Consider the following 144179-nt stretch of genomic DNA (forward strand, 5'->3'; position numbering starts at 1 on the left):
GAGCCTGAGAGCCTCTGATTAGTGTGGAAGATCGAGTGCTCATACGAGACCGGCACCAAGGGTGGATGTTCTAAACACCTAGAAGGGGAAACAACATTTACAACGCAACTTTTACAACGAACTACCATTACAACGAAACTTTTACAACGCAAAAACTTTTACAACGCATACCATTACAACGCTGGATTTTACAACGCAAGTACTTTTACAACGCATACCATTACAACGTAAGTATTGGTAAGTATATAATTATTTTAAAAATATTATATGTTTGGGTTTTTGGGTAAAGGGGTATTTTTAGGGTTCAGGGTCAGTTTTCAGTTTTTGGGTAAAGGGGTATTTTTAGGGTTCAGGGTCAGTTTTCAGTTTTTGGGTAAAGGGGTATTTTTAGGGTTCAGGTCAGTTTTCAGTTTTTGGGTAAAGGGGTATTTTTAGGGTTCAGGGTCAGTTTTCAGTTTTTGGGTAAAGGGGTATTTTTAGGGTTCAGGGTCAGTTTTCAGTTTTTGGGTAAAGGGGTATTTTTAGGGTTCAGGGTCAGTTTTCAGTTTTTGGGTAAAAGGGTATTTTTAGGGTTCAGGGTCAGTTTTCAGTTTTTGGGTAAAGGGGTATTTTTAGGGTTCAGGGTCAGTTTTCAGTTTTTGGGTAAAGGGGTATTTTTAGGGTTCAGGGTCAGTTTTCAGTTTTTGGGTAAAAGGGTATTTTTAGGGTTCAGGGTCAGTTTTCAGTTTTTGGGTAAAGGGGTATTTTTAGGGTTCAGGGTCAGTTTTCAGTTTTTGGGTAAAGGGGTATTTTTAGGGTTCAGGGTCAGTTTTCAGTTTTTGGGGTACAGGGTTAATTTGTAAAAATAAAATAAAATTATATTTAAATTAAATTAATTAAATGTAATTAAATAAAAATTATTTATATTTCAATAATTTAAATTAATTTAAATTAAAAAAAATATTTTTAGGGTTCAGGGTCAGTTTTGGGTTTTTGGGGTACAGGGTTAATTTGTAAAAATAAATTAAAATTATATTTAAATTAAATTAATTAAATAAAATTACATAAAATTTAATTATATTTTAATAATTTAAAATAAGTTAAATAAAAAAAAATATTATATACTTACCAATATTTACGTTGTAATGGTATGCGTTGTAAAAGTACTTGCGTTGTAAAATCTTGCGTTGTAATGGTATGCGTTGTAAAAGTTTTTGCGTTGTAAAAAATTTGTTGTAATGGTAGTCGTTGTAAAAGTATGCGTTGTAACGTCATACATCCCCTAGAAGTAGCCTATCAGCAGTGAAAAGAATAAAAACCACAATGTGATCTGCATCTCGAGGAGTAGAAGAGTGACACATAACATTTGTGGTTCAAGAGGATACCAGCAGGAGAATGATGTGCAAGAGATGCTGGACATTCCTGAAATCCCAATGACCAAACTGAGGGCTCACAGCACCCCATTGTTGCAAGATGGGAGTCCATCTGCCCCTGCTGGCTTATTGAGTGGGCATACAAATTAAAGGGTGCTTGCAGACCGAAGAACCATAGGAGAGAGACACCCAAATAGAACCCGAAGTCAGAGATATAATCTGAGACCAAACCCAGCTCCTTGTCGAGCCTTCCAAGACTACATCCGCAATCTCCAAAAGGATTAGCAGGAATAACAAGAATATGGGACATAACTTAAAATGGGGAGGGATATAGGGAGATACTGGTTCTTAATTCTGTGAGTGGCACTTAGCCTGCCGCGGCCCTTGCAAGTAAGATCAGTGAGGTGATGGGGCCGGAAGGTGGGGGGATTTTGACGGACGATGACAAGGGAAAATTAATTATTTATTTCATTTCTCTCATCATCGTCCATCGGAATCACCAGGGGGGACCCACCGCTCTTTACTGCACGGGCCCGGCTGCACTCAGCACGCACCCGGATGGCCCGACTCAACCAAGGTACTAGGTAAAGGGAAGGGTGGCCATTGAGAGCCACTCCCAAAATGTAACTGATGTGTAAGGAGTGTCCTTTGTAACACTCTAACCCCGTGCCTGCCTGACAACATTAAATTGTGATATGTGCATTGGCTCCCAAGAGTGATGTGGCCATGGTGAAGGGAGCAACTGTAGTAACCAAGCTCAGGTCAACAGTGTTGTGCCCTGTGTTTATGTGCATGAAGACTCTAGTTGTTCTCAGCAGGTTCCTTACTAGTATTACGTAATGTGGTAGATGCGCTGGGTGTGGTTGATAAAGTTTGTGATGCAGTACTTTCAGTTAACGTTGCATGCTGAAGAATAAAGATGTGCTAACAAGAGCTTTGTGTGTGCTTTGTCTGTTACATGCTCCTGGGCTGGGAGAGATGATACAATAGGCAATGAGGATGGAATACATGCCCCCAACTATACAAGGCTGCTCTCCCTGAGATTTTGTAGTGGCACAGCAAACGGCTTGTTCGAGCCATGTGCACCGCAAAAAGCAGTCTACAGTTGGCGCATGTCAAAGTGCAACTCCAGCTTTTGAGAGGCCCTGAAAGAAGGTGAAGGCCCTACAGAGAAGCACAGCCAGTGAGCCTGCAAAAAAATGCCAAAAGAAGAGATATTGTGCCACAGCATAACACAGAGCCAGCATTGATAAAAAGCAGAAACACTAAAGACTGTGGCAACTAGGTACGAAGAAGCACTAGAAGCAGTGACATACAAGGTATAATGCATAAAGTCAAGAGCGGTGAAGAACCCATTCAAGAAATGTCATCATTACTTACCATGAAGAAGGAAGATGGCTCCTACCGACCTCAACTCGGGTGCAATGACCTGAGCATCAGTGAGCAGGGTGATACTTGCAGAGGTATCACAAGGCCAAGTGAACGCCGAAGATCAAATGCTGCCTGAACAGCACATACTCTCAATGTCAGTAGGAAACAGCACAAATTATCATGCCGCTGTCTTCCTGAAGCTAGCACCTCCATTTGATACCGTCCAAAAGCAGAATATTGGCATCAGACAGACTGCCAGGATTGAAACGTTTAATGACTTTATAGATGCTATAGAAGAGGCAGATGACAAAAAGATCATCAAATACTTAAGGAACCTTGCAGGTGACTGAGTAAAATAGGTGATAAAGAAGATATCACAATCTGGTGAAATAGCATACTGTCGAATCAAGAAGACACTGGATGCCAAGTTCAATCGAATGCCGAATGTTGAAAATTGAAAGGTACATTTTCAATCAAGCAAGACAGCAACCTCGTGAGATGATAGATGAGTTTGTTGCGAGACATGATACACTTATAAAACAATGCAAATTCAATTAGTTCAATGAGGACGAAACCATGCGTTTAAGGTTGCCTCTCCGACTCATTCTGACAATGCATGCTGAGAGAAATGTTCAGTTTGGAGAAAGTACTCATGACTGCAAGAGTGGATGAATGTGCCGAATGGCAAGCTGTTGAAATGGAAGCTGGAACTTCCCAAAATGAATCAGCATTGAGCATGAAAAGTAAGCAGAAACACAAGGTAGAGGCCCACTGAGTGATGTCTCAGAAGAAAAAGTAATAGTGTTTTCGCTGTGGATTCTCCTTTGCACAAGATGGCAAATGGCCTACTATCGGGCAAATATGCAAAGGCTGTGGGAAGGAAACCATTTCATAAGTCATAACAGTTTTCAAAGTAAAAGGGAAACTAAATGTGTCGTGAAGAGATGGGAAAATGGATTCCAGAATGTTCCAGAAGCACTGTAGTGACTCCAACAAGGCCAAATGGCAAGATTGACTAAGGCAAGTGAAACTAAATGAGGATGAACGTTATCAAATTCATCTTCCAACGGTTCATTGACATCACCATTGGGTGACGATGAGGAAAATGGATGTGCGATGGTGATGTCAGCCACATAGCGACGTGCGCATATAGGATTAACAGCAAGAAAAGACACAGGTCTGAGAAGAATCACTACATGAAGCAATACATTTCCTTTGGACATTGTCCTAAAATCACGCTCAAGGTGAATGGGTGCCCTGCAACTTTCATTATAGACAGTGGTGGAACGATAAACATCATGCAGGCAGAAAAGTACATAGAACTGTCTTCGATACCATGTCTTACACCGTCAAGAACCAAGGTATATCACTGGGCAGCTTTTACACCCTTGCAGGTACTTCGTCAAGTGCAACACTGCTGCTGACATAGGACTGAATTAAATTAACTACAACTTGAATGCCCATTCTCAAATAGGGATCCTGCTCCCAACATTGATTTGTGGAACTTGGGAAAGTTAAGACAATGAAGGTGCAGTTTCACAATAATGAAGATATTTGCCTCGTTGCACAGCGACACTGTCAAATTGCTTTTCACTTACAGGAAGCTGTTGAGAAGGAACTATAAATACTGTTGAAGCATCATTAAGCGCTCTACTGGTTCTACAATGTGGGTTTCACCCATTGTGGTGGTGCCAGAAAAGGACAGTGGAGGTTCGTTGTGCATTTGTGTTGATATGCGACAGGTCAAAAGAGCAATCGAAAGAGAAAGAAATTCAGGCCCACACATTGTGGACATGATCACACAGCTGAATGGCGCCAAAATCTTTTCCCGCCTTGATATTGTATTGCATTGTGATTGCATTTGTATAGCGCTTACTACCCCTGACGAGGCGTCGAAGTGCTTTTTCGGCAAGTACCACGATACTTCGGGACCCATAGAGGATTAGTGTTGAATTAGTATAGTGAAACATGCAAGTACATTTTAAGTGGTGGATAGGTTAGTCAGTTATTGGATTCAAAAGGATAGCAGAAGGATAGAAGAGGAAAAAAGGTTTGTATTTATGTATCGCTTGTTACCCTGCTACTCCAGAAACCTATAAAGGATTAGTGGTGAATTAGTATGGTGAAATATGAAAGTAATTTGAGGGGTGGATATTCGTCAGTTATTTGGAGTGAGAAGGATAACGGAGGGATACAAGGGGAGGAAAGGTTTGCATGCATATAGCACCTGTTACCCCTGATGGGTGTTGAAGCGCTTTTCTGGCGTGTAGCATGCTAGTCCGGACCCATAAAGGATTAGTGTTGAAAATTAGTATAGTGAAATATGAAGTAATTTAAGTGGTGGATATGTTATTCAGTTATTTGGATAGAAAAGGGTAGGTGGTGGGATAGAAGAGGGAAAGAGGTCTGTATTTATATAGCACTTGCTAGCCCTGATGGGGTGTTGAAAGGCTTTATTGGCGAGTAGCACGCTACTCTGGAACCCATAAGGATTAGTGTTGAATTAGTATGGAGAAACATGAAATTAATTTGAGTGGTGGTATATTACTCAGTTATTTGGATTGAGAAGGGTTGGGGGGGTAGAATAGGGAAAAAGGTTTGCATTTATATAGCGCTTGTAACCCTGATGGGGTGTTGAAACTCTTTATTGGCGAGTAGCATGCTACTCTGCAACCCATAAAGGATTAGTGGTGAATTAGTATAGTGGAATATCGAATTTGAGAATTTAACTTGATAGTCTGTTCTTTTCATTGAAAAGGATAGTGGAGGGATAGAAGAGTGAAGGATTTTTAAATATTTTTATATATTTCTTTTTTTAGGTCATAGCAGTAGGAGGAGGCTTTTGGATGAGTAAAAATGGTTTATGGAAGGGAAGAGTCAAAGAGAAGAGTTTGGAAAGGTTTTGGGGATACATATAGTAAAAGAGGTGTCAGATGATGCAAGGAGGGGTAGAGTAGGAGAGAGTCTAGAAAGGGTATTTTGGGGATCTTAGTAGTGGTATGGGGTTTTGGATAAATGAGAGAGAGGTTGTAGAGGATATATTGATAGATGTATAGGGTAATGCATTGGAAAGAGTAGTAGAAAGAAGTTTGAGATGAGTCAGAAAGTTGGGCTAGAAGATCTATTGAGAGAAGTATAGGCTGAGAATAGGGTAGTACATTGGAAATGCTAAATTAGAAGAAAGTGATAAATGTATAGATCCATAAGTACATTTAAAGTATATAGAGGCATAAAGGAGGTAAGTATATGTAGATTAAAGATCTAGTACACTACTGAGCCACCAAATAATCCATACATGGGACAAACTATATAAATACACAAAATGTGGGAAAAGCTTTAATCAAAGCACAAGTCTTTTCCAACATTGGAGAATGCATAATTTGTCAAGGCAGATTTAGCGTGGGAAATGTGAGAAAAATCCACACTGCTGAGAAACCCTGTTTGGGCACATAATTTGTGGAAAAAGTCACTCAGGCGAGCAAACTGTTCAGACATCTGATAATCCATACTGGTGAGTAACCCTTCCACTGCACAGAATGTGGAAATAGCTTTAGTGAGAAGTTCAATCCTAGTGATTTTGAAGAAAGAATCTTTCCAACCTGAATTTACCGTCAAAGAGATTTAGCGATGATAGTCTATGGTATTCCCTCATTGCCATTGGTGTACATGAAATAGTGGACTTCGAGGTGCCCCTGACAATCAGAGGGGCATAATTCGCTACACCTGACAAACGGCAACCTCCCCCCCTCCCCCCGTGACCGGTAGGTGATAAGGTGAGACCAGTGCACAGAGCGACGTGGATAAGTGCTGGGAGCGGGAGCTCACGCGACTGAAAGCGGAGACCGCCAGCGTCTACGCGCACCAGTAGACAGCGAGCCGGCAAAGAGCTGGGTCTGATGACCCCGGGGCGGGATCCAACACAGCTTGCACCCTAGCAACACCTGCCAGCCCCTGGCAAGTGCTACATTGCACAGAGCCTCCTGGATTGGCCTTAATGAACAGGGGCACCGGACAGCTCAGACTACAGAATGTAAGGGGTCTGCACCGGAGAAGGGAATTGTACAACTTTGTTTACCCGCACAGCACGGCTGCGGCTGGAGGGGGAGGAGTACTCGAGCCCGACCTGCAGTGTCCCCTGAGATCACAACAGACGTGCTTTAGAGGTGGTGAGTGGGGAAGCAGAAAATAGCCTCCAGCAATCCCCAATGGGAGCTTTGAGGACCTGATGGTGCCTAAATTAATCCCCTATAAAAACTTGACTACAAGCGGTATTCGCCGAGCCTGACCCCAACATTTCTAGAGGGCTCTAGAGCATTGTTCTTGTAAATTAGCCCCTGGTAGCTTGAATGATCACCTTACAGCCTGCCTGACAACCTGCCTGTTCTTAAGATGGTGACTGACAACAGTTCTGAATCACTTCAGACGATCGTCAACATCCCAGGTGTCGCCTTCCCCCGTCCCACCTGACCCTATAATGGTGACTGAATGGCCTTTTATTAAACTATGCCAATGCCCCATGGGCTGAAACTATAACTGTTTATACTGACAGCGAAGCTGTCCTATGCGGCTTTAGCGGAGCCTGGCTCTGGGTCAACTCCTCAGCCATCACCTACCAAGCCGGGCATCGGATATTGTATTTCATGGTTCTTCCCGGTTTTATCTGTCTCTCTCCTCGACTGCCTTGACTGCTTTGTTCCCCTTGGAGTACTTTCCCCCTTCAGATCTACCTGACTCTGTCTGCTTTCCTCTTCCTGGTTTACCTTTCCCCCACTACCTTCCATTCCCCTTCTGATGTTTGTCCTGAATATGCTATGCGCTAATATCTTATAATATCGTGTAAGCTCACGTTTTTCTCCTAAGCATATACTGGTAACTGTAACTGATGTAACTATGTAACAATGTTCTGAAACAATGTCCTGCCTCATGTAAAGGGCTCTGATACCTCCGGGTCGAGCCAGCGCTATATAAAACTTTTCAAATAAATAAATACATTGATAGAGGTACAGGATGAGAAATAGGGTAGTACATTGGATATGCTTTTTCAGGAGAAAAGTAACAGACACACAGATCCAAGTACATGGAGGTACATATATGCACAATAGAAGCAAGTACATATAGACCAAAGATGATTTTTATTTTTTAACAACGTAATTGTTCTACATGTTTATACAAAGCAATGCACAAAGATAGGTACATATGTATAGTGAAAATAAATGCTTATATACAGAGGGATATGCTGTAAATTTCTGTTTCCGTATGGTGCTTATGTGGAGATGACCAATTCTTAAGTAGGTTTCTGAATATGAGGTGGTTGTCGGTAGATCTTATGTTGGGGATAAAGAGTTCCATAGTTTGGCTGCTTGAACAGAGAAGGATGTGCCACTCATGTTTCTTTTCTTGTATCTTGGGATTTTGAGGCAAGATGCCCCTTTAGAGCGGAGGTCTGTGGGGTTTGGAGCAATATTGCCCAACAAAATGGACAACCCAATGCCCAGAGACACACTGTGGCCTATGCTAGCCAGAGTCTATCTCAGACTGAATGTGCTTATTCTCAACTGGAGAAAGAAAGCTTGGCTGCCATGTGGGCGTGTAAATACTTCCATGTGTTTCTGTACGGAAAGCATTTCACCCTTGTCATCGATCATCAAGCGTTGCTCACCATTTTCGGTAACCCTCGCATAGAGAGGTAGGGGTTGTGTCTACAGGAATATGATTACACTATTGTGCATAAACCAGGTGTTAGAACTGGGATTTCTGATTGGCTAAGGCTTGCGCCAAAGCCGGCAGAAACCACCATTCTAGTCATGGCAAGGGAGTCACACGCCAAGATAACCCCTGCTCACCCCCTTGGTAGCTTGGCACGAGCAGACAGGCTTATCCCGGAGGCAATGTGTAAAGCATTTGCGCACACACACAACAGCAACAACATCCTAGGCACACCACAAAAGGAACTCCACACATGGTTATATAAAAATAACTTTTGTATTGTCAAAACACATCAGATAGTAATCACACAATATACATTGTGCCAACTGGCACGGGCAACATTCACAAGGCATTATTTACACCAGGACAGGGCCACGTGGGCCACTGTCAGAATCAGCACTTAGTAGAACTAGCACTTAGAATAACTGTAACACAAACTGACAATTGTAGAACACCACCAGTAACCACTGGTAAAGGTAGGTACACACTAAGCAATACTAATAACCATAAGCCTAGATCACGCAGGGACACAAACTCACTAGTATAACATACTAGGCAAAGTAAACTTCTAAGCATGAGCACATTTAGAAGTATAACACAAGCATAAAGGCAAAGCACATTACGCAACAATCACATTTAGGCCTAACCAGTAGAACTACAGTAGGCAATCTCTCACTAGTCTAAACACATTAGACTCTGCCTCCTAAGAATAAATTACATTTAGGGGCATCAAGCCAGAGTGAAATATCATTTTACTAGCACACACCTCCATAATCATAAACCACAGTTTAGAGGTATAAAACACAGGGTGCGCAAAACATACTAAATGCATTACATTGCCTAGCACCACATCACTCTAGCACATAAATCAAATTTAGGCAATTATCATCACAAACATAGTGGAAAATCACATTGCGCAAAAATCACATCAGGGCCTTGCGCCCTATCTACATACCAGCCCGCTGGCCAACTGGCCATCTCAAGAAGGGGCTCAAATGCCCTGTGTCCACAATGTCAGGGCGCACTGCCAATGCAGCGCCAGTCAGGGGTGCGCCACTGGTGCAAACCTAAACGTTGCAGCTGCCCACTACTTGTTGGGCAGCTGAGAACAACAACAGGGCCTAAACGTTGCAGCTGGCACAAAGTGCTGCGCAGCTGTAGAAGGCCTGGCACCTCTGTGCCACTTCTGTCCCTCTCAGGGACTCTCACTCCAAGTTGCGCCTAAACGGTGCAGCTGCCCACTACTTGCTGGGCAGCTGAGAAATCAGCAAAATTGCGACTGGGGCTCTCACTAGCCCCTCTGGACAAAACTGTGCCAAACATGGGGAGCCCTCTAGACTCTAGACATAATGAGACACAACACGGTGGAGCCCCTCGTGCTCTGGCGGAGAATGGGGCCATGACACTGAAAAAGGACACTGGCCCCCACAAAGTAAATCTGCCCCAATGGCGGAGCCACGGGGCTCTGAGAATACACAGGTCTCACGGAGCACACTGAAGATAATCATGCCCTCAAATAACAAGGATGAACTTGTCCCCAGCATGGAGGCATCTCACAGGGGGAAAACACGGGCCTCTCTGGGGGCTCCCTGAAGCAACTAGGCCCTTCTAATCAATAAAGGCATGGGCCTCTCGGGGCCCTCTAAACCATAATGTGCCCATGTTGGAGCCCTGCATGGGCTCTGAAACAAATATTGCCCTCCTGGAGCGCATTAGCGCTCTACCAATGATCATGCCCCCAAAGAACGTGGAACTTGCCCCCCCTCGATGGAGCACATGGCCTCCATAACTAAACAACCACCTGGGGGGGGTACACGGGCCCTATGATACTGGGCAATGTGTTGGGCTATCTAGGCTCTTTAAAATGCCGCCGTCACTGTTGGAGCGGCCCGCTGCCAAGTGGGGCGGCTCTAGGAACCAACACCCCAGAGCCCTCTCCTTACCGGGCTGTTCATTAGCTGGGGCTCCTCCAGGTGGAAATCTCCTTTGGCGGTGGCAGCACGCGGGGCTCCCTCACGTCCCTGGGCGGCAGGACTTCTTCCCCGATGTGGCAGCGCTTTTCCTGCGGGGCTCCCCTGGACTCCTGGGAGCCTCGCACTGCCATGGGCGGCCTCGGCCGCCTAATCCTCTTCCCCCGGGCATGGCCCAGGCTTCCTTCACCCGGGCCCCACCTGGAACCTGGGGCTTTATTGTGCACCAGCAGGGCTCTCTCCAGCACACGGGAGCCCTGCTGGGACCGGCGCCACCATGGTCCTTCTCTCCCACGCTGCACAGCTTCCGGTCCTGCCTGGCTGCAGCGACAATCTGGGGCACAACGAGGGGTGGGCACCCTCGCAGCATAAAATAATATTAGAAACGGGGTGGGCACCCGTGAGATAATTAAATAAACGGGGTGGCACCCGTGAGGATTCTCTCCCCGGACACGAAGACGCAGGGTGGGCACATGCGCACTCAGAGACAACAAAAGGGGCAGGAGCGCTTCCCTTCGAGGGAAACCAACAGCGCTCTGCCCAGCACGGAGAAATAAAGCGCTCACAAGGCGCTGGGGCTACGGACTGCACCACAAACGTCCCAGAAATGCCCCCCTACATCCAGAAGGGTCCCAGAAAATCCTCCATCATCCAGGGCATCCAGGGGCTGGGCAGGGCCCAGGGAGGCAAGCCTTCCCCTGGGCCCCAGCAGCAGCACGCCCCTGGTTGATTCAAGTCAGCAAAAACAAGAACATCTTCAGGGTGTCACAGCACCCTGAGGTTCCGTGAATTCTGACCCTGGGTCATAATGGTCGTGGTTTTATTACGAATTTGGTAACAGCGAACCGTAAACAGTAAGCTCAGCAAGCATGAGTGTTTCCGTCATGTTACATTGATGGATTCACTGTGTATTTGACGATTTCGTTCTGAAACCCTTGGGTTCCATTTTGTGCATGGCAGCCATTTTGTGGTTGCCCTCACATAGGCCTATGACTGTGGCTGAACAAGTCTCTGGGACACGTACACCTTGGCTTGAGTTTGTGCTGACTCCTGTTTGACCTGAAGTGAACTGACCCTGCTGCCTGAAGCTGACCTTGCCAAACCAGTTATTGCCCTTTAGCTGGTCAAGATAGAGATCAAAGAGCAGGACATTGCTGAGTTTATGGTACACGCACACACCCTTCTATCTTGCTTCTCATCTGTTTCTGTTCCTTCTTTTATGGCCTATTTACGATTTGGGTTGAGGTCTTTTATTATGGGTTTGTCTCCAACTTGTCCAAAAGCAGAATGTTTATTATGGGTTTGTTTGATGATTAATTTTGGGCTGGACAGACTGAAATTGGGCTTGTCATCATGCTCCTGCTTTTGTCGTGGAAACATGTGAGTGGTCAAACTGTAAATAAGGAATGTTTGCCTGAAGCACAATTTTTTGTATAAAAAGAGATGGCTTGCTTTGTAAAGTTGAGCAGTCTCCTGAGAACATACACCGTGTTGTACTTCTAGGATCTCTGTTACTGGCTGCAGCTAATAAATTTGATCTTTGACATCACCAAGAAGTACCCCGTGTCTCTGTATCCTAAGACAGGTGGACCCGGAGACTTTGGGCGTTTTCCCTGGCGCCACTGGGTTCTAAAAACCCGGTTCTTCAATTGGCGCCCAACGTGGGGCGACTTCAGCGGTACCGGTCCAAGCCTGAAGATCGTGAGGAGCTTCGTGTAAAAAATTCTGGAGGAAGGCCTGCCACTTAATCGACCCCTGTATGTCGTCGTGGTCCGAAAGTCTTTGCTGCGAGGTTCCCGCTTTCCGACGGCTACGAAGGACTGCTGCCCTGACTGTCGCCCTATCTTGGAGCCCTTAGACGATTTGTAAAGCGAGACGATAGACGGGTCTTCTGTTGACGTGATGGATACCTCAGTTAAGTATGAGTGGAGCGTCTCCCAGTCCTTAGTTTTTGGGTATCCCTTGGGATCTTTGATTTGTGACTTGCAAGCTCCAAAGCCGAGGGACTTGTGTATTCATGAGACTATCGTATTCGATATTCCCTTGAAGTTTGAAGCTAGACTAGTGAGCGAAGATGCCTGGTCTTAGCAGACTTGGAAAGTTATTTTGTTGTGGTTGTAATAGGGATTCCCGATTGGAGGATTCGTCTCCGGTTCCTCCGATTGGAACTCCAACCTATGAGCTCTATTTGAAACATGGCGTGGGCCCCATCACGTATAATGAAGTATGGATTCGCTACACTAGAAAGGATGGTGTCCTAAAGTGGCCCCAATATGGTAGTTATGACACGGAGATTTTAGATAATCTAGAAGTTAAACTCTTCAAGAAGATGTTTGACTCTTTCCGCCTCTGGCGAAAGGAAGCCAAACATAAAGAAATTAAATTAGTGAAGAGAAATAAAAGAGAGAAGGGTATTTCGATAATGCAAGCTGCTATACAGTTTAAAGATAATGAAGAAGAACAAGCGAGTGAGCAGTTGCACAGGCAACGTAAAATGGCGATTGATAAGTGTTATCCAGCTTTGCCACCTCATCATCAAGCTGCGACAAAGGAACTTGAGAAGGATCCTTTGATGTCCCATTTGTTGAGGTCACCACCCCCTTATGTGCAGAGTGCTACAGCACCTCCGCAACCTTTAGTTGCGCAACCTGCGGTTATTGCACAGCCGCCAGCTCCTCTTCAGTTGGCTCCTATTCCTCTGGCGCAGCCTTCTCAAGGGCCGCCGACTTTGCTACCTGCTCCGTCTCCAATTCTTACGACTTTGTCTCCTGTTCTTGCTACTTCTTCTGCTACTGCTCCTATATTGCTTTCCTCTCAGTCTGCCTTGTCTCCTGTCCTTCTGTCAACTTCTACTTCTGTTCGACAGAGGATGACTGATACTGTTACTGGTCTCTTTTCTCCTCTCTTTGGGTCACTAGGTATGACCCCTGTTTCAGAGCGTAAACAATTACGTAGCCAATTGCCTGGTCCCGATGAGCGGACAGTGCTGGATCATTTGGCACGTAAATGGGTTACTAATACTTTGAGATATGATTTAGAATCTGTTATGGATGTCTTCCTTCAATGGGAAGCACCGAAGCAGAGATATGTTTTTGATGAAATGTGTACTTTCCTTCGTGAAGAATGGGAAGATGGTGATTTGGGACAGACTCCGCCTGAGTTGTTCCGTGTACAGTCCGAGTTTGCGAAAGGAACTATATTGGGTCTCGATGTTGAGAGAGCATTTGCGACATTGTTGTCGTTTAGGAGTAAGTCTCCTTCTCAGCCGTTGTTTGAGCCTGATCCTTCTGTTAGGAGGAAAGTGCGACAATATCCAATGAGGGAGGTTCCTCCGATGTGGAAAGAGGCCGTTCAGGCCGATGTTAATGCTGGTATTGTAGCTGCACCAGCCCATTTTCAACGTGTTTGGGTACATGTTCTGTGGAAGCAAGCTGAAGTTTTGGCTCTTAAGCAGACTATGCCTGACCCCCGTAAAAATCCTGCAGGGTATTATAAGGAATTATCACAGACTGCAGACTCATGTATTATGAATCTAGCTGATATAGACATGTTGTTTGGAAATGTGGTTCCACAGCCTTTTTGGGAATTGATTTGTCACACGGATCATGCGCAAGAGTTAGGTGATACCTGGGTTAATATTGGTGCTGCGGATGGTCGACAAGTTGGTGGTGCTAAACCTGAGCCTCTAGTTTCAGAACTTCCTGGTAGGATCGTTACTTATATGAAGACTTCAATGCCTGCTATGCGAGTAAACTGGGACAAATTGTCTGCGTGTCAGCAAAAGAAAGATGAAAGTGTGTCTGATTTCTTCACTAGGTTTGAAGAAACGTTTATTGACCATAGTGGTCAGGACATGAGTATGGAAGGTGGTCAACGGTTGTTTGTTGATAAGTTTGTGCATAACTTGCTTCCCGAGTTGTGTACTAAATTGAAGGATTCAGAGAGTTCTTGGGCTGTTTCCTCATCAGCACAGATATTGGCTACTGCACAGTACTACGAAAATAGGGATAAGGATGAGAAGGATAGAGCAGACAAGAAGACTAAAGAGTTGAAAACAAAGGTTCTTTTGCAGCAAGCGTATCCGCCTCGTAGTAGCCAACGTGATTCTCAGCAGCCTCAGCAGTTTCAGAGAAACCCGCAAAGGTTTGAGCCTTCTCAACCGCGTTTTCCTATAGCCCCTAATCAGTGTGCATATTGTAAAGAAGAGGGCCATTTTAAAAATAGTTCCCCGGTTCTGTTACAGCGCACGAATGGTGTTTCTGGTGTGAGAGGTCGAGGTGTTCAGCAAGCTTCTAGAGGTAGGGGATGTGGTGTGTTCCCCCAGAATGCGAGTTCCTTTCCTCCACAAAATTCAATGAATTGTTTTGATCAGCAAAATGGTGCGTCTGGTAGGACGACTCAGTACTATGCTGATGTCTACTATGTCAAAGGTGAAAATATGGACGATAATGATTGCTAGGACAGCCATAGACAAAGAGAGGGAGTTGTTTCAGTTCCAGTAGATCAGAGTGGACCTTATGTTGAAGTGATTACATCAGGTGTGTCAGAGCCTTTTCTGTTGGATACTGGTGCTGCGAAGAGTTCTATTATGCACTCTAAACTCCCTGGCGCACCTTTAGCTGGCTTGACGAATGTTTCAGTAGGATTTTCTGGCGCCCCAGTTAGAAACCCGATTTCTAGTCCTTTGTCTCTTTCTGTTGGACCTTGTGAATTCGAAGCACCCCTTATTTTGACGACAGGTTGTGGTGAGAATTTGTTGGGATTGGATCTATTGAAAAGATTGTATGCGACACTACAATGTTCTCCTTCGGGAGTACAACTCACATTAGGTAAGAGAGTGATCTCTCCGATGTATTTGTCGAAAGACCAACTGCCGGCCGAATTGTCTTCTCTTCCTGATATTCTTTGGGCTACTGGTCCTAATGATGTGGGTCTTTTGGAGATACCGCCATATGTTGTGACGCTGAAAGCAAATGTTCGAATGCCACGTATTCCCCAATATAGGATCTCTAGTGATGGTGAAAGAGCGTTGGTAGCGATCATTCATGACCTGATTGAGAAAGATGTGATTGAAGAAACAAGAGGTAATGTGTGCAATAGTCCGGTTTTGCCTGTTCCAGATATTACTGCCTTACTGACCATGATTCCAGCTTCAGCCACTTGGTTTTTGGTGATTGATTTGAAGAATGCTTTCTTCAGCATCCCGATTGCAGAGGAGAGTAGAGATATTTTCGGCTTCTCTTTAGGAGGTCGAAGCTTCCGGTTCAAGCGCGCTCCTCAAGGCTATTGTGAGAGTCCATCAATCTATAGTCAGGCTTTGAAAACTCAGCTTGATACGATTGTCTTACCTGATGGTGCTGCTCTTGTTCAGTATGCCGACGATTTGTTAGTTGCTGCTGACAATGAAGAGATTTGTAAAGAAGCTACTTTGTCGTTGTTGCGTCATTTGTCTAACTTCCATCATAAAGTGTCTCTTTCGAAGCTGCAGTATTGTCGACAAGAAGTGACCTACTTAGGTCATCTCTTATCGAAGGAAGGAAGAAGATTGACCCCAGAACGAATCCAAGCGATTGCGAAAATGAGTGTGCCAACTACTCAGAGAGAAGTGCGTGCTTTCCTAGGTATTACGTCGTATTGTAGACAGTGGATTCCGAATTTTTCGCTTCTTGCAAAACCTTTGAAAGCTCTTACTGTTAAGGATACTCCGAATCCTATTCCTTGGACTGACGAATGCCAGAAGAATTTTTCAGAATTGCGTGATGCGTTGTGTTCGGCTCCTGTGTTGGGTACTCCTGACTACAGTAAGCCTTTCACACTCTATATCCACGAGAGAGAGGGATGTGCATTGTCAGTTTTGACACAGCAGTTCGGCGATAAGCAACGTCCATGTGCGTATTTCTCGTCGACTTTGGATCCGGTAGCTAGAGCGTTGCCGAGTTGTTTGAGAGCCACAGCGGCAGCGGCTGTCTCTATTCGACAGTCTGCTGGCTTGGTGATGAATAATACGTTGATTGTAATGGTTCCACATGCAGTGGATACATTGTTGAATAGGACAAAGACACAGCACTTAACTAGTGCTCGATTGTCAGGTTATGAGTTGACACTCTTAGCGAGTCATGTGCATATAAAGAGATGCAACACGTTGAATCCAGCTACGTTGTTGCCGATTTCAGTGGAGACAGATGTTTCTGAACAGCATGATTGTTTTCTTAGGACAGAGGAGGAAACGAAAGAGAATATAGACCTTAGGGACACTCCTCTTTCAAAATGTGATGGTACCTTATGGGTAGATGGTTCGTGCTTCAAGCTTCCGAATGGTGATACGACTGCGGCATATGCTGTTACGACTTTGCACACGATTGTTGAAGCTACACGTATCCCACATAACTCAGCTCAAGCAGCAGAGTTGATTGCATTGACAAGAGCGTGTGTGTTGTCGAAAGGGAAACAAGTGACTGTGTACACTGATAGCCAGAATTCGTTTGGTGTGGCTCATAGTTTTGGACGATTGTGGAAAGAGCGTGGGTTTCTGACTTCGCATGGAGCTAAGATTCAGCATGGTCAGTTGGTAAATGAGCTTCTTGAGTCACTTACTTTGCCATTGCAAGTTGCGATCGTGAAATGCAGTACCCATAAGAAGGTTACCGATGACGTTGGTCGTGGTAATGCGTTTGCAGATGAAGTTGCGAAAGAAACGGCAAGGGATGTCATGAGTCGAATGTATGTTGCGGGTCCGGCGAGATGGGTTCCGGATAGAGGAATGTGTGAAGATACGATAGAAAGTGTGAAGTCAATTCAAGCTGAAGCTACAGAGAAAGAGTTGAGCGTATGGAGAGAGAGTACGGGTAAATTGGATTCGAATGGTTGTTGGGTTGAGTTGTCAGAGCATCAGCGATGGTTGTTACCCGATGCGTACGTGCTTGCAGTGGTTACAATGGCGCATGGAATGGCTCATATCAGTACGAAAGGGATTTGTAAGTTGTTGGCTCCAGTATGGCAAAATGCTGGAATTCCTAAGTGTGCAGAGAATGTGGTCAAGAATTGTATGGTTTGTCTGATGTACAATCCTGGCAATGGGAACTCCAACTCCAGCTGGTCATTCTGCGCCTCCAACGTATCCGTTCGAGGTTTTGCAGCTAGATTTCATCCACATGGAGAGGTGCAACAATTTGAAGTATGTACTCGTGGTTGTTTGTGCCTTTTCAAGATGGGTAGAAGCATATCCCCTGAAAGATAATACTGCCTTGTCCACAGCTCTAGCCCTTGTTAAGGAGTTTTTCCCTAGGTACGGTTTACCGAGAATGGTCTGGAGTGACAATGGGAGTGAATTTGTGGGTCAAGTGATGAAGAGAGTATGTGATGGTTTAGGAATTCGTCAGAAATTCCATGCTGCAAATCACCGCCAATCAGCTGGTCTAGTGGAGTGCTATAATGGCATCCTTAAGTTGAAATTGGCCAAGATACAGGCGAGCTCTGGTCTTCAATGGCCTGATGCTTTGCCATTAGCACTTTTGTCAACTAGGATGACTGTACATTCTCGAGTGCGACTTAGTCCATGTGAGGTCGTTTTTGGTCGCCCGGCAAACATATGGGGAGTGCCGAGGCTGACAAAATTCAGCGAGATCGAACACCCTGTACTGCTTGATTACCTGTACGAATTGACGGCTAAATTGCGTGTCTTACACCAACAGGTTCATGATACATTGCCTCACGCTTCTGAAGATTCAGGACACGCCATCGATCCTGGCTCCTGGGTCCTAGTGAAGAACTTTCAGCGGACAACGAACGATTAGCCCCGCTGGACCGGTCCCTACTTGGTGCTATTGTCTACGCGATCTGCAGTACGAGTGCAAGGGAAGAAAAACTGGATCCACGGTGTACATTGTAAGAGGGTTCCTTTGCCTCTGCCATACGACCGGTGGGTCCAGGAGGGCATTCCTGATTCAGAAACTGACACCGTGCCTCGTTTTCTGCCTTTTAGCGATGCACGTTTAATTGGGACGAGTTCTGAGTGTGAAAGTGACGATCTTCTGTAAGAAGCTGTGCCACCGTCAGTTCGACTGGACACTACCAAGCCTGAACTCTTGTTCCGTGATCAGACATTGCCTGGAAAAGACCGTTATAATTTGCGACCAAGAGTTGTGGGACTAATAAAGTGAAAATCCTTTTTGCTATTTCTGAAAGTTCAGCTCTCCCATCTGAGAAACTGTTTTGACTGATTTTTGTTTTTCGAACTGCCATCCGGGTTCTGCTGTAGGGTCGCGGTGTAAAGACTTGGGAGTGCAAGCCGAAGACATAAGGTTGACGGTTCTGGTTGGTCCTAGGGCGTCCCTTGGACTGACAGACGCATTCCTTAGCACGGAACACCCAACCGCCGCGAGCAGCACAGTTAGAGGATGGAGTTTTTCGAGATGGAGAGACCTGTTGAAGAAATTAGTTTTAAGAGCAAAATGTGCCGAATTATGAGTAGAAAGTGTTTTTTGATATTATGTCTTTTCATGTTACGTAGCTTGATGATGTTCTTGATGGGATATATTATATTCTCTTTTCAAGTGACGCTTGCACCCACTACACAACCCATACCTTCTTCTACTGTTTCTTCGCATTCTTTTCATCCTCTGCCTGAACATGAGTCCATTAGGAGATTGGAATTCGTTAATAACTCCTTTGTTCAGCTTCTGCACCAACACCAGCTAGTAGTGAACATGACAAATTGTTGGGTGTGTGGCCTTATGCCCCATACTACCGATAAAGGTATTCCTTACCTGGTCCTGCCATTCAGCTATAAAGGTTCCGTGTGGGCATACAGAACGATGTTCATCTATGCTCGTGAAGTCTATCCCCTACGTTCTGTGAAAGACAATCCAAAGAATAGTGCTCTAGTTAAGGGAATAGTCGATATGATTGAAGGAGCTAGTTCCTATGAGACTATCCCGAGAGATGAGACACTAGCGTATATTGAATGGAACGTGACCGGATATGGAGCTAGTCTGAGTAAGAACCAGCAAGCGAAAAGATCCTCTCCGATTTGGATTGTACCCCATCAGGGTCATTTTTGCCTGCAAGGTAATGGCAAGAATCAGAGAGCTCAGTTAGGGAAGAGTATCTGCACTGAGACGTATTTTTTTGCGTCCCAGACTTCCCCATCGTTCCTAGCAGCTAAGGGTACCTATTTCGTCTGTTACGATAGAGCATACGCATGGTTGCCCCCTGATTTCTCGGGCACATGTTTTGTCTCGTTCCTGTTGCCTCCTACGTATACAGCTGCGGCAGATTACCACAAGACGAGAGTTGTTAGAGGTGTCTTCAGTAAGGAAGATACAGCAGAACAAGAATTGGGAGATATTCTGAAGAGTTTTCTGCCGTTTTGGGGACCTATGGTTAACAGCAGGAACATAAGGCAATTGACGAGAGTGGTTGCGGCCACCATAGTTGAAACTGCAGGTGCCCTTAGCAACTTGACTGCTGAGCTCCAGTCAGATCGCCTTATGACTCTTCAGAACAGGGTTGCATTAGATGTCATACTTGCATATAGAGGAGGGGTATGTAAATTGATTCAATCGAGCTGCTGTGTTTTCATTCCAGACAACGCTCCGACAGTGTACCAAGCCATTTCCAAGTTACATAAGATCTCTGAATCTGTACATATGGATAAAGGAGATTGGTCGTTAATGGGATGGTTCTAGGAACTGTTATCCACCTGGGGATGGAAGATTCTGATGATCATTGGGATGGTATTAGCTATCCTTTTCCTGTTCTGTCTTTGCGTACAGTGTGCTCCTGCTTTATGTGGCCTTTGTGCTACTTCGTGTTCGAGGAGACCTGTCCAGAGAGAGTTACTAAGTACTAGGATGATGCTACAGCAACATCTTGATGATCTGATGAGTATAGACCTGGATTCAGATTGACGTGAGTTTAGGTCATTGCCTATGTAAGGGCAAAAGGAGGGTCTGAGGTTCCGTGAATTCTGACCCTGGGTCATAAGGGTCGTGGTTCTGTTACGAATTTGGTAACAGCGACCCGTAAACAGTAAGCTCAGCAAGCATGAGTGTTTCCGTCATGTTACATTGATGGATTCACTGTGTATTTGACGATTTCGTTCTGAAACCCTTGGGTTCCATTTTGTGCATGGCAGCCATTTTGTGGTTGCCCTCACATAGGCCTATGACTGTGGCTGAACAAGTCTCTGGGACACGTACACCTTGGCTTGAGTTTGTGCTGACTCCTGTTTGACCTGAAGTGAACTGACCCTGCTGCCTGAAGCTGACCTTGCCAAACCAGTTCTTGCCCTTTAGCTGGTCAAGATAGAGATCAAAGAGCAGGACATTGCTGAGTTTATGGTACACGCACACACCCTTCTATCTTGCTTCTCAACTGTTTCTGTTCCTTCTTTTATGGCCTATTTACGATTTGGGTTGAGGTCTTTTATTATGGGTTTGTCTCCAACTTGTCCAAAAGAAGAATGTTTATTATGGGTTTGTTTGATGATTAATTTTAGGCTGGACAGACTGAAAAATGGGCTTGTCATCATGCTCCTGCTTTTGTTGTGGAAACATGTGAGTGGTCAAACTGTAAATAAGGAATGTTTGCCTGAAGCACAATTTTTTGTATAAAAAGAGATGGCTTGCTTTGTAAAGTTGAGCAGTCTCCTGAGAACATACACTGTGTTGTACTTCTAGGATCTCTGTTACTGGCTGCAGCTAATAAATTTGATCTTTGACATCACCAAGAAGTACCCCGTGTCTCTGTATCCTAAGACAGGTGGACCTGGAGACTTTGGGCGTTTCTCCTGGCGCCGCTGGGTTCTAAAAACCCGGTTCTTCAATCCTTTTTATACAGCAAAGTCCTTTGTCTACAAGGTGCAGGCAATGTGAGAACCAGCTACAACTGGTTATGGGGAACTCCCTTTCACTGGCCAGGCTAGGGACATCAGACGCACCACAGGGGGAGGAGCCAGCATTGTGGAGGGAAGGACCAGCCCTATTCAGGTCCCAGGTGTACCCCTCCTTCACATCAGCATGCTAATCTCTCCATTCACCACCGGGGCAGACCCATCCTGACTCCTGGAGCCAGGCTCACCAGCCAGCTCCAGCCAATCACACACCAAACACAAATTACTCTAACATGCCAACTTCTAGAAGTGGCTCTTCCACACTAGACACAATCATGCCACATACATCATTACGCAGCATTCAATCTCACAAGTTCGCACATACCAAACTTGACCCTGCACTCCCCATACATCAGGAACTACCATGGTCACACATATTCCCCATGCATTCCTATGGGAGGGCAGGTCACTCTCACCACACACACACAGAGCGCACGCACTTTACACTGGACCACAGTGAAAAAGTGCCAGAGGCCTAAAATCACCAACACCAGGTTACAGAAATAGGCTAGGAAAAAGCAAAAAGTTTTGGGGTGAACCTGCCAAAAGGGCCAGGTCCAACACCAGGGAAAAATCTAAATCCTGTAGACTAATTTTCACGAGTGCCACTATAGCGTCATAGAGCAATGTCAAGAGTGGTTGAGGCCTACATCAATTTCATATTAAAGTCAAGTGCGCCTGCAGCTCTTTCAATTGAACAGATTCTAGCAGCTGCTAATACTGACAAAGACATGCTTAAGCTCAATGAATTCATTATGACACAATCATACTCGAGCTCTTACAGATGACATTGAATACCAGAAATTCAAAATTCTAAAATGTTCATGAAGAACTTTGTTACACATGATTTTGTCATACTAAGAGGAGCATGAATAGTTAGCCCTAAAGGATTAGGCAACACGTTATTGAACTGGAGCACTGAGGACATCACGGCATTCCTGCAACTAAAAGAGCCCTCAGGGTTTGAGTGTGGTTCCCACGTCTTGTCAAATGAGTTGACAAGGAGCTTAAAGCTTGTCATCTATGCAACTGTCTGACTCCAAAAACAACTTAGCACCCATTGAACATGCCTGGCCTACTAAGCAGGCTTGAAGGAGGATTGCTGCTGTTTTCTTCTGACCTCTTAACAACAGACATCATCTCATGGTAGTTGTTCATGAACACTCACGTTTTCCTTAAGTGGAAGACTTATCATCAACCACACATGACAGAGTAATCAAAAGGCTGGATGACATTTTCACAGCTTGGGGTGTTCCCTCTATTCTCAATTCTGATAATGGTCTTCCCTTTAATAGCAGAGAGTTTTAAGACTTTCTTACTTATTTGATCATCAGAAATGTACACCTCTCTGGCTAAAGGCAAATGGCGCTGTTGAACAATTTATGAGTACATTGAAAAGGGTGGTTCGACATGCTGCATCGGAAATCATCAACCTCAGGTTTGCTCTGCACCCAACCTTGCATGCCAGCGATTCCACTGCTCATTCCACTACAGGAGAAAGTCCTGCCACCTTGTGGTTCGGGAAACAAATATTCCTCAATGGACCACCAGCCGGTCAACAGAACCTGATGAGATTCATATCACTGAACACCTCTCACAGATACAAAATGAAGGCCTATGCCGACAAGTGCCAAAATGCTCCAGACATGGTTTTCGAGAAAGGAGATCAAGTTAGTTTTAAACAAAAGTAGACACACAAGATGGAAACTCTGTTTGGTGCTGAACCTCTGAGAGTTGTGACGAGCAAAGGACACATGGCAACTGCTCAACAACCTTGAAAATCCATAACAAGAGACTTGTTACCCTTTAAGCCTTTGCCTTGATGTTCTTCAGCTCCAGACCTGGTGAGTGAGGCAAGTCCACCTGAGTGCCCAAGGCAAGTAACTGACTCTTCTCCAGAGATGCCAGATAAAGGCGCCCCTCCTTTGTCTAGTACAACAAGATCTGAAAGGCTGGTGTGAGCACCTTGACGACTCATCGAGGAGTTGTAATGTGTATATGTGTATATATATATATATATATATATATTAGTACTTTTTATTTAACAAAGGGGGAGATGTTGTGTCCTGTGTTTATGTGCATAAAGACTATAGTGGTCCTTGGTAGACTCCTTACAAGTATTGCGTAATCTGATGAGTGTAGCTGGGTGTGGTTAATAAGTTTATCAAGCACTACGTTCAGTTAACGGTTGCATGCTGAAGAATAAAGACATGCAAAGTTAGTGTCGTGCCGTGGGAATGGCACTAGGACCCTGGGGCACAGGGTGGGAGACAGGGGACACCGGACACCACATCTGGTCAAGGGAGGGGACCACGGGACAGTAAGGAGCAGGACCTTGGGGAGAGAGGTCGGGGACACAGCGCGCTGTATGCATGTATCGGAGCAACCAATAAAAGAAGTAACTGCATGACCCTACCCTTTCCTGTGTGTTCTTGGGGTCTGGGAACACGACATCTGGCGACGAAGGCGACGGCATCCATTTGCGTGCCCATCGACGGAAATAGCGATTTTACACCAGGAGCGCACCCTGGATCGCATCGTGCCCAGAAGAGAAGACTGCAGCAAGTGCCCAACAAAGAAGCGCAGCGACGCGGGAGCCCCCCCGTATGCTGCGAGAGAAGACTGATTGTGCTGGTAAGCGCCGTGTAACAAAGCGCGAAGTTTAAAGTAATTGGCACGAGCTCTCGCGAGAGTCTCGGCGGCCATCTTGGAGTCAGGCGCGAGGGCCAATCAGGCGGCCATTTTAAAGTCAGGCAACACCACAATTGGCTGCGAAGTCCCGCGAGACTATCGGCGGCCATCTTGGAGTAAGGCAAATCGACCAATAGGAACCGAGAACAGCTCGGCGGCCATCTTAAGGTCAGGAAAAGATCAAAAAACAAAGGAAAGTGCCGATTTATAAAGGAAAAGAGAAAAAAGAACAGGCAAAGACAAGGAGAAGAAAAGAAAAGGAAATAAAGAGGAAACAGAGGAATAAAAAGGGAAATAAAGGACATTAATAGGCAAACAAAGGAGATAGAAGTAAAGAAAGAGAAACCAATAGAAAAAGAGCAAAAAGAAAGACAAGAAGTCAGGAACAAAAGGACATAAAAGAAGGAGGAACAAAGAAATGGCAGACCCGAAACCAAGTGCGCAATACAGAAGGCCACTACCATTCAGCCTATCTGAACCACAAACAGGAATCAGATGGGAAAAGTGGGTCAGACGATTTGAAAACTATGTGGAAGCAACTGATGTAACAACAGCAAAGATGAAAGGTTTATATCTGAACCTAGTAGGAGATGAAGTGGAGGACCTACTGGTGACACTGCCAAAAGAAGAGATTGCCACCTATGACAAACTAAAGAAATGCTTAACGGACAAATTTGATCCCCAGAGAAATGCTGACTTCGAACGATACAGCTTTATGATCGCATTCCAACAAGCAGAAGAGTCTCTGGATGACTTCGCAACAAGGTTGCGGAAACTGGTAACTCATTGCGAATTTGACAAATTCGACAACGAACAGGCAATAAGATTGCGCATCATCGAAGGCTGTCGTGACATCGAATTCCGCACAATGATCCTAAAAGAACCGATCTCATTGGAAAACATCCTGGCACTGAGAAGGGCTGAAGCCAGAGCGACAGCGCATGCAGAAGAAATGGAACGAGGTAAAGCAAGAGGTACAGAACAGATTCAACGAATGACGAACAGCAACCGCTCAGGAGGCTGGAGAAAAGAAAAGAGTGAACAGACGGGGAAGAAACAGCCGGAAGGAACATGTTACAGGTGCGGACTTGAGTTCCCACACAGAGGCCCATGCCCGGCTTTTGGCCAGACCTGCAGAAAGTGCAATGGAAGAGATCACTATGCCAGTGTGTGCCAAGGGAGGCAGTTCAGAAACACAGAGGAAGGCCAGGAAAAGCACGAATGCCAACAAACAGACACATCAGGCATGTCGAGACAGGGGCAAGAAGCTCATCAATAGAGTCGGAAGAAGAGGAAGAAGAAGAAAAAGCGGAACGATTTTATCTCATGACAGATCTTACCGCAGATTCAGAAACAGAAGAGGAAGAGGAAGAGGAAGATGAAGATGAAGAAAGGATATGCCGGATAGACAAAAAGAAAAAAAAGGAAACAGAGTCGGTGAACATAAAGGTAGGGCCACATGAAGCAGAATTTGTCCTGGACAGCGGTGCAACATGCAACATTATGTGCGTCTCTGAATATGAAAAAATTAAAATAAAGCCGATTCTAAGACCATCTCGGGTCAGAGTATTCACGTGGGGGGCCAAAAGGCCAGTGACAAACATGGGAAAATTCAAAGAAGAACTGACGTACAAAGATCAAAGGACAACTGAAGAGATACACGTACTGAAAGGAGACATCCCGGTGCCATGCCTGCTGAGCAATGTCACGGCTCAAGTAATGGGTCTCATGGCAATGACATACAACATGTCAGAAAAGAAAAATATTATGAGAGAATACCCCAAGTTACTACAATGACTATGAAAACTGAAAGACCGTCAAATTACCCGCACATTAACGAGACAGTGAGGCCAGTCACACAACACCACAGAAGAGTGCCAATACATCTGCAACCACAGGTAGAAGAAGAGCTTGAAGCACTACTAAAACAAGACATAATAGAACCAGCGGAAGGACCAACGCCCTAGGTGTCGCCCATTGTGGCTGTCCCAAAGAAAGACACATCCAAAATAAGAATATGTGTAGACATGAGGATACCGAACAAGGCCATTGAACGTGAACGACATCCTGGACCACACTTGGATGATATGATCAGCTGCTTACAGGCACAAGGCGTTTTTCCAAACTGGACTTGTGTAAAGGATACCACCAACTAGAACTGGATCCTCAATCTCGGTATATCACAACATTCTCCACCCACCTAGGTCTGTTTAGATACAAACGTCTGAGCTTTGGAATCTCATCGGCTGCAGAGATATTTCAAGAAACAATAAGACAGATAATAAGGCCAATAAAGAACAGCTTAAATTATAGCGATGACATTCTAGTATTTGGCAAGTCAGATGAAGAGCATGACAAAGGTCTAAGAGAAGTGTGCTCACATCTGGAGCAGTCCGGTTTGACACTGAATGAAGATAAATGCGAGCTAGGGTGAAATGAACTGGTTTTCTTCGGCCACATCTTCTCCAGGAAAGGAATGCGGCCGGATCATAGCAAGGTGGAAACATTGGAAAAAGCAAAGAAACCAACGGATGTAGCGGAAGTAAGGTCATTTCTTGGTCTAGCAAGCTACTGCGCAAGGTACATCAAAGACTTTGCCACTGTAAGCGCACCGCTAAGAGAGCTGACAAAGCAAGGACAAAGTTTCTTGTGGACCGACGAATGCAGCAAAGCATTTGAAGAAATAAGACAGGCCGTAACAGCAGTGGATCATCTGGCCTATTTCGACCCAAGACTATGCACCGAGTTAACAGTAGACGCAAGCCCAGTGGAACTAAGAGCAATACTGGCGCAGCATCAACAAGGGAGGGACTCCCCAAGACACATAGTGGCATACGGAAGCAAGAGCTTGTCGGAAGTTGAAAAAGGATACTCTCAACCAGAAAAAGAGAGCTTGGCAGTGGTGTGGGCCTACGAACACTACCATATGTTCATCTACGGGAAACCATTTACAATCATAACAGACCACCAGGCACTCACAACAATTTATGGAAATCCGAACGCAAAAATACTGCCCAGGATAGAGAGATGGGGAATCAGGCTCATGGACTACAACTTCAAGATTATTCACAAGCCAGGAAAAGAGCACAACCCGGCTGACTATGTGTCGCGGCACCCTCTGCCACAAGCATCACAAGCAACAACGATGGCAGAGGAATACCTCAATTTTGCACTGAAGCTCAGTACACCAACAACAATAACATTGGAAGAACTGGAGTATGAGACGAAACGAGATCGCACCATGCAGGAATCAATGAAGATCACCAAACAGCAAAGATGGAGACACGTGAACAGCAACAGTTATGTGGAAAAAGGGGTAGAAAAAGAAAAACTGCTAGCTTTCAAAAGGATAAGTGAAGAACTATCGGAGTGCGGAAATGGAATAATAATGAGAGGCACACGGATAGTAATGCCCCGGATACTGAGAAAAAGGACAGTGGAACTGGCACATGAATCACACAGAGGAATTGTAGCAACAAAAAAAATGTTGCGGGAAAAAGTGTGGTTTCCGGGACTGGACAACATGGTGGAAGAAATGGTGATGCGCTGTCACATTTGTCAAATAACAGGACAGTCATCAAAACCAGAACCGCTGCAAATGTCCCCACTACCGAAGGCGGTGTGGACAGAGCTGGCAGCAGACTTCTATGGCCCACTGGAAACAGGAAGTTACCTGCTAGTGATCATAGATGAAACAGAGATGAGTAAAAAAGTCGGACAGCGCCTTCTCAAAGGAACCTTTGAAGGTGACCGAAGTCACGGGGCCAATGGTCACGGCATCAGCCGGCAGATATCACATCACCCGGAACAGCTCCCACTTCAGAGAACTGAAAACAAAAGAAGAAGAGATACCAAAGCAAGAACAGAAGGAAGACACACCACAAACAGAATCACCAACTGACGTCAGAGAACAACGACCAAGAAGAGAGTGCAAGAAGACAAAAAGACTGATTGGGGAGATGTAAAGAGATAAAAGAGGTAGACACGTACATGTCTGAGGGATAGAGATCTCTCCCTATCTCTATCTCTCTCTCTCTCTCTCTCTCTCTCTCGCTCTCTCTCTCTCTCTCTCCCCCTCTCTCTCTCTCTCTCTCTCTCCCACCATCACGAGCTACAGATCAAACTAAAAGAAAAAAATATATATATATATGTTTTGTTCACAACAAAGGGGGAGATGTCGTGCCGTGGGAATGGCACTAGGACCCTGGGGCACAGGGTGGGAGACAGGGGACACCGGACACCCCATCCGGTCAAGGGAGGGGACCACGGGACAGTAAGGAGCGGGACCTCGGGGTGAGAGGTCGGGGACACAGCGCGCTGTATGCATGTATCGGAGCAACCAATAAAAGGAAGTAACTGAATGACCCTACCGTTTCCTGTGTGTTCTTGGGGTCTGGGAACACGACAGTTAGCTCCATGTGTAGTGTGGTCTGTTACATGCTCCCAGGCTGGGATGGACGCTACAAACAGAATGATATGTCCAGGACTTAAATGACCTGGTCAGAGAACATCATTTTTAAGTACCCAATAGAGAAAACCGATATGGCTCTAAGTGCATATTATGACCTGTCAAAATTCTTAACTGCGCCTCGGATATGTAGCTAGACAAAATCGAAAGCTGACATTCATAAACTGCAAGATGTCACGTTTATCTTATTTTAGTTGCGTTTGTCGCAAACTTTGGTCAGTTCAACTTGTTTTTTATATGCAATGGAATAAATATCCCAAAGACTTTAATTTATTTACTTCATTTTTTTTCTTCAGTTATCCTGTCCACCTATAGCACAGCTTTATTTCCCAGTAGGATATATTTCCTAGTAGGATATTTGCGCGAAGCCCTTTTTCTTGCTGACTGCAGATATTACTTAAGCAATGTGACGCTATATGAGGACATTTTGCGGCATTGATTCATGTTGAAAAAAGGAAAATCGATCATGTGAAGAAGTAAAATATTTTCTTTTTATGTAATATGAAAGGAAAATAATGTGTAACTCGTAATACGTTATAGCTGGAATGCTATGGAGCATCTGGCATAATTAATCTGTCACAAAATGTAAAAATAAAAACATGAAAATAGCAGAAATTAAAAAAAAAATACTATAAAATATCACATTTCCTTAATGCAACAGTCAGAGGTTGTCATCAAATGAAGATGTGTCACTCATCTCGTGAGTTTCACGTGACAGAGCTGTATGGCCGACTCCTTCAGAAATGCAATGCTGCCGCTGTTTGTGGCTGTTGCCAGTCCCTCGTCACATTCTCGGGCCGTCTTCTCTGTTTTCACAGCTGTGCCACTTCCACCAGTTTTGGTTTTCACGCTGGCGTGGGTTTCTGAAGGTCACATTAACCACTAGCTGCCAGCTGCATTCACAAGGGGGTTGGAATGACTGCCCACCAGACGCACGTTTCGCCGATGATGCTGATTGCCAGGCATTACCAATAATGAGGATTGCTCACGAGACGCTTTCTGTAACAACCCAATGCAATTTCATTTCTAGTGATCATTGCACTGGGATATTCTCCATAATGAGAATATTTAATTGTATATGATCGCTGCAGGAGTTTCTTTGCCTTTCTCGTTTGCTTAGTTAAGTAAACTGTTTAATTCATACATGATTGAGGTGCATTGCAATGACCTTCAGAATCTGTTAGAGGTCGCCTATCTCAGAAGGACCAGATGAAGGGCTTTTCATTAGACTAAGATGGCCTGCTCATTTACTTTTAGGTCCATATTGGCCTTAGGATGACCACAATGCTGCAGGGTCTTCCTAGATGACAATGAACAATGCTCTGATGGGGGTTAACCACTTTGCAGCTAGCACTTGCCTTATTTCACATCTTGTACATCACCAAATGCTACCATCCATCTAGGTACAAAGAGGAAGGATGCATTAGTCATTCAATTACCTTTATGTTTCCTCTTCTCAAGAGAAGGGTTTGCTGTATAGATGATCTCTGCATTTTCTAAACAGAAGGCAGCAGTTTTCAACATTCCTAATTCAACTATTTTCATTAACACTTGCATCATAGACAACCCTAGAACTTGGCTTTGAGGTGTGAGTCAGGGCCGGTCCTAGGATTTGCGTGGCCCTGGGCTAAAAGGCAACGTGCGAGGCCCCCTCTAATTTAAATAAGTGGCCCCCTGCAAGGAGACCATTCACAGACACTGTGGGGGGCCCATTGTCCAGAATTTTTGCGCCCCCACAGTTTTAACTTTTACTCCACAAGCATTTCTCACACCTTCAGCCCGATAGGTGTGAGAATTGATTGTGGTCTAAAAGTTAAAACTGTGGGGGCGCAAAAAATGCTGGACAATGGCCCCCCCACAGTGTCTGTGAATGGTCTCCTTGCAATTGAGGGAGCGTCTCCCTCCCCTATGCCTCCAGACAGACACCATCCCTGAGAGGCCCAGGCAGGGGGGCCCCCTCCAATGGACCTTAATTGCATGGCGACACCTTTTTTTTAAATAGATCGCCTGGGAAACAACAGGACACATCACCAGTGCGTGGCCCCATGCTGGTGGGCTGAGCGCGAGGCCCTGTGCAGCCGCCCACGCTGCCCATGCCTAGCGCCGGCCCTGGTGTGAGTGGCACAGGAACAAGTATTGCATGTGAAAGGCACACACATGTTCCATTCCTATCTTTTTCTTTGCATCATACATAACTGAAATATGCAGTGACTCATCTCTTTAGCTGAAAAGAAGTTTGGGGGTAGAATTACATGAGGTATCAAACTAGTGGATACATCCAGTACGGTTGCTGTCAAATACCATATTGCTTACATAATTTTGACCACCTACAGCTTATTAATCAAGAGCTTATGCTATGCAAATGCTGCTTATGCACGATGGGATGACTACCTAATCACAATGTACACCAGTAGCCGATGTAGGTTTCAGCACCAGTTGCCTAATCTGACATGTCCTTCTATACACACCCCTTTCTTGGTGACCACATAACTTTCATAACTCAGCTCAGGTTATTGCTTAATGTCAAACACTTTTTGGGTCATCTAGAGCAGAATTGGGGGTCAAACATTTGTAGAACGGGCACAACTTAAACCTTTGCACACAAAAATGTAACAGCAGAAAGTCCAATTGTACAGTCGAGCAGGACAGTCGACTGAATAACACTGTCAATTCCATATCTGCTCTTCACACAAAGGCAACACCATCCCTCTGCTGTGTTGCAGATATTGATTGCCTGGTTGTCAGGGTCCAGGCCAGTGGCATAAACTTGTTGACTGCTTTAAAATTCAGTTCCCATGGCCTTGAATGGTCTAGTCTCCAAAATATAGAAATTGCATCTGCCCGTGCTCAGAGTGAACGTAAGTCCCTGCTTTTCTTCCTTATAAGCTTAAAAATATAGGGGATGGATGACTCTGGACTTTCGCCAAGATTGTTTAATTGCAGTGGGCTTTGAACCTTTCTTCCTTACATGCTTAAAAAGATTGAGCACCAACTCATTCATTTTTAATGACTAGATTAGCTGCTATGATTGCTTAGAAAGAATAATTATGATTGGACAGGAAAAGGGACCAGTTAGTCATTATGGGGTTAAAGAATGAAGAAGGGGTCACATTAATAATGTTGATTACTGAAGCGTGCATGGAGCAGTTTTCTGCAGGAGCTGGAGGATAATTGTAATGTCAAGTGACATTCAAATTGTTTGAAATGCCACTTCGGACCCATTTTGTAAGTGTGCTACTGATGGTCACTCATACAAGAGATTATTTCGAATCTGATTATTTGGGACTGGCAGCTAAGGAATAAGAAATGTCTCTGACAATGGAGTAAAATGAAATATTGTCATTGAAAGTGTGCGCAATATTTTAGGGTCACTAAAATATCTTTTTATCGTTTTGGGAGGACAGACAACTTGGTAATTGACTTATTTGACATACATGCCACAAGTGATATGTTTAGTTGTAGCATAATAAAACGGGACACCTGTCTGTAAAAATCCAGTAAACCCAGTTGACAAGATTCTGTGAACCTGTGATAATCGGAAAAACTCCAGGCACACAATTCATGCACATGATGTGTACATGCTACTGCGTGTTTGAAGTTTGTACGATTAAACCACGGCTGAGTTCACTAAGAATCATCAGGGACCTTAATTGATCCCGAGGAAGGCAGATAACCAGCATTGCAGAAAAAAAGACATAAAATATAGACCTGATATTGTGAGCTAGAGCTCTAACTTCCTCCATGCATCGATCTGTATACTCTTTGAGCCTTTGAACATTACAGTGGAGCCCATGAATAACATATATACCATAGAATTTCCCACCAGGTAATTTTAGCTCTTCTTATAAAAGGACCTCAGATTAAAAGATGAGGTGCTCCCACAGAAGAGGCCGAGCTCACCTGGATGAGGACTCTAAGATGAAGCAGGCAGCGGAAACTCTGGGGGTGAGAGTCCTCTTCACTAAACCAGTAGGGTCTGATTGATAGCAGGAAATGAGAGAAGTCCCATTAGGATCCCAAAAGATTCTATCAAATGTATCGCATACATAGGAGGCCTGATCTCCGTTGGTTATGAACTGTATACATTGAAAGATATATGTCCCTCCTAAACCCTTCTATCTCCTCCCTTGGAAGCTACGGCTGCATCAGAAAGCCCGTTCTTGGTTGACAGCCGTGCCAGTAATTTATACATGCAAGTGACATTATATTAGGGGTTAGGTGTCTGGATATACCAGATTTGCCGATAAATCAACGTATATCAGATTCGCAAAAATATTTATAACTCATCCGTCGTTTTAGTAAACTTGCAACTTAAGTATCTTAATTCACCAGTAAAACAACTGGATTTCTTGCAACACCCATTCATTTGTCTACTTGATTGAGATAAACGGCGTTAGCCAAGAAAAGGCCTTACTTCGGGTATACTGTTCCCCTGATGAAAAACAACACATGCTTGAAACTACTTGTTCTCCTTTGTGGTAATTGTTTTTTTTTTGGTTTTATTGTTTTGTAATGTACGTGATGGGCAGCTGAGCAGGGCTAAGAAGATGTAATCAACTCGCTTTTCTAAAGAAGTCGGCAATATCAGGTTGTGATTTTTAATGGAAATTGCATGTGTCAAAATGTCACAGTGCTCACAGGTTTCTTTTAATTTTATATAGGTGTTCATGGCATGTCTGTGAGGGACAAACAGGTGCTGTGGGTATGTAGGATGTTTGTTTGTCTCTCTGCAATAATGTGCTTATTTTATAACTAAATTGGAATAGGTCAGTCTTTCATGCAGCGATGGGATCTACTTGTTACTCTGAAAGCTGTGGAACCAAAATCCTGCATTCTACTCCCAGCTTCTATAGTAAACCAAACGGTCTGATCTTGGGCTAACTGCATAGAAATACGATTAATCGCCATTAATAATTTGATTATAAATAAAGCAGGGAATGGAAATTCTGCAGAAATTCCCTGTGTGGGTTTGCACACATTTTTGATCGGTTGACCTGACGTTCCAGCGATATTACCCCCCTGTCTTTTGCAGAGACTGTGCACCTGCGTCAAGAGCCTGAACCTACTGAGCTGCGTCTGCTTCCCTGACTGGCGCACACAAAGATGCCCACGCTTTGCTGAGATTATCAGACTTGTCATCCGGGACGTCCTTTGGACTGATTTGTTGTTTGCTCTTCACTCCAGTGTCAACCTCTAAACACTACCTACAATCACTCCCCTCCTCCCAAGACTGCCTTGTTTACACGCAGCTGTTGGCCTAAAACAAATGGTCTTCGAGGTGGCTTCGAACAGCCATCAATAACTCTCACTAGCTGCACCATGGCACCGCCATCAAAAAACGTGTCATCCCGCCCGGCAGCGAATGATGGATGGTCAGACCTGTCGGAGATGGATTAACCGCCCGAGTCCCGAAGGACTGCCAGGGAGGGAGCAGCATGCCGCGAGACTTCTGGATTAACACAGCTGCCTCATAAACGCGCTCATAACGGACCAATGAGCGATAGACGAGCCAGCCCGCCTATGAACCACCAATAGTCGGGGGTCTGAAGCGAATTACAGAATGGCCAATAAAAGAGGTTCTCTCTTTGATGTGCCAAGATGTCACATGTTCGACAGGGTAACGATATAATACTAAACATCTGCACAGCATCCTTCCTGCCTTGGAATGTTCCTCCATGCATACATTTTGACCATATTTTTATACTTGGGGGCAAATTCATGGGAGGCTTGCATCTCGTTTGCACCATGCAACTTGGTGCATGCATGACGCAAACCTCCAAGTTAGATTTTTGAAGCCAGGCCAAGCCACTTTGCGTGGCTCTGAGTGGCAACAAAAATATGGAGTAATGCAACACGCGCAAATTACTGCATTTCATGACTCTGCCCTGGCAATGCGTTCTATGGGCGTTACATGGGTGTTCCCATGCAACTCTCATGGTTTTAGACGCATTCCCTGATTTACAAGAACTTGCAAACCAGGGACTGCACCACAAACGTACGTCTTCCTAAGGGAGGCACAACAAGGAGAAATAGCACAATTTCTCCTACTTTCTTTCTCTTTCTATGTGTGTTGCATTCTGCAGCACACAATAAAAGAGGAATATGCTTCCCAGGATTCATTTTCTGAAGGAAGCTGTCCATTCCTGCACAAAAAAATCCAGTAAGCAGCACAGGCACCCTTGCTCCATGGTGCACGGGTATCTGCATTGGCACTAGGCAGCCAAAAGGGCTCCAGCGTAGGTGAAAGGTCAAGAATGCGCCGTACTGCCTTAAATGCAGTGCATTCCTTGTCCTTTCCCTCCTGTGCAGTGCAGCGCAGCAAGTTGACTTGCTGCTCTGCATTGCGTGACTTTCTCATAAAGAGCCCCTTGAGGTTAATATGAACAGTATTGTTGGACGGAAACAGTGCAAGGAGTTGGACCTGTGATTTACAAATTGCAGAAAAAATCTTTTCAACTGATGATCAACCCACTGAACACTGTTACTGCCTGTGTAGGAGGCGAAAGGTTAATAACTTTGAATGAATCACTTTTCAGTAATGCCTCTTGAAATAATTTCTGTCTTGACATTTTTAATTTCCACCATTATGAAATAAAGCTTGCCAATAATGTTGCTGTAAGGAAAGTGCATTTTATAGAGCATTTGAGACAATTTACTCTTAATCATTACGACCCTTAATGTGTGCCATATAGTTTACAGAAAAAACACGGTTCTCTAAGCCCAGCTCTGTATGGCTAACAATCTTCAAGGAAAGAAGGTTGGGGAGTGAGATTTCACAGCATGCTTGACTGGCGGCTTCTAATTGCTTAGACATTTACTGTGAAATAATTGCTGATTTTAAAAAGAAACAAGCAGTGGCAAAGTCAGTGTTCCGGTGTTTGCCGCCAGTCTTTTGGCTTTGTAAATCCTTGCTTTGTTTTGTCATGGTCTTTGCAAACCTTTATTGTTTGGGAAGGTGCCAATCTAGTATCAATCAACAAAAAAACAGCAAAACTATTTTTGTACACAAAAAAATCATGCATTATCACAGAAGTCCCTGGCACTGAGGGGAACCAGTGGTGTTATAAAAAATTTCAGAGTGAAGGTGCTGGCATCAATGTTATATCACTGACATCCAAAGGGATTGTGGACAACCCATGCCACGCACATAGAATATGTATAGCAAATGAACAATGCCAATTCTGCAGGAGAGTGGTAAGAGTGTAGTATGTGGCTGGGAGTGCTTTTAGAGGACACTGGTGCAAATATATTACTAAAGCATGGTGTGTTAACACATTCGTTTAAAGACAACCGTTTTCATTAAAATAGCTACTAAATCTGCACAAACATGCAGCTGCGCTTATAAAGTTATATAGTACACAAATGATAATGCATGAAAACTGGGTTTTAGCAAATATGTATCATTTGTACAGGGTCTTGATTTGTTTTGTTCCGATTAAAATCTTAGTTTCCATCATACATCACAATTACAAAAAATGTGCTTCATTTGTACTTTTATAACTGCCACTATATTTTGTAATGTGTACAGTTCATTTACAAATATAAAAATTTTGTTTTGTGTAAAATAAAATCTACATCTTACAGTTGATCCTTTCACATTCCCTTTAACTCAGCAAGATTGTCATATGATTCAGTTTACAAATGATTCTCAATTTGCACTCAGAGAAAGAAAAGTATGCCCCCACTCCATGTTAAAAAAGAAGCAACAATTTGTCAGAATACATAGCCTGATATTTGACCTTTGTCTTTGAACGCATAGGAAATAAGACAAGATCAAAACAAATGTTTATTGCCAATTCACCTTCTGAAACTCAGCATGGTTATTTTTGGGGTGCTGCAGCACCCCTACTTCCAGTGCCTATGAGGAGCTCTACTTTCTTTGTGGATGTGCTCCAGAATGCCATCACTCACAGTGAAGTCAGCCAAGGGCTGAAGTGAACTGACCCATTGCCCCATCACTTTTAGTACTTTAGCAAAACAATAAATAGAACACACGCATATATCACTTTTCAGGTAAGAAAAGGCCACCCAGTGCTCTTTTAAAAAAAAAATGAAAGTACACAAAACTGTACGGAAATGCAACAAAATGCTATGAAAAAATACAAAGTTCTTCAGAGAATGGCAGGATAATTGGAGAAAAGGAATACTGATCACAGAAGCAAAGCGACATCAACAAGGGAGACCAGTTCAATATTTAAAAACATTCTGATAGGACACCAAAAAACACTAGCAAATCAACAAGAAATACACCTGATTACATCAATCCTCCAAGCACACGCCCAACAGTAAATCATATTATGAAAGCAATTAGAAAAACAGCATTTGTTCTTTTCTTGTGTTCTTTGTTTTCTCTTTGATTTTTAGCCTTAGAGCCAACACGTGTTTTGTTGTGATGGGGTGTACCCCACAACTTCCCCAGGGCTAGAAATACAATAGAAAATAAAATACTGGTCATGGTGTGTAACTTAAATACAATATATCACACCTGTGATATAGTGTTCATTTTGTAATGTCCTAGTTAGTGGAAACCAATGCTCATTTGCATATTAATATATTCATCATTTCTGTTTCTTGTTTTGGGTGTCCCCATGACACCTCTGATTTTTAAGTCATATTATAGCATATAGTGGTGCTTATACTCGTGTGAACATCTAAGGTGGAGTCTTACAAGGCGTGGTACATTTTCAAGTATATCTTTCATGTGACATGCATCATCGTAAGTTGCATGAGAATAATGTGGAACCCTGAAGACATTATTAAGCCCCAGGTATCCAATTCAAAACACACAGGATCACTAGATGAGTCAACACATATCGGGATTCTGCAAATGTGGACACTGTGGCATGTGCAGATGGGCACAAGACAAGAAAAAGAATTTTAGTGCCGTGGAAGGTAGGACTTTTGAAATATGCTCAAATATTAATTGCAATACCAAATATGTGGTCTATGTTATTGAATGTAAATGCGGAAACATATATGTGGGAAGCACAATCAGGGCACTGTAAGAGAGAGTGAGGGAGCAACTAGGAGCCCTCAAACACAACAAGTGGATCAGAGATACCCTGTTAGAAATGGGGGTCTCTATTTGGCAGAGGTAGGTACCTTTGTCCAAATAGGGACCCTTGCTTCTAGTCAGGGTAAGGGGGATACACACTTTAGATAACCACTGCTCACCCCCTGGGTAGCTTGGCAGAAGAAGACAGACTTATCCCAAAGGCAATGGGTAAAGTATTGCTACTCAAAACACAGTTATACAGTGATAACACCACAAATGGACACAACACCAGTTTAGAAAAATAAAGTATCTTTATCTAAACTCAACACAGACCAAAACGACAAAAATCCAACATACATGTAATAAGAATATAACTTAAAAAATGTTGCAAGCAACTGGGTCCATAGAAAAGTATGGATGTGTGATTTCTCAAAAAGTACCTGTAGATGCAACAAAATTCTCAAGGCCAAACAGCCACAGAGATGGGAAGTGTAGAGAAACAAAGAGAGGCGTCAGTTCCTGAGACCTTGGGGAGCAGATGCAACAGTTCTGTTGCAAGCAGAAGAAGAGAAGCATCGTGTCCAGTCTGTAGGGGTATGTGATGCGTCGACTCCAAGCCATTCTGGTACGCGGGTGATGCGTCGGGAAAACTTGCCACCCAGGTGCGATATATGTTAATCCGGGATGCGTTGGCGATCGATGCAGCAGCGCGGAGTAGTACCGAGTCAGTTTCTTCAGCTGTGATCCCTTGATGCGACGGCTCTTGCAGTGGTGACAGGTGATGCGTCGGTTTTGGCAGCAATGCGACAAAGTGATGCGTGGAGATTCTTCTCGCACAGCTGTGCTTCATCAGAAAGACAGTACAAAAGGGGGGTGATTCAAACATTCTCGCCCAGTCAAGAGATCTGGGTTAAATCCATCATTCTTTTGCAACTGCTCCACCCCAGTTTGGACCCAGCCATATGCAAATCAGTCTCTTGAACCTGCGCCTCATGGGGGTGAATGTATGATTTATTTAGCATTCCGTCCATCATTTGTTTACGTAGCACTTTTCACCTTAAGTGTGATGGGTATGCCCAGACGTAGGTCCCTTGCTCACTGTGCCACTGGATTCAAGCTAGCCTGGCTGATGAAGGGTAATACCCAGGAACCGGTCCCAGGATGCTTGCTTCCGGTCCAGAGAGGACCTGGCTTGGTAGTTCGGTCTGGACTGTTCCCATGAGGCACTGGCTCAAGACTGATTTGCATATGGCTGGGTCTAAACTGGGGTGGCATGGTGAGAAAAAGAACCACGGATTTAACCCAGATCTCTTGACTGGGGTGAATGTATGATTTATTCACATTCCGTCCATCATTTGTTTGCGTCGTACTTTCTAAAATTGACATTTTCAAACACACAGTTTTAAAACCCATCTTTACTAAAATATGTGTTTCTCCATCTTGTCCCAATGGGATGTTATACTTGTAAGAAGTTACAAAGCATTTCGCATTTGATCCTATGGGGAAAGATAGTCTTTCAATAGTGAAAAATTAAATTGGCAGTATTTCACTATCAGGACATGTCACACACACCAGTACATGTTCTACCTGTCACATACACTGCACACTACCCATGGGGGTACCTTGGGCCTACCATAGGGTTAAGAAAAGGGAAGGTTAGGGCCTGGCAAGTGGGTGCACTTACCAGGTCACCATGGCAGTTTACAAACTGCCACAGACACTGCAGTGGCAGGTCTGAGATACCATTTCAGGGCTACACATGTGGGTGGCACAATCAGTGCTGCAGGCCAACTAGTAGTTTTGGTTTACAGGCCCTGGCACACTTAGTGCACTTTACTAGGGGATTACCAGAAAATCAAATATGCCAATCGTGGATAACCACTCATATTCACATTTTATACAGAGAGCATATGCACTTTAGGACTGATTAGCAGGGGTAAAGTGCCCGTAGTCCTAAACCAACAACAACAGATCAGGAAAAAATAAGATGTAGAAGCAAAATGTTTGAGGATAATCCTACAAAAAAGCCCAGGTCTAACATACCCCATAGCATACATACAACAGAATGCAAGGCACAAGGGCAACACAAAAGCTTTTGCTTTTATGGGATTGACCATATTGACCCTTATTCCCAAAGGGGTAACAGGGAACTTACCTTACGATGCAAAGAAGCCATGAGGACAACGCTTCTAAAATCAGTAGAACAGGGCCTCAACACTGATCATGAGCTACAGTACTTTCTAGGAGACTGAAACAAGAGGTATATGCATGAACTAGAGATTTGGAGATGACTGGCATATGTGAGGATATGTATGAAGAGTCTGTAATTCTCACATAATTGGTTCCATGAATTGTTTAAACTGTGATTATGACAATCATGTAACCACCCCGCATGAGACGATATGTGATTACCCAAATGATGACATTCAGAGCAAACAATAGTTGACACTGTTATTTGATAGAGTGTAAGTGAACAAAATGTTATAAAAATATCTATATACAGATACACTATGTTATATGTACAGGAGCTCTAATAGATTTCAATAATATGTAAATTCATGTGGAACTTATTAGGTCTAAGAAAATGAAGTGTTACCTTGCAAGGTGTGATATTGTTTTAAGAGACAGGATGGAGACTTCTCCTTGTATTGAATTATTAGTGTTTTTTCCCTTTTCTTCCTGAAATGCAATGGGGGATTGATACAGATTTTAGTGTTCATAAATGAGCCAATTATATTTCAGGAGCAAGATGAGGGATTTTTGCATGCAGTGCGTTTAGTGCTATGAACAATGATAACTTAAGGGAATCAGCGTAGACAAACCCAATGCGGGATAAACAAAATTAAAGACGGTAGGGCACATGTAAGATGGCAGCCGTTCTTGGATGACATATGACTAGGCAGCACATCGCACATGACGCGCAACTCGGTGACGATGTTTACTACCCGATTGGGTCATGGGTAACTCTACCGCAGCACGATACTCGTGGCGCTGAACGAAGACGCACAGTGTAGAGCGTACTCACTGCTACACGCTTGACCCTGATGACAGGTAAGCCCATTGTTGTGTGTTGGAGAAGCTTAAGATTTTAGCTCCCTTAGTTTTTAAAAAGCAGACATTACAGTAATTGAGAACACTACAAAGAGGAAGATGATCACTCGCAGCATTACTTGGATACTAATGTTGTGACAGGCATGGTTTTGAATAATAAAGGTAATATGATTTATGATTAATGACGGATAGACTATGGAAAACTGGTGAGACATGGCATAATAATGAGGCGAATACCCTGTATTTGCAATTCTGCCCAATTACCATTGAATAGAATACCGTTATTTTCAACAGATACGCCCTATAAGGATTGTGTTCACCTAATACCCGGGACAGAATTACAACTGGAATTAAGGTAGGATGAGCACCATAGCAGTGACATGATAAATCGCTGTTTACTTGGAAATGTTGCATGCCCTGTGGGACTCCACCCTAGATGTTCACAAGTGTATAAGCCCCACTATATGCTATGATATGACTTAGAAATTGGGGGTGCCATTGGAGACATTCAAAACAAGAAACAACAAATGATGAATATATTAATATTCAAATGAACATGGGTTTCCACAGATTTCCATCAACTAGGACATTACCAAATAAGCTCTATAACACAGTTGTGATATGTGTTTAAGTTACACACCACAACCAGTATTTTATTTTCTATTATATTTTTATCCTTGAGGAAGTCTTGGGGTACACCCCATCTTGACAAAATACGTGTTGGCTCTAAGGCTAGAAAAACGAGAGAAAATGAAGGACACAAAAAAAAGAACAAATGCTGTTTTTTCTAATTGCTTTTATAATATGGTTTACAGTTGGGCGTGTGCTTGGGGGATTGATGTAATTATCTTCATGTGACCAGTTGGATCATGGGATTTATAGGGGGATGGGGGAATCTCCTTACCCATGATAGTACAGCAACATGTATTAGGACTATTGAGAACAGCGTGGGATAGTGAGTCTATAAAAAAAAAAAACAATATTCACCCCATTACGCATTATAAGAAATGCACCTGATTCTGAAAATGTGCAGTATCTGAAAAGTTCGAACTTATATTTCAAAATGAGTAATTGTACAAATGCGACGGTTGGGATGAGGAACACAGTATCTGATTGCTATTACAGTAAACGATTTGAAAATGCTTGCCAAACTCAATTTGGCAGCTGGGTGGTATAACCTGACCACATCCATTCAACAAATGCTACTATTCTGAGGCTTACATAGGAACACACTCACACCTTAATGTATAAACTACCACCAAATATATCTGTCAGAACATTAATTAATTTTCCTGTGACCTAAACAGTATCAATATTTTTAAATGACCCCCTAATATGTAAGCTTTGAAGTGACATATGGAGTGCAACATAGGTGAATTAAAAAATGTCTTAAAACCACCTTTTCATTTAAATCACAAGCAGCCTTACGTTAATTCAAAATTAACAAAAGCTACCCGATTTTTGTGTGACACCTTTAATTGCCAGGAGGGCCATTTCGGCCTACTTACTAGACACAAACTATTTACAGTACTTTGATTCTATCTGCAATGCATATTTAACAAATCAGAGTTAAGACCGATTCTTTCTCTGCAGTACCAGAGAATACTTTATGACAGATTAGTCTGCCTTTGCTTGGCCAGGTGAAGTGACGAGTGTATTGGACGGGTTTTAATGGCTGCTGTTTATCCTACAAACACCCCGTCAGGCTGAGCAGTAGAAGACCATCACATATTCCTAAATTAACTTTGATCAAACGTTTAAAGCTGTGCAACAGGTTGCAGAGGATGCAACAGGCACAGGGCATCCCGCCCCCAACTCCCGGAATGTACCTGTATGCCGTATACAACTTTTTTATACCTATCGCGTTCTCTCACAGGTTTCCATACTCTGCACCCTTAGAGAATCCTGGAGCCCTATGCTGACCTCCGATTGCATGTGATGCACCCTTTCCTGATTGGCTAGTCTGTCACTGTGGCATGTTCCTAGTTGGTTGTAGACCAGAGGGTTTCTATGAGAAAAGGATGGGCCGCACAACTCACCCAAGCCTCATGGTTCTATTCTAGCTGCAGCCTCCAGCACTGTGGGGCAGGTTTGTACGTTTTCGTCAGGGCTTAATTTGGTTTCCACTGCGCCCGCCAGCAGGGCCATCACAGGGGTTCTCCACCCTAGAAGGAAGAGCCTTGTGTTGCCCAGCGATAAAGGACTGTTTCAGGGAGGATCAGGGTGGGATGTGGAGGTTGGGGCACAAATGAATAATGTGGGACTGGAGTTCAACCTCGAAAGATCTACTAATTGAAGTGTCCTTAGAATATCTTTAACAATAAAACGCAATAATTCAAACATAAGTAATATCATTTTTAAACATATTTTCCTGCTTTTCTTCTCAGACTTCCACATTTTTGAAAAGAAAGTATTCGTTACTTTTTTCTTTCCTCAATTAAAACATTACATGGTGAGAAGGCTGACAAAAACAAATTGAAGTGAGGGCATGGCACCTATCAGGAAAAGAGTATTTTTCTTTATTATGGCATGTGCAGTAACACCACGGTCTAAATCTTAAAACCAGATGTACGACCCTTTCATTTAGCGCCTCGCAGTTTGCAGCACATTGCGAGTCGCAAATTGCGAGACCGAAATGAAATGTACAACAGTGTGTTTACACTGTGTTGCGATTCCCAATGGGGTCGCAGATTGCGAGGCTCATCAATATTAATGAGCCTCTCACAATTTGCGAGCTCTTTGTGAATGCCAGCCCTCGCAGGGATGGTGGCCTGCTGGGCTCAGCAGACCACCATGTCTGAGACTGCTTTTTAATAAAGCAGCTGTTTTTTTTATGCAGCCCATTTTCGTTTCATTTTTTAAGGGCAGGGAGTGGTCCGTGAGATCATTGCCTTCCCTTAAAAAATAATTTCGAAAATAATTTCGCATGCATTTGCAAAGAGGAAGAGGTCTCGATTTAGGTGGTAATTGTCTCGATTTAGGTGGTAATTGCGAGTGTTTTGCGATCGTAATTGTCGTCACAAAACATTAGTACATTATTTGAGCTCGCTATTCGGAAGGGAACGCCCCTTTCAAATAGCGAGTCACAAAACAATTGTGACTTGCTAAATAGGCTATGTACATGGACCAATATGTTTTTGCATGTGCAAACGGGTTTGCAAACCTGGTTGCGCATGCAAATACGGGTCGTACATCTGGCACTATCTGCTTTCTTTCACAAGTCTGTGTTTCAATGGACATAACTGCCTGTCAGAGAACATTTCTTATCCCAGTGAGAAAAAAAAAACAGTTCAAGAAACCAAATTCTGAGGAAAGATAGAGATGTATTTTGTAGAAGTACAGAATGTTTAGCAGGTTTTGAATATGTGAACACTAACATAAGAATAAATAGCAATAAAAAAACAAATTCACTTTTTCTTTCAAACGTTTGGTTCCTTTTCTAAAGGTATCCTAATGTTTCATAGAGAGTTAATGGTTCTGGTTTGGCAATAGTGATCCTTTGAGAGGTTCATTTGGGGTTATATTAGAGATGCTGCTTGGCTCCCATGTTACCTACCTCAGAATCAGGGGACCTAGGTTCATGTCCCAGCTGTCACACTTTCCCAAAATGCGTGATCCTGGGTAAAATGATTTCTGTTTCTCTGGGTCCGTTTATTTGTCGCCATAGTTTTGTGAGTCCGATTTAGTTCACAGTGTATATTTATTTATTTATTTATAAAATTTCTATAGCGCACAAATACCTTCCGGTGTCTCGGCGCTGGAGTTCGCAGATTGCAAGGGATTCCTGTTTAAACTTTACTGATTAAAAAGCCAAGTTTTAAGGTGTTTTCGAAATATTAGTAGAGATGGACTTATTTTGATATGGGGAGGAAGCAAGTTCCATAATTTCGAAGCAGCAACCACAAAGCGTTTGTCTCCCCATGTTGCTTTCTTTGTACGTGGAATTTGGAGCAATTGGGATGCCGATGAGCGTAAAGATTGATTAGGTTTGTAGACATTGATGGATTTTTAAAAAAAAGTCTGGTCCAGTATTGTTCAATGCCTTATATATAATGCACAAGGCTTTAAACTTTGTGCGACTTCTAACCGGCAACCAATGTAGTTGACGAATGATAGGAGAGATGAATGAATATTTAGGTGTGCCGGTTAGAATCCTTGCAGCAGCGTTTTGAACAAGCTGTAATTTGTTCAAAACTTGCTCCTGTGCGTTCAACAATAGACCGTTGCAATAGTCCACCTTAGATAATACCAAAGTGGACATTAAGGTTTTGCCTGTGTTTGGGGGTAGAAAAGGGAGTAATTTCTTTACCATTCTTAGGGTATAGAAGGACGCTGAGACCACTGCATTAGCGTGATTGACAAAAGCTAGCCTATTGCCAAATAGAACTCCCAGATTTCTGACTTTTGCTACAGGTAAGGGTGGGGCTCCTAGCTCCGAAGGCCACCAGACTGGGGACCAAGATGGGGTCAGCTCACCAAATACCATGACCTCCGTCTTGTCAGAATTTAGCTTTAAACAATTCTGATCCATCCAAGTACTGATAGCTCTCATGCCCTCCTGGAAATTAGCGGCCACTGCTACTCCATTTTTGTGGATCGCCAGGACTAGCTGGGTGTCATCGGCATATGAAGCTAATCCAATGCCAAATGACTTGATCACCCTCGCCAAGTCCGACACGTAGATGTTAAAAAGTGTCGGACTTAGCAAGGAGCCCTGAGGAACTCCACAAGGCAAGGTGAAATCAGGAGAGAAATAACTCCCCATTTTCACAGACTGCTCTCTGTCAGCTAAGAAGGATGCCAGGAGAGCCTTAGCTTTGCCCTGAATGCCAATTGCAGCGACACGGTCGATCAGGATGTTATGATCGACCGTGTCAAAAGCTGCAGACAAATCCAAGAGTATTAAGACCGCTGCACCACCCTGGTCCATGATTATCCTGACCTCCTCTTCTGCCTTTATCAGAGCGGTCTCGGTCCCGTGGCCCTTTCTGAACCCAAACTGGGTATCATCCAGCAGCTCATTTTGGTCAATATAGCTCGACAGTTGTAGGTTCATTGCCTTTTCAAAAATTTTTGATGGATAGGGGAGCGAGGCAATAGGGCGATAGCTTTTGGGCTCTGACGGGTTTAGTGTTGGTTTTTTCAAGAGAGGTTTTACAGTGGCTTTTTTCCAGATTGAAGGGTAGTCACCTGTCCGGAACATAGCATTGCAGATGTTAGTGAGCACCGGGGCTATCAAATTGGATACTGGTTTAAGAATAAGTGGAGGGCATGGGTCCATAGGTGATCCTGACTTGACAGTATTCATAAGCTCTTCCATGGACGGCTGGGATAGTGAGGAGAAAACCTCCAAGATTGGCTTTGTTGATATAAGAGGGATCTCCAAACGAGCTGAATCAGTAGTAGTTCTTTTGGTAAAATTATTAAAAATGTCTTTGACCTTTGCTTTGAAAAATTCCGCAACCTCAATACAGAAAGTTTGAGATGGCTCTATGGAGGCGGGAGCCGGTGGATTAGCTAATTTTTTAACCACCTGATATAGCTGTTTGCTCGAATTTTGAGCTGAATCTATTTGTGTGCTAAAAAAATAACATTTTTCTGTAATAATGAGTTTTTTATAGCTCAACAGAGCTTTCTTATATATGTCTCTATCATTGTTATCGTAGTTCCTACGCCAGCGCCTCTCTAGATTTCGGCATCGTTGTCTCTCAAGCCTTAGTGGTTCCGAGAACCAAGGTGCAGATGGTTTGTTGCGGTTAGGCTGCATTTTTTTATTAGGTGCTACGTGATCCAATGCATTGTTCAGCCAGTCTCCATAATTCTTAGATGCTTCATGTGGATCGGCTATGTCTCCGGGTTTTGTAGATTTTAGGATATTATTTAAGACGATAGGATCAATATTTTTCCAGTCGAGACATTTAATCTGAGGGCGTATAGTAGGAGAGAAGTTTGTATGGTTCCTAACTAGGATGGAGAATTTTACTGCCGAGTGATCCGTCCATATCAACGGGATCACTGTAGGATGAGTCGTATACGGATTATTAGTAAATAAACCGTCTAAGGTATGACCTGCTTGATGAGTGGCTGAGGAGACCCGTTGTTCTAAGCCAGCAGCCAGGAAATCAGAGATAATCGTATACGAGTCTTTATCTGCATGGTTTTCTAAGTGGAAATTAAAATCTCCCAGTATTGTGCAGTCTACGTTGGCGGCTACTGGTTCTAAAAAAAAATTAAGGGATTTCAAAAAGGGTATTCGTGAAATGGCTGGTCGATACAGCAGAGTTCCCTTAAAAGTTTGTATAGGAGAGAGAGTAATAGTGAAACCCAAAGCTTCTACAGAGTCATGGTTTAAAGGTTCAGTTTTTAAAGCTAGGTTTGGCTCGGTGTATAATAGCTAGACCACCTCCCCTTTTTCCAGAAGATCTGTCTAATCTAATCACATTGTAGCCATCCGGAGTGGCTATACTGAAATCTGGGCCAGATGCTGGATCTGCCCAGGTCTCAGTTATAAACATAATGTCTAAGTTTTGGTTAGCTATGAGTTCGGCCACGTCATCCCTATGTTTTATAAGAGAACGTGCATTTATAAGTGCACAATTTATGTATTTGGCTTCATTACCAGAGACCATGAGGGATACTTGTTGTGAATGAGGTGACATAATCTTAAAGGCGCAATTTGGGCACACGTTGGTGGGTAAGTTACAAAAGGAATCCACATCAAAATGAGAGCAGCTCTTGTGATTTAATGTGTTTCCTATATTCAGAAGCTGTGCTCTAGAGTAAGTGATTACCCTCGTTGTATGGTGGGGATTACGGGGGCCAGGGGATCTGGCGCTAAGCGCGGTCCGAGCGCGGACTGGCGCAGACTGGCACCCCTTTGGCACGGCTTCGGCGCGGTGACCGCGCTCCCGCTGCGCTCGACCGCTGCGCTTCGGGGTGGCCATTTTATGTTCTAAGCCCCGCCCCCAGCTGGAACGCTAACTCCGTTCTGGTCGGGGAGCCGGCTCTGAGGCACAATGGAGCTCACCCTGCCCTCCACACAAACGGCACGAAGCCGCGATGGAACGGGGCTAAGGGTGCAAGAAAAACAGTAATGCTAGTGAGTTTAAAACCTTAAAATTACAATTTGTATTTCAATTGCATCCAATTCTAAAGTGCATGTAGTGCAGAATACGTTTTAAAATTAAGCGTTTTACAATGGGCTTTACAGTGTGCAGAGGAGGATCCCCTCGCAATCTGCACGAGCTCTTCCAGCAAAAACACACAAGGAGCTGCCACCGCCTTGCTAGTCACCCGAGCCCCCAGTCACGCTTGTTCTTATGTTCTAAGCCCCGCCCCCAGCTGGAACGTTAACTCCGTTCTGGTCGGGGAGCCGGCTCTGAGGCACAATAGAGCTCACCCTGCCCTCCACACAAACGGCACGAAGCCGCGATGGAACGGGGCTAAGGTTGCAAGAAAAACAGTAATGCTAGTGAGTATACTATAAAATAACGTATTAATTCATAATGACTTAATGCACACGTCCAGCACTAAATACAAAGGGGCATATTTACAAACCCCTATCGCCACAGCAAAGTCACTTTTAACGACGTTCCTGGTTCGATAGGGGCTTTGCCTTATTTGCAAGTTGCTGTTAAGCCACTTAACGTGGTTTAGCACTGCCTTGTAAATTAGGCATCCTTTCATGCTACACTTAGCGTGAAAGCGGTGGGCATTCCGCCGCAACACCCATTGCTTTTGATGCTTCCCCCTGTTTACAAGGTTGGCATAAATATGAGGCAGTGCCAAAAATAAAGACCAGGGAAAACCTGGTCTTAGCATGGCAAAATGAGGAAAAATGCTTACTTTCTCCTCCTTTTTGTTGTTTCTATGTGTGCTGCATTGTGCAGCACACATAGAAACAGCAAATCGGCATGAATGATTGTTTATGTGCAGGAAAGTGTTCCTTCTGCACATAAACAATCATTACAAAAATGACGATTTGCATCGTCCATGTGTGCTGCACAATGCAGCACACATGGAAGATAAACATTTCCATTTATGATTGTTTATGTGCAGGAAGGGACACCTTCCTGCACTTAAGCAATTATTACTTCAATGCAGGCACCCTTGCACTATGGATTCTAGGCAGCTTACTTTAGTGCCAGTGCTAGGGTAAATGCAGGGATGTGCCATATCTTTGTAATTACGGCTCTTCCTTGAGTATTCGGAATGGTGGAGCGCGGCGTTAGCATTTTGTGCTTAACACCACGCTCCGCCATTCATTTCTACATATGCCTCAAAGTTCTGTTGTGTAGATGTACATAGAGGTCATTTACGCTGCGAATGGTTATCGGTGTTGATGTGTGCTGGATATGCATTTTTGCTACTTGGTGCAGGTTAAAGAAATTCAGGACAACCGTCCAACCACACCAGGCATTGTACAAAGAAAATACATAGTGATGTCAGAATAGCGGAACTCAAAGGTGTTTCATTTGTATTACACAAAGTACATTTGCTTTCTACAATGCTTGGCCTTGCATCTGATCCACTCCGTGCAGTCTTTAGTCCAAGTTATACCTTGTTACTCACTTAACTACTAAGCATATGTAGCTCCCCTGATCTGCGCAGAGAACTCGCCCCTTATAACCACTAACTACTGTATCCATGAGGCAGGGGTCTGAACATCACTAATGCTAAGAGAGGGAAACTTAACATACCCACTGCTTCAGAAATACAGTCACTCACGTTTGCATAACTTTAACACAGCCCCTTATTTATGATGTTACCCAAGTCTGAGTAATGCTACTTGAGTAAAATCAAGGGTTCTAATTGAAAAAATAACCGTCATATTCAGTTATTGTTTGGTCATCACTATTGCCGTGAATACAAATATTTTTTTTGATCAGGCATTAATGAAAAGGGACATACATTATTTATTTTTGTAACCATGCTGTTAAGCATCCTGGACTCCAGTTTGTAAATCGCCCCCCTCACCCTCGGAAGCAGGAGGTCACTTTAAAGAAAGACCAGAAGTACAGTATTTGAAATTGTGGCAATTCAATTGAGCGCAATTTACCCCCAAGGGGCTTCTTGGCACCAGTGAAGATGGTACTAATTCAAACTACCTGATTAGTGAGGGTAGAGCCAAGGTTCTAATTATGTATCAGAATTTTAATAGTTCAATTTCTTTCTGTAGATCCTTGGTGATTGAATTACTGAGCTGTGCTGCTTCTACCGAAAGAGTTTTTCTTCCCTTGAAAACTCAATTCCCTTTGATACTTAAAATCTCAGAGAGTGTCAAGATCTCAGTCTGTGGCCTGAAGGCGGAGATTGAAAGCTTGGAAAAAGTAGGGCTTCTTCTCTGAAAAAAAGCTTTATTAACTAGACATAGGAAATTATATGCAATGTGCTCCAAGACTGGGACCCAATATAGTGAGATGTGATGTGGTTTGGGAAATTATCAAGAACATATACTCATATTAGGTCATAAGGACAACTTACTCATTATTCACCTTGACTCAATAGTGGTCCCTTGGAGTCATGCTGTTTCCCTATCCCCGGGTGGCACTTCTTACTTTCCATTCTGACATAAACATTAACAATGATCCCTCTAAGTAGCAAGGAGGCATCTCACAGATCCACTAAGCATGGTACGTCTGTCTCTAGCCCCCAGAATGGACAAATGCAAAGATGGAAAATAAGTAGGTAGAGCGCACATGTTTGGGGAATCCCACAAATCAGTGGTGTGAACATTGTAAAAGATGAAAAGGCTTATTTTTAAATGTGGTTTAAAATAAATTGCATCCAATCCACTGCATGTCCTTAAAGTCGATGCTATGAAGGTGGGATATAAGATATGATTATTGATAGTGTTGAATGCAGCAGACAGAGTTAGCGGACAAGGGCTATGGCATCACCATCATCTGACTGTAGCCATAGGGAATCAATATCAACTCACAATAATACAGTTCCTTGTCCATAGTAAAAAACACATGCAAGGGATGGTGCTTGTTGTTAGAATGGACATATCTCCGTAGCTGTCTACTTTCTGATTTTTCCAACAGTATTGAAAGATAAAAAATTGTGAAAAGAGCTACAAATTGGTCACAATAGTACAGCCCAACAATACTTTTCTATCAAAAGAAGAACTACAGTAGATCTTTTCGTTTAAAAGATAGTGGAAAAAAGCTGGTGGCTGGAGTTAAGTTAAATAAGTTACTGACAGCTGCTTTGAAAACTTACATTGAACCTTAAAAGAGTTTCCTGGCAAAAGATTGTATAGAGACATTAACAGTGACTTTCCACTATTAGTTCTGAAAGTGTATTTCAAGCTAAAGGTTGGTAGATCATTAAATGTGCTGGCTGGATCCCAAAAGGAATGCAAGGCTTAAGATATAAGTGGAGAGCTACATTGTATTTTATCTTCTCCTTTGTTAGACTTTGGTTAGATTGAAAATATTCTGCCAGAGAGTTGCATTGATTTGGATGTTGTTTTGTCATTCACTGATTTAGTGATACATAGTTTAGAGAGGGAAACAACTTCCTCAGTTGTATTTGGAGAAATCAAGATTTGTGATAACCTGGGTTGTTGTATGACAGAATATCGCTGACAAAAATGTTGGCTATCAAATATTCGCAAAAAAATATCAAGGACACAAATATCAACTTATGTAAAGTAAAAAATATTGTCTACAAATACTTCCAGATACTGATTATCATCATAAAATAGATAATTAAATTGTACCTATTACAAATTATATGACCATTGATATATATTAACTTGAAAAAAAATACAACATTTACTTGTAATATCAAAACATAAAGTGACTAAAGCGATAAGGCGGGTCTGAGCTTCATCAGGAAGTGACAAGTTAGGCACTCTTTGAAGCTCAGGAAGTAGTTGGGTTCAGCCCACAGGTCATCCAGTCAAGGGAGAATACCCCCTCACCACACCCAGAGCTGTTTCTCCACTGTCTGGGACCAATACACATCTCACTGGAGGGGAGCTATGGTGATCAGGTGACAGCTGGACACTGGCAGGAAAGCCTTTTGGTTTGTGGCAGGAAAATGATAATGTTCTAAAAGCTTAATTTCCAAATTAGTAATATAAAATCCAGCTTGAACATTATATTGCATTTTAAATTACTGTTAAAATAAGTGTTTGAACCATTTTTCTACCTACTCTCAAACTGAATTCAACACTGTTTAAATGTGTAAGTCGGTGGAAACCTATGGAGAGCCAGCATTGCCACGGTGAAAAACGACGTATGAGTTTTTTCACTTCCAGGAGAAAAATTAAATAGAAATGTGCTTTTTTTACTACCATGCACCCTGCCCTCTGGGCCTTAAAGTCTTCCTTAGGTGACTTAAAAGTACTGGAAAGGAAGGTTTAGGCCTTGCAAAAGATTAATTTTGCCAGGTCAAAATGGCCCTTTAAACCCCTTCCACGCTCATGACGAGCTGAGCTCGTCATGAGTTGCGCCGCTCGCACGCTCATGACGAGCTCAGCCCGTCATGTAACGCGGCTTTTTAAAAAACGCAGCGCGCAGCGAGAAAACCGCTAGCGCGCATGCGGTTAAAACTGCACACCCAGGCTGCAATGGCAGAGGTGGAGGCATGATTTACCGGGCTAATATAGTTGGTGGCAAAATGAGTGCTACAGCCCACTAGTAGCATTTAATTTGCAGGCCCTGGGTATAGGCGATATCATATACTAGGGACTAACAAGAACATTGAATGTGGCAATCAAGGGTATACCAATGTTACCATTTTTAGCATGGCAAGCACAAATACGTTATCACTGCTTAGTAGGGATAAAGTGCAGAGTTTTACAGCAAACAAAAATAGGGTTCAATAAAAAGGCAATATTGTCTCGGGTGACTATGTAGGATGGGTAAACTAACAACATATATACAGTATAATAAATGCAACAACACTAATCATGAATATGAACATGAAAATACTAATAATAATTTATTATAATTACAAATACTGTAATTGTAATTATATAAACTAAAAAACATCTACTATAATGTATTAAAATACAAAAAGAATGTAATAAAAATAATGTTACTAAAAAATATATAATAAAGTAATTTTCAAAAATGGAATCACAAAAATAAATGTTAAAACACGTTTTTAAAACATTCACATAAAAAATTAGACTTGGAAAGTCACATTTACTACTCCCACTCTAATCTGACAAACAGTAGGAAAGGTGTCGTACTTTAAAGAGGACATATGTATTATTTTCACTCCAACCTAAGCAACCATAGGGGAGGTGTTGGATTTTGGAGGGGTCAGATTTACTATTTGCACTATAATGTAAGCAACTGTAGAGAAGATGTAGGACTTTGGAAAGCACTATATCATTTATTTAAAAAAAAAAAAACTAGAAATACTACCACAACAAACACTATTATAAATAACATTATATTAAGAATCTTATCAAAAGAAAACATGGAAAAGATCTAAGGGGCTGATTATGACTGTGGCGGTGCTGCACCAGCTCTCCGCTGACACAGCACCACCAAAGCCGCACAATGACCACTGCCTTGTTACGAGTTGAACTGGTGTAAGGCAGATGGTCCTTTGCCTTTCCCTTGGCGGTGCCTGGACAACAGGGAATACAGACAGGGGGCATTTTACATTGTGGTGTAGATCCGACACTGCCAGGGAGTGCAGCCAGTGGTATACCGCCGGTACGACGTGAAAGTCGTAATCTAGCAGATGGTGGACCGCTACTGCTGTGCCGCCACGAGTGTGGCTGTTGGAAGACCACCACACTCGGAATCAGGCCCTAAAACACTTCTTCCATTCGAAAACTGACAAAAACAAGGTAATACATGAACAAATTAACAATACACATGAATTTATAAAAATAATAATACAATAAAGTCAATATAAAACGATTACATTGTTCACAAAATCAAATATATACATTAGTAACTATTCAACAATTAAAATGTATTGTTTATAAATATTTTAAAACAATAATTTACATAATTAATATTAAAAGAGAGAAATTATGTATTTAGAAGACAAGCAAACTCAAACCACAAAAAAACCATTTGAAATAAAATAAGCTTTAAATATGTTCCCACAAATGTTTGATATTCTTGACATCATGATATTTTTGACACAGGTTTTGTGTCAACCAATATGTTTCAAACAATACTTTGGTGGAATACCATCTGAATAGAAAACAGATTTAGCTGCCTTTGGCAGATGGTTATATGAAGTTTATATGGTTTTAGAATCTGCTCTATGGTCTTTGCACCAGATATGCACACATGCTATTTATCTGTTAAAAGACCCATGGGAAAGTATAGATTTCAGCTAATTTTATTATTTATTATAGTTGCTCGATTGATGTTAGGATGGGTAGTGCTTCTTCCAGACAGATGGACACCTCATTAAGAAGGCATTGTAGATCAGAGTTCACAAGTATCATGCAGGGCTATGTGATGTGAGCTGATGCAGTGGAATATACAATTTCCAAGCCTAGTTCGAGATTTAAGGTAGGAGAGCAATTCTAGGCAGTTGTACGGAGCCCTCAAGTAAATATCCATGGTCACATTAAAAAGCTCTCTACTTGAATAGAATTCATGTTGGTAAAGATGTGTCAAGTGAGTGCCTTTTATTATGTTTAGCATTGACTTAACCTTGACGAAAAATCATCATAACAATGCTCCTGTGGGGCTCATTAACCGCATTACCCAATGTGATCAACCAAAGCCTTTGGAATGAATCAAGAAATATTGACTGTCACTGCATTGACAATTATTCAAAGGTTGACTAAAAAAAATATAAAAGTTTATTTTTGTTTTGTTTGCAGCAGTACGTCTTATATTAACATATAACATGATATTCGTGCAGACGACACTGCACATGAAAAGTTATAACACATATATTGAAAATCACTTTACAACACCAAGTTGGTATTGTAATTTTAGATAACAGGGGTCCTGTTAACAGCTTCACCGGATATTCCAATAGGAGGAATCATAATTCAACCAAGGGTGAATTGTCAACGTTTGACCTAGCAGTGTATTGATGGAACTCATGAAGACAATGGTCATCTGTATAATGCACCAATAATGAAAGAAGAAAAAATACCCTAAGGGTCTGAATAGATGAGTCAGTTTCCTTGCATCACCATCAAATGCCCTTGCGCCTTCATGGATGCGCTGTATTTACAATACAGTGCACCATGGTGCAAGGTATTACAAATGCGTCAGAAATTCTGACACAGAAAAAGTGACTCATTGTTGGAGTTTGTCACAAAAGTGACGCAACTCCAGCAATGCGCCAGAAAACGTGGGTAAGTCCCATGTAAAATGCCCTGCATCAATCCTTACCCTTGGTCTGAGCAGGCGTAGGGATTTTGACGCAGCGAAGCCGTAGAGTGATGCAGTGAAATCTTGTAAATTTCACTGCGCCAGTCCTATGTGGCTTTTTGTGTTGGAACGACTACTCGGCATACATTATGCCTGGCGCAGGTATAATGTGACGCAGGGCTTTATAACGTGACACATCTCCCTAGATGCATCACGTTATAAATGGGCCACAAATTTTACGCTGCCGCTGAGTGACAAAAGTGACGCAACGGCAGCGCAAATGTGACGCAGGGGGTTTGTAAATCTGCCTATAAGTTTATGCAGTTGGCAACAATAGCCAGACACCCAGCCAGGCAATTACCCTTTAACCCATAGTAACCCAAAGTATCAACTACTGAGCTTATATCTAGTGACACCCCTAAACGCAGAGCCCCCCATGTTCAGCGATTTGATAAAACTCCTGATGGGAAAATATACCCATTTCTGTTTCTGGCTAGTTGATTGGAGGTGCCCCATAGTATTCCAGGAGAGAAAAATCAACCAAAGACACGTAACCAGAGCACGTGTAGCAATCAGTTCAGAAAGGATACATCAACAGCAAAGATCTCCAGATTGCAATAAATAGATCTAACAAAAACAACAATAATAGTACTAAGAACAGACTCCACAATCAATGCATTTCAAAACCGTTTCCATAGTGAAAAACCTCATCACTCAAAATGTTATTTTCTAAACAATCTGTCGAAATGCCACCATTCTCATGTTCAACATTTGCAACTAAGTATCAGTATAAATCATGCAACAAATTAAAATAATCTCCGGTTACTATCTGCACGTAAATCACAAAATGACACAGTGTCTCAACGGGGTCGTGCTATCGAATCGATGCTTACAGAACCATATCCTAACAGGGTAACTGCTTTCCACTTTGTGGGGTCTCCAACTGAATGACGAGAGAGATGACCCGCATAGATAATCCCTGCTCTCTAGAACCAGTAGAGCGTGCACTCTATTAGCATTCATTATGGTGGGGCCTCCCACCTTGTGGTCAATGAACCTAACATCCAAATGACAGTAGGGCATGCAAATCCAATCTCCATTTTTGTATCAAACATGCATGGATTGTTATAACCACTCCTGGGAAACCAATTCAATTTTCAACAATATCTTGTAAGTGTCATATGTCACTGTACCTCAATGCTGTACATGTCAGTTCATGGTTTGACGTCTTTTTGGGCATGTACAACATAGCCCCGGATGAGTGGGGCAGTCTCTACTAGTTTCACCAACTAAAAAACAATGTCTTTTGATGGTTTTTGCTCCCCGTGGGGTTGAACATGTTTACCATCACTATAAGATCATTCTCAATGTCTCTGGCTTTAGGTGTCTAAAGAGTAACTCTTGGGCAGAACATAGAACATTTAAGTGCTCATATGATAATCCTCCTCGGGTCCCCCCTCTCCAATAGTCATTTTCAATAGTTCTGCCTGCCTAAAATAATTTTCATTGTAGCAACTGCTTCTCTGCAGTCTCAAAAAATGACCATATCATGTTATATTTCAATTCACATGGTTGATAGCCATTGCAACACAATAGAGAGTTAGTGTCAGTATATTTTTTGTGCAGTGTTGTATATATTGAACAATCTTTCTGTCTAATTAGTAGGTCTAGATATAGTTGGAGTTCTGGACACTGCTTGTTCAACCAACTAATAAATTGATTAAGATCATTTTCTTCACCATACCATATCAGACACACATTATTAACATATCTTTTTCATCTGTGGCTAATTTGCCTAAAAGAGTTATGTTTGTGAATTAAAAAACTGGATTTAAATTCTGCGGCATATAACTTAGCCACACCCTTTGGTTGCCTATATGGGATGAATTTCTGAACATGGAATACTTCTTTTGGGAGGCAATTTCCATCAGTTTTAAAATAAACACACAGTGTATGTACCGTACCTGTCGTCTCATGTGCCTCATTCATATACGACGTTAATGAATTGCATGATGTCCTTGACAAATGATGCAATTATTGTTGAGGACTTTTTTTCTTATATAAAAGTCCACAAATTTGCAGAGTGGTTCTAATACACATTCACATCCCTAGAGGATTTTTTGCCTGATGGTTCTTCTTAGCCTTCATGGACCAGATGTACAATCATAATTTGCGCTCTTAAACGGGAAATCGGCCCGTTTGCGACCCCAAAATAGGTCTGCCCTAATTACAAACCCTATTTTGCGAGTCAGTAACCTATTACTGACTCACAAAATAGGGTTTGCGACTCGCTATTAGGAAAGGGTGTGTGAAGGGCGTCCCCTTTCTAATAGCGACTCACACTTAAATGTTAGATTGTTTGACGTCTGCATTTGCAGCGGCAAAAACTTGCAGTTTACTACCCATTTCAAATGGGTAGTAAGCCACTCGCAAACAGGAAGGGGTCCCTATGGAACCCCTTCTCCTTTGTGACTGGCAGTTAAAATATTTTTTAAGAGCAGGCAGTGGTCCCACTGACCACTGCCTACTCTGAAAAAATGCAACTGTAACGGTTCATTTTTCTTTTTTTAAATGCATCCCATTTTCCTTTAAGGAAAACGGGCTGCATGTAAAAAAAACCTGCTTTATTTAAAATGCAGTCACAGACATGGTGGTCTGCTGACCACAGCAGGCCACCATCCCTGTGAGTGCTGGCCATTCCGAGTGCGGTCGCAAATAGTGCCTGCCCTATGAATATTAATGAGGCAGTCAATTTGCAACCCATTAGGAATTGCAAACAGTGTCTGAGACACTGTTGTACCTTCCTATTTGCAAGTCACAAATTGTGAGTCGCAAAATGACGCAATTTGCGACACGCAAATTGGTAGGGTCATACATTTGCCCATATGTACCTTAGGTAAGGTTCAAATGACTAGTGTTCTAGGGTGTGGTGATTTCAAATATGTATGTTCCATTTCCCTAATCCAGTCAGCCTGCAGACCTATTTTCGTAATCTAACAAATCTCATCTTGAATCTCACGTAAAGGATTCATTGGCAGATTTCTCTAATGTTCCTCATTACTAAGCTGCCTCAGAATCTCCTCCTCATATTTGTTGTTGCTCTGAGTAATCATAGCCCATTTTCTTCTGCAGGTTTTATAGTGATGTTTGGCTTTGTTTCAGTGACATCAGAGCATTACATTCACTTTCAGAGATGCTATCTATACTACTATTATAAAGAGAGAACTATGGGCCAGATGTAGGTGGCCAATTACCGGTCGGTAACGGCCGAATTCGGCCGTTACCGACCGGTAATTGGATTTTGAGATGTAGGGCCAGTCATTTTACAGAATCGGTAAATTTACAGATCGGTAAATTTACCGATTCTGTAAAATACCGAATCGGTATATTTACAGATTCGGTAAATTTGATATGTAGGTGGGACTCTTCTGAGTCCCACAAGCCTTACTGAATCGGTATTTTACCATCAAATTCAATTTGATGGTAAAATACCGATTCCGGTGTGCATGCACATGTGTGCATGCACACCTGTGCCATATGACAGGCAGGCCTGCCCTTAGGGCATGTATGCCTGCCACATGGCACCCGACCCTGTTTTGGGGGTGCTAGAGGGTGTCAAAGTGACACCCCCTGCACTCTTGTGATATTCGGTATTTACCGATTCGGTAAATACCAAATCGGTAATGCCCATTCATTCCTATGGGCTTCAAAGCCCATAGGAATGAATGGGCATTACCGGTTGGTAATTACCGAATCGGTAAATACCGAATATTACCGATTCGGTAAATGCACATCTGAATTTACCTACATCTCCCTCTTTCTATTTTACCGATTCATAAATACCGAATCAGTAAAATAGATTTCCCTACATCTGGCCCTATGTCTTTTGAGCCAGGTAAACTCGAAAACTACACCACCAATCCAAACACTCAATACATCTTTGAAAACGTCAGGGCAAGCATTATGGACATAGGCTATATAAAAAATACTACTATTATAAGGAGAGAACTATGTCTTTTGAGTCAGGTAAACTCGAAAACTACACCACCAATCCAAACACCCAATACATCTTTGAAAACGTCAGGGCAAGCAGATGGACATAGGCTATATAAAAAAAACAAATATACGTTGTTTAAAAAATAAAATATAAAAAAAGTAGTCCCTTGCAAGTAGTGCCAGCCGCGACATGCGTTCTGACATCAGGAGCAAGGGGAGGAGCGGCGTAGAGGAAGAGCGGCGGAAGTGAGCGCAGGGAGGAGTGGCGGCGGAGGAGGTAGGTCAAGCACCCGCGGCATCAGGAGCAAGGGGAGGCGCGGCGTAGAGGAAGAGCGGGGGACGTAAGCGCGGGGAGGAGTGGCGGCGGAGGAGGTAGGTCAAGCACCCGCAGGTGCAGGTGCGCTCCGGGGGACCCAATGACAACGTCGGGGAGGGCCGGGCCCTCAGCAGCCTTAACGTCGGGGCGGGCGGGGGCCCTGAAGCAGCCTTAACGTCGGGGCGGTCAGGGGCCCTGAAGCAGCCTTAACGTCGGGTCGGGCGGGGGCACGGAAGCAGCCTTAACATCGGGGCGGGCGGGGGCCCTGAAGAACTTTATGTTTATGTTGTTCATACAGCTCAGGGATCACAATTATCTGGCAACTTATCACACGCAAAACACAAAAATGCACTCGAGAGCATAAGCAGAGATGGGCACTTACATTTAGGATTTATTGCACCCTGAAGCAGCCTTAACGTCGGGGCAGGCAGGGGCCAAAACAAAAAACTGCACTCGAGAGCATAAGCAGAGATGGGCACTTACATTTAGGATTTATTGCACATTTCTAAGACGGCGAACCCCCTCAGGTTGACATCTTGCATGGTATTAACATCAATATGTATCACATAGCTCAAAATGAGGCCCACACTACCTCTGCTGCCATATTCATTTGTACTATTCTGCCAAAGATCAGTAAATAGCACTTCTCTGGCCACTCTCTATAAGTAAGCAACTGATTTCAATGCACATTGGGTGGGCGGGGGCCCTGAGGCAGCCTTTTGCTCCCGGACAACGTCGGGACGGGCTGCTAGTAACAGATGAACCTCTTTTGCTTGGACTTGTTTCAAAATCATATTCACATATGCAATGATTTCAGCTGGTATAAGGTTTGAAGAGGGATAGAATGTAGAAAGCAGTGCCAGTACTATACCATGCATCAATTCTGTCTTTGTCAAAATTCCTTCATCTAATTTCTCTAAAACATTTACACAATTCTGCTCTGCGACTTCTGCCATCCTTCTCTTTTCTCTCCTCCTTTTCCTCTTTAACTTCCTCTCACTCTTCCCCTCCCTCCCCTCCGTGAGCTGGACAGTAAAAAAGATGCTCTTGGCCCACTGGAAGCATATGAGGGCCCAGTACTTTCAGTTTCCTTGCATGCTGAGGTTCCCTTCCTCCATTCTATTGTTGTCTCTATAGTTACCTGTGATATATTCTGGTATATCCTTGTATCCACTCTCTCTTGGTTGCTTCCTCAGCTCTTGTCTAGGTAGATATAAGGTGGTGTCCATTGACCGGCTCCTGGCATTCTGATCATTAGGGGTTTTGTCACAGCAACATTTGTTACCAAAGCTGTTGATGTAGCAGCTTCCCGGACTCCTACCAGAGGAGCCTTCTGTCCCTCTTCCTACCCATACAGAGTCCAGCTTGACAGTAAAGTCCAGTCCACTGCTGCTCCCTCTCTCCCTTCCCCAGTCCATCACTGAATCACTTTTGCAAACAAAGAGTCTCCATTGTTCATTCTCATACTTAGTTCAGGAATGATGTGGGCTTTAAGAGGGTCAATGCACTAGGAACCTACCACTGCAGCTAAGTGAACTACTTTGCTACACACTGAATGCAGGTGCCTGGTGACTTTGCTCTTTGTAGAGGTTAAGGTAGGCTGGTATGGAGCTTTATGTGTTGCAAATGGCCTCTGGGGGGGAAGTATAATGTGCCCCGCAGTCTCTAATGGCCACAGTAGAGGGACTGAGCTTATCAAAGGGATCTACACAAGTATCTCAGGATTAGCAGAGGTGAAAGAAAATTCCTAAGGCTCACAAGGGAGGGTCTGATTGATTTTCAAAATTGAACAAAGGGTGGCCCAGCACTCAACTAGTATATCATGTGAGTGGAACTTGTTTATAATCCACAAATTTCAAAAACTCAACATCAAGTACACAATGTATCAAGTTCTTCCCAAAAAATAAGAGAAACGCTGATGAATTTTGATTGTAGTTATGAAAAATCGTTATTCTTTTTTCAATTTCTTAAACTTCATAATTGCCAATCGCCTTGGTGATTATGAATTCAAAATTCATCAGCGTTTCTCTTATTTTCGGGGAATTTGTGGTTTATAAACAAGTTCCACTCACATGATATACTTTGTTGCAGGGATTCTGCTTGGAAACGGAACTGTGACTTGGGATCACAGGATGTCAGAATGTAGTGACTGAGTCTCCTTTCCATATCAGTATATATGGGCTCCTTCCAACTCGCTCACAGTGCCTTACATGCCCTCCTAACCTTTCCAGAGTAACAAGTGCATTGGCAACCTGGAACACGACTCTCTTGTCACAAGGGGAATCGTGATAACAGATAATCATCTTTTGTTTCTCACTCATGCATGTCCATAATAAACAAAACTAAAAAAGTTGAGGAAAGTTGTTTACAATATTTAGTGAAACTATCACAGTCTATTATGAAGCAATTGTGCTGCGATTAGAAGACAGATACAATTGAGCAAAGTAATCAGCATTACTAGCAAACTGTATACAGTGAAAAGCCTTACCATGGCGCATGAGGTATCTGTTTAAGACTACTCCCACTATGTGAGCACAGGGATATATTAGTGATCTCTGGGATTAGCACTGGACCCCATACCTGGTATTTGTAGTTTTGTGACCGCATCATACGTGTATGCTCAGGTTATGCAAGGTTGGTGTGCCCGTCTAAGACCCTTCCCCTCTCCTATAATTCTCTTCTCTGTTTCCAAAGGGCTGTTCTGGGTTGGAAAAAAAGCAGCTGTGCCACTGTGTTGTATCTAAATGTTAGGAGATGTTGCTGACTGTGCAGAGAAAAACAGGAAATGTTCAGACTGAATCCCAAAAAGAAGAACTGAATGATAACAACATGTACAGTGTATTTCTAAAATACCATCATGGCACAAAACAAATGTGTTATGTGTGGCTGTGCAAAGCAAAGTGACCTAAAGCTTGTAGCTAAGCCAAAAACAAGGGTGAACCAAAGTGAGCCCAAAAGGGAACTTACTACAGCTTCTGCTACAGAAGCTGTGGTGTAACACGTATTATTTGTCTGTTGGGGAAGCGTGTAATGCTTTTAAAGGTGCAATGTCTGTTCAGTGAGTGTCTCGGGAAAGCTTGCATGGTGCTGCTACCTGTGCTGTATGCATTGCTGGACATGCTTTAATTTTTGGAGGTTGAGAAAGGGGCAATAGACCACTAAATATGTTTTAAGCCGCAAAGAAACACCACTTAACTCAGAGGTCTTCAAACTGGGGGGTGTGGATGGGTTCCCAGGGGGTCGCAAATGCGTCTACAAGTACATGTAAATGATAATGGCCTGGAAGTGAGGCAATGTTATTTGCTGCATTTTCAGACTGTCTTCATTTACTCCAAAGCCCTTGAAGTGAGATCAGAATGCAATGGGGCCGGAAGTCAGTGAGTGTGCTGCTGTGGGCTTGGCTGGGCAGTGTCTGGAGTCTTATCTCCGGCACACCCGAGTTTTTCACAGGTCTTTAAAGGCCATTTGCCTATTTATATACCTTTGTAAAACAGGTTAGGAGGCTTCGTTTTTTTCTGGTTTCAGTACCCCTAGGCCCCCACTTTGCCTATTCCTTACATTTGTATTTTACATTTACTGCCATAGTGTGACATTGCATTTCATGAAAAGGTATATAAAGTAGGGTTGCCAGAAGAAAAATTAAAGCCATATATTGTTCAAAGAACCTGAAAATACATCGTAAATAGGGTTATAAATATAAAAAGCATGTATTCATTTGTTATGTGACTTTTCTGTCATTGTTCCCTTTAATTATTTATTTTCTCATCCCCTGATCCCTGATTAATGACATAATATCTATAGTTTAACTTATATCTGAAACCCTACACTGCCATTAATAACATGCTGATTTACTTCAAGTGTCTGGGAATGCACCCTGCATTCAGACAACTCACTCCTCATTCTCACCATTCACTTTCACGCTCACCCTGCACTCACTGTATGTCAAGAAACAGTGGTTCATGTGGCAAAAAGATCATATAAAAATAATGATAATTATACTGCGCAATGGCATTCGAAAATGGATCATATGGATGTCAGACAGAGAGGAGACCGAATACAGTTTGATTGAATATTTACAGTTTATAACAATTGTCCAAAATTTTTTCACATATATATAAAAATAGTGCTTTGTGTCCCCAGTGTGTATTGGAACCAAAAAACAAATGAGAAAGAACTTGTGACAACAGTGATATATACAATTTGGTTTCCTTCATATGAAAAACGACCAGTTAAGATAGTAGTTATTTCTCCAAACACTGTATACAGTGAACAGTGCTGGTGTAGTGATTCGTTTCTCTGTTAAGTCGACGGCGTTTCGACCCCTTTGCGGATGTGGGGTCTCTTCAGGACCTAATAATGTAGGGACATCTGAACAGTTACAGAACAATATGCGCAGCCACGTGCAGACAGTGAAGAACACCGGTGTATGAAATAAAGTAAATAGGATACTCACACTGGACCCAGCCGCGATTGAACCTCCCAGGCGCCTGGCTGAATGTACACATAGCAGCTGCATGCGCGAAAAACTGCTCATTGAAGCAGGTTTTTTATCGTGGGTATCACCCCTCGAATATCCATTGAGATTACAGATCCATCAGCTCTCCAGGAGAAGCACTGTCTACGGGCAGCGGCATCCTCCGCGCTCGCATCTGGTTGCCAGCCCTTCCTGTTCTTTTCTCTCCTGCCTCAAACTGAGCACCCGGCTGGGTCCAGTGTGAGTATCCTATTTACTTTATTTCATACACCGGTTTTCGTCTTTGCTTGCTGCAGAATTTAGTCAAATTTTGTGGTGCTATGAGGTCCCAGCCTGTGGCAGAAAGCACTGTGAATATGTAAGTAATAAGTAATCACACTGTATCTAATGCAGACATGTTTGTGTCTCCACTATTCCAGATCTCAGCTGATAACACCCTTACATTACATCTCAAAAAGAATAAATCTTTGCCACCATTAAGCTTTAAGCAGAGCAACTGGAATTATTCAGCAGAAGAGGCCCACATTATGCGACAGGTTTGACTAAATTATGAAGCAAGAAAAGGTAAATTATGCGGCACAATGCGCCACATTTTGTGGTTAGCATTACTTCATTATTTTGTCATTTGACACTCTGTCAGGTGAAATATTTCACCTCATTAGTACCAGTTTGCCACCAAATACAGCAGTAAGCAACTACAAGATTACCAGTCAATCTTTCCAAAGGGCCTTCCACTGCTCCGGAACACTTTGTCACGCTTTAAGAAACTTTTGTTACGTTTGAGCTAGAATCAAGTTTTTTTTGTTGAAATCTGCCGATTATGTAGTGTTAGAAAACGAGGCAGTGTCTGTGAGGCCTGCACAAATAACATGACTACATTTGTCCTTCACTGGGAGCCAACCACCCAATTGTAGCGCCTGACTCTCAGAGGGTAGCGTTGCAGAGCAGTCTGAGGCTTACTCAATGGGGATGGTGTGGGCTAGTAATCGCCGTTACAGGTGCACAGGAATAACACTCAATAATTGATTGTCCAGTCTGTACTTTGCTTTATAAAAGTAAGAATACATTTATTAAACACACAACCTACTCAATACTATGCACCAATTAAAAAATATACATGAGCTGTTGGAATTACTTTGTGACATTGCATAACATCTCCACCCCTCCCGCAGGGGGGTGGGGTCTAGTACCACCACTCCCATGTATGCACATCATCTTGACCCCTAATGCAGTTAGTTGAACATAACCTGGAGCGAGGGCCCTGCGCACTGGCACCATCCCAGTGGCGACCCACCCCATTACCTCAACAAGCAATTAAAATAGGCACCCCTGCCCTGATGACACATAATCCCGACTGGTACAAAAGGGGGTGGTGATGGACGGAGCATCTGAACCAATCAAACACTCACACCCAGTCAAAAGATCTGGGTTTAATCCATCACCGTTCTTTAGCCCACTCTGCCACCCCAGTTCAGACATGGCCATATGCAAATCAGTCTGACCCATGGCCATGTCTGAACTGGGGTGGCAGAGTGGGCTAAAGAACGGTGATGGATTAAACCCAGATCTGTTGACTGGGTGTGAGTGTTTGATTGGTTCAGATGCTCCGTCCATCACCACCCCCTTTTGTACCACTTTGTTCGCCATAAGTTGGCAGGGTATGCTCAGACGTGAGTCCCTTGCTCACTTTGCCACTGGATTCAAGGAAGCCTGGCTGAAGACGGCTGAAATGCCAGAAACCAGTCCTCGGAAGCTTGTTTCCAGTCCAGGGAAGGCATGGCTTGGCAGTTCGGGCTGGACTGTTCCCATAAGGCACAGGGTCAGACTGATTTGCATATGGCCATGTCTGAACTGGGGTGGCAGAGTGGGCTAAAGAACAGTGATGGATTAAACCCAGATTTGTTGACTGGGTGTGAGTGTTTGATTGGTTCAGATGCTCCATCCATCACCACCCCCTTTTGTACCACATAATTCCGACTGAGCATCTCCCACTGACCATACAGGATACACCTCTACATCTTAGTTGTTAACAGTCTGAATTGTTCCTCACCTAAGCGCAGCAGAAAGAATACGTGTTTAAGCATCACTTTAGAATGACAGTACTCATCACATTTGTTGATCATTATAATGCATTGCAATTACATCCCCTAAAGGCATCATAGATGAAATCACAGGATTAAGCATATGCAACCAGACACCCTAGCCGGAATGTTGAGCAACATAACCCCATTTGGCTTATGACATCACCTTAAACAGGTACTTCCCCTTACACATGTGACTTTCAGTCCCTCTGAAAGAAATAACATCAGTAAATGCACTACGGGCGCAATTACACCTTTTCAACCCCAGGGAATGCCCTCCTCCAGACATCCCCAACTCAGACCTTCATCACTTGGTGCACTTCTCATTACACCCCTGCTGTAGAACAAAAGTTCCAGCCCAGGAGGTGATTAAATGCTGGCTGTGCCCTTGAGGGGTTATTCTTTTGAGTCCCCATGAGACTTAGGGAGGGACTTTTCTTCTTCATGCTGGAGGAGACTGCATTGCTCCTGCAGCTCACCCTGCACCTTATCACACGTTTTGGGGTGACCTCGTCCTCCTGGGGCCACCAGGAGTGCAGAAAATGCTTTTTGCCCTTGCAGGCCGGTCCAGGCCTGCAAGGCATTATGGGGTGCTTTTTTGTCTTCCTGCATATTATAGTAGTGGCTCCCCATCTGCTTCGGGGGGAGCCGCGATCATGCTGCTGGTGTCTTCGCCGCATCTTCCGCCCTCAGTGGGGGGCCCGGTCCCACTCGGACCCCCAGGTGAGTGCATCCATTCGGTTTGGGGAGCTCAACCCTGGTCGCTCATCTTCCTCGCAGGGGCCCAGTCCCACCCGGGCATCCCACATTGCCACATTTTTGGGAGGCAGCCCGGGGAGCCCACACCTGGCTGCCCCCGCCGGCTCCCTGACCCGCCAGTACCCTCGTGTGCTGCCGCAGGAGCCAGCACATCTCTTCTGGTCTGCCTGCTCCTGCGGGCAGACACGGAGCTGCTGATAGGTCCGTCCAGACCTCAGGGAGTGCGACGGTGCTCCCCACCTTCCTCCAGCCACGGGGAGCCCTCTGCCATCCACTTGGGGGCCGGAGATGGAGTCCTGAGCCCCAAGTCATTTCTTCATGAGGAGCGCAACAGCGCTCCCTGACTTAGTGTTGTGCCGCCGGCCCGGGGTTGGTATCCTGGGCCCCACCAGGGTACCTTCAGGGGTAGCGCGACAGCGTTCCCCGACTTGTTTTCTTCAGGGGCGTGATGGCGCTTGTTACAAAATATATATGAATATCCATATAAATTCATGTGTATGCACTTCAAAAGATATCATGCTTAGATATATCACATTAACATGAGGCCTGGAGCTCCAAAGGACTTCCTATCTGACCTTGACTGGACAAGCTTTAACAAGCTATTCTGTACCCCCTTAGAGGCGACTTTGCGATTCCTGACTACATGATATTTCTTATTCTGGTTGTGCAAGTTGCTTACACAGTGCCGAGCCAGCCTTTCTGGTCTGTCCATATCTGGCTGTTTATAATTTTCATGGTGCATACATTGCACATCCATGTTAGCCATATTTGGCTTGGTGCCTTATTCTAGCTCCGCTGACATGGCATTGCTCAATGTATATAGCACATAGAAACCTGTCACTCTGGGAAGAAGCAGTCTGAGAGCCCCTAAGGTGGCAGATCTGAATTCTTCCTTGCTAATTGAATGAATGAATGAATGTATGAAAATACTTATAGAGCGCACTACTGCTGAGGCGTCTTGGCACTGGAGAAAAACTGAAACAGACCACAATGCCTAGAAGAATTAACGTTGGGCAAAAAGCCAGGTTTTAATTTCTTTTCGGAACAACATTCTGTTGGTTACCTTTCTCAGGTGACCGGGAATTGAGTTCCATAACCTAGCTGCGAGGAAGGAGAAACGTTTTCCTCCCCAACTTACTTTCTTTATCTTGGGAAGTTTAACTAGTCCAAGAGTAGCCGACCTTAGATCACGCATTGGTATATAGCGGGAAAACAAGGCCTACACGTCCTCCGCCAAATAGGGCTTTGTGAACCAGGCAGAGGGATTTAAACTCGATACGCCACCGTACCGGGAGCCAGTGGAGTTGTTTTAATGCGCAAGATTTGGGATGATGTTTGGGTAGATTAAGCAGCACTCTGGCTGCCGCGTTTTGAATTGATTGCAGTTTAGCCAGTTGTGTAACACCAGCTCCTAAATACAGTGTATTGCAGTAGTCTATTTATGAGAGAATTGTGGCAATTATCACTGTTTTCCTCAAAGGGAGGGGGATAAATGGGAGGATCTTTCTGAGGCATTTTAGCATAAAGAAGCAGGCTGATGACAATTGGTTAATCTGAGCCGCCCAGTCGATTTCTTTGTCGAACATAAAGCCAAGATTTCTGGCTTTAGCAATGATGCATGCTTTTGGTACCAATAAATACATTTCACTCTGTTTCTGAGTAAACCTGCTATGTCTGGTGAGTTTCATTCATTTGCTCCTAGGAGGGTGCCAGTATTACCCCATCTGCGTTCGCCCTCCCCCAACATCACCGGGGGCCTAGGTGGGCTACTTGCCCCCTTTAGCACTTTCATGGGGAGCGTGATGGCGCTCCCTGACTTTACATCCTCGGGGGCGCAGCAGCGCTCCTCCTCCTCCCACGTCACCGGGGGCCAGGGTGGGCTCCTGGCTCCCTTCCTGGGCAATTTCACGGGGAGCGCGACGGCGCTCCCCGACTTTGCTTCCTCCTGCGGCAGCCGCCGGGACCTGACCCACACTGGGGGCATAATTGCGACCGACGGCAGAGCCCCACACACTTCATCATCGGTCCCATGAGGGGTCAAAGGTTGCCTACCTTCTGGAGTCATATCTCGGCCCCCAGGCTGCTGATGTTCACCATTCTGGCCTCCTCTCACTCCTGGTGGCCAGCTCTACCCATCGGGAGCACTTGTCGCCACCCTCTTCGCCTCCAAGAGGGTGAACTTCAGCAGGGAGCTGTTTTTACTGGCTCCCTGCGCCAGCCTTTCACTTAGTTTTCCTCCTGGTCCTCTCTTCTCCCTGCGCAGAGGCCCAGGCTTCTGCTCACTGGTCCTGGTCGCCACCTGTGGTGCCAGGCAGGGTCCTGGGCCAGTCTGGAGCTTCTTCCTTCCAGTTGCCCATGGCACCAGGCTCCAGCACCAGTCTTCCTCAGCAGACCACACCCCAGAGAGCTTCTCTTCCTGTGCAAACACTTTTTAAAGCTTGGGGAGGGGGCTGGCAGGAAGTCTCTGTTTGTCCTATCAAACAGCGACACATCACTTCTCTGCCCCTGCTCCCTCCTTCCTGCCCAGGCCTCTGGGTTGGTTCAAGATGGCATCGTCCAGGGGTCTCCTACCACATGGGCCCTGAAGGCCCCTTCCCCCGTGCTGCCTTCTCCCTTGTGCAGCTGGGTGCCTGGCACCAGGCGACAGCTATGATGGATTAGCCTGTAGCTCCACCCATCTTCTCTTCTTGGAGAGGAGGCCTTCACTTTTGGAGGGAAGGTCATTAATCCAGCCTGCCAGAATAATCCCCAGCCAGGCCCTGGTTATGAGCTGAGTCAGAGCAATGTGACAATTCTGGATGACTCAAAAGCAGTGAGGTATGACTTTGGACTCTGTAGAATACTTCTTCTCACACAAGTTACAGTGGATTTTGGTGCATGTCTGGAGTGTTCAGGCCTTAGGAAAGTGAAACTAGCCTATGGTCTCCACATCCCCATAGGAAAATAATGGAGTGAAAAACAGTAAAACACACTGACTTTCCCTGGCGTGTTTCTTCCTCGTGTGTAAAGCCTATTCCCTGTCGCCACCCAATTCTGCATAGGTCCTGCCACACCATTCACTTTGTAGCTGCTCTAGGGCTGCGCACGTTAGGAATTTCCCCTGCGCAGCCCGTATATGTGTGCACACGCATGTACACATGTCTCTGCATGTAACCAGCCCAGTGCCCCTTACTCCAGCTGATGCACAGTGGCGTAGTCAAACTAGGGGGACGCCAGTAAAAGCCACATGCAATCTCTTTCATCATGAGTTCACTGTGGGTGAGTCCCAACTTATGAGGCTCTCTCACAGTAAAAGCTCAACAAATAGGTGCTCAAAAAGCAAAAATTCCGGGCAGCTCAGAGTGTCAGAACCATCTTCTAATATGTAGCAAATGCAGTAAACTGATAATTATGTGGAAAACACTGCTGCTACAGAAAGTAATGATTCCAGTGGCCCTGTCTTTAAGTTACTCAATCAGTTAATGGCTGGTAAGAAGGCTGGTTTCTTAATTAACTTTCTGCACTACCACCATAGCCTTCGCATTCAGGCAGAGGCACCTCATAGTCAGTATTAACCATTCAGGGGCAGTTTTTATGTGAAAGCTGAGTCCATGGGTTGCAGGTAGAAGGTCAGCAGTGTTGCATTCAGATCCAGAGCCCTAATCCTCTCGATCCCTTGGGTCTCACAGTAATGGGCTAGGAGACAGAGGAAAGCAGCGAGATTCATAGACAATGCCAAAGAGAAGGCCCAGAATAGGGACCACTGTATGGGGACTCATTTTTATGTTTACAAATGGCCGGAGACAACTTCATCAGAGAGATACCCCAAAGAAGGGGGCAATAGAAGTGTTTCTTTTTTTTTTTAAAGAGACATTCATTAGTGAAGCTGGTACTGCTGCCAAGTATGTATGTGGCCACTGCTGGTAATCATTAAGAAAGCAGAAGCAGCAGGACTGAGGCCCAGGGATTTGGGGGCCCATTGCAGCACAGTTATGACTGTCTACCTTTAAAAAACAGGGGGGATTCGGAGCTTATTTTCCTTTTAAGCCTTAGGACCAAGGTGATGATCCGTCATGATGGGGAAGAGGTAAAAGATGCAGAGGAGGTAGCCTGCTGCTCAGGACTGCAGTTATCATTAGTGTAGTAGGTGTAGTTACATTGGAGTCAAAGAGTGTTAGGGGCTCACAACACTCCAATTATGGGGAGCAGTTTGTTTGGGATAATATCTATTTTTGTTTGATGCATTTGCTGTTTAATATCTCTCATATTTAGTGTGGTTCATAAGCTGTAGAAAAAGTATTCCTGAAATCATCTCATAAGCCCTTCTCCCTGCACACAGCCATGACACTCCTGCTCCCAGAATCCTTGCCATAAAGTTTTGGAGGGGGGCCCAACCTCAAAACATTTTGCTTAGGGGGGCTCAGAGTAAAAAGTTTGAAGACCTCTGACTTAACTTCTAACATGCTATGCCTGATAGCCTCATCATTCACCACAAATCATATCAGGGGATTATGTTGACTTGGTGGGGATTGAACACATTTCTCTTTTAAACTAAAGGAAATGAAAAAGTGAGAAAGGCATTGCATTGAGTCATGCCACCTACAGCATCTACATCAGAATCAGAACTGTGGGATTTTTTGTCATTTCGGGCAATGTCAAAGAAAAACCCAAAACCTTTGAATTGATTTTTTTTCACTCTGTGCATTCATGTAGCAAAAAAACTAATTTGCTTCTAAACTTCTAAAAATATTCTCCAGTGACTATCTTTATCAAGTTGACTGAAAATCATTGAGTCTGCCTCAGACCTATCACCAGTGACCATTCAGAGGTACTGCACTCAAACAACTACCATTTACTGAACTAAATGGGGAACTAATCCAATTAAATTTAAGCTCGTGTTCCAACACCCAGCTTTGACGTAGGCAGGAACTTTTGCCATTCCTAGCTTTTTCGTCTCAAAAAGACATTCTTCCTCTGGACGAATGCATCACTATGAAGTCTACACAGATCTGTTCATATTAGCTTTCCTGTGAAGGTTCCTCCCTTGTTTCAGTTTGATGTTTGAGTGAGTCCTTGATTTACTGTCCTTCTCGCAATGGAGCGTTGCTTAAAGAATTTCTGTGCTGCATTATGTGAATGTTAAAATATTTCAAAGCAGCTGATTTCTGACAGTTTTCACGTCTCTGATGTAATTTGTGTGCTCGTACAAAAATAGCCTGTTGTGTGCACTGCTCAGCATGGTCGGTGTGGAGGTACACCCTGAAGTGCAAATTTGAATGTAAAAAATCCCGGAACAGCGGTAAGCTGTGTTAACGCGGGATTTCTGGTCTATAGTTATAGATCTAGATCCCAACTCAGGTCGACTGAACCGTTGGTACCTGTCATTGAGTAAAAGGCAATCCACTACTAGGTTAGTCAGTTAATGACTTACACCACTCTAAAGAACCACTGAAGCTTAAAAGTTTTAGAAATTTATTACAAAGCCAAACTTAACTGGAGATACAAACATCTCAAAATAAGATTCAAAAGGTATACGGGTATCAATACAAACATGAATTTTCTGAATGCTCTTAGTCGGCAGAAGAATATCACCAAAACAAATTCTAGAATTATCAAAGTTACGAGGATAAACACAAGCTGTAGCTTATGAGTCATTTACAGAAAGGAAAAATTTAGATTAGACTGTCCCTACACTAGACTAAGTGACATCCCTACTTAGCAAGATCTTAACCTAAAAAGGTGTCAGCAGTGGTGACTTCAAAGAAGATCACGCACTTCCCTTAGTCTTTGTTTCAAAGTCGATGTCTCGCAGTTCCCTATCTGCCTACCCATCCACTCTCTTAGGTTCCTCAGATCATCTGCTTTGCCTCTACCCAGGGGTGCTGTCCCTAATACAAAATCACATTCACATTAGAAACGCCCCCAGAGACGCCCCTCACGTGGTGTTGGTTCTGGCAGCAACTTCCATGCTGGTACTCCATCTAGGCCCATCGTTAGCGTTGACCTTGCTTCTCAGGCTTCTCTCCGGCAGGACGGTACCCCCAGGAAATTCCTGAAGACTCCTCCAGGCCTGTGCCAGGCTCTCTTGAACAAAAGTCTATTCATCACTTTCCTGATTAAACCCCCCCCCCCGCACCTGCAAGAGACACTTTCTCTGTGGGCCCCAAATTCCGGCCTCCACCATATCTTTAAGTCGTAAACCATGTAACAGGATTCACAGTTAGTGTCTAGCACGACTTTTCTCTAACGAACGAGCATATGCAGATCAAAAGAAATGACTTTATCTATTCAGGCCTGTTAGGATTCCATGAAACGGGCCCATGCACTTCTGCAAAACATGTAACTTCTTTAGTTTAAACGATATTCTAACTTATTACACACAATGATTATATAAACGTCTAAAACATATATATCAGTCTTAGGTTCAGTAATACGTGAATCATAATAACATTAAAATCCAGATCATGTGGAAATGCATCAGCTTCTTGTACTCTTTGTGAACTGCCATGTGGCCTACACATTTCTACGTTTAGCAGAATTACATTTTCTCTTACAACAGCCACATAACATGAGATTTCAACATCATTCTAACATCTCTAAAAACATCTACATTTAGCATTTCACACTCTATATAAGTATTCTATTCTAATTAAACACTATTATGTACTTTCACTCTATAATTTCGACACTCTTATATAATGTTTACTAGACTAATACAACGTGCTTGTAAATATGGTGCACTTCTACAGTTTTCTTAACTTGCGCTCTCTCAATCCCCCCTTTGATGACTTTCAGTAGTCATCACCCTCAAAACACCATCCCTGAGGTATGGACTGAGTCAAACTGAAGTTGTTTCAGTTCCCCCTCGTTTCATTGTCTCTAGAGCCTTTAGACTCCTGTACTGATTATCCTGCATTGCAGTCAATCTCCTCTCTTGCCTTCTCATGGTTCTTTGCAACTTGTTTGATCTATACCATTGATACAGCCGCACCAAACCCCACAAAGTGATTATACAAATCACTACTATGATAATAGGTTTCAGTATGTACCAAATGATATTCTTTCCTAGGTTGGCAAACCAATCTCCAACTTTACCCATTCCTTGACCTACTTTTTCCCACACTGTTACCTTTGTCAAATCCTCAATTTCATTGTGTATCTCAGTAATGTTTCGAATATACTTCTCTAACGGTTTTGAATTGTCTGGAATGTAAGTGCAACATTCCTGCACCTTCAAAGCCTTACAGACTCCTCCCTCTTTGGCTAACAGAACATCTAGAGCAAGTCGGTTCTGAAGAACCATTGCCCTTATCGATTGCATTTCTCCTTCCACCAGCATTAGTGATCTAGCAGTACTGGCGGACAACCTATCTACAACTGTTGCCAGTCTTCTTATCTTAACATCATTTAGTGCTATCCCTAAAATAGGAAACATAGCACCAAATACGTCTCCAACTACCTCCTCAGCGCTTACATCCCTTCTTCCTCTAGCGTGAGTTTCTCCCTCTATAATTTGCAAATCCTCAGCATGGTATATTATGGGAAAGACAATTGCCAAATAACATGATCCATACCAATTATCTGGTAGTTTCACGTATGCATTTCTCCCACAGACAAAATATACATTTGGGATCACCTGCATTTCCTTCAAGAATTCTTTAGAATAGTACTCTAATTGGAAAGCATGTTCACAACTTACTTTTCCCACAAACACATTCTCGTAATAAGTTTCACTTCTGTGTATGCACAGTTTCCCCCTTTTCTCTCTATCTAGAGCTATTGGACCATTGCTACCCTTTCTTTGATGTGCCCTTTCTTCCTCGGTCCAATCTGTTTTCCATTGACCTGAAGATTTTAAGATCTTTTGTCTCCTATATCGATCATCCACCTGCCCTACAAACTTTTTCTCAATTTCTGACACTTTACAAGTCAAATTATTTCTTCGGGCATGTGAAGTATCTAAAGTTTTCCATGGAAGGAAAAATTTCTGTAATCTGTCCTCACTCTTATAATAATCCCATTTATTTAAATGTTTGTAATTTGGAACTTCTGGTAACACTGAGTCAAAGTTCGAGAAATAGTATTCGAACCCATCCCTTTCATAAAATATGCTCAGCAACAAACTACATGTGATTCCATAAGTCAATGGAAGGTGATGGTATCTGATACCTTCGTCTACAGAGGCTGGCAATTTCATACAGACGTAACAATTTTTGGCCTCCATATCATCAACATATTCGTATAACAATTTAGCATATGCATTTGATTTAAAGTTCCCCTGTGATTCATCTACATGTAACCTACGAGCCTCAGCTGCTAGTAAAGCTTTATCTTTCTCTGTATTGTCCCCCTTTTTACTAGCAATATTAGGTTTCTGTGTCGATGTAATCTTTGGTTTTGTTGTTGCTTTCTCTTCGTTTTCATGTCCCACTACATATGATATAGTAACTACTAAAGCTATAAGAAGAATCACTCCCACTAAAAGTGTGCCTATTATACATTTGGCCCTGCGGTTCGGGTTGCCAACCTCCATAACCTCAATCAGTGTAGTTCCGATTTCCTTTCACAGCACAATGTCTCTTTTCGAACCACGACTGGAAGCTGATAATCCCTTCCGCAAGATCAGTCTTTATGTTCCATAGCAGCAGACAACCCTAGCCCTTCTCCGTCCACTAAATGGAAGTCCCTAAATCTCTTCTTCCACTCGGCGCTAGGTTATCTCTCAATTGGTTTATTTACAAAGTCTTTAGCAATCTGGAATTATACGTGTTCCAACGACTCTCATCGCACCTTCTAATATTTCTAAACGAAGAAGGAGCTCCTCGAGTATTGGACTCCTTGAACAACAAACCGGAAATTCTACTGTGTTTAAGACCAAGTCTCTTATTCCACTCAGGAGAGGAGGATAGACAATATTGAGAGTCAGCAATCCTTCGACCTCCAATCCTGGTATCAGCAACTCTATTTCCACTGTTATGATAGGGTCAACTCTGGTCAGGGTCACTTGCCTCACCCTCCCAGTTCTGCGTGCTTCTGACATCTGCAGCGAGGTAGGTCCACTCAGGAGTAGAGTATCTTCTGCAAGGCACTCGCACCCTCCTTGATCTCCTTGGACCTTCCTGTTCCTGACCTTGTACACCTTCGTCCAGATCCGAGTCTTCAGATATAGGAGCAAGAGTTTCTTCTCGAGCTGGCTTCAAGCTTGGCCTCTTTTTTCTTTCAGGCCAAGTAGCTGCTCCACGCCTTGTCCTCCTATTTCTTGTCCTTTCACTCTGTTCTGGATCACTCTGGACTTGATCTGTGTCTGAGTTGTTTTCACAGCAGCTTTCTCCTTCAGTGGCAACTTCAGTTTCACTGCCGTTCTGTCTTTCTTCTTCTGGATCTGTAGCGCTCCCAACTTCTTCAGACACCCCCACAGCTTTACTGATCCCCTCTAGTTGCTCACCGTCCACAGCTGAATCTTCATCTGCGAGAGGAGCTGTTCCTTCTAGGGGTGCTGGAACTCTTCGAGTATGAGAAGCATGAATCCAGTTTGGCAGCCCTCCGCACTTCACAGCGGTATTCGTGGTAAGGATGACCTGGTAGGGCCCCTTCCAGCGTACGTCTAGGCAGTTCTTCCGAACATGTTTTTTCAGTAAAACCCAATCCCCTGGGCACAGATCATGACACAAGTCTCTGGAAGATGGAACCTCAGCAGCCTGCACCTGGAAGGACACAGAATGAATGGCGTCAGACAGTCCCTTGCAGTAATCCAGGATTAGGTCATCTGTAATGTTCAACAAAGCAGTGGTTGGGACAGTTGGAAGTCTCATTGCCCTCCCCATCAGGATCTCATGCGGAGATAGACCTGTCCTCCTGTCTGGTGTGCTACGCATACTCATGAGTACCAAAGGCAGAGCATCAGGCCAACTCAAGGAAGTCGATGAACATACTTTGGCTATTCGGGACTTCAGCGTGCTGTTAATCTGCTCCACGATACCTGAAGCCTCTGGTCGATAGCTACAGTGCAACTTCTGATCAATGTTCAATGCAGAGCAAAGCATTTTCACAACTTCACTGTTAAAATGAGTTCCTCGATCTGATTCCAGGGAGTTTGGCACCCCATAGCGCGGGATCAACTCTCTAAGCAACAACTTTGCTACTGTGAGTGTGTCGCACCTGCGTGTAGGGTATGCTTCGACCCATCTGGAAAATATGCATACAACCACCAGAACATACCTGAGGTGGTTGCTTTTTGGCATTTCAATAAAATCTAATTGCATTCTGTTGAAAGGCCCCCAGACCTCCCAATGTGACTCATGGTGACTGGTGTTCTTTTCCCTACGTTTAGTTGCTGACATGTGACACATCTCCTACACACTGCTTCTGCTACAATCCTAAACTTAGGGCAATACCAAGTCTGCCTGAATACCCTCAGCATGGCATCCCTTCCTAAGTGTACTGGACCATGTATCTGTCGTGCCATTGGACTCACTAATTCCTCAGGTAACACTGCTCTTCCATCTGCTGAAACCCAGAAATCCATTTCACTTCTCACACAACCTGCTGTTTCCCATGCCTTTTTCTCAGAATCAGGTGCATTTTCTTGCATGTTTTTCAAGTCCTCCCAAGTATCTACTGTTTCTAACATCATGTTTAATTCGGTCTTTTCCTGAATCCCACCTACTTCCACCTCCGTGAAAGAATATCCTTGCTCCGCACAATAGCGGGCAACTTCATCTGCATATCTATTACCTTGTGACACAAAATCTGTATTTTTGGTGTGGGCTACACATTTGACGATTGCGATTTCAGCTGAACCTTGTAATGCTTCTAACAGTAATCGCACAAATTCTCCATTTCGAATAGGCGAACCAGAGGAGGTCATGTAACCTCTCTGAGACCACAACTGCCCAAAATCATGAACTACACCGAAACCATATTGGCTATCCGTATAGATGGTGACTCTAATTTTGTTTCCTGCTATACAGGCACGTGTCAATGCAATGATTTCTGCTACCTGAGCGGAGTGTACTCCTTCCAGGCAAGCGGCTTCCACAACTCCAGTAATGGTGCAAACAGCATAAGCTGCTCTCAACCGACCAGTATCGTCTCTTAAACAGGAGCCATCAACAAATAAAATTTAATCGGGGTCGATCAATGGCTCATCTACGATATCTGGTCTTGGTTTCGTGCATAGTTCAGTCACATCAAGGCAATCGTGATCTTCACATTCTTCGCCTTCTATATCGTTAGGAAGTGGCATCAGAGTAGCAGGGTTCAAAACAGAGCACCTCTTAAGGGTCACGTTCTCCGCAGCAAGTATAACTTGCTCGTAGCGCGTGAGCCTGCTGTTGGTCATGTGCTGTGTCTTGGTCCTGGTCATCAACAATTCTACAGAATGCGGTACATACACCACTAACTGGTGTCCCATTACAATATTTTCACATTGCTCAATGCTGACACCTGTTGCAGCAACGGATTTGAGACATCCGGGCAACGCTGCGACTACTGGATCTAAGGTAGCCGAAAAGTAAGCAACTGGTCTACGGGCATTTCCATGAATTTGTACTAAAACTGACAAAGCACATCCCTCCCTTTCACAGCAGAAAAGTGCAAATGGTTTCTCATAATCTGGCATTCCCAAAGCCGGAGCACGACGATCACTCACCTCCTTGTGCGTCAGTTTTTGTAAGGGTTTTGCTTTCAGTGAAAAGTTAGCTATCCACTGTCGGCAATAACCAACCATTCCTAGGAACATCCTGACTTCTCTCTGTGTCGTAGGCGTGTTCATTTTCATTATCGCCTCTATCCTATCTGGTGACACCTTGCGCTTTCCTTTTTCTATCCGGTGTCCCAAGTACTGTACTTCTGTCAGACAGTACTGCAATTTGCTCGGAGATACCTTGTGTCCATTTTCAGCTAAATGGTTCAGCAAGGCAATGGTATCTGTCTTACAGGCCTCTTCTGTTTCTGACGCAACAAGTAGGTCGTCTATGTACTGGACCAGAACTGAGTTCTGGGGCAGTACCAGACTTTCAAGGTTTTTCTTCAGTATCTGATTAAAAATTGATGGGCTATCTGTAAACCCTTGTGGAATACGACACCATGTTAAAACGCGATTCTCCATTTTAAAAGCAAAAAGGTACTGGCTCTCTTCATCCAATGGGATTGAAAAGAAAGCCTGACAAAGATCTATCACTGTGAACCACTCAGCTTGGAATGGTATCTGAAACAATATCACTGATGGATTCGGTACCACTGGACAACATGAAACAACTATGTTGTTAATTTTTCGAAGATCCTGCACTATTCTAAATTTCCCACTAGGTTTCTGCAAACCCATAATCGGGGAGTTGCATGGACTTCCCACGATTTCCTTCAGTATTCCCTGTTGAATCATAGAGTCGATTACGGGTTTTATTCCTGCAATCGTCTCCGGGGTCAGTTTGTATTGGGGCGTTCTTGGATATTCAGCGTTTGGTTTAACCATAATCTTCACTGGTTCTACTCCTTTGATCAGTCCTATCTCTTCTCCAGTAAAATCCCATACCTCGGATGACACTGCCTCTCGTAAATCCCATGGGAGCTCCTCCACAGTCAGGGTAGGATACAGTTCTATGCATGTTCTTGAATTCACAACTTTGAAGGTAGCATCATCGTCTGTAGTCTGTACCTCTACTCCCTGAGGTGTGCAGTATATCGTGCAGTTCAGTTTGCACAATAAGTCCCTTCCTAACAGACACACAGGACTAGAATCACATACCACAAACTGATGTTCATCCGTGTAGTTCCCTATTTTCACTGACACTGGTTCCGTCAAAGGGCTATTCATTCTCTTATTTGCAACTCCTACCACCTGAATCGTTGCCCCCGACATTGGTAGATCTGGAACCACTGCCGATCTCAGAGTGGATCGAGTAGCTCCAGTATCCACCAAGAATGTTGTAGGACACCCTGCCACTTCTGCCTCAACAAACGGTCCTCGTTGATCCACTTCTAGAACTGCCCCGAGGGTACAGTCCTCCTCTCTACTTACACGTCGTCCCGTCAATGGATCAACGTAGTAACACTCTTCTTTACCTGTGAACAAAGGCATTTGTCTATAGACTTTTCCTCCTGTCGTAATCTTTGGTGGCTGAGGGAACTGAGCTTGTGGAGCCGAGGTCCCCCCTTTGGCCGCATTACTTCTTGACACTGTCACCCTTTGAACTGGAACTTCCTGAACTTCCTCCTCTACTTCTATGTCTCCATTTTCAGGGTTATAGGGACACTCGCGTCTCCAATGTCCCACCTGGTGACACTGGTGGCACTTTGTCGTTTTTTTCAATGTAGCAAGATCTATCCTAGGTCTAGGATTTTCTTCGTTGTCCCTATTCTGACTGTTTGATTTCCGTCCCATGGTCCCTGTTCCCTGTTGCTGCTGTCCTCCCTTTGCAGCTGACTGCATCTGCACCACCATCAATTTTTCCTTTAATTTCTTTGCTTTGGACTCTATTTCATCACTACAGTATCTTGCGTATCTCAAAATCTCATCCAATGGTTTGTTTTGCCAACAAATTAAATGCTGCTGAATCATCAGACAAATATTGGGTCTCAACCCCAAAACAAACTTTGATACAAACTGTCCTATATCTTTGGGGTCCATTACATCTAGTCCACTGTATTGTTTGAATGCTTTCAGCAATCTCTCATAATACTCATGAACTGTCTCCTTTGGTTCCTGTCTTGTTCGGTCTATTTTTACCCAGTCTATGTCTTGTGGTGGCACTTTATCCTTCAACCATGTAATCACCCTTTCATATTTCAACATTACACTTTCTGACGGTCCATTAGTACGAGGATTCCTTTCTGGTTCTACAGTTGGCCAATCGACACTAACCTTGCATGCTATCCACAAGTCTCCCGGAACCACAATATCAAACAAGGTGTTCAAATCAATCCACAACACCTTTGAAATCTTGACAAACCTCTCTACCTGCTTGTACCACTCGACCGGGTTCTCCCTTAATTTCGGAAATGAGTTGGTAAATGCAGCCAAATCTCCCCTACTCCAGGGCACATGTACGTAATTCCCGTTCGATATTTCCCGCAAAGGGAATGCCTCCATCTGCATTAGCCTTCCCTCTGGAGACATCACATTCGCACTCCGCCTAACAGTTCCCTTCTTGGACCACCTCTCCTCCCATTTGTCCAGATCTCTCCATGCTCTTATTCCTGTGATCAGTTCCCTTATGTGTGTTTTTAATCCAGTTGTTCTCCTCTCTTCTAAGTCCTGGTCTGAATACTGCAACCTGTGGTTACCCTGTAATGCCTTGGTTCTGGACAAATCTACCATATACTTGTCTGCCAATTCAGACAGTTTCTCATGAGTTGCTCTGGCTTTTCGAGTGATGTCTTTTGCTATAAACAGTAGTTCATCTTGTTCGTACATGTCGATCCTTTCTAAAGACAATGTACCGTCTATTATATCGTTCAGATCAGATCTTAAGCTGATCACATCGAGTCTTTTGGCTTTTATCACAGCTTTCAGTACGCCCTCTCTAGAGAGTCCAATTGTATCTCTCCCATCACAGCTCTGAGTCCTACGTCTGGGCTCAGGCGTATTATGGGGAGTCCTCCCATGCTCCCATCTCTCCAGGTCCCATGCAGTTCCATCTTCCCTAGGTGGGTAGTGAAACACTCCCCTATTCTCCATAGTTCCACATTTCCCGTTTTGCCTGGTTTCTCTAGGTGCATGGTAAGACATTCCGTTATTCCCCATCTCCTCTCCATTTGCCGGTGGTCTCTGATCAGTCGGCACCTGACAAGATCCTTCACTGTTCCCTATGCTCCCACGACCCCAGTGCTGTACATTATCACTGGGTGCATGGTGAGTGCACCTAAACCTATCCCTGTACTCTTGGGTCCTTTGTCCTCCCTCATTTTGAGTGAAATGAGGTGTCTCCCCACACTCCGTACTTCTGCCTCTTTGCTCCTGCTCATTTCCTCTGTCTGTATGACGTATAACTCCTCTGCTCTCCTGACTTTTACCTTCCCACTCCTGACTGCCTTCGCTAGCCCCGAAATGTGATAAAGTTCCATTGCCTCTACTTCCCCATTCTGCTTCTGCTCTTGACCTGTTGCTCTGTGCTTCTGTCGACGCATCCCATTCTCTCAAGTCAGCCCTCAGCTCTTTGTAGGATTTCGGCCGTGGTCCCCTCAGATCCATCGGTCCTCTCTGACCCCCTGGCTCTGTTACGGGCCCACTGCTGAATCCAATGGGGTGCTCCCCGTTATTGGTCCTGGCAATTGCCTCCAGGCATTGGTCGTGTTATTCCTTCCTTCTATCTCAACTCTTTCCCTGTCCAGCTGTACCTGGTTTTCCTCTCTCGCTTTCTCTGGGCTATAAATCGACCGTATAGGACCTATGGTAACAGGTACTTGAAGAGCCTCTGGCAATCCATGAGACTCAGCCCTCTCTGTTGCTGGCGTCTTCTGCACCACAAACCTTCCGACTACTCTCTGTACAGGACTATGTTGAAGTGTCCCTTCATCTTTGGTAGGTACCCAATCCGCTAAAGGGAGTGGCTTATACCCTTCTATGCCAACCCTGTCTTCTTTTGGGAGCCCCGTACCTTCTGTCTGCATATTGTCCGGAGGTGGTCTATCTATCAACAACCTATTTATGAGGCCGTCCTCCGACTCGCTCTCATCATCCTCTTCCATGGGTTTCTTTCCACCTGTAACCTCTCTCAAGGGGTACAACTTGTCTACTTCAATCGTCCGTACCCTCCATTTCTTGGCTTCCTCATCCAATTTAGCATCTTGCACTGCCCTTACTGATCGCCTTACCCTTTCTTGGCGTCTGTTCTGATTCCTGTCGTGCGCCGCCCTAATCCACGCATTAAGGGCCTCAAACTGTGTTGGTCTAGGCAAAGGTCTCAGTGAGGACATGACGGCTTTCAGCTGATGTAACACTTCTAGTCTAAAAGTTCCGTATTTCGGAAAGGTCAATTCCTCATTCCCTTCTGTAATCTTACTCCAAGTCCCAAGCCACAGTATAGTATGCAACCCAACATTCGTTGCCATATAGTGGGCTGGTGTACCCTCCGGCGGCGCCTCTTCCCCGGAATAAGATTCTCTTCTTTTTCTCTTAAAAATCCCTCTCAAACATTTAACCCCTTCAGTGCTAATGACAAGGGTAACTCGTCATGGAGTTTCCATTGATTTCAATGGAAAGTCAATGGAAGAGCATCATGTGCCTTAGCAGCCAAGTGGTTAAAACACTTCATGTTCAAAATCTACGAAGTTCTATTTTCTCCGCGTTTGTTTACTTCCTGATGACAATCCACCAATCTCAGCGCGATTCTCGCTAACTGCCCTATCACTGCGCGGCTCTTCGCTGACGTCACACCAACCGCCCTATCACAGCGCGGCTCTATCCGATGTCACCCCAACCGCCCTATCACAGCACGGCTCTAGCCGACGTCTCTCGTCCCAGCGCGGCTTCACACTGACCGCCCTATCACAGCGCGGCTCTCGCTGACGTCACTCGTCCCCCTTTGCAGCAGTTCCCCTCCTTTCTCCGCTCGTCTCCCGGTCATGCATACGCCACATTCATACTCTGAAAAATGATTACTTCCGACCAAGCGATCACTTTTCTTGACTGTACGTCCACAGTCTAACTGTAATTGTCACCTTAACCGACGAAATGTCTTTTCTTGTACGTCCAGACAATCGCCTTCTCTGATAGGTTACTTGCACACGGTAACTTTCGACCTGCGTCCGTTACCCACACACGCACTCTTGCATTCCCCCTATCTCGGTCCTGCGGGGGTCAATGGTACCTCATGACCTCCTTACTCTGGTCGACAATTACTCTGGATGTTCGATACACCCGAACCACTTAAGCTCTACCCCGAACTTAAGATTTTACCAGGTTGCGCGTGCTCACAACCCTCTCACATTCACTCTACAGGCATTCAACTCCGCATGACATTACAATACGAATACAACACAAAACACCGCAATCTGTCCACGCATGACCCTTGTTATACTCACTCTCGTCCGATACTGCTGCTTTTCTCTCTCTCCGTCAGTGCCTTCTTCGGCAGGCCACCTCTCGAGCTCTAGGGACCTTGGGGTAAACTAGCCTAGTCCTCAAAAAGGTAACCATCCTACTCTGCTACCAACTGTTAATGCGGGATTTCTGGTCTATAGTTATAGATCTAGATCCCAACTCAGGTCGACTGAACCGTTGGTACCTGTCATTAAGTAAAAGGCAATCCACTACTAGGTTAGTCAGTTAATGACTTACACCACTCTAAAGAACCACTGAAGCTTAAAAGTTTTAGAAGTTTATTACAAAGCCAAACTTAACTGGAGATACAAACATCTCAAAATAAGATTCAAAAGGTATACGGGTATCAATACAAACATGAATTTTCTGAATGCTCTTAGTCGGCAGAAGAATATCACCAAAACAAATTCTAGAATTATCAAAGTTACGAGGATAAACACAAGCTGTAGCTTATGAGTCATTTACAGAAAGGAAAAATTTAGATTAGACTGTCCCTACACTAGACTAAGTGACATCCCTACTTAGCAAGATCTTAACCTAAAAAGGTGTCAGCAGTGGTGACTTCCAAAGAAGATCACGCACTTCCCTTAGTCTTTGTTTCAAAGTCGATGTCTCGCAGTTCCCTATCTGCCTACCCATCCGCTCTCTTAGGTTCCTCAGATCATCTGCTTTGCCTCCACCCAGGGGTGCTGTCCCTAATACAAAATCACATTCACATTAGAAACGCCCCCAGAGACGCCCCTCACGTGGTGTTGGTTCTGGCGGCAACTTCTATGCTGGTACTCCTTCTAGGCCCATCATTAGCGTTGACCTTGCTTCTCAGGCTCCTCTCAGGCAGGACGGTACCCCCAGGAAATTCCTGAAGACTCCTCCAGGCCTGTGCCAGGCTCTCTTGAACAAAAGTCTATTCATCACTTTCCTGATTAAACCCCCCTCGCACCTGCAAGAGACACTTTCTCTGTGGGCCCCAAATTCCGGCCTCCACCATATCTTTAAGTCGTAAACCATGTAACAGGATTCACAGTTAGTATCTAGCACGACTTTTCTCTAACGAGCATATGCAGATCAAAAGAAATGACTTTATCTATTCAGGCCTGTTAGGATTCCATGAAACGGGCCCATGCACTTCTGCAAAACATGTAACTTCTTTAGTTTAAACGATATTCTAACTTATTACACACAATGATTATATAAACGTCTAAAACATATATATCAGTCTTAGGTTCAGTAATACGTGAATCATAATAACATTAAAATCCAGATCATGTGGAAATGCATCAGCTTCTTGTACTCTTTGTGAACTGCCATGTGGCCTACACATTTCTACGTTTAGCAGAATTACATTTTCTCTTACAACAGCCACATAACATGAGATTTCAACATCATTCTAACATCTCTAAAAACATCTACATTTAGCATTTCACACTCTATATAAGTATTCTATTCTAATTAAACACTATTATGTACTTTCACTCTATAATTTCGACACTCTTATATAATGTTTACTAGAATAATACAACGTGCTTGTAAATATGGTGCACTTCTACAGTTTTCTTAACTTGCGCTCTCTCAGCTGCGTACGATATATGATTTTGTGTCCATCACACGCACAGCATGCAATATATATTATGCCTCGCTACATAAACAACCACTTGCTACCTTGTTTGTACATAGTTTCACTTGACACATGGCCTTCACTCTAAGTCAGGTCGGGTAATATTAGTTGATCTGGCTGTGAATCATATCCAAGGGTGTTTATACTGGTGCACCCCAGACACACCACTTCGCATATATAATGAGAGTGTGGCACTCTCTGGCGCAAACCGATATTGATGCTGTGTGAAAGTCACCTTTCAGCACTAAAACTATTTTTCACGAAAATATTGATCGGTGTAATGCCTATGAGCGGTCTAGTCTATTCACGCACACGCACCCCTACATCCGCAGGCCAGGCGTGGCCTGCAGCGTGCAATAAAAGAAGTGCGCGCGCTCGAGCACGTCACTTCCGACTAGGACACTGTGTCGGTGTGTTCTTTGTCGCCGCTGCGCTGCCAGCCCCCGCGCAAGAGCGTGAGTCACCCAAGCCTCTGGTGGCTCGCCAAAAGTCAGGGCAGAACACTGGCGACGAGGATGGGATCCCAACCCTCGCTCGCACACCCGTGCTATCTCGGAGCGGTTTTGCTCCGTCCCGCGCTGCCTACCGCGCTTCTGCTACCTTTTTGCACCCGGCCACACCGGAGCCTATGTACCTGTCTGGGCCTTTGCCTTTGGGCCCTAACACCCCCTCAAGCACTGTGAGGGGGCCGCCTGGGTCGGAGAACCACTCCCGCGTCAAGGTGCAGCAAGGGGCATTGACGGGCGCGGAGTCAGCCCGCCTTCTGCGACTGCCTGCCATTCCTCACGCATTGCGCGTGAGTTGCGGATCGGCACGGCACCCTGTTTTACCCACGCATTGCGCGTGAGAGGCCACAAACGCCCAGAGAGACTTCCACAGTACCTGGGTACAGAGGACTTCGTTGGAGGACGTGCCCACCACGCCCCAGAGTACCTCCTACTGCGGCCGGCGGCAGAGTAGCCTTGGGACCAGAGCGCCACACCCGCGTGCTCCCTGGGCCTATCTTCACCCGGGGAGGAACGCGCCCTGCAGCGTGCCCATCACAAAGCATCCCCGAGGCCAACAGACATCGCAACGACACTGAGGTGAGCTACGCAGCGGCCACGTGGCGTCGCAGAGTCAGCGCAGGGAAGGAACACAGTCAGGAGGGACTCACTGACAACACCCACCTATACCACCACCAAGACGGAGGAAAACGCGCCGGCGCCAGTCATCAACATTCCATTCCAGCATGCTGCGACAGGGCTGCTACCACCGTTCAGCGAGGCGGCAGACCCGTCTACGGCCTCCCCTAGATGGAAAATATGGCTAGAAAGGTTGGAGAATTATTTTGTCGTCACAAGGGAAACTGATAAAGCTGTGAAGCGATCGCTTCTACTACACTACGCGGGCGATGAAATATTCCAACTGTTTAAACACCTGCCCAATACAGGAGATGACTATGACGCAGCGGTCGCTGCCTTGAACGGCCATTTTGACCCCCAACTGAATGTAGACTTTGAGGTCTTCAAACTGGGTCAAGCACGTCAAAGGGAAGGCGAGACGATGGACCAATTTCATGCCCGCGTCAGGGAGCTGGCTAGCTCCATCGATGAAGACCAACCAAAAGCCATAAGACGGCAGATCATCCAGGGATGCCGAGACAAGACGCTGAGAGGGGCGATCCTACGCAAGCCAGGTATAACGCTAGAAGATATCTTAATACTTGCTAGATCTCATGAACTCTCGAGCGTCAGAGCCTCCGCCATGGAACAGGCACTACACCAACCACATGTCAAAACAGAGACCATCAAAGTGGAGCGGGCAGATGCAGTACGACCCCAACCACGGGGACCACCGCAAAAGGAACATCGGATAGACCCATTGCGAACGCAATGCGGGTATTGTGGACATGAACCCCATGCGGCCAAGGACTGCCCGGCTCAGGGGAAGACCTGCGCAAACTGCGGAATACCAAATCATTTTGCTTCAGTGTGCCGCAAAAGAAACACGTTGAAACCATTCCGAAAGTCACGGACGCCCACAAAAGCCGTCCGCCAACTATCATTGAACGAAACATCACCAGCAAGGGTGGAGAAACACCTGCCCACCGTGTACGACGACTCAGAGTCGGAGGATGAGGAGGCATACATCGTCTCGTTCGCACGAGAGCTTAAACAACGACGACGGCCACAGCCCACGTGCATCGTACAAATGGCGGGAAATGAGGTTAAGGCCATAATTGATACCGGCGCCACCGTGAACGTGATGGGTTTGCAACAGTTCAACAAACTACGCCCACGGCTCGAAATAATGCCATCCAAGACCAGGATTTTTGCTTATGGAGCGGACACTCCCCTACCCCTAAAGGGCAAAATAACAATACCAATTCAGGCCGATGAGTCATAGGTAATGGCAACGATCCACATCATCAACCGAGAGGCCGATACGTTGATCAGCAGTCACACAGCAGAGGACTTGAAGCTCATCGCTTTTGCTAACCGGATAAGAGCACACCAGGTGGATGAACTATTGGCGCGATTCCCTGAACTGTTCAAGGGCCTGGGCTGCATCAAGTGCGAGCCTGTCAAGCTGCACATTGATAAATCGGTCACCCCCACTGCCTTGCGACACCGTCGAATACCCTTCCACCTACGCCCACTGGTGGAGAAGGAGCTGGAGAAACTAGAAACTCTGGGGGTCATCGAAAAAGTCACGGGGCCCACCCCATGGGTATCACCCATGGTGATTGTAGAGAAACCCAAGCAACCAGGTGCTATCCGTCTGTGTATCGACATGCGGCTACCAAACGCCGCCATCCGAAGAGAGAGACATCTAACTCCAACCATGGATGACATCGTCGCTGACGTAAATGGGTCGAAATGGTTCTCGAAGATAGACCTAAACGCCAGATACCATCAATTGCCACTAGCGGAGGAGAGTCGTTTCACTACCACCTTTAGCACCCACCTGGGTCTCCGGCGTTATAAGCCGCTGAACTTCGGCATTTCGTCAGCGGCGGAGGTGTTCCAAAACACCATCCGTGAACTCCTCTCAGGATTACCGGGGGTCATCAATGTCAGCGATGACATCCTGATACACTCTGCCACTGCATCGGAACACCACAAGCACCTGAGGGACGTCCTAAAGAGACTCAGCACCCATGGAGCAACGCTCCACAAAGAGAAATGCCAATTTTTTTAACCCTCGATAGAATTCTTTGGTTATGTGTTCAATCAGGAGGGCATTCAGATTGATCCCAAAAAATCCAAGGCCATCAAGGACGCCCTCGCGCCAAAATCCCCGACGGAGGTGAGAAGCTTCCTTGGTATGGCCACTTACTGTGGCAGATTCATACCGGGCTTGGCCACCAGGAGAGAACCGCTGCGAACGCTGACTAAGACAGATGTCCCGTGGCAGTGGGGCCCGAGAGAAGACGAAGCATTCCGGGGGATCAAAGACGCGCTTCCTACTTCGACCCCAAGAAGCGTACGGATGTGATTGTCGACGCCAGCCTGGTAGGGCTCGGCCCTGTCCTGACCCAAGAACATGAGCCCGGCCAGTGGACGGCGCTAGCGTTTGCCAGCAAGTCCTTAACCCCGACGGAGACCAGGTATGCCCAAATCGAGAGGGAGGCTCTTGCTATCAAGTGGGCCTGCGGCCATTTCCACCTATACTTACAAGGCCACCCGTTCGTAATGGTTACAGACCACCAACCACTAGTGTCTCTATTCAAAGGAACCGCTCCCCACCCCCCACCTCGCATTGAACGGTGGGTGATACAACTACAATCATATGAGATGGAAGTCACCTATCGCCCGGGAGCCAAAAATCCCGCGGACTATCTGTCACGCCACCCCTCTCCACAAGCACATGAATCTACGGAGGACGACTGTGAGGAGTACGCTCAGTGGGTAGCCCTCACGTCATGCCCGAACAGCATGACCATAGATGAAATAAAAAGGAGCCGCGGCCACCGATAACGTATACAGGAGAACGATTCAGACAGTACAAGATGGATCGTGGGCAGAATACCTACGCCCGCCCACCTCCTGGATCGCGGAAGACAAAGAATCACTCACAAAATTCTGGCGGATACGGCACGAGTTGAGTGCCACTTGAGTGCCACTGACGATGGAGTGCTACTGAGAGGGTCACGACTGGCCATACCCCACAGCCTGAGACACCGAGCGGTACAATTGGCCCACGGAGGACATCAAAGCTCGACGAAAATGAAGGCGCGCATGAGGGAAAAGGTCTGGTTTCCGGATCTAGAAACCAGGGTGGAAGAATATGTTAGAAGTTGCATGGCCTGTCAGCTGACGAGTGACCCAGAGAGACCCGTGCCAATAATCACAGAAGATGCCTGCACCTCCTCCTGGACCAAGGTCAGCATAGATTTTGGAAGCTTTCCGGGAGAAGGACACACTCTGGTAGCCATCGACTCATACTCCAAGTATCCAGTTGTGGAAAGGGTCATCTCCACGGCATTTGCTCATGTAGGACCGGCACTGGAAAAGATCTTCTCTATGTTCGGCTACCCGTCGGAGATCCGGAGTGACAATGGACCGCCCTTCCAAGGGGCAGAATTCGCCACATTCCTTACGACCAGGGGGATTCAACATCGCCGCATTACACCTCAGTGGCCACAGGCAAACGGAGACGTGGAGAGGTTTATGCGGACCCTCAATAAAGTATTCCGAATCGCTCTAGTGGAACAAGCTGATCCGGAGCAAAGACTACATGAGTTCCTAAGGGAATACAGAGGCACACCCCACTGCGCAACGCAAAGGAGCCCATGGACCCTTATGTTCCAAGGACCACGGAGAGACCTCCTCCCAACGGCGCCAGGGTGGACACCACCCCCGGCCGACACTGAAGAGACCCAGTCACGGAGACGACAAGGGAACCAACGTGCCAGCATGTACAGGAGGGCCCATCCGAGGAGCCTCAGCCCGGGGACCCGAGTGATTATCCGGAATAGACGTCCCGGAGGGAAGTTCCAAACCCGCTATGAACCGGGCCCGTGGACAGTCACATCCACAAAAGGCACCATGGTCACGGCCAAAAGAGGAGAAGAGGAAGTGTCGCAAAACACTTCGTGGTTCAAGGCGCTCCCGTAGGAGTCCAGACAGCGGTCGGAGGCGGCAGGGGAGGGGGTCCAACCCAACGGGATGGCGACAACTAGCGAAGAAAATGTCAATGTCCCAGAATTTCAAGCGGAAGTACATGACTTCGCGGCAGCGCCCCAAACACCGGCGGCTGCAGCCAGAGACACTTGTCAGACTAGTGAAGGTGGTAGGGGCAACGCCCGAAAATACAATCTGAGGCCTAACCCCCCACCGAGCCTGAAGCTGAAAGACTATGCCTGCCTGCTGAGACCCTGAGTCTGTCACCAAGGGACACGCAAGCACCCAGGCATTTTTCGTCTAACATGTTGTAAGACTGAATCTGTCTTCTTGTTATCTGTTTGAAAAAAAAAACAATTGCAAGTTGGGGAGGGATGTAATGCCTATGAGCGGTCTAGTCTATCCACGCACACGCACCCCTACATCCGCAGGCCAGGCGTGGCCTGCGGCGTGCAATAAAATAAGTGCGCGCGCTCGAGCACGCCACTTCCGACTAGGACACTGTGTCGGTGTGTTCTTTGTCGCCGCTGCGCTGCCAGCCCCCGCGCAAGAGCGTGAGTCACCCAAGCCTCTGGTGGCTCGCCAAAAGTCAGGGCAGAAAAATCGGCAATGCAGTTTATTTAATTTAGCTTTGCAAGAGCGCTAGGCACAAACTTTAGTAATGTACGTGCTCCTCAGAACTAGATTTCTGATTGGTGAGCCAGGTCTACACAATGAGAAATCTCGTCTGCACTGATTTTAGCATATTTTTTCTATATTTCTCAGGGATGGACACGTCTGACGTTGACAGTAGATTTACATTTTTGTCCAACATTGTTGGTTGAGTGCTCTCTTTTTATTTACTTACCCATTCTGTCTTCACCCTCATGCTGCCCATCGTGAATGAAAGTTGTGCTTTGCTACACAGATATGATGTAACATAACAGCAACTGCCTTGCGGATCTCAGGTTGTGAAACCCATTTCACTCAATATGAGCAATTAACTACTGCCATACTGGATTAAGCCGCACAATTTCCTTTACATGTGAAGATAACTTTTTCAGTTGATTAGACCCTCACTTAATTTCTTTATTTTATTTACTGATTTTTTTTTTAAAGAAAACATTTCAGAGATGTTCTAGAAGAGGGATTCTTTTTCTTTGAACATGATATACGATTAAATTAATTAACTACATAAACTTACATGAATGAAATGAGTAACTAGTAGGATATTGTTAAGAGCATAAACAAACATGCCACAGACTGTCCATTTTCACTTGCTCCCTACCATGTTTTTCTGTTTCGTCAAACTAAAAAGATCCATGAGAACAATTAGTGGGATTCTTGTACTTTTTTAAAACTCTGTATAATCTTGAAGCGTCCCCTTCTTCATTATAAACTCCTACAACATGCCCCATACTCATGACATTTAACCTTTTTAGGTCTAGAACCACCCTGTTTGCCTTTATTTTCAGACTTGAACATCTGGGTCCAGGTGATTTATGATGCCTTTGCTGTGTCCTTGTGTCGCACAAGTTGATGCAAGGACAGCACAGAGGCTTCAGTAATATTTACAAAGCCATGCAAGCGGTGACTTGAGTTGCCTTCTGCGGCTTTGAAAAGAAAGGTAACGCATGACAGTTGATTGTGGAGCATGGGCATTCACATGCATTCACCCATAGATTTTGCTGGATTCCCAAATTTACTAAAGCTAGTAAACCGGGAATACATCAAAATGCTATGCCTTATCCAGTGAGGCATAACGAGGACAAATATCCTTATTTCTCCTCATTATTGCCTTTTTCCACATCAGCTGCACACATAGAAAGAGGAAAAATCCTCTTCGGATTGTTTCTGTGCAGTATGGTATCCAACCGCGGCCGGTAGTGGGAGTACCGGCCGGGCGTTGACGTGGGGAGGGGGAGGGGCAGGGTGAGGGGTAGTAATGTATGGATTACGGACTTTAACAGGTAAGTAAACATATAAATAAATAAAACGAATTTCGTTGCGTGCACTGCATCACCAAATGCGATGCAGTGCGGGCAACAAAGTTTGTTTAATTTATTTATATATTTACTTACCTGTTAAAGTCCGTAGTACATACATTACTACCCCCCCCACCCTGCCCCTCCCCACGTCACCGCCCAGCCGGTACTCCCACTACCGGCCGCGGCTGAAGGTATCCCATGTCCCTTGCTGCACAAAAACATTCCTCTGTGTAATGCAGGCCCCCTTGCACTATTGTGCAAGGTTGCCTGCACTAGTGCTAGGCAGCACACAGTTGTCAGCTCAAGGAGAGTGCAGAAATCACCCACATGTTTATAAACATGGAGCATTTCTGCTCTATCACTTTCACACAACACTGATTGTTAAATATGCCCCTCGATGTTTTCCAGTCGATATCTTGTTCTTAGGTTTTTACTTACTCTTGTCTACCATGATTTCTTTATCTCTTGAATGTTTTATATTTTGCTTTTGATTCCTGTTTTACCACAGAACCAGTGACCACTTAGAATTCAATCGAGCTACCAAAACGTTGAGCCAAAATGTTCTAAAGCAGGCCTTTTACAGTTGAAAATGGATGCTTGAACGATCTAATTTGGAGCACTTTAAAACTTAAATTTATTTCCATTCAAATCCTGCCAGTAATATTTGCACACCTACGTAGGCAACTCTCTTCTGGCCGTACTGATGAGAACTGGATGGACTGGTTAAACTGCCTGATGATGTCACGGCTGCCAGTGGACTGATATGGACTGGGCACGTGTACCCACTCCCTTCCCCCCAACCAACTGGCCTTTCACGCGTGTTTTTGGGGGGCTTCTTTGGTAAGGATCTCCCCCAGGTAGGGATAGTTATACAGTGCCCATAATGTGAATATTACACCATGGTAGTAGTGCTTGCTGCTGATTGTAGGATTAATTGCCTCCTAAATGGCTTCTTAGAAAATGAGTTTACCTTTATTCATGAACCTAAAACCAACTTATTTGTTTCACAAAATGACAGGCAGAGTGGGGAAGCACCGGTCTCATTTAATATGAATGTTCATTGCTATTCCTTAGTTTGATGCCTCAGAGGACGAAGACATCGGTCAAACTAAAGACCTGCTGGTGGAAATAAACTCAGTGCTAACAAACACAGGGCGCACAGTGCTCCAGTTGGGCAGGTCCATCAGACACTGTCAGTGGAGGAACTCATTATGGCCTGAAAAATGGCCTATGCTCTAATGACTGTTTAAACTTTCATGGTTTGTTGTCAGTGTTGGAAGCGAAACAAATGAATGCAACCAACGGAGCCGCGCCCGACGCGGCAGTGCAGAGAGTAGCGGCAGAGAGCAGCGATGCCAGCTCACGCCTATCAGGGCTGCACAGAACGGCTCCTGTTGAGCACAGAGCCCTTGGTCCAATACAAGGCATATTTCAATTTAAGCTTTTGGTGGTTTTATTAAGTGCGCCTCTGAGCAGTGGGATTAGTTAGACCAGCATGCCCAACTTCTCAATTGCGGCTGGAAACTCCTTGTCTTTACCACTTCACTCTCAACCTAATGTTTTATATTTCAGGACATGCTTCAAAACTTCTCTGTTTTAATTTATTTTTGGTTTTAATCTTTGATATGGCGGCAAACATTCGCTCCATAAATACTACCTTACAGGGGCGCAATTAGACTCAAGCTTTGGGGGAGGATAACACTCCCAGCAGGGCTGGCCCTAGCACTGGTTGCACACGATGCAACAGTCTTTTTTGGCGCCCCCCTCCCGCATTTCCTCCTCCCCATGAATTCCACTCACCAACAATGCACCTCATCTCTCTATAGCACCTTTCTGACCAAAGGTTCATTTTTTTATAGCTCTATTCATAGTTTACTCACACTCAGTTCTGTGATTTGCATGGTAGAAGTTCTTTGTAGCAGGCACATTAAACCACTACGCTGTGTGGGTGGCAGGGTTGCCCATTTGAGTGCATGGTGAGCGATAAGACAGTGTAAGAGAAGGGTAAGAGAAGTGACTGCGGGGCGAGTTAGGTGACCATATGAATTTGGGGGCTGATGCAAGAGCAGAGAGGGACGAATGAATGCATGGTTAGTGATGGGCTTGTTTGAGTGAGATTGCAGATTGAACAGTGAGGGGGACAGGTGAGTGAAGTGTCACATAAGTGCAGGGTGAGTAGTGTGCTCATGTGACTGCAAGATGAGGTACAGGGTGAACAGTAGAAGTGCATTGTGAGTGCAGTGATCACTGTTAGTACAGGGTGAGCGGGTGACTGGTGTGTGATTGCATTGAGATCGCTGTGAGTGCAGGGTGAGCATCAAAGTAAAGGGGGAGAAAGAGGAGTGAGTTGTCTGAATGCAGGATGCATTCCCAGACACTTGAAATAATTCAGCATGTTATTGACAGTGGCATAGGGTTTCAGGTATAAGTTAAACTATTGCTATTACAGCATTAATCAGGGAGCGAGGGTGGAGGAAATAAATAATGTGCTGATCCTGCAACAAACTTTTAGTCTCATTATTAGGGTTGCCAGCTCATTATTTCAATGTCCCAGACGGTAAAAAAATAAACAGTCACCTAAAGCTGTATTTTCAGCTCTTATGTGTACACACTTTGTACAGCAAATATAAATAGAAATCACTTCTAAATTCTGTTCTAGGGCTGCCTGAATGAACCATGACTGATAATTAAAGGGATCAAAGACAGAAAAGTCACATTACAAATGAATACATACTTATTTATTTATAACCCTATTTAGTGTCAAGACAAGGTGTTTGCAGGCTCTTTAGACAACACATGGCTGGCATTTTTCTTTTGGCAACCCTACTTTATATTCCTTTTCATGAAATGCATTCTCACACTACAGCAGTAAATGTTAAATACAAATATAAGGAATAGGCAGAGTGGGGGCCCAGGGGGTACTGGAACCCCCAAAAAAAACGAAGCCTCAGTAACTAGTTTACAAAGGTATGTAAATATGCACATGGTCTTTAAAGACCTATGAAAAACTCAGGTGCCGGAGATAAGACTCCAGACACTGCCCAGCCAAGCCAACAGCAGCTCGAGCTGCAGCAGCCGAAGCTGAGACACATGACGGGGGTGGGGCGAAGCCCTTTTAGCCCTATGGGCGTTGCACGCCTACTCATATACTATATACTAACTTGGTGCACACAGGTAAAAAATAATCTATTACTGTAGAGTAAATTAATAGTCACAACTTGCACTCCTGTAAGAAAAGCATGACAGACTAAAATACACGTTGTGTTTCGTGAACATTGATATTAATTTCCTTTTTTTTTGCCAACAAAAACATTCTGGCCAAACTATGGGATCCTTTTTTGCTTCTGTTTTCCCAAGTTATTAAAATAGAAGCAATTTAAAAAAAACGAAATTCCCAGCAACCCGATACCATAGTCAACAGAATTTCTCCGCAACTTGCAATTCCTATTATCTTGCTGCTGCATGTGAAATCAAATGTTATAATTCATTATTTCTTTGCATCTGAAGGTGATATTAATTATCGAGTCGTGTTGTGTGCCTTGTTCTAGTCTTTCCTGACCTTTAGTCGAGAGAATTGGTCTGATCATCTGTCTCTTTCCGCAGCCGTCAACGAAGCTAAACCCGTGCCGCAACTTCTTTTCAGTGTTTGCTTAAATTCAGGGAAACTACACCATTATTGGCTGCTGCTTTCATGGTCCACGCTCCTCCTTAGATCAACACTGTGCCTCTCTCTGCTCCCAGTTAAATGTTCATTGGTGATGGGGCTTAGATATTGAGTTGAGCAGCTGGGCTGTTCCATTCTTCTCGGGGTTGCTGCGCCACCCCATGGTGACCACCATCCTCAAGGTCATTATGAACATTGTTTCCAGTTCTGGACCTTTGAGTCATATCCTAATGCATTTTGGGTGTTGTAGTCTTGTTTCCCCGCCATTGAAGTAATTAAAATTCCTAAAAAACAAAGATTTGTAGATGAACAGTTCAGGTCTAAACACAGCAGCTGAACTGACTTAGCCCCTTTCCCCCACTCCTCAAAGAGGTGGGTGTTACTTGCAGTCAGTGGCGTAGCTATGCCTTTTGTTGCCCATGGCGATCCCAGGGTTTGCCGTCCCGTGGAAGCCGTTAGAGTGGGGTGCTGGTGATCGATTCCTACGTTTGCCGCCCTAGGCAGCCATAGCTAAGAACCACTTCTGCATGCTAAGGGGGTGCACAAATACTATCCTGGGGCTGATCAAATAATCCCCTTCCATGGGCGTTCTTCCCTTCATTGGAACAGCTAGTGTAAATGTAAAAATGTAAATCCAGTATTTGTAAAGCACGAACAATTAACCGAAGGCGTCAAGGCGCTGGGTGCCGTCGGTAAGATTAAGCGAGCTAATGCTCAGAGTCGCATGGTGCTGGGCTGACCTGCCACCGCGATCGAAACGTGTGCCCCCGTGTTTAGGCACCAGTCGCCCTGGCCATTGCGCCACACCTCTTTTCCAAGGTGTGTCTGCATGGTAGCACCACACTGTACCACAAACACTTGCTCCCAATGATAATGTGATTCTATATCACAAAAAATCAAACCTGCTGGAGGCCAGCAGATCTATATTTCTTCTGTGGTTGTATTGAACTATAATGACCCCTGTTATTTACAACAGATTCAAACGGTCCACTTCAGTATTAAACACATTCTGAAGCATTACTAATATTCTTCGTCGAATACCATGTTCCATCACCTGACTCTTGCTTTTTTCATGCTTTGCACTAGTTCATCCTTTATGGAAGGTCAAATACATGTACAATGCTTTTGGTAAAAGTGGTTGCAATTTTCACGCCAACTTTCACCAAAAGCATTGGTATTTTGAGAACCGACCTTTGTATTAGCAGGACAAAATACAGAATTGTATTGGATGGTAATTTGACCTATCTTACTAGTATTACTGAGGTAGGACACACATTGCAGCTTATTATGATTAGTTTCCAACAGAGGGATGGTGACCTGCTGGAATCAGCAGACCACCATGTGTGTGAGTGTTTTTAAATATAGCAACCATTACAAAAAAATGTAGCTCATTTTCCCTAAAGGAAAACAGGACTGCATTAAAAAAATAATAAAGAGGTCCAAAGAATTTTTGGGGGAGTAAGGTTCTCCCCTACAGGACTCCATCCTTTTGACAAACAGGTTACCCTTTTACTTTGAGGTGTTGGTTGAATATGAATGTTTTGCAACTGGATTTCAGTTACAATAGAGTAACACATGCCATAAGGAATCCATATTTAGAATACACAGCCATAAGCAAATCAGTCTTGGCCATGTTCCAACAGGAACAGTACAGCCTTAACTCCCAAACCTGGTCCTCACTGAACCAGAACATATGCAACCAAGATGCCCTAAACAATCCTGTTCCAAATATCGATTTGTTATGGTTTCCTATTCCCATTTGATGATTCAGAAAACCTGTTCCTTATCAATAAATGAGCTTAGTACATTTGAAAAAGGGGTTTAGCCTTCATAAACCCTCTGATTTACAGAATCAAAGGGCTTACAAACACTAAAAGCCTTGTCCATCTGGCTCGTTGTTTCCTTCTTGAAACAGTGTGACAGCTCTCAGTGCTCTGCACCACATGTGTCTACTATTTTCATTGGACCCTGATATCAGTGATTTCTTTTCCTAACTTGCCTCCTGCATTCCTTCTTTCTGTTGGGGGCTTTCCTTTCTGTTATTGGTTCTTCTGTTGACTGCTTCACTGGTTCATAGGTTTGCTGGTATGTTTTCAAAACAGTTGTGAAAATGTTGCATGCATATATGCAGGGCCGACGCTAGGCATGGGCAGCATGGGCAGCTGCCCAGGGCCTCGCGCTCAGGTGAAAGGCAGGGGGCCCACCTGCTTCACTGTGAAATGAAACACTTTCACAGACTGCCCACCTGCTCCAACAGGGCCCCCTCCCCACACAATTTCAATACACATACGAGATGTCTGAAGTCGACCACGTGGTGGCATTCCTGGGGGTATAGGGATGGGGGGAGGGACAAACAGAGTGGGGAAGGCAAAGCAGCCAGGCCAGCAATTATGGCTCACAGTGGCAGGGGCGGGCAATACCTCTGTTAAGTACCGGCCATTCCCGCATTTTGTTACTAGGTGACAAAAGGCCCCTTTGTTTACAGGACCAGCGAGTCAGAGGTAAGGAGAGGTGGGTGAGGGGAGGAGGGAGCAGTCAGATCAACTGGTGCTAGGGCAGTGTTTTAAGAAATGCCTTGTTACTGCTTCGAATGCCCAGGGGAGGGGGGCCCCTTCCCCTGGGCCTCGAATCACTAGAGCAAGCTGCAAGGTCAGGGTGTGGGGGACCCCTTCCCTGGGCCTTGTAGCCATTACCCCCTCTTTCTTTTCCTTTTCTTTATTTGTTCCCCTGTGAAATGAATCAAAAAAAGAAAAAGTTTTTGCTGGAAAGGTCATCTTTTTTGTGACATTTTTCACTTCCAAAGTGCAGCCTTGGGATGGAGAGGAATGAACGTGTAATAAAAGAACTAAAGAAAGACAGAGTGGGTCGAAAAGGGGCCAGATTGATTTTATTTACACCCAAAACACGTTAGTGCCACTCCACAGAGTTTGCCAGTGAAGCTCTACTTTTGTTTTTTTGTCTTTCTCTGAACAGCATTGTTTTCCCCGGGTGGGGAAGTGCACCATTTCTGGATGTACTGCAATACCTGCTTGATGGGCGGACTGGAAAATAAAATGCATACTGCTGCTCTGTATTCACGAATGTGGTCTTTTTATTAAACCATATTGCTTTCGTTTTGTAAGGATATAAGCAATGGGCATTGAAGCAGGTCAGTTCCGGCTCTGTAGTCATGGCCTTAATTTTTCATGCAAAAGTACTCATTGATTTCTGAATAATAAGTGCAAAAGCGTTAAGGTAACCATGTTGTTCCTGCTTACATTTCACATGCTTTAATTAATCTTACATTCCTTATGAGTGTTTGCTTTTTCCAGAATGTTGTCACTTTTTTTCTAGGCAGGATATTGCTCTTGTCTAGTGTATAATTTGAATTGAGTCGCCTCCAGGTGTTTGTAGCGGGGCGCAATTGGGTTGTTGTTGAAGGTAGTGCGAGTTTCTCACTGTGGGGTTGTATGGTGTTCGTGGGGGAGAAGATGTGGCACTATGGTCAGAGCTGCCGAATTTGGAACTGGGGAACCAGGTTCAGCCTTCATGACCAGTCCACCAGACCACTCCACTGAGAGAGAGCACATTTCCATGCTAGACCTTGGAAGGACCTGCAAGACCTTAGAAGGCCTGATGTCTTAGCACCAGCAGGTGAACCGTAGCAGTGGCAAGTGTGGGTTTACCTTGAAGGCCTGTCTACCACAACCCCTATTGAAGCTCACCACAAGTCTTTTGGGCAGGTCTACGAAGCAGCACACCCTAGAGCAACAGTGACTCTGTCATTTCGGTCACAGGACCCTTGAGCAGGGAGGCTCTAGGGCAGTGCAAAAGGTGATATCGCTCTCAGCGCTGAATTTGGGTCATGCTTGCGAGTATAATATGTCTCTAAAAGCTCTTACTGCCTCCTTCCTGGCCTCCAGCAAATTTCGGCAACAAGAAAAATGTCATGAAACTCCGGTGATTAATGTTCTTCCTAGAGAGAGATGGAGGTTTGTCAAGTAGAAGTTTTGACTTGTGGAAAGGTAGCGCAGAGGGTTAGTGTGCTTGCTGCAAAGAACATATACCATGCAGATCACTAAGTCCACATAATGTAAATAGGCCAGTGGATTACTGCTTTTGTCAGAGAGATCCTATTGTTACTTGCAGTTTATACGTCAAAATCCTAACATAGAACAATGAGCTATTAACTGTCAACTAAGAGCTGCATGCCAACTGCAAGGTATAAATTGCATCTTTATGGTTTTTTCCCCAGTCTTTGATTAACATAATGTTGCAAAAAGGGTTCATTTAAACCAAAATCAATTCTGGTTATTAAAGAGAACCCCCAACCATGGTATTATGTTCTAAATTCAGAGTTTGTGTTTCTCCAGATCAATCACTATTAAACTATACTGCCTACTAGTATGATTGTCATGTGACTCCCAGTCCTTTGTCTTATGTAACATTACCTATTGTGATTTACACAGGTATGATTGATTGTCTCTGTGTAATGTGTGATATAAAGTTCTCTGACACTCTGAACTGGTATCAGTGGTGCTGTTAATCAAATTAAATGCATCTGAGAGAGAGTGTAGTTATGGAGACTTGAGGGGCACTGTTAATGGGTGGTAGTGAGGGAATCCGGTTTTACCTGCATGATTCTTAAGTTACTAAGTCCACTAAAGTAAGCACCATCCCTCATTTTCTGATGGGTTGCCTGTAGATTTTAACATGTAATTGCCATTAGGATTCCAACGGGGAAGCATTCAGATTGGGTTAGTCATTCTTGATCATCTCAGTGAGGAGGCTGAAGGTAACAGCAGGAATGTCAACAGGAATGCCAACTACGGAGCTGGTCGTGCATGACTAGGTTGATCTAGCCATTAAGTTCCTGAGCCCCAGACATGTGATTACCGCAAGAGGTGGATTCTGAAATTTGGGATGTCTAAAATGTTGAGAGTTTAGATTAAGTTGACCATTGCACACCATGGCTACAGCTTCCATTCCTGAACTTTTTACTGACGAATCATTGCTGTCAGGTATGGCAGTGTAACTAGTTAAAAGGAAGCCTACCAAGCCTTAAACAGTCAACATACAGTAGGATAACACACAAATGGCGGAGGCTAGAAACACTCATAGAGTGAGATGGTCAACCTAGTTTAGATTCTTGTCAGATGGATTTCTTTTCAAAGCTTTGAAGGTAGTTCACAGATCAGGCAAAAGGCCATATAGATTTTTATCAATATAGGCTGCTAGACTTCAAAAGCTTCTTTAAGTAAGGATGCACCTTGAGGTGTCTCATTTCTAGCACACATGTCATTTCGAGTCAGAGCATTTTACTTAAATGTGATCTCACATTATATATATACCTTGGGACAGTGGACAGAGAAATGCCTTACTTGTGTTTGTGTGTGTGTGTGTACGTGTGCATAATTCACTGAAACAATGTAGTTACAGGAACATTATGGTTCTAATCCCTTGTTGTAAAAATCAGTTGAAATTCAACAAAAATATCTGTAGTTGAAGTAACTTTACGGCTATGCTGAAAAACATAAAAAACTGTTGGCTGTGGCAAGCAACACCACTATAACTCCCTCATTCAGTGCATATGACTTCATATATGATGCAGTAGATTATATAAAAAACAACATCATTAATGATATTATAGAGGAAGTCAGATGGCACATTACCATTCCCACCTGTACTCAGTAGGCAAGGGAGCTCCAATTAGCTTTCCACATGTCTTCAATTGAGTTATCAAACAAACTAGAGGTGATTGGAGGAATGCTTGCATTAAGTTTAACCACAGGAAGTGGTGTAGGGTAGCAATCCAACCCTATGTTCTTTTGCTCACCATGTCACCTCAGTTTGGACCCAGTTGTCTCTGCGCAAATAGGAACAGTCCACTCTGAACTGCCAGGCAAGGTCCTCACTGAACTGGAACATGAGCAACCTAAGACCGGTTTCACCCTGATTGGGGCTCATCAGTCGGATGTAGCTGGGCTTCAACGGCACAGTGAGGATTGGATCCACATTTGGGCATTTGCTTGCAACTTAGGGCCGTACATCAGCCACACTAATGGGAGGAATGCTTGCAATAAGCCTACCACTGGCAATTGCTCAGGGTAGCATCCATCCAGACCCATTGTTCTTTTGCCCACCATTCCCCCTCATTTTTGACACAGCCATAAGCAAAGCAGTCTTGGCCGTACTCCAACAGGAACAGTTCAGCCTGAACTGCCAAATCCAGTCCTCCCTGATCCAGAACATAAGCAACCCAAGACCACGTTCACCATGATTGGGGCTCATTGGTCGAGTGTAGTTTGGTTCCAGTGGCACAGTAAGTACAGGAACCATGTCTGGTCATACCTTCAGCCACTTAGTGCAGTACTTCAATCATACAAAAGGTGATTAGAGGAATGCTTGCAATAGGTCCATCCACTGGCAATTGCTTGTGGTGGCATTCCAACTTCAATTTGGACCCAACCATGTGCAAATTAGTCTTGACTTTGCTCCAATAGAAACAATCAAAGCCGAACAGCTAGGGCAAAACCGGACTGGAGTTGCTTGAAGGTCCTTCAAGAGGGAGCCTCCCCTGGCAGTTTGGGACAGACTGTCCCAGGAGAAGTACTGATTTGCATAAGAAAGGCTTCTGTCTGGAGTGGCATGGTGACTGAAAAACAATAGACTGAAATGTGGCCCGGAGGGCTCGCCAATCACTGAGATGAATTCAAGCATTCCATCCATCACCTTGTTGTTTATTGCAACTGATGCCCTACTTGTGACGGGTATGCCCAGATGTGGGTCACCTGTTCACTGTGCCATAGTTTCAAGCTTCATTCTGTTTACAAGCGCCAACTAGGGCAAAACCAGTCCAGGGTTGAATGTGGTCCTTTCTGGAGGATGTCTCTCCTGGTAGCTTGGAACAGCCTTATCTCATGAATAACAGAGTAAGTACTGATTTGCATAGGACAGACCATTGTCTAAAGTTGCATGGTGGGTGGAAATAAATGGACTGGAATGCAGCCCAGAGCGATTGTCGGAGGCTGAGAATAATTCAAGCAATCCATCTATCACCTTTTAGTTTGTTGCAGTTGATGCCCTGAGTGTGATGGGTTTGCCCTGATGGGGATTCCATGTTCACTTTGTCATAAGACTCAAGCTGCACCCTACTGACAAGCCCCAAGTAGGGTAAAATTGGTCTGGGGTTACTTGTAGTCCCTTCTGGAGAGGGCCTTGTGTCACATTTTGGGCCAAACTGTTTCCATGAAGAGCAGAGCAGTACAGATATGTATAAGGCCGACCTTTGTCTAGAGTGGCATTGTGGGTGAAAAACAATGAGATGGAATGCAACCCAGAGTGATTGCTGGTGGCTGAGGTTAATTGAAGCAGTCCATCTATCTCCTTGTTGCTTGTTGCACTTAACGCTCTAAGCGCAATGGGTATGCCCAGACGTGGGTCCTCTGCTCACGGTGCCGTAGGACTTAAGCCACGCCTGCTGACAAGCCCCAGATAGGGTGAAACCTGTTAGGTGTTGCTTGTTGTCCCTTCTGGAGGGGGCTTCACCATGAACTTCAGGACAGACTGTTCTCATAAGAAGCAGGGTCAGTACTGAGTTGCATTAGGCAGGTCTTTGTCTAAAGTGACATGGTGGGTGAAAAATGAAGGACTAGAATGAAGCCCAGAGCTATCTTCAGTGGCTGAGATTATTCAATCATTCCGCCCATCACTTTGCTGTTGTTGAAGCTGAGTTGAGTTGTGACAGGTTGTTCAGCCCAGAGATTCTTCTCCAGTGGCCACTGTGGGCTGTAGGTGAATCCAGAAACCTGTACTCTTCCAGCCTACCCCCACAGTACACTAGCAATGGCTTTGATGCGCACCAAATAGCCATTCTCCTATCAGGTCACTGGGGTTGACCTTCCATTTCCAGTGATCTCTTGATGAAGGGTCTGTAATAAAGACCTCTCCCCCAAAAATGCTCTGCGTGTAAGCGATACACATAGTCAGAAAATATAACCCCCTATCCTTTCTTTGATCATTTTTTGACCAGGACCAGTACATTCTGGGTTCATTACCTGGATTTTGAGACCCTGCACTGAATTCCCCAGTCATGAACCAGCTTTTCTGGTATTACCCATGCGGCCATTTGTTATATCAGCTATTACATCACATCACTCACATCATTTTTTCACATCTCTAAAATCATAATGGGGGCTATGGCTGCACTGCTCTTTAAATCTGTCAGATTTCAGTAATTGAAGTAATATACCAATGTGCACAGCTTTCAGCCCAATGGCTAGAACTAGGTCCTCAGAACGTTAAAAACCTGAGGACTGCGGATGTCCATTGGTGGATTTGTCATTCAGTACAGATAACACTTGACCGGCATATTTGAATTATATGTTCCACTCAACATTAGGGAGAATTAGGAGATGGAATTACTTTTAATTGGCCTATAATAATACAATCCCTGATGAACTCCCATTGAAGGAACAAAACGCGTTGGCTGGGCTGAGTGTTTTATATATGCTAAAGATGGAAAAAGAATGATCAATAAATAATCAAATAAGAAGATTGAAATCTCTTTTTTATTCATTACATCAAATTGAATATATGATCAAGAAAGAGTCACATCATGCCAGATAATCGAATACCGCGGAATTCAAGTACAAACTTTATGGATGATTGTATTAGTCAATGATTAGGAGAGCCGTTTCTCCATTTTGGGATTTCCATTTGGCTACTACCTTTATTTTGCATGTTTTCCACTTTTATACCTTGAATTTCCTTTTTTTACATATGATTTTAGGTTATCTAACATTACCTTCCAATTGTGGTTTGGCTGTGATAGTAAACTAACATTTTCTAACCCTTGTGGATGCCACATGTGGTATTCTGTGCCCAGTCCCACTTGCCCCCCTAACGTTTCAAACATGATATTGGTTCAAGAACAGATGTAGAGCAGATGGAAGGGTTTAATAGAGGTCAAAGCTAAATTTTCAACCAGTGATACATGGCAGTTCTTGCACAGATCTAGGACTGTCTTAGAACAATTGAAGGACTAACTGCCCAATGAGAAAACCACCCTTTATTTTCCAAGTCATATTCAAATTACTTGACGCCATCACAACATTGATCCAAGAGCTGCATGTATCATGCTGCCTTCAGTAAAGATTAATTGTGCATTAAGGAACAGGAGCCTGCATTATATAGAACTAATTTGGTTAAGTAATGATCACATTTTGAAAAGTTTGCTTTTGCGAACTTCATGAACATTTTTGCTAAGCGTCACCAACTTCGCCAATTTCATAAAGTTTACAAATATGATTTGAAACCACACAAAACCTTCTATTTGTGGGAGAACTGGGACAATACCTCTCACAAAAGCCTTTGCACAAATACCATATTTCACAAAGTTTATTACTTTACTTTTCCCCTTCCTACTGTCCCCAGATGGACAGTTCAAGAATTCAGAAGTTATATCCCCACCTCGGGCAATTCCACCTCCTGAATTTCACCACCTACATGTTGTGCACTATGTGATTACCTATGACTAAGGACCGAAATTATGTTTGGACCTGAGTAGAAATTAACAAGGACTCTTTGGACCTTCTTCTCATGTTACTGGTGATGGGTAAACACGTTTTATTGGGTTCTATCAACTGTAGACAATAGCAATTGTAGAAGCATGTGAAAAAGAGTGGGTGGCATTAATATATAGACATTAGCAATTGTAGCAGTTAAAAACAGGTACCAATCTTTAGACATATTTCAATGACAGTATATGAAAAAAACAAGGTTCAGTACATGCACAAACAATAGGCTAGGAGTGAATTTCACTGGCTCATACTGATGTAAATAAACAGATCCCTACAGCTACATTCTGCCATGTAAAATGGTCTCCCTGTGTGTTCTAAAAAATGAGAGGGACCCAATGAGTAATAGGGTTGGGTTACAAATTTGGAAAAAGGAACTACTAGTCGGTGCATGAGTGATAATTGTGAAATGCAACAAAACAGAATTTGGGGGGATTTGTGGAGCTGGTGTGAACTCTGACATATTGTGATGGAGTAGGAGGGCAGCCAGGGACCTGAAGCCAATATATTCAACATGGTAAGCTCCTTACACGATAAAAGCATAGTGACCCAGGCAGCAGCGATAGGGCATCAGCATATATGACCGGCCTCCTCCCAATGCAGTGCAGAGCTTTCTGTTCTCCCCATCTAAGTAATGCCTTAAGTAATAGGAAGAGAGCTGGGGATGTTGGGCCCTCCAGTGCATTGTTAGTAGACGCTGGACAATAGGAGAGCGTAATTAGCTGCTGGAAACATATGATTTAGAAGATAGGGTGTAAGGTAAGACCGGTGATCGATAATATATTAGATATTTTTCAGATGAGCATTCCTCAAAACAGTCTTAGGAGACTCCAGGGCTCAAGACCACTCGGTGTCAAGAAGAGGTCCTGTGATGTCCTCCTCCCAGAGGCGGCAGAGGTGAGCCAAAGAGGTGTCTGTGTTTTCTCTGATAGCTTTGTATTGCCATGTGATGAGATGTTGACCTTCCCCCATGAAGTATAGAGTATATATCACCACATGGATAGGTGGTTCTTCATCCAGTGCTCTCCATAATGATCTTCCACCAGCAATTGCCATATGTTGATAATCCTGACGAATTTCTTTGAATGTAAGGATCTGGGCATCTTGGAAGAGGTATTCTGCTGTTTCTAAGGGGCTTGCATGCCATTCTGACATCTGCTCATCCATCAGCGGACCTAAGGCTCCTGGTAGGCGCTTGAGGGGTATTTTCAGGGAGTATGGGGTGATTTTACTTGTGAGCTGGAGAACTCTAGTTAGACATTTTCAGGCATGTAGGGACCAGGAGCGATGTATCTTGATAGTGGGGTGTGAGAGCTGGCGTATTATATAGGAGAGGAGAGGACCGTCTCCTGTGCTTGGCTGATAGAGGTTTATTCCTGCCAACCATCTGGATACCTATTGGAGCTGCGCCATTAGGTATTAGTTTTCAAAGCATGGTGCCCCAAGCCCTCCTTACCTCACCGGCAGCTGACATTTTTGAAGAGCCACATGTTGCATCCCATCATGCCACAACAAGTCCCCCAACAATTGATCTAAATCGCAAAAAATGTCACGTTGAGGACACACCAGTACTTTTTCGAAATAATATAGGAGGCAGGGAGGAAGATCATTATAGAAAGTGCTCTTCTGTCTGTGAGTGCACAGGGGATCCATTGCCAACAGTTAATTTGGGGTCCAAGGGTTATGTAGGCACATTTCAGATTACCATCAAATAGGTCTTTTTGGGAATGGTATAGACCCGTGGTACTCATAGTACAGCCCGCTGGCTGCCAGCGGCCCGGCAGGCATTCCTAGGCGGATCCAGTACTTGCAGGTAATGTACCTATGGCCCCCCAACTTTTCACAATTTCACCTCAAAATTAGGACGGTGCAGTTTTGAAACCATCCAACCTCCCGAGGCTGAACGTTTTCTAATTTGCACCCAATATTATGAGTGATAGTAGAGGGTTGAGAGAGAGAGTAGAGAGGTAGAGAGAGGTAGAGAGAGAGAGGTAGAGAGAGAGAGAGAGTTAGAGAGAGGGAGGTAGAGAGAGACTGTGAGAGAGACTGTGAGAGAGAGAGAGAGAGAGAGAGAGAGAGAGAGAGAGATGATGACAGAGAGATTGTGAGAGACAGAGAGAGAGACTGAGAGTGAGAGAGAGACTGAAAGCGAGAGAGAGACTGAAAGAGAGACTGCGTGTGAGAGAGGGAGACTAAGAGAGAGAGACTGTGAGAGACAGAAACTGAGAGAGAGACTGTGTGAAAGAGACTGTGTGAGAGAGAGACTGTAAGAGCGAGACTTTGAGAGAGAGAGACTCAGAGAGAGATTGTGAGAGACCAAAACTGAGAGAGAGAGAGACTGTGTGAAAGAGACTGTGTGAGAGAGAGACTTTGAGAGAGAGAGACTCAGAGAGAGACTAAGCGAGACTGTGTGATAGAGAGAGACTGAGAGAGAGACTGTTAGAGAGAGAGAGAGAGTGAGAGACTGTGAGAGAGACTGAAAGAGACTGTGAGAGTAAGAGACTGTGATAGAGAGAGAGAGAACCTGTGATAAAGAGAGAGAGACTGTGTGAGAGAGACTGTGAGACTGAGAGAGAGACTGTGAGAGAGACAGAGACTGAGAGAGAGAGACTGTGTGAGAGAGACAGCCTGTGTGTGTGAGAGAGAGAGAGAGAGGGAGAGAGAGACTGTGAGAGACTGAGAGGGAGACTGTGAGAGAGAAAGACTGTGAGAGAGAGACTGTGAGCGAGAGAAACTGAGAGAGAGACTGGGCAAGAGAGAGAGAGACAGAGAGAGAGAGAGAGAGACAGAGAGAGAGAGAGAGACAGAGAGAGAGACTGTGTGAGACAGAGAGAGAGACTGCGAGAGAGAGGATGTGTGAGAAAGACTGTGTGAGAGAGACTGAGAGTGAGGGAGACTGAGAATGAGGGAGACTGAGTGAGAGAGACTGAGTGGGAGAGACTGTGCAAGAGACTGTGAGAGAGTGAGAGTGAGAGTGAGAAAGACTGATAGAGAGAGAGAGACTGAGATTGTGTGTGAGAGAGACTGAGAGAGAGAGAAACTGTGAGAGAGATACTGTGAGAGAGAGAGAGATCGTGAGAGAGACTGTGGGAGACTTAGAAAGAGACTGAGAGACAGCGACTGTGTGAGAGAGAATATGAGAGAGAGACTGTGTGAGAGAGAGAGAGACTGAGCAAACAACAAAAGATTACTGAAGGGGAGAAGCAAGGCAAAGAGCATGAGCTAGAAAAGGGCAAAGCTAAATAAAGAAAGAAATATTAGGGAAAGAGCAGGAGTGAGTGGTAAACACAAATGGTAAAGAAATTTAAAAATACGTTGTTCATTGATATCAGCATTTCAAGGAAACAACTCATTCAATCAGGGTAAAGCCAAATTCCTCTAGGAGTGGGACCAGAACAAGAATAAAGAGAAAATACATAAAATCAGGATCTAGCAAGGGAATGGACAAAAAGCCTTGCAATCATGAGCAGGGGGCTGAACAAAAGCCCACTCTATGTAATATTGTAGGCAAAGCTGTAAAAGACTTCTGAAGCCATCTATAGGGAGCCCATAAAAATGATCAGAACAGTCAGCTATACTGATAGTGCCTATGCGTAGTGTATTCAGGGTGTGTGATGGCAGTGTGGTAGCGTGGTTTTGAAGGTGTCCGCCTTGTAGGATGCTATGGCACCGGAACTGCAGCCAACAAAAAAGTCACCTTTCATTTTCCTAATTTCTAAAAACCTAAAGCACAAAATACTTCAATGCATGGTAACAATTATTTGTTCTGCATTTAAAGCTATTCTTTTATGATAGCCTATCACAGATGAAGAGGCAGTAAGTAACATTAATATTTGACATACAGCATTCCTACACATATCAGGGAGAAAGGATGAAGTAAACAGTGAAAGAAGGAATGGTCTTCATCACCATGGCAGTTTGTCATATTTGTATTGCTTCAGCTTGGCTAGATCGCCATACCCCATCCTTCCAGCAATGGTCAGGGCGTTCCTAACAGTCTGCACTATAAAAGTGTAAAGGGAGGAAGGACAGGCGTAAGGAGAAGAAAATCTGGGAGTCCTCTCAGACTGGCCTCAGAGGTCACGGAGTTTGCTCCAGGAATAAAAAGTAAACTCTTGAAGTCCTCTTGACTTTCTTTAGTTTTTGGTCCTTGCCTTTCTGCCATTCCATTAGCAAGACATTACAGGCTATTGCTGGGTTAAGGGTGGTCCAAAAGTAACCCTGTGATGTAATTGAGGTCAAAGCATGTATGAAGCTATGCAATACCTCTTAAGACTGCTAATGTCTGCTAATAAAAATGTAGTGTCAAAATGTGCTCTTTGTAGTTACATCTGCTTTTGAAAAACAGCATGTCTAATATTGTTTTGAAACTGATTAGATTTTATTTACTCTAGCCCTGCCCCCGCCCCCACTGACCCCAAACCTACCAGTGCAGCTCTCTGCCACAAACCACACTGTAATTTTGGTTTCGCGCCCAAGTTTGTGAGTACCCATGATATAGACAAACACCTAGATCACAGATCGCCGCAGTCTTACAGGCTAGCAGAGTATCGCCATTTTTAATTACCTGTGGGTGGGCATTGCTGCAAAATTAAAGGGTGCAACATTTCTCCCATTGCACTCTGAGGCCAGATGCTTCCTCAAGGTCCCAGAGAGTAGACGATATTGAGGACATGTCTGCTGACACATCTTGAATAAATATTAACATGTCATCCGCATAAAGAAATGCACCGTGTGTGGTTCCGTCAAGACGGATAGACTACTGCTGGCACTCCAAGTAAAGGCGATGAGCCAGTTGCTCCAAGACAATTGTAAATAGGATAGGAGATAGGGCAGCCCTGATGCATACCACATCCTTTTGGAAAGGGGCCTATGCATGCCCTAAATGACGGTTTTGTGTACAACAGCTTTGTGTAGGTCAGCTGGCATTGGCCAAGGCCTGCTGCTCAAAGAACCTGAAAGATGACCCAAGATAAAGAACCAAAGGCCTTCTCGAGGTCCAACGTGAGACATGCTATCTGCGGGTATAACAGCAAGGCCTGATCCAGCACATAAAAGAGTCATCTAAAATTATTAGACCTGTTTTGTCCTAGAACAAGTCCATTTTAGTCGGGGTTCATGAGGACAGGAAGTGCACTTAAGTACCGATCAGCTAGAACTCGGCCGAGTATTTTATAGTGGGCGCCCAATGTGCCCACTGGACAATAGGAGGAGAGGCAAGTGGACTCCCTATCAGGCTTCAGCAGGGACACTAGAAGAGATTCCTGGAGGAATGCTGGGAGCACGCCGGTGGTAAGAGCTTCATTGTTCACCTCAACTAAATGTGGAGCCAGGCTGACTGAGAACCGATCATAGTATTCATTTGGTAACCCAACTAACCCTGGGGTCTTATTACAAGCTAGGTCATATATCGCTTTTTTTTACCTCAGCTACAGTAATCAGTTAATCTACTTCCTCTCATAGTAAAACACTGATGGTGCACAGCGGGAGGGGTGTTTCGAAACATCTTTTAGTGTCAGGGGTGGGGGCAGGAGGTGTCCTTTACAACTCGGCATTGTATGTGCTAAATTCTTGTAGTACAGCTTATTGGATCTCAAAATCAGGGCCGTGACAGGGGCAATTTCCATAATTGAGGAAGTATGTGTTTTCTGCCAGGACAACCATGCCAGTAGGCGACTGAGCATGTCACCCATAGTGTGAATGCTGGCTTCGTACTCTGTGTAATTATAACAGTGGAGGTGTTCTACTAATGTGGTATGATGTTTCTTGGCATCTATCAGGGTGTGGCACGTTGAGTCATCAAGAAGGGGGCAGTTAATCAATGCAGTCACTGCCTCATCCGCGTCTCAGTGGGCCCTGGTCAATTCTCTGTGAACACCAGCTATGTTTTGAATGCAAAAGCTTGTAGTGACCATTTTAAAGGAATCCCATTCAACTGTATGGCTGGTGGCTGTGCCATGGTTTTCTTCAAAGTACTGGGTTAGGTAGGAAAAATGGGTATCACAAAATACCGGATCATCTGGTGTATCTTTGGATAATCTCCAGGTAGGAACCAATGGGGGAGGAATATCCCACTCAATGTCTACCATATGTACAGCATGGTCAGATACCACATAGCCCAGGTAGTCTGATTGAAGAAGACGTGGAACTAAGTCCTGAGAACACATAAACTGATCTAAGCAGACGTAGAGACTGTGGGGGGTTGAGCAATGAGAGTAAAGGCAGAAGTGTGAGTTATGGGCTCTCCACGTATAGTGAAGGGGCCATTGTTGAGCTCATCCAGAGAACTGCCTGGAGTGTTGGTGAGCTGGGACTTGTAGGAGTGTGGGGGTGGGAACAGTCAAGAGAAACACCCAGTATATTGTTGTTATCGCCACCTAAGCTAGGACTCTTGATAGAGCCATCCAAAATGTCATTTGCTCTGAATTTGGTGCATAGATAGAACCTAGAAGGACAGGCTCGCATCTAAATGGCCCCCCTCAAAAACATATCAGCCCTTCTTATCAATGATCATGTTTTGGGTTTAAAAGGGGGCACCCAGTATATCCAGAGCTGTGCACCTCGGGATTATGAGAAATATGTTTACCATGAACCATACCTTTCCATAACCTGCTCAGGTGTTGGACTTCATCGCTAGTGAGCTGTGTTTCCTGTAGGAAACAAACCTGTCCCCGCCATCTTTTGATGTAAGCATATACGGAGTAACAGTGGTGTGCTAAATGTATCCCCATACATTAAGTGTGAGAAATCATATGGTGTGTTTAGTGGCCATAGAGAAATGACAGATATGTGTGGGGAGCAAAGTGGGAATGAGAGTCTGTTATCTCTACAATTTATCCATTCTGACCCGCAAGAAGGGGGATCATGGCTAGCTCCTGCAACAGGAATAAAAATAGTAGGTTACAAGGAGCAAAATAACGAAAACCAGAGTCTGCAGCCTTTGACTGTACACCTAAACCTTTGCTCTATGAGCCAGTACATGAAATAGGGGTGATAGAAGAGTATGGCTTAAGTTGGGGAAATAGCAGAAAAAGAGACTTCAATCGTGCAGATCAAGTCATTGTGGAGGCTGGATATCAGGGTCAGGGGCTATTTTCAGTAACTATAAGGAGGAAGGGAGGGGCACTTTTATAGGAGGAAATACGCTGATTGTGGTGGTATTACCGGGCCCGACAGTAGTCCCTCATGCCAAGCCAAATCAGCCTCGCTCGCGGTACTACTGCAGTTAGTTTGCTGGGTCCGCAAGGATTGTTGCCAGAGGGCCAATGCTGAGCCTATTGCTGATCATTGCTTCTGGTGAAGGGTGCGAGTTGAGGGCATTCTAGGTGTGCCCCAAGTTCTATTTCAAGGTCTTTTTCTCCCGCCTCTTCACCTGCCGGGCTGGGTTGGGTTGGTACCATCAGTGGAAGAGTTATGACTGCCCTCAAAGTGGGCTTCCATCCAATCCCAGGATGAGTTCAGCTCAGTGAAGAAGTGGGCTTGTTGGTCATGCATTACCTTAAATTTCACTGGAAGCTGTAGGGAATTTTGAACATTCAAGAACCGAAGGTGGCCCTTTGCTGCGAGAAAAGAGGAACATTGTAATTAAGTCAGCACTGTGCAGTCTGTGAATATCAATATGCAACAGTTTTCGTGTTGCAGAAGAGCTGCGCATATAGCCCCCTGTATGATAGCATCTCTGTCTTTGTAGTGGAGCATCTTTGCCTCCATTGGACGGGGGGGTGTCCCAGGAAGAAGGGAAGAAGTCTTCAGGAGGGTACCTTGGGTGCCCTTTCCGTTGAGAAATGTGGTGAGAAGGATTGGGTTGGTGTGAAGGTCTTCACCCACTCTACCAGGATTTCAACCATCGTTCAGAATCCCTCCACACCCTCTGGGAGACCCACCACTTGGATGTTGTTTCATCGGCCTTCCCCTCAGCATCCTGAACGCAATATTCCAGTCTTTGCATACATTTGCGGAGATCTTGTGAGAACTTGTCTTGATCTGCAAAACACAGCGTCATCTGCAAGAGATGACGCTCAGCATCAGTGACCCTTGCATCTAATTTCCACTAGTCCTCACGGAGGAGTCTCTTCTCGTCATGTTACAGGTTTTTCTCTGAGCTTGAACTGGTGTTTGGTTTGACTTGATTCTTGGCCTGTTCAGATAATTCCTTGCAATAACCTTTGGATTTTTATTGCTGTAGATCAATTACTATGCATTAATTCAACAAGTTGACAATTTCTTTAATAGGATCAGATACATTCTTGCCTCTTGCACGAGATGCCATGTTCTCTTGTTATATGAAAATATTGGCTTTTTTATCAGAGACACTGCTTATATTGTTGAAGAATAAGTGCCAATTCCCAAAGTTTTCCATAGGAGTTTGCAGCCAGAGCTGCTAAATATCAGGATTTCAAAATTCCATGTCTAGAATTCAGTGCACTTCATCCCTTTTAAATCCATCACCATATACTCCCTACATCTTTATCTCACTCTTGCAGGCTCTTTCCATCCCTACATTCTTATGAAATTATTTTCTTAGTAAACAATAACCAGATATGCTGTGGGGTGCCACTGGATCATGTGCTGTACTTAAGCAGATATAGAACATATGGATAAGCAAAGACAGAGACCCATTTTCGGTTTCTGGTTTCTTTATCTAAACAGAAATGCAAACGTTTGTGAAGGAGGCAATATATATTTATTTAAAATGTACTATTGAATGCAGCTATTTAAAGTGACTGGTAATTTTATGATTGGGGCTATGCTAGGTTTTTGTTTCCACACTTTATTTATATGTGGTTGCATTCATGGGTAATTTTGGTGAGAAGTGAAGGCCTCGCAAATCCCACAGTGTCAATTAGTGACATACAGTTTTGTGCTGCATCACACCGCCACATGGTCAATAGGCACAATCGCACAGTAAGCTGGAAACCCTTGCACAGAGTAGGTTTCCATTTCGATTGTAAATACTCCTCACAGCTGGGCTATGATTGAAACCTCCAGAGAACATGGAAGAGGGAGCCAGATGGCTTTCCTATTCCTGTCCCTCACCAAGATCACACCCCTTCTCCCTGTCCAATTGCATAGTGAAAAATCGCCTTAGGTTGGCATATCTGAAAATGACTGTACCACGTTCAGTATGTTAGAGATGTTTCAGTGAACTAGGCAGCAGAAGTTGTCCTGAAACATCATGTCTAAGTGCAAGAACAATCGAGCACCTAAATACTTGGATCCTTTTATTTTGGGGAAAAGAACTTCCGTGATAAAAAAACTGGAGGTTAATAGTGAGTAAGGTGCCTGTTGAAAAGATCAACCTGTGGGCTCTTTTTCACTTCTAATAAGAAAAGATAACTCAGAGCAGCCAGTCGTATTGTTGTCCCTATCAAGGCAAAGTAAGTGGAGGGAGGAACTAAGTGCAGTCAAGAAAATAAAGCATCCATGAGCCAGTTTTAAAATACTTTGGGCACACCTCTGTAACCTTCACTTCCTACTAGTATATCGCCTATTCTTGCCTCAAATGTGTGGTAAATGGTTGAAACTAAAGTATTTGTCATAATCCTAGGAAAAACATTGGCAGTAGCATTACATAAATATTCTTCTACCAAATAGAAAACACGGTCAATACATTTTCGTTAACTGAAAATGTGACTTTCTTATCATTCCTATGCTGTATGTATTCAACCTAAAAAGCGTTGACTTCCAGAAGCTTTGCAACCATGTAGTTTTCTTTAGCATTATTAATTAACATATACGGCCACATGCATCAAACAGAATTGCATTCGCAAACGGTGCGAATCGGAAAATTCGGACGTTTGCGAATGCCGTTCTTTGTTTTGGGATGCATTAACCTTTTTTGTTTTTTCGCAATTTAAGAAATCACAAATTATTTGCGATTTCTTAAATTGCGATTGCATTTAAGAAATCACGATTTTGCGATTTCTTAAATGCAATGCATTATCTGAAAAGTTTGCGAATTCGCAAATTAGAAGTGTTAAATTAGCATGAAGTCAACCTTCATGGTAATTTAAGAAAAGTTTCAAAAATGCACAAAAGTGCATTTTTGACACTTTCATTTTACACTCACACGTGCCCTTGGGCATGTATGTGTGAAAAATGGACTGTAAGTTACATTACAGGGGTGCAGGGGGGGTCCTTTGGACCCGCACCCTAGAAATTGCATTCTCATTTTGCGATTCCTTAATTGTGAATCGCAAAATGAGAATGCCTTCCCATTGATTCCTATGGGCCTCTAAGCCTATAGGAATCAATGTAAAGGGATTCCTTATTTGCGATTTGCAAAATTGGGAATCGCAAATAAGGAAAAATAAGAAATCGCAAAAAAATGTGCGAATTTTTAATGCATAGGTATTTGCGATTTCTAAATTGCGATTCCTTAATTTTCGCAATTTAGGAATCGCAAATACCAACAATGATGCATGTGGCCAAAAGTTTCCTGTGATATCTACCTAGTCAGATACATCTCAAGCTTTTGCAATTGCTTGGTGGCGGGTGAAACTCTCAACTTGGATGGACGACTCCTGATATTTGTTTACCCAAGTGCAGAATTATGTTCCCCTAAGCCCTGTAAATGTAATTCCCATGTTTAAAGTTAAACCGGATAAACATTGGTTCAAGTGCGATGGCCTATTTAACAGTACAGTATTATGTTATACTTGTGCTCTGGTGCAGTACAGTTTTCTATCTGTTAAAGTGCCAGAGGGAAAGCTGAATGCTTTGAACATTCATGACTGCATCACACAGGTGGTTGGCAGATCTTGTGTTTGATTCGTTATGTTATGTTATGTTATTCAAATTTTTGAGCGCACAGCTGCCCCAGCTAAGGGGCGTCCCGGCGCTATATTGGAACAGATAACACAACTAATGACACACAAAGGGTAAAAGAAGGTTAATAAGGCAGAGGAAAGAGATGAGTTTTAACAGCCTTTCTAAAGACAAAAAGGTCCTCCAGGGAGCGAATATGGACAGGGAGCGCGTTCCATAATTTAGCGGTCAAGCTCGCGAAATACCGGCCACCCAGTCGGCATTTTTTTAAACGGGGAACTAGTGCCAGATTTTGTCCGGCAGAACGAAGGCTGCGCGAAGGAATGTACAAGGACAGGAGGTGCTGAAGTATGGTGGGGGTGCCAAATTTAAAAATCTTAAATGCAAAGCAGAGGGCCTTGAACTCTATACGTCTGATTACTGGCAACCAGTGCAAGGTGGAAATAGTACTACGGGCTGAACAGAAGCGCGGTAGGCCCACTAGGGCCCGAGCTGCCGCGTTCTGCACCCGTTGGAGTCGTGAAACTTCCGCCTGATTGGTGCCCAGAAACAGAGAGCTCGCATAATCGAGCCTGGATAGCACGCTGGCTTGGATCACCATCTGGCGGGTAGGGGCATCGAAAAATTTGAGGATAGGCCTCAAGCCACGTAGGATGCCAAAGCACGTGGACGCCACCTTCTTAGTATGGAGCGAGAAGGTTAATTTGGAGTCCAGCCAGACGCTCAGATTTTTGAGTTCGGTGGCAGGCTTTGGAGGGGGTCCTAGCTCCTTAGGCCACCAGCTAGCACCCCACAGATCAGGGTGCTTCCCTAATACCATCACCTCAGTTTTGAGGGCGTTGAGTTGTAAACAGTTGGTAGTAAGCCAGCTAGCAACAGCCCTCAAACCATCCGCAAAGTTTGATGCCAGTTGGTCAGAGTCCCCATTTAGAGCCACTGCCAGCTGGGTATCGTCGGCGTAAGATACCATAGTGAGACCCCAACTCTTCGCCACCTCCGCCAGAGGTTGGACGTACAGGTTGAAAAGAGTGGGGCTCAACGCCGAACCTTTGGTGATAGCATGGGACTTAGATTCCTTTCACTTTCTTTACTTTCTTTCTTTATTTCGTTATTGACCTCACTGAGGTCTACGATTAACACCTTAAAACACATAATAAAGCATTGCCTCCTATCCATCCACAAAAAAGTCAGATAATTGGCAACACTAATTTGGTAATATTCGAACATTGGAATGTTACACGAATCCGTTCTATAACTTGAGAAGAGGGTATTTAATGACCAGCATATCCCTCGCCAGCAGGCTCTAATGCTTCAGTAACATTATTTACAGTGACTGATGGCCTATCTAAAAACACAATTTTTTGGTCCGAGCCGCTGCTGCTCAGTACCTACAGTGGCGGTGAAAAAGGGAGGCTGGTGGGTGAGCAGATGTTAGACCCCACATGGTGAGTGTCATTGAACAAAAGCTAGGGAGTTGAGAGCTATGTACTGTAAAACAATTTGCACGTATTGACATACCATTAGTGTGACTTACACAGAAATATCGTAGGTAGCAATAATTCAGTGCTTAATTTGAGCCTTTGGTTTCTGGTGCTTTGCCCGGCTCTTAATTGTCAACACAGACGCGTATGGCAGTCTGTCACAGGGTGGTGCTGTCAGGCTAATTTAGAGATGACCACAACAACAGTTAATGATTAAATCAATATTCATTAAAAATTCCTATCACCTGCCGCACAAGCCATTCTTATAACTTTGAGGGCCTGGAATAGACTGAATTGTCAAACTTGTAGGAGTGTAATGGTTAGTAATTGTGTTGTTACCATTATTGGCAGCAGAGTTAATGTGAGGTGCAAGCTGCAGTGGTCTCCTGACAAAAGCCCTGGTACCTATTTTTTTAAATAGAAATTAAGCACTGGGTCGCATGCTTCTCAGAAGTCATCCACAAGCATGTGCTTCAGTTGTAATTTATAAAGTCCCCTTTACTTTCTTTCATTTATTTGGCAATTTGGTATGCCCTCTATGAAGCAGCTGCAAAACAATTATCCTGCATTTCTAGCCCCCCTCCCCCCCCCGCAGAATGCAGCAAGCACATTTTGTCTGATATAACCGAAATTTTTACACGTGTCTCACGAGTCAATATGCCTAGAATTCTTTCAGGGATAGTAGTCCGTCAGAAAATGTCCCTATATCTTACAACATGGCTGTTCGTCTAGGAGGACAAATTGTTGCTTGCAATAGAAAAATAAATAAATAAACAATTAAATAAATAACCACTAGCAATAAATAAATGAATAAATACTGTTACACCGTGAAAACAACTTTTGCCTTTCAGGTCCTTTTTTAGAAAGATGTGCACAATATCCCTTAGGACTAAATTTAGTTTACATCCTGGGAAAATGGCTGCTAATCTGTGTCTAACAGCCCGACTGGGACCCAAAGCAGCCCTGGCAATGTTCTTGGAACAGCCCCTGGGGAAGCACTACCTTGACCCGGTCAGGCTGGAAACGCTAGCTTGTTGCTTTTGCTACTGCGGTCTGAATTTGCAGTAATGCTGCAAAATCAGCCCCCCATAACAAAACCCACCCCCACCGTTACAAAACTGGCCCCTGCCCTTCCAGCCTCTCAGGGAAACATTCGATGACGGGTCTGGCCAATCCAGCCCTGGTATCTAACTACAGCAGGGCTGTTCCCTCGATGTGACTGCAACTGATCTGCCTGGACCGTGCCTGCTCTGCCTCTCACCCCGCTCAAGGCAAGGTGTTCTATTAATAGAAGTCAATTTATAAAGGCTGATCCCTGTGTTTTCCCAGGTGCACATCCAAGACCCTGCAGAGGCGTGCGACAAGAGCAGTTGGATTTCAAAATCAATGTAACCTCTCGGTGCGATCTGTAATTAAAAAACAGATGGGGACCCCAAGCCCTACACGAGACCGCGAGACACCGCGCTCCAACGGGGCTGCGGGCAGCTGCTTTCTAATCCACTTTTATCTAGTTACAGTGACACTCACCCTGTTAAACGGAATGGGATATTGATTTTCACCTCACTCCCAGCCAAAGTTTTTTCCATCGAAGCCCTGAGTAAAATAGAGGAAAAGTACTGCACATTAGCTGCACTACCATTCAGTGATACGCTGCTCAGTGGTGACCATGATGCGGTTATTTCTGCATGAAGGCCTGGGATCAGTTTGGTTTGGCCAAAGTTTTGAAATTTGAATGTATTTCCATTTGAAGCGAACCAGCAGGTGCTAAGTATTATGTATGTGAAGGTTATATGCAAAGGTTTGCGGAGTAGGGGATGTTCATAAGAAAACGGTAAACACATTATGGGGTCCAACCCGGTGCACATTACCTCCTCGTCCTGTCTTCCTCGCCACAGTAATTACATATGAGCCTCCGGCTCCACACAGAACTCCAAGTCTAAAATTTAGCGCTCTAGTCTCCCCTCCCTCCTCCAAGATGGCCCCCAGTGGCTGCAGCCTATCCCATAAAGGGATACATAGACAGCAACACGACCTGTTCTTTTTTTCTGCACTTCTCCGATTGCTGGGTCGCCTGCTGGTCAGGTGAGTGTGGCGTGGGTCTTGCTCTAGCAGCCCTTTTCGCCTTGGTATTTGGTTGGGGGGAAGTTAGTGCTCTGTTTAATTGTTTGTTTCCCCCTTTCTTTTACCCGGCACCGTGTCCTGCTGAGCGGACTTAGGTGCTTGTTGCAGCGGGTTCGGTTTGTGTTCCCGCTTGGTGTGACCGCACCTCGGTTTTCCTGCCTAGCGGGGGGGCGAGTATTGGTGCGTGTTTACCTTTTCCGGCCGCGCGTCCTTCTTGTGGGTCTCCGCGCGGTCGGTTAATTTGCCTCCTGGCCGGCGCTTACTCGAGTGCCTTGTTTCCCGGTGAGGCGTTTTTTTCCTGCACGCGTGTTGAAGATGCGATTACAGGCTTTTCGTTTCTCTACCCTTCCCGACCGCGAGCCCGTCTGCTGCGGTTCTTCGCGGTCGGGTGTTTGTTTTTCCTCTCACCTGGGGTCTTGGTCTGGGTTCCATGACGAGTTCCTCCTCTGGGCTCCGTGGTTGTCGGGGACCTCTTTAGGGTTGGCTCGCGTTTTTCACGGATTTTGTGCTTCCTGTGGGGGCGTGTCAGGGGTGTGTCCTGTGGTTACTTGGCTGCCTGATGCCTATTTATTTGTTTCAGCTGTGTTTTTTCTCGAATGCTGTTGCATTTTGTTAGTGGCTGGCATGATGGAAGGTGGTTCTCCCGATGTTTCTGTTCCTGATTCTTTTGAAGCTTCTGGTTCAGGGATGTCCATTCCTTCGATGGCTTTGTTGCAGAAGATGATAGATTCTGCGGTTGCTGCTGCCTTACATGACAGGGCTCCTGTTCCTCCTGATAAGAGGGCTCGTGTTGATGACACTCCTGCTGTTGATTCTGATGCTGAGGAGGAGGTTAATGTCAAGGGTCGTTTTGTGCAAGGGGCCGACCTTAAAGAGGTCCTTTGTCACATACGCAGGAACTTGGTTTTTCCGGAGTCTGTGGTTCCTGTGGAGGATGACTTATTTTCACAGTATCAGCGTCCTGAGCCTGATTCTTTACCCCTTCATTCTTCCGTGTTGAAGGTGTTGGAAAGTGAGTGGAAAGATGTGGACAAGGGTTCCTTTCCTCGTTTCCTGAATAAGCAGTATCCTCTGCAGGACTTCTCGGTCAAGTTTCCTTCCTCTGTCAAGGTGGATTCATTGATGGCCAGTATGTCGTCCAATGGGTCTGTGGTATCTGAGGATTCTTCTCCTTCTGACCCTGTTGATCGGAAGGTTGATGGGGCTGTGAAACGCTCTTTTGCGGCTGCCAACTTTTCCATTCGGGCGGCTGCCTACTCTTCTTACACGATCCAGTACTTGCTTAAGGATTTTCAGTCTCTGTCGGAATTATTGGACCAGGGTGAGGATGTCTCCTCTACCTTGGCGATGATGGAACAGCAGGTTCGCCTCCTTTCGGATGTGTCTTTTGATTCATTGGGGGCGGCTGCTTCTGCGGCTGGGTCATCTGTGGCTGCCAGGCATCAATTGTGGCTTCGTTCATGGAAGGCGGATGCTGCGCAGAAGAATCTCCTGATGAAGATACCTTTTTCGGGGGTTAAGCTTTTTGGTGCGCCTTTGGATGAGATGGTGAAGAAGACGGCGGAGGACCGTAAGCTGCTTGCTCCTGAGCGGCCTGGCTGCTTCTGTTCCTTTGGTTCTCAGAGGGCTTTTGGTCCTTCCAAGAGGGGTCGTGCTGGTCAGCCCTTTCGTGGGAGGGGGCGTGGCCGGGGTGCTCCTTCCTTTGATAAATCCCGGTTCTCCGGTGCTTCTTCCACCTCCACTCCCGCTTCCAAGTCCTGACTGGATCGCTCCTGGTGTAGGGCCGATTGGGGGTCGCCTCACTTGCTTCATGGATTCTTGGCGCGAGACTGTGTCCGATCAATGGGTGCTGCAAGTGGTGTCGGAAGGTGTTCGTCTTGGATTTTCCCGGACTCCCCCAGACTCTTTCAGGTCCACTCCTTGTCCCAGAGTCACTTTAAAACGCATGGCTCTTTTGGAGGGTGTGGAGTCCCTTATTCAGAAAGGGGCCGTGGTTCCTGTGCCCGCGGATCAGGTGGGGTTGGGGGTCTATTCCATCCTTTTTCTGGTGACGAAACGCACAGGGGATCTGCGACCTGTGATGGATCTGCAATGGGTGAATACGTTTGTGCCTCACCAGTCCTTCAAGATGGTCTCCCTTCCAGTGATCCTTCCTCTGATATCTCGGGGGGATTTTCTGGCCTCCATAGACTTAAAGGATGCTTATCTGCATGTGCCCGTTCACCCGGATTCTCAGAGGTTTCTCCGTTTCTGCATCCTGGGTCGTCATTTTCAGTTCCAGGTATTGCCTTTTGGCCTCTGCTCTTCGCCCAGAATTTTTACTAAGGTTCTGGCTCCTCTTATTGGACATTTACATGGGGAGGGCATTTGTGTTTTTCCTTATCTGGACGACATTTTGATTTCTGCTTCTTCTCTTTCTAAGGCGGAGTTGCATGTCCAGAGAGTATGCCATGTCCTGGAGCATCACGGTTTCCCTGTGAATGTGCTGAAGTCCTCCCTGGTTCCTGCGCAAGAATTGACTTTCATTGGGGCTCTGTTCAAGACTCATTTGGGAATGGTGTTCCTGCCCCCTCCCCGGATTCTGTCCCTGATGTCTGCAGTTCGTTCCATGTTGTTGGGGCTCTCTCATCCAGTGAGCCTGTGGTTGAGGGTCCAGGGTCTGATGTCGGCGTCTTTGATGACGGTGCCATGGGCTCGCCTCCACATGTACCCGGTGGTGTCCCACATTTTATCGCATTGGGACCCCTGTTCCCTTGATATGAGTGTTTTGGTTCCTATGTCGGAGGAGGTTCGGGTGGCCCTGAGTTGGTGGCTGGTCGAGGATCATCTCTCCAGGGGCCGCCCCTTTCTGGTTGTTCCCACCCACGTGGTCACTACCGATGCCAGCCTACTGGGGTGGGGTGCTACCCTGGGGGATTCGTCGGCTCAGGGGGTTTGGCCTCAGTCGGTGTTGTCATGTTCCTCCAACTACAAGGAGCTGAAGGCCGTCTTTCTGGGTCTGTTGGATTTCTCGGATCTTGTTCGGGGTCACCATGTTCAGATCCGGACGGACAATCAGGTGGTGATGTCGTATGTGAACCATCAAGGGGGGTGCAGGGTTCGCTCTCTCAGTTGCCTGGCCCGGCGGATTTGTTCTTGGGCGGAGGTGCATCTAGCGTCCCTGTCTGCCATTTACCTGCCTGGTGCGGAGAACTCGGTGGCGGATTGTCTGAGCCGGGTGTTTCCTTCCATGGGGCCCTTGTCCCTCAAGCGTTGGATGTTCAGGAAGTTGCAGGTGATGTTTGGCTGTCCGATTGTGGACCTGTTTGCCTCCCAGGACAATGCCCAGATCCGTTGTTTTTGCACGATTATGCCTTGCCAGGATGCCTGGAGGGTGGACGCCCTTTCGTTCCTTTGGCGGGAGGGTCTGTTGTATGCGTTCCCCCCTGTTCCACTGCTTCCGGCTGTGTTGCAGAAGATCAAGCGGGAGGGGTCGTTGGTGCTTCTGATTGCTCCTTGTTGGAAGCGTCGCCCTTGGTATCCGCTGCTGTTTGAGTTGGCTGTGTCTCCGGGGTGGGCCTTACCATTCGTTCCTTATCCTCTGATGGGTCCTCTTCTTCCTCTGCCTGTGTTCCGTTCCCTGGGTCTGCGGGCCTGGCTCTTGAGAGGGATTCTCTGATACGTGAGGGTTGTTCTGTGACTGTGGCTGGGGTCATTCAACAATCCCGGCGGCCTTCTACGCTTAAGTCCTATGCCAAGCACTGGGATAATTTTGCTTCTTGGTGTATTGGTCGTGAGCTTTCGTTGGATTCTTTGGATCCTGCTCGCATTCTGGATTTTCTGAATGATGGGTTTGTGCTGGGCTTGGCCATTTCGACTCTTCGGGCTCAATGGGCCGCCATTCGGGCATTTCATGTCCTGCCTTTGGTTTCTATTTCTCCGTTGGTTGCTAGACTTTTTAAGTCTCTTTCTTTCCAACGCCCCCGTCCTATCATGTGTCCTCCTCCTTGGGACCTTCCTTTGGTTTTGCGTTCCTTGCAGTTGGCTCCTTTCGAACCCTTGGAGTCGGTGGACTTGAGGTTTTTGACGATGAAGGTGGTGTTTCTGGTGGCGATTGCTTCTGCCAGGCGTATGGGTGAATTGGGTGCTTTCCTTCGTTCTGCCCCATTTTTGTTGGTTTTGTCGGACCGTGTGGTCTTGCGCCCTCATCCTACGTTTATTCCTAAAGTGGATTCTTATTTTCACCGATCTGCTGAGGTGGACCTTCCTGTTCTTTGCCCTGATCCTTCCTCGGCTGAGGAGTCTCTTTTGCACCTCTTGAATGTTCGTCGTGCCTTACTGATTTATTTGTCTCGCACTTCTTCTTTTTGTAAAGTGGACAACTTGTTTGTGAATTATGGTTTGTCACGTCTGGGCCTGAAACCCTCCCTTTCCACGATCAGTCGTTGGATTAAGGAGGCCATTTTGTTGGCGTATGCTTCGGTTTCTGAGGTTCCCTCCCTTCCTGTTCAGGGTCGTTCCACCCGTTCTGTGGCGGTGCCTTGGGCTTCCTTCAAAGGGGTGTCCATGGAGGATGTTTGCAGGGCTGCTACTTGGTCGTCCCCTCATACCTTCATGTTCCATTACCGCCTTCAGGTTGGGGGTGGAGGTTCTGTTTCCTTTGCCTCTTCTGTTCTTTCTGCGGGGGTTCCTTGAGAGGTTGTACTTTTTGTTGCTCTGCCTCTGGATATTAAAATATGTTTTTCGCTGCACTGTTGGTGTGGTCTGTTTTCCTTACATGAAGCTGATTGCTTTGGTATCAGCTCATATGTAATTACTGTGGCGAGGAAGACAGGACGAGGAGGCAATGCCCCGGTTACTTACCGGTAATCTTCATTACTCCGAGTCCATGTCTTCCTCGCCACAGTATAGTTTCCCTTCCCTCCCGGCCCTGGTGGTGGCTTCATGTCAGCGGCTTGGTTTTTCAGGTCGTGTTGCTGTCTATGTATCCCTTTATGGGATTGGCTGGAGCCACTGGGGGCCATCTTCGAGGAGGGAGGGGAGACTAGAGCGCTAAATTTTAGACTTGGAGTTCTGTGTGGAGCCGGAGGCTCATATGTAATTACTGTGGCGAGGAAGACATGGACTCGGAGTAATGAAGATTACCGGTAAGTAACCGGGGCATTAACCATCTCCAGTACTTCCTGCACACTGCATGTGACTTTAACTGTTTTTTTCAAAATGCCCTACATGTTTCCCTAGCACTAGGTAGTGAAGAGGAATTGAGCACCTCTAGAATCCCCTTCTTCCTTTCCACATATACTTATAATGCTTTTGCCACATTTTTTTTAAATTAAGATTATCCCTTTAATACCTTTGAAATTATGCTTCACACTTTCCTACCACTCGTATTTTTTTACCTGTCTTATTCTATGGCTGTGTGCTCTTGGGATGCATCAACTCACCCTGATTCAGTGCACCTGCTGTCCACTCTCAACCTGAATGAATAGACAATTATTGTGCTGAGATTCATAACAACACCTGCTCAAGGTGGCAGGGGTGGCAGGTGCAAAGCCCCAGGATGAGGTAGGTCAGTCTGTGAGCTCATGAATGGCAGTTGGCCATTCGACGGGATGCTGCTCCAACAGTTCGAGGCTGGTAACAAAGCACGGAAAAATAAAAAAAGGTGAAATGAGGCGCAAACGACCTCTCTCCCTGGTGGCAAACAGGACAAACATTTGGCCAGTGATTGATGTTTGCTAGTATTGTTTTTTTCAATGTAGTGCAAGCATTGGCACAGCCAAGAGTGGTGCCAGCCATCTTGTATTGTAATTTTAATACTGCCAAAATGGCTGTAAACTTACATGTAGATGCAAAAAGGCAGCCATCTTGAAAATGTTTGGCCGCTGTGGACTTTTATTTGTGTACTTCCAGGCTGAGTGCCAACGTTTTGTGTTGAGGCAAGGTGGTAGAGGCCATCCTAGAAGCACAGAAAATAAGTTTTCAATATGTCTGGCTGCAGCTGTTGGTTTTGACAAGCCTTGCAAAATAACTTAACAAGTATTGGCAAGCCAAATAGCGTCTGCTGCTATCTTGTACTAATATTTAGTATTCTTTCAAATGGCCAGTACGCTGTATGTAGATACAACTTGGGGCCATTTTGGAAGTAAAAACAATACCATTCCAAGATGGCCAGTTGCACCTATTGATTTTGTCAATGTCCGAGCCACTTTTCAAACATTGGCAATGCCAATAGCAGGCAGCAGGCAGGAAGAGACAGGTGGGGCAAAGAATACAGATCAGGGCAGAGTGAGACAGTCAGAGGGAGGTAGGTGGGAAGAGAATGTGCACTGAAAGAACCTGTGGGAGGCAGGAGAGAGCAGGAATAGGAGAGAGAAGAGTACACAGAGAAAGTGTGTGGGTTGAGGACAGACAGGGGAGTGCAACAGAGGAGTATGAGGAGAGAGAGGGGAGAGAGAGATGAAGAAATCAAAATTGGAAAAAAAGAAAAATAGTTCCAAAATGTCAGCAGTGGAAGGATACTCTCAACAAATAAAAAGGTAACATGAAACCTCATGAGCAAGGAGCAGACCCAAAGCCTGCGCTATGTATATGTTGAAGAATTGGTGATAATGCTGTCTGTCACAGACAGCTAGAGATGCCAGTAGCGTGACCCCTAACGAGGGCAGCTTTGTCAATGGCATATTTATGTTCTGAGAGGCAGTGTCAATCAAGAATTATGGTCATTGATGCCTTCTTAAAAGCTTAAGTTTCATTCATATGTTCTGAAAGAAAAGAGCCCTTATTGCTAAGAACATGCACTATAGTGGCACGGCGAACACATTTCTCCACCCTGCACTACATGCTATGGTCTCCTTAATTGCAACGTATGGTTAATCTAATTGGCTGTGTTGTGCTCAAAATACTTTACATTTCTTGATGTATAAAAATGTGTTAAATTATCGTTTTCAAGAATTCTCAGTTTAAAAAGTAACACATGTACCTAGTTTTCATTCATGGCATATTCCATTCAATTGCTTTGTGGAATTGTCTCATTTATGGCAGTTTATCTCACCCGGGTCCCTGCCCATCATCAGTTATGGCCTAGCCTTATCATTAGGCGGTATTTGGAACATGAGCAAGACTTAGGAAGTGCATAAAAACTGGAAACAATATACAGGACAGGATAATCTGTGGAACGGTAGTCCATTCGAGTGCATGAGGAATTACAGGTGCCCTACACTGGTCTTATTAAACAGGTAATACTAGGGCAGCACATAACCAAGCAAGAGGTACAACTGAAGGCCAGATACTGCCACATTAGAGACCACACCCAACTCTGCTTCTTATGTGTGAACTGACGAATCAGACTCAACTTCGTCTGAAGGATGAACCAATGAGAAGCTTCTTATCATGTAAGCACCCACCCTCTCCAACCTACTGTTTGAAGACTGGCTAACCAGATTAAACCCCTGGGAAAGGACTGGCCAGAAAGACCCTATTTCCTGTGTAAATGCACACCCCATGTTATTCTGAACCCCAGCTAATCATAATCTTCTTCCTTTCTAAGAACCAGGGCATCTTCATCCCCTTCCTGGGTTAACAAACCATGAGCATTTAAATTCAACTGTATTTTAGCAATCAGAGTTTAGCCATTGAGGCAGGAGTGGCTCCTCCTCTACGGCGGAGGAGCGTCGCCCCACTAAATGGAAAAAGAAGAAAAATTATAATAACGCAGCGTTAATAATGTTATGTTATTAGCATATTCTGAGCCAGCCAGGTAGGGGTGGGCGGGGCTGGGCTTGTCACAGCCTGGAAGAGGGAAGAGGAGTGGTTGTTGCTGCACCTTAAGTGCGCATGACAGTTTGGCTGGCTGTCTTTGGCCGGCCAAACCGTCATTCGCACTTTCCATGTTCTCCCCTGACTGTATTGTACAGCCTGGGTGGAGAACATGCACTCACAGCCTCCCAGTGTCTGTCTAAGCGGCGAACCACGGCGCTCAGACCAATCACGACACTGATGTAAGGCAGCTTCATGATTAGCTTGGGGAGTCTGGGAGCCTGGGTGCTTCCTGTTCCTGCATCAGGGAAGAGGTGGCGGCTGGCAACCGGTGACAAGGTAAGTCATTTTTTTTCCTAACCCCCCCTCCCCACCCTTACCTCCTGTCACCATTCCCTAGCCGCCGCCACTGCACTGAGGAGCAGAAAATATGTATCCAGCCACAAACATATAAAAGCATGAGTGACTCAAAAGGCTTTCACGTAAAATGACACGAGGAAGAGAACTTAACCAGTTTACATTAGGTGGACTATTTCCTGTGGACATCTAAGTGTGGCATCAGACCCAGGAAAGACAAGTGCGGATAAGCTTCTGAGATAGTGTCCTCTGCATGCCCCGGGCACCGCTTTTACCAACAGTGCAGCTCCATGGATGCAGGTCTGTGCTGTCCTCTAGGGCTGCAGCACTTGTAGGCCTTTGAGACCATCTTTTGCATGTCTGACTAATAACATTACATTTTCGCTTATAGGAGCAAACGTAACACAGTATTGTGTTTTTTACAGCGAAATTAAATTATATGCTTTCAAATAAATCAGTTTTACTTAGCTGGACATGTAGATCGTCTGACAAGAGGGTGGGATGGGTGTGTTAAATACTGATTACTTTATAGACACTTGGAAGTGTTTAATACAATAGTCCAGATGGCCCTAGTTTGCCTTTACTGTGATTCACGCATCCCTCGAGCGTATTAAGCTGAAGGAAAAATTGAAAACATGTAAATCACGCTTTAATAGACTCATAAAAATACACAAGCTGATGAGCATGAAAACCTATCAGGTTTTATAGCCGTGTGTGTAACTTGACAGGATATGGAAACGCCACTCAAATGGCGAACTGCTGCGCGGAAAGGCATTTGCCCAACGTGACCTGATTGCCAACGTGCGCCAAACAGGGCATCAGAAACTGTCACATACGCTTTTTGCCATTGTTTATTTTGACATCTGCAAATTGCTGGTAACAACGAGTGTCTGTAGGCTGACAGTCTGGGTATTGCTGTAGTCTTGTTAGCTGGGCTTGGATTGGAGTACCTTGTGGCTTGAAGTCAATCATGAGAGAAATCACAACAATCATTGGACATATTGGTATAATTGATTTTAACTAGGACTTTTGTTTAATAACGCAAATATGTTAAATTGCACATTATGAAGCAGTGGAACGGGTTGATATATCCAAAATTAAGCTGGGTAGACTTTATATTTGACTGTGCTATTTTTAGGTTTATTTATTTGAGATTTCCAATCTGGATGTATTTCCACTCATTGTTTCATCCATTTTTAATTTTCAATGCTATAGACTTGAAGGAATTTTACAACACTGAAATTTAAAAATAGATGTGAAAATAAGTTGAAAGTGTCATTTCCAACTTTAATTCCCATAGAAAGTTTATAGATATCTGGATAACTAGGGATCCACATATTTCCTAGAATCCAAAATTTACAAAAATTACTGCGGCCTGGCAGAAGAAAATGTGCGGGAGGGTTTGTAGACATGTGATGGTGTGGGTGCAGGGGGCCTGGCCCTGCACCCAACTTCGCTGCCTACAGTCAAAGGCCTGCACATTAGTGGTTGAGTGCCCGCCAAAGGTTGGGCACCCAGACTGGCCATATTCATCAGAGGTTGGCCGCCTGTCAGGGAATGGATGCAGGGAAATTTTAGATGTGGTATATGAACAAAATAAAACTGAAATTCACTGAAAAAATATAGGTTAAATTGAAGTGAAAGGTGTCTTTGTTATAACACCTTAACTTAGGGTAAAAAAGACATCAGAATTTCACCTAAAACCCCAGTTGAAGTGCAGAAACAATGAATTAAAATTAAAATACCACTGAATTTCCAGAGTTATGGTTAAGATCCGAATCCATAATTCACCCAACCATCAGAACAACTACTTGCACCCAACCAAATGCAATAAATGCAATGCTTATGCACTCACAATATATATATACCAATGAGTAACAGCACCTAAAACTGACATGTAATTAAACAACAATGCATAAGCAAACCACTTTTTAATTCTACATTCATAGTAAATAATGTGAAAGGTAATCTCACCTATAAAATGATTTACAACATTATTAATTGCCTCTGGTTGTAAGGTCATGAGGTTTGCATACATTCCCTATTTCCACTGCATGGACCAACATGTTGTGTGTGCTACAAGGGCTGTTGCTGCCGGATGGCCAAACAGATGTACCCACATTGGACACATAGAGCGTTATCCCTGGGTGGGCCCCTGGCATGACTTTCAAATTACTGCACAGACTGAGTCCCTCCCACCCCACAATGGATGGTCATCTCTCCTAACAATCTAGATGTACATCTAAAGGATAATTGATGGCATCCACTTTCGGTTTCACAGGGATCTGTATTTCCTCCCACACCTCTTTGCGGCCTCTATTTCCCTTCCCGCCCTCTTTTCCGGCAGTTCCTCCCATGTTAGGGAGTTGGTTTTCTCTAAAATGTGTTTGGCTTTCTGAACAGATTAATGTGAAATGGTGGAGTGAAGCCATAAGTGCTGCATATTTGTAATTGACAAGTTTTGTTCAAATACAGTTTTTTAAAATTGTACCATAATGTGATGTCCAGCATTCTGACTGGCAGGTGGAGGTTATATGATTAATGGCAAATGCTATATGCTAATCTCAGATATGCAAAATTGACAAATGTAATGATGTCAGTGTACAGCTATTTGTGATTTAGACTTGACTCTTTTTCTCTACTAGCTTTGTATGGTGTTGTATACCAGGATGTACCTTCTCCTGTATATGTTCGCAATAACAAAATCTTTAATAAACAGATCAAACAAAAAAAAAAGGTCATGAGGTTTGCATTTGATGTGCAAGTTATGTTCTGCATGGCGGTTGTGCAAGTTATAGATTCTGATCCTAATAATAACTTGCAAATTACAGTGTTTTCAGCTCTAATTCTTAACCACAATTGCACTGTAGCTGTGTTTTGTTGTTTCAATATACACGTATTTATTGGTGCCTTTGCGTAAGTCTATGATATATGCACAAACACAAACATGTATAGAAAAAGTGAAAATGTGGAGCACTCGTTGTTACTCAGAATTCAACTTACTAGAGAAGATTGACCAAATGGTCCCCTCTTAAAGATGAGACAATCAAACCTCCAGGTCTCCGTCTGTTCTATTAATCTCCTCTGCGACATGGCCGGGGGCTCATTGATTTCACATCAGTCTGTTCATCAATAGTCCGATCGGTTTTACCGCCAATGGAAGGACATTGTGCAAGTAAACACGGAAAGGGCTTATCTCAGGTACACAGGCCGTGCGATCAATGAAGCGCATCGAAGAGAGCAATACACGTACAATCCACAAAAAAGAACTTTAATACACTCCGCCAGTCTCTAAACTTTAGTTGGAAGTTTGCTGATAAAATCACAACACAATACATATTAATGTATAAAATCTATTAAAAAAGCATCAGTGATCCAGTTGCTGCTTTTTACCTGCCATCCGCAAAGATGAAATTGGTAAATTTCCATGATACTCTTGCACCGAGTGACTAGCAAAGGGTCCCTAAGCTTAGCAATTTCATCTCAAAGATAAAAAATAGGCTAGGATATGTTGAATCCAAAATCATGTGCACCGAAAGACAGAGTCACTGGTTGTGTAGTGCCGGCACATAGGCTTCCTGCTATCATGGATTCTGTTTAAAAAAATGTTTTACGAAAGATCCTTCATGTAGAAAAATAACTCTTCATAATCTTAAAAGCAACTTGTTGCCCTGAGAGCAACATCTTCTCTGAGGAGGTTTAAAGCATAAAAGCTAGAGTTTGGGTACTTTTTCGACTTTTAGATAACACTGCTCAATATTTTAAAGTAGAATTTAACCAGGAATGCTCAGCAACAATGCAGCATTATTTTATGTAATGTAATCCTAAATTGTTGATATTTACCATTCCTTGGAATGTTACACGTTTACTTCAAGTTATCTGTCGTGTCGAAATCAAAAGTGCATACCCGTTTTTCAGTCTTTCCCTGTCTCTGTATAGACCTTTGTTAAGGTTCTGTTGTGTTGGTTTCTTCCATGATAATATAAAGCTGTACTTCTGGTATTGTTTGCAATGAGGATTCTAATTCAATAAAATGATACAAATTCATGAAATGGCCTTTTAGCGTATGGAATATTGCACAGTTTTACGATATTTAAACATGGTCCATGATGGTAAGAGGGAACAAGAAAGAGTGTATCTACATACATGTGAAACATGAGTAGCTTGCTAAAATTGTGAAAAGGAAAACATGCCAATGTTTAGTTTGAGACAGCTTCCGATCAAGTTAAAAGAAAACAGAAGGTTTACAGTATTGATTCTAAAATGACTTTTTGGGCCTAACGTGGTCCCCAGAAGTTTACTGTTAGCCTAAGGCACTTTCAGTGGCCATCATATTTGTCTAAAAAAATAAGCACTTCACACTACTCATTCATTCATTTAATGTGCACATTTATCGAGGTCTGAAGGTGATGTGTGCAAACATCTCATGTCATGGTGGGGCCACCCAAGCACTTACCTTTTTCTTCTACTCAAATTAGATGTCTACCAGTGTATGATGCCAGTATACCTGTCCCACGAATCATGTGCTTGTGTTAAAAAGACAAACTATTATGTCACATCCAAAACACAGCGATAAAATAGTAGGGCCTGCTAGCACGGATACTAGGATTCACTGTTCAATTTAAAGTAGGCATATCAAAAGTAACTTGCAGATTTGTGCTCTCAATTCCTGCACATTATTATGCTAACTTTTATGTGGGCTAGTGAGAAATGTAAAAAAAAAATCTACCTCCCTACCTCTACCACCCTGTTATCATGAGGGTCCACAGATGGGGAAAAGGATACAAGGATGTATTTACACACAAGTGCAAATGCCCTGGAAGTGCACAGAGAAATGTAAAGCTCCAAAACTCAGTTCTTCTTTCCTGATGTCAACCTTTTCCTACCTATCATAGGCTGTGCTGATGTCTATTTTCTAATTAAACTGTGATAGCCTTGCTTTATTCAATCTGTCTTGTAAATTTACTTTCATAATATCTGGCCTATGTTTTATAGTTGTAATCATATATGAATTTTACTGCAGGCAATAGTGTCAATATAAAATTAGGTTTATTGTCCTATTGTTTGCATTTAACAGCACAGATAAACATTAACGAGACAAACAAAGTTTTTCCATTTTGTTTCCTGATGGCAGCTGAGTTCTATCTTTGTCAACAGTTTTTATGTAGCACTCAAGATGGTAATAAATAAACACAACACAAGAAAAACTCCACATACGTTTAAAACAATAGAGTAAAGTTTAATACATTATTTGAAAACAAAACAACAAAAATACAATCAGTAGAACCGGAGATAAACAATTTTAAAGGTTTAAGTAAAAATAGTGCCTAGAAATGCCATACAACAACTGTTGTTATCTGGATATGCTGGACCGGACTAAGTCACAAGTTCAGGTTGACTTCAATCGAGAGTGAGTTGAATAGAGGGACCCAGTTAGGCCAGCTGAACAAAGTACCTTAAATTCTGGTTGTGTTATGTTATGTTATGTTATGTTAAAGGTCACATCACCCTGGGGCATCGCGGTGCTATCCAGAAAGACATATAGCCTAGAGGTAGATAGGAGAGCAGGTAGAACTGGCCCAGATTAAAACAGGTGTGCTTTCAACTGTCTCCTAAAAACATTGTAGCTTGTTGTTTTCCGTAATTCCAGCGAGAGTTGGTTCCAGTACTTGGGTGCCAAGAACGAGAATGATTTACCTCCCGTCCGGACCAGCCGAATACGGGGGGTCTGGAGCAGGTCCTGGGCCCTCGATCTAAGGTTCCTGCTTGGAATATATTTACGTAATTTATTCCGTAGGTACACTGGGCCAGTTTCGTTAACTGCCTTATATGTTAAGCAACAGATCTTAAAGCATGACCTTTTTTTTACTGTCAGCCAATGTATCTTCTTCAGAAGCGGAGCTGAGGGTGAACCTGCCGGTTGGTTAAGGATCATTCTAGCGGCGGTGTTCTGCACCACCTGCAGTTTGGCCAGGAAAGTCTCTCCGACTTCCGCCAACAGGGCGTTTCCATAGTCCAAACGAGAGGTGACCATTGCTTGTACTAGGGATCTCCGATAGGAGACGGTAATGTAGGGAAATATTATCCTCACCAGTCGGAGGGCGTAATAGCATCAGCTTGTCATAGAGGAGATTTGGGCTTTCGTGTCTAGGGCTTGGTCCAACTTTAAGCCTAGGCTCTTTACTGATCCTTTAGGGAAAGGGGATGCGTCTAGCTCCTGTGGCCACCAGTCCTCTGACCAGACATCTGTTGCTTTCCCCAACAACATCAGCTCAGTCTTGTCCGGATTCAACTGGAGACAATTTGCTGTCATGCAGTTCGCAATGATGATCATGCCTTCGGCAAAACGAGCTTTATCGAGGGTGGGGTTCGATCCGATGTTAAAGATCAGCTGTATATCGTCTGCATAAGAGACAATAACAAAGCCTAATTGCTCCACAACCCTGACCAGAGGGGCCATGTACATATTAAAAAGAGTAAGGCTCAAGCAGGAGCCCTGTGTGACGCCTCTGCCCAGGAGCCTTTTTTTATGTATAAGGCCCTAGCATCACTGTTTGGAATCGCTCTGACAAGAAGTCGATCAGCCATTTAAGTGCCACCCCATTTATTCCTGAGGCCACGAGTCTCTCCGCCAGCCTAGAGTGTGAGATGGCGTCAAAGGCTGCGGAGAGATCGAGTAAGATTAGGATTGCTGAGCCCCCTGCGTCAATGGTTAGTCTAAGGGAATCTGTTACTTCCAGAATTGCTGTCTCAGTACTAAACCCTGGCCTGAAACCTGATTGAGAGGGATCCAGGAGTTGGTTTTCTTCAAGGTAAGTGCTGAGTTGGTGGTAAATAATCCCTTCCAAGATTTTACTCAAGAGTGGTAAAAGGGAAATAGGTCTATAATTTGCCAGTATAGAAGGCTTTTTCAAAATAGGGCGAACAAAAGCTTCCTTCCATGATGATGGAATAGAGCCGGTAAGTATTGACCGATTGAAGATGTCTGTGATTGACTGGACGCTGCTAGTTGCTAGGAGTGTCATAATCCTAGGAGGACAGATATCTAGTGGGGACCCAGACTTGGCCGTAGTCAAGCCATTCAGAACCTCCTCTGTCGTAATTAACGTAAAGCTGCTCAGGGAGCATGCTACAGTTCCATCCTGTTTCTCTAGCATACTAAGTACCCCCTCATTAGAGGGAAGAACCCAGAGAGTCCGCCTCCCCCGTTCAGATCCGAGGCCACTGAAGTCATCTGCGGCGTTCCACAAGGATCCTCACTCAGCCCCACCCTCTTCAACGTCTACATGAGCCCCCTCGCAGCCATCGCACGCCAACACAACCTCAACATCATCTCCTACGCCGATGACACCCAGCTGATCCTCTCCCTCACCAATGACACCGCCACCGCCAGAGCCAGCCTACACGAAGGGATGAAAGACGTCGCCGAGTGAAAGAAGAACAGCCGTCTGGAACTGAACTCAGACAAGACGGAAGTCCTCATCCTGGGATCATCGCCCTCCACCTGGGACGACTCCTGGTGGCCCCCTGACCTGGGCACCACCCCCAAGCCAACGGACCACGCACGAAACCTGGGCTTCATCCTGGACTCCTCCCTCACGATGACCAGACAAGTCAACGCCGTGTCGTCATCGTGCTTCAACACCCTGCGCATGCTCCGTAAGATCTTCCGATGGATCCCCACTGAAACCAGGAAGACAGTCACCCAGGCACTCGTCACCAGCCGACTGGACTACGGGAACACCCTCTACGCGGGAACCACTGCCAAACTACAGAAAAGACTCCAGCACGACTCATTCTGGACATCCCTCGCCACAGCCACATCTCGACCCACCTGAGAGACCTGCACTGGCACCCCGTCAACAAGAGGATCACGTTCAGACTCCTCACCCTTGCACACAAGGCTCTCCACGACATGGGCCCGAAGTACCTCAACAGCCGCCTCACATTCTACACACCCATTTGCCAGCTACGATCGGCCAGCCTCGCCCTCGCTGCCGTGCCACGCATCCACAGAGCCACCGCTGGAGGAAGATCCTTCTCCTACCTGGCGGCCAAGACATGGAACTCCCTCCCCATCCACCTATGGCTGACCCAGGACCACCTCTCCTTCAGGAAACAACTCAAGACCTGGCTTTTCGAGCAGTAACGGACCCCCCCCCCCCCCAGCGCCTTGAGACCCTACTGGGTGAGTAGCGCGCTATACAAATTGCTGATTGATTGATTGATTGATTATGTGGGGTTAATAGGGGAAAGTTCTCATAGATTTTAGCGATTTTATTATGAAAAAAGTGTGCTAAAGAGTCACATAATTCCTGTGACACCATCTGGGCTTGACTACATACTTTAGGGGACACAAACTCTTTTACTATCCCAAACAGTGCTTTAGCGGAGTTGCTGGCACTCTCAATCTGGGTTGTTATGTACTGCCGCCTAGCCTCTTTTAGGTTCAGGTGGTATTTGCCTGTCTATAAGGCACTTTATTTTCATTTGTCTTATTTACGCGCCAACTTCTTTCCAGGCCTCTGCAAAAAGCTCTTTCTTTTTTTAATTCCCTCGTGTACCAAGGGGCGGATGCCCGTATATTCATACCACTCTGTTTCTGCATGGGAATAATCATATCAAATGCTATTTCCAAGGCGGAGTTAAAAGCTTTCAATTTAGCACCTGCTTCATAGACTTGTGTAATGGGGCCCGGGGCGAAGACCTCATTGAAGGATGCTGCTGTAAGTTTATGCCATTTTCTACCCTGCTTAGAACATGTTCAGACAGGGCGGTTAACTGCCTATGGGTCTGGGCGCTGCACACTAATCTCAATCAGAGAGTGATCCGACCAAGGGAGAGGTTCGGGAGTCTTGCACATAAGCTGGTCCATGTTAGAAAAGACCAGGTCTAATTGGTGACCAGCAATATGAGTAGCACCTTCTGTTTTTAATGTTAATTCCATCTGTTCTAGGGAGGATAGGAGTTTATTCACCTCCGGATCTGTCTGATTTTCCGCATGAAAATTAAAATCTCCCAGCAGGAGAAATCTGTGTGTTGCCAGCACATACATAACAATGTGTTCCGTCAAAAGGTCGGTAAATTTAGCTTCTGGGCCCGGAGGCCGGTAGATTAAGGCGCCAAACCAACAGTCTGATGCTGACTCAGTAACCTTAAAAATCCCCAGTTCCAGACATTCATTGCTAATTGTGGATATCCAATTCACCCCCAAATGCTTTTTAAAAGCTATGGCAATCCCCCCTCCTATTTTAATTTCTCTGTCAAGATTAATAAACTTGTACTTCTCAGGTATGGCCAGAGTTATTGCTGGTTGATTCGCCAGATTTAGCCATGTCTCCGTGAAGAAGCACAAGTCTGGATCCTGTGTGTCAAGCATGTCCCATATCTCATACGGATGTTTCACGAGGGATCTGACGTTGCACATCAGAAACCTCTGAGAGTTCTGTTTCCTAGTAGGCAATTCAAGTAATTCCTCCTGTCTTGTTGTACCCTCAGGTGGAGCAGTCATTTGAAGCTGACAGAACCTGCAGCTTACTTGTCCTTCCAGCGCATATGCTAACTTCTGCCTACAGTTTCCCGGCCGCCCTTTCATTGCAAGAGCTTGAATTCCCATCAGAGTGTCTGCCGAGTAACTTAAGGGATGTAAAGGTTGGGAAGCCGTCGTGCCCGAGGCATCCTTCCTGGCCACTGGGCGCGTTATGGCGCCGACGGGCTTGCCTTTGGCGAGCCGGCTGCGCTTCTGTGTGTACATTCCTTTTTATCCTGCCCCCCTTGTCAGCCACTCGAGCGCTAACCGCGCTGTCACCCCCAAGATGGCTGCCGCGTAGCGCATGAGACCCCCTCCGCCTTCACCATCAGCAGGAGAATCATCGCGTCTGCGTGCAAAGCGCAGGATAGTATAGCAGGTACAAACAGTAAATTTTAAAATTATCAGTGCAGTCTTAAAAATATCTTTTTTTAAAATATTGCTTGCCTAAAACACTCCCGGCTTCCACCTCAGGAGATAAGTCTAATCTGGAGACATGCACCCCCGTTCTCCTCCTCCTTTTATCCTGCCCCCCGTGTCAGCTACTTGAGCGCTAACCGCGCTGTCACCCCAAGATGGCTGCCGCGTATCGTGTGAGACCCCCTCCGCCTTCACCATCGGCAGGAGAATCGTCGCGTCAGCGTGCAAAGCGCAAAATAGTATAGCAGGTACAAACAGTAAATTTCAAAATTATCAGTACAGTCTTAAAAATATCTTTTTTTAAAATATTGCTTTCCTAAAACACTCCCGGATTCCGCCTCAGGAGATAAGTCTAATCTGGAGGTTGTGGAGTGATGCAAGATCATGTGTGGAGGATGCTTTGCACAGGGGTCGTTCCGATGGGCTGCGGGCAGTGATGTGAGATTCTTTGTCGAGGATGCATCATGGAGCCATGGTTCTGGGGAGTTACGGGGCTATTACAATGCGAGTTTTTGAGCCAAGGATATATCGCGCAGAGGCGGGTTCTAAGGAGTGGGGGGTTCAATGCAAGGTCCTGGCTTGAGGAGGCATCAATTAGCGGTGGTTCCGAAGAGCTGCAGGGTCCCCTGCCAGGGATGCACCATGTAGCAGTGGTTCTGAGGCTGAGCTACGAGGTGATTCATTATGCTGTGTCTGCTTGGACCATATCTGGACTGACTGAGCACCTTTAGTCCCACTTCCAATGGTCGAGGACTGGGGTGACACCATTTGGGTGGCAAGACTCAAAGCAGACAGAGTCCAGGTGCTGGGTTCAGGTTGGATGTAGCCCCCTTTTCTGTCCCTGAGGCTCTAATCAGAAGGTCAGCCAACTAGCCCCTGGAGTCACTATGCTGGTCCTGGGTGCAAGATGCAGGCCCAGTCCTTTTCACTCAGGCAGCAGAGTAGCAGGGCAGCAGAGAATTAGTCCTTATTGGAGCAGAGCAGCACAGCAGTCCTTCTGAGTCTTGCACAGGTACAGAGGTGTACTGAAGTGTTGGGTCTGAAGGTCCAATATTTATACTTGGTAAAAGCTTTGAAATTGGAGAATGTTTTGGTGGTTTTCACCGCAGAAGTGTTTGGATTTTCCTGCCCTGGCTCCTGTCTCTCTGGGGCACAAAAGACTATTGTCAAACACTGTGTGTTTAGGCAGAGCCTTTGTGATGTGCAAGTGTGGTATGTGAGAGCTTCTCCCCCTCATCAAGGTAGACATGGCCCATCCTGAAAACACTTATTTCCCCTTTCTCTCACTGTCTGGGAGCAATACACAAAGACCAACTGCCAGCTGCTGGTAGTCATATGACCCAAGATACAGGTTGCTGGCACCAAATGGCTGGGACAAGAAAATGACAACTTTCTATATGTAGAAAGTATCTGCTTGGATGAGTGTCCAGGAACTCAGTGTGCCCTACTGCAGTGTCACTTGATCCAAAGTGTACAGTATATTAAACACAATATTTAAGTGGTTGAAACAATATCAAGACAATTGCTCAATGAATCTATAACTTTCAACATGAATTTTCAACGCATTTCCCAAATATTACAAACAAAAAAGAAGTCTAAATTCTGCTTTTAATCAATCCATGCCACTGGACTCAAGCTATCCTGGCTGATGAGGGCTGAAAGCCTGAAACCGGTCCTAGGATGCTTGTTTCCAGTCCAGGGAGGACCTGACTTGGCAGTTCGGCATGGACTGTTCCCATGGGGAACAGGGCCAAGACTATTTTGCATATGGCTGGGTTCAAACTGGAATGGCATGGTGAGCAAAAAAAAACGATGGATTTAGGCCCAGACCTCTGTACTGGGGTGAATGTATGACATTGTTCTGCATTCTGTCCATCAACTGTTGTTTTTGCATTTGTCACCCCGAGTGGGACGGGTATGCTCAGGCGTGAGTCCCGTGCTCTCCATGCCACTGGAATCAAGTTATCCTGGCTGATGAGGGCTGAATGCCTGAAACCGGTTCTAGAATGCTTGTTTCCAGTCCAGGGAGGACCTAGCTTGGCAGTTCAGGCTGGACTGTTTCCATGGGGCACAGGGTCAAGACTGATTTGCATGGTGAGGAGGAATATGGCGGCCGCGAGCTGAACGGCCACGGCTCAGCTGCCCCAGAGGATGCATCAGCCTATAGATAGCTAAAGTGGTTCCCGCTATGCCCGATATAGTTAATCATTAGAGATATTCAGCATTTAAATAATCTTAAATAAACCCCCCTCTCTTTCCCCCTTACTAATTATGCGGTTGGAGAGCGCTCCGACCGGCTGGAGAAGCGAAGGGTGCAGCGAGGAGGGCAGCGGACGTAGTTAGTGTGCGCGTTGGGCGGAGGCAGCCCGAGCTTGACGGAGACGTGACTCAGCCCTGTTCCTGTTCCGGGTTGTGAGCAGCAGAGGCTGCAGTGGAGGTGGAGGAGGTGGCGCAACCACCATACGGGGATCATCTCACCGGCGGTGGGGGGTGCAAAGGAGAAAATTGTGAGTCTCAGCTTAGGAGGTGAAACAGGGGCTGGAGCCACTGCAAAGGTAGGAAGTCGAAATAATACCAGAGGCTTCACCTTGAAAAAAGTCTGCAGGGGTGTGCTGTGTTCGAGCGAATAACCAGGCTTAAAGGCAAGGAGGTAAGCGTCCCTGGGGTTATAGGTGGATGGGTGGATGTAGACGGCGGGCTCAGCATCGATAGCCTTGCAGGGTTGGAGAGCGCAGAAAACACAGAAGGGACATTGCGAAAGGAGGTACGGGAGGTACGGGATCAGGGGCAGAGCCTTAAAATCAACAGGTACGCCTTCAAGGCTAGGCTGGTTTTAGATCCACTGCAGGAGAGAACAGGCTATCCCCCGCGTATCTCTCCCCACATATCAGAGGTCAGAGTCAGTAACAGACAGAGTAAAATGAAAAGCCGCGCCCCCGACGAGGACACTGTGGCCAGAACCAAAAAAAAGCAAGGTATTTTTTTTAACCATTCTTTATTGAAGGAAAGCAACATCATTGTTGGTAGAAGGAGGGGGAAAGCAAAGAAGGGCACTTCACCTAAGTTAAAAGTTAAGCCGTCGCTAAAAACTCACTATAAGGTCATGGCCACCAGTACTGCCACAATTACCCCTACCCACTCAAAAGTGGAACAGGCAATACCCTCCATTACCGATACAGGTTGCACTTGTAACGACATAAGCCCAGTAGAAGGAGTGATTAAGGAAATATCTAGTGGGCAGGGTGCAGTGGAAGCTTCGACGACGGTACACCCAGAAGTAAGCCTGTCGAATAAATACTCAGTTTTGGAATTTAGCAATCCAGAAGTTTATGTCAAGGCCCGACCTCATCCGGATGATCTGAAAAACAAGGACTGCCAGAAGAAGCGGCAGATAATACCAGTAAATTGGATGTAACCTCATCCACATTAGCGGATATTCTATTGACCTTGAAGGAAGAGATAACCAATAGGTTCACAGTCTCAGAGAATAATCAAGCCGAGCTGGCAAGTAGATTTTCAACATCCGAGGTGAATCAAGCAGCAATCCAAACATCATGTGAAGTGTTGACTAAGAGACTAGATGAAGTTACAATAAGAACTGAAGTCATGGAGAAATAAATACCGAAAATGAGAGATTCGATTCATTCGACTGAATTGGAAGTAGCTAAACTTTATTTACAGAATAGAGAGCTGAAAGAGGACATTGAACGCCTAGAAAACCACTCCCGGTGGAACAGTTTAAAAATATTAAATGTCCCCGAAGCTCTGGAAGGGGATGACCTGAAGGGGTATGTGATCTCACTGCTGAAGGGAACGGTCATGAAAGGGGTTGACGATGTAGACTTAGTCCATGAGATTCAAAGGGTCCATCGTGACCCCTTTCGAAGGAACCTCACTAGGTAAAAACCACGAAAGATCTTGCATAACATTTTGACGTACTCAGTTAAGGAACAGATCCTGTCTTTGGCCTTGAAAGAGAGGTAAATCACTTTTAATAGTTCTAATCCCTTCTCCTTCAAAATAAGATCGATATCTCTCATGTAACTGCCACTAGACAGTGGGAGCTGGGGAAACGGTTGGAGGAGCTAAATGGGTTGGGGGCCAAGGCGCAGCTTAAGTTCCCTGCAGTGCTCCGGGTGATGTGGAATAACCGTACGCATCAGATCAAATCAGGAGAGGAGGCCGACGCCCTCATTGTAAAGATCAGAGAGGAGCAGGGGGCGAAGAAGTAGGGGGGTGTTTTTTTTCTCTTTTTAATAGTGATAAGTATTGATCAAGCTGAAGACAATTCTTTAGTTCGCTGAATACAATCAGCGCCAGGATGCCTGCAAGGCGACAGTGCGCTTTATAAGTCTTATAAATAAATAAACATAGTACTGTAGATAGAAATATCAGAGGGAACATAGTTTAATTAAGACCTTGCATCCCAGGTGGGGAGGAGGAGCCAAAAAGGCTTTGCCTATTGGAAGGGAGGGTTCCTCACGGGGTAAAAGGGGCACATGTATTGGGGTTCAGGGAGGGGGGTGGAGGGGGGTCACCAGGGTGGGGAGCATAGAGTAAAAAACAAAAAAAACAATCTAATCTCATCTTATTCTATTTCATATTGGAACTTGTCAAGTCAAGGAGTCAGATATATGGGCTACACAGTTAGACAGAAAAGATGGCGGGGGACCAAGGATTAAGTGGTAGACGGACCATCTTCACCTCATGGAATGTTAACGGAATGAGATGCCCCAGAAGGTAGAGATTAATCCTTAAATATTTGGAATTGTCTACTGCCCAGGTTTGTCTTCTGCAGGAGACTCACTTGAGCTTATCAGAAAGCCGCTCAATTTTTTTCTAAAGTCCACTGGATAAAAGACTTTAGTGTGTCTCATCAGACCTCGCACAGCAGAGGCGTAGCAATTCTGGTAAAATATGGTATTTCTTGCTCTTTAGGGAGAACTCCAACAGATTCCTCTGGGAGATGGTTAGTCGCCCAAATGACACTAAATAATATAGAGATAACATGTGCCTCTTTCTACGGTCCTAATATTGACAATTCTTCCTACTTGCTCAAGGTACAATCAATATTGACATTGGAGTCACCGCCTTATATTCTCGGTGGAGATTTCAATGGTTTATTGAACCCCACTAGCGACAGGTCTAATTTGAGCCATTATATAGGAGCCCCCAGGATACGTCGTACGCTGGCAAACATGATCCACAACTTAAATTTGGCAGATGTTTGGAGAGGTAAGAAAGGTTTACAGCAGGGCTTTACATTTTACAGCAAGAAATGTGGCCATTCATCCAGGAAAGACTATGTCTTTACTGACAGACAATCTTGAATTGACATAGAGGAGATCTCTTTTAAGCCTAGTCACCTTTCAGATCACGCTTCATTGCAGTTTGTCTTCTTGAGTGAAGGTCAGCAGGCTCAGTCGAGATGGACGTTAAAGAGGGCTATGCTCCTTGATTCTGATGTTATTGAATCTATCAAGTCCTTTTCCCTGGAATTCTTTCCACATAATATTGGTTTATCAACCCTGGATTTTATCTGGGATGCCTATAAAGCCTGTTTAAGGGGAAGATTACATGGCATTATATGCGCCAAAAACAGGGCAGAGGCCAAGACGGTAAAGGACATCGAGGAAAGAATAAGTCAGTTAGGGCTGGAAAGGAATGGGCTGAACAGTGAAGACTCGGAGCGATTCTTGCAAGTCTTGCGGGACCTAGATGAGGCAAGACAGGATTATAGAGGGAAACTGGATGTGAGGTGTAGAGCACAATGGAATTCCAGAAATACGGAAAATTTTGAGTATGGAGAAAAAGCCGGAGCATTACTGGCTTGGAAAGCCAGAGCCGACCGAGCTAAGAATGATATTAAAGAACTTATTGTTAATGATAACAGGGAAACATCGAGCAAAGCTGAGGATATGTAAACCTGTCTCCTCTCGCTGTTTTGAGATCTCTATAAAGAAGATCTTGCTCCATCCCCTTAATCATTCGTCTATGGCTGCGCAATAAAGAACTGCCAACTTTGTCAGAGGAGGGCAGGAATAGCCTAGATGCACCCATTACAGTGGAGGAAATAGTAGAACAGATTAAGGAATTAAAAAACAAAAAAGCTGCTGGCTCGGATGCTCTTCCAAGTGAAGTATACAGACACCTTGTAGAAGAGCTGTCTCCTTTTTTGGCAACAATCTTTAATTCAGTCTATCCCCCTGCTGCCAGAGTGCCTAGTTCATAGAAAGAGGCTATAATCATTTTAATTCTGAAACCAGGCAAGGACCCCTTGAGGGCAGACTCATATCGGCCAATCTCCCTGCTGAATGCAGATTATAAGATCTTTATGGGCATACTTGCGGGGAGATTGGCCAAATTGGCATCCAAGTTGATTCATACAGACCAA

Source organism: Lissotriton helveticus, chromosome 3_1 (genome assembly GCF_964261635.1).
Source record: "Lissotriton helveticus chromosome 3_1, aLisHel1.1, whole genome shotgun sequence".
In the NCBI taxonomy this organism is placed as follows: domain Eukaryota; kingdom Metazoa; phylum Chordata; class Amphibia; order Caudata; family Salamandridae; genus Lissotriton; species Lissotriton helveticus.